Raw genomic sequence first — 144,179 nt, 5'->3', positions numbered from 1 at the left:
AAGCTCCTCCATGGTTAGCGTCTTGAGATTCTTTGATTCTTGTATGGCGATTACCTTTGGATCCCAATATGGAGGAAGAGACCTCAGCAACTTACTCACAAGCTCATCAGTAGGATAAGATTTACCAAGATTAGCTAGTTCATTAGAAATTTTAGAAAAACGGGTATACATTTCGGAAATGCTTTCGTTTTGATCCATTCTAAACATTTCATATTTGCTCTTTAACAAGTTTATTTTGGAATCCTTAACTTGAGATGTTCCCTCATGGGTAACGGCAAGTGTATCCCAAATAACCTTGGCGGAATCAAAAAGAGCAACTCGATTAAACTCCTCCGTAGATAGGGCGCAAAACAAAGAATTTAGAGCTTTGTAATTTAAATTTGCATGCCTTTTTTCTACGACATTCCATTCTTCAAATGGTTTGGAAGGCAACATGTATCCATTTTCAACAATGTGCCAAAGTTCCACATCTATCGAAAGAAGATAGATGCGCATCCTTGTCTTCCAATGTCCATAATTGGACCCATCAAAGAAAGGAGGTCTAGTTGTGGAATGGCCCTCCGGAAGTCCGGTTCCATTTCTATCCGCCATTTCACAATTAGAAAGCTGCCAAAGATCTTATGATCTTTCTCTTGTTTGAAATTTTTAAAGAAAAAATTTACCAAAGATTTATAGAAAAGAAAATCTTTTAAGAGCCTTTGCTCTGATACCAAGTGAAATTCCAAGGGTGGTCCCAAGTACGGCAACTATGAGGAGTGAAAATTAATTAGGTTTCTAACAAGTTTTAATCCTTTGAAAACTCAAACCTTAATTGAAGATTAAGGGATCAAAAAGAGATTCAAGCACACAAGTTAAATCTAAAGGTGCAATGCAAATAAAGAGCAAGAGTTCAAGAGAGAGTGCACCCGAGATTTAAAGTGGTTCGGTCCTCAAAACGCGAGGCCTACTCCACTCCACCAACCAAACCCGTTGATGGCTTCACTATGTGATCTTCTTAACTTCGGCGAAGATCTGTGCCGATTACAAATTTCGATTACCTTTAACCTTGGTGGCAATCTTCACCACGGAGAGTGGGCTACGCTTCTCCGAACACTCGCCCGATACAAAGTTCTTGATAAGAAAGAAAGAGCAAAAAATCCCTCACCAGGGTTTACAAGAATTGCAGAAGATGTACAAATTGAGCCTATGATCCAAATCCTAAGCTTTAGAGGACGAGAGGCATAATCAAGTTTGATTCACTCTTTGGATGTTCAAATGGAGTTTTAGAGTGTTACGATTAATTTTCTTGAAGTTTAGAATGCCCATATATATAGAAAAACCAAAATATGACCGTTCAATGGCATTGTGGTAATTCCAGCAAAATTTCCAACGGCTATAAATCTGGCCGTTATAGTGTTCTCGAAGTTCCGAGAATATTTCTCAGAGTTCCGAGAAAAAATCTCGGAGTTCCGGGAATACAAACAGAACTTGAAAAATGTATACTAGACCAAATCTCGGAATTCCGAGAAGCCTATGTTGAGCAGATTTTCAATTCTGTTTTTGGGCTTCCAATTTCTCACCAACTTGGGATTGCTATGAGGGTTCCAAGGTGTTGGAACACCACAAGGACAATCTCTTATACATTTAGGGTGTGTGAGATTGCCTTAATTATGCCTTTCAAAATCCTAAACTATGATTGGATCTTAATACAATCTAATACAACTTTGATCTTCAATGGATTCTTCAAGTCTTCATTTGTCTTGGACTTCGATGTCTTTGGCCTTCATGATGTGGTCCAATGAGATCTTCTTGGCCTCAATCCAAGTAAAGTTGTCTTAGTACCAATGTGATCTACAACTTAGACAATCAAACACATTAGTGATCATAAATCACTTGTGTATTGGAATCATCAAAATAAGATGGGAATGCCAAGGTGGAAACCATTGGGCTTACAACGACAAAGAAAAGTAAATGATTACAAAAATAAATGAGGTAAATAATGGAAATACAGATTTTCTAAAGTATTTGTAAAGAAGTGCAACCCTGGATAAACCAGGCATTTAAATACTATGACAGAGATTAACATGTAAAAGACAACTCATTCCTCAATTCTTTCCTCATTAGCAAGAAAATTATCCTCTTCGTAATTAGCAAGAAAAGTTATTGAACTCCATGTATAACGACCATCAACTTCCCACCAACTCAATTAAGACAATTAATTGATTAATTTGGCAAAATATAAAGGATATATTTCTGACTCAATTTAAAAAGGATAGAACTTGCGGTACAAACATTTATAATCGTTGTGTAGTATAGAGACACAAATGATATACTGAGATGCATATCTACATAAGTATATGTGGCAAGAAAAACAACTACCATGGTCTAAAAAATCTTGGATGGCTCTTTCACTCACCTTTGGTCCAGAACAATGCGAAGTTTTACGGTTAATACATTAACAATGAACCATGCCTCACAAACGGGGTGAACGCTATGCAACAACAGGTTGAAAGCTAATTTAGAGTGAAGAAATAGAGGAGGGTAATATAAAGAGTGTAATCAACAAAATAAGGCAATGTTGTTATCATATCCTTAAATTGAAGAAAGAATTGAAATAAAAACACAGAACTTGTAAAGAAATTTAAACTCTATTTATAGGAAAAAGGGAAAATTCAAGAAGAGTACGCAAAACAGGGCAAATGCAAATCATGGCTATGCAATGAAGTTAATGAAACAATTGCATTTCTCAACAACCTTGCATGGCCTACCCTTTATGACAATGTATCTATTTTTCTGAATCATTCCTGCCTGTTGGGGATATGTCTTTGATGCGCCTGTGTCGACCTTCAACTCAAAGTGATTCTCTTCATCAGACATTCTGTCACTCTCTCTGCGTAAACAATAGGTTGTAGAAGATGAAATCAAAAGACAGTAGAGATTCACATTTTATCAAAACAATGAGGAAATAAATACATAACTGTCAAAATTTAAAAAAATAGAAAAAAGAGATTTCATTCAGAAATATGAATGATTTTGTTTGGGGAAGTTGCCTTCTTTCAATATAATAAAGCATTCATTCACATTTTATCACCGCAATAAGGAAATAAAAACATAAACACCAACCTCTAAAGCATACAATATTGGGTCAATGCTACTTTTATTTATTTTCATCGTTATTTAAAATTTGCTTTGATTTTGAACTATGATATCAATTTTTTGACATATTTAGAAAGTTACCGATCTGAACTGAACCCACCAGGAACTAACAGGCTACACATAGGAGAAAAAAAGAAAGAAAGAAAAGGATCTCAAAGCTAAGCAGGATGAAGTAAGAAAAAAGAAATGATGCCTCTTACCTCCAATGAAACTCTTAACTGAAAAAAACACAAACAGGATGAATTTTATCTTGGTTACTAAAGAATTGAACGACATGAAATCATTTAAGGCCCCATTTGGTTTGCAGGAATTTTACAGAAAAGTTCAAAGAGGTATAACTTTTCTGGAAGGAACACACACAATTTTATGTAGCACTTCCTCTTGATGCAACTGATTTGCCAAAATGACCAGGACTTTCTTTGAGCTGAAACAACATTCCTTTTTCTAGGTTATGAAAGAGAAACATGGTTCACATTAGGAGCATCTACAACCAAAGAAATTAGACAAACATACCCAGTAATAATACCTACTCAAGCCCGGTAAATAAACAAAAGTCAATTTCACTTATCATACTTTACTAAAGCATCCTGGAAGAAACACATAGGTATAGAAACACTAATATTGAAATCAGCTTACTGGTGCTGTTAGGAGAGGGTTTAATAGCATTGATATTGTTTTTTTTTTCCAGGATGGGTGAATCGCAATAATTCTTAATGTCGTGCAAGGACTGGAGTTACTTAATTATGTTGTTGCATATAGCTCTGCAAAGATGAAATGATGCAAATGCAAAGACAACACATTGGTTCAAGAGAATGGTATCCAACAAATCAAAATCAATACTTCATGCAAATATCTTTGATAAATGCCCTTTGCAAAAGAATACCCAACTTAGCAATTTTTTTAATCTTTTCTACTACAAACAGTCATGTTTAAGGGCACAGGAGGTATTCTCACTTTCATGTTCTTGGTTCAAGCCTACATATAGCTCTGCAATTTTTTTAATCTTTTGATAAATGCCCTTTAATCCTTTTATCCTGTTCTTAGTTCCTAATATGAGCATAATTTTAAAGATAACCCATAAAGGTTTCTCACTTTCATGTTCTAGGTTCAAGTAGCCTACTCCAAACCTGAAAACCTCTCAAATCCTTTTATCCTGTTATTAGCCTACTCCTAACCTCGAGGCCGGAGTATCCATCCTCTGGAAGCTCTCCGGTCCAGACCTCGTTTAGCTCAGGAAAGAAAAGTCCATCAATTACAAACCAAATGAGAAAATGAATAATTAGAAACTTAAATAAATAGAAACGGCATAAATTCATGAAAATCTAGCATCTGAATTGGATAACAAGAATGGAAAAAATTAGAAAAGAACAAAATCCAGCTTCCATTTTTTCCTCATATAATATATATCCTATGCTAATTTATAGAAAAATCTAAATTTGCAAGTATAAAAGAATAAAATATCTATTTACCTCGAGATCTTGTAGAATGGGGATGGATGATGGAATATTGGAATTTGAATGGCCCCGCAATTCAAAGGGCAATATTTGCAACAAAAAAATAAAAGAAAAGTAGCCAATCTCAAATTTACCTGCAATTTAGAGGTTTATAGAAAACCTATTACAATCTCAGTAGAAGGGGAAACCCTAACAATAGAAAAATATTTTCGAAAGTAAATAGAATGATGTAACATGAAGGGTAAGGCCTGTAAAAATCCATTCTAGAATAAAACCAAATCAAATGAAAATACCATTCCCAAAATAAGAGTAAGGGCAAGATGCATATGGACCAAAGTGCAGAGGTTCTGGCCCACATATAGGCCCCCAGGGAGCAGCAGATCTGTGCACATAATCAGGCCATTGATCCAACCAGCAGATGTCAGTGATAGTCATTACTGTTTGCCTAAGCCAAAGATGTGATTGATCCTATCCCATTGAAGTACATTAGCTTTTGCAGAGAGGAACCTGTAAGAAACAGAAGATCACACTTCTTTTACAAATAAGCATAGAAGTACTACATAGCCGAGGGAAAACCTTTATATGAAATGACAATTCAGATTAGCCGCAATCGAGTCATACAAAGATGATAAAAGCATAAGACTGGGAAATGAATTAACCAAATGCATACAACGGCCACTAAATTCGACGGACTTTAATATGGTTCAGGATGCTGATTTGTAATGAAAACCTAAATTTAGAAGCATGGTAATCAGCAGATTCAGATTAACTGATAAAGGTATAAATTTAAGCATGTAGAACACATGAAATGTACACAATCAATTTAACTACTTACTAAAGAATTGCATTATTTAGGTAATTCAGAGGAAAATACATCAAAACATAAAACTTTGAATCTATAGATGAAAAATGAGAAGAAGCGTAAATGCAGACATCAGGATTCATGAAAGTAAGCTCTATTACTCACAGAACCACAGACATTAAGAATCTATAGATGAAAATGCAAAGTGTGAGAAACTGTTTTTTGAAATCCGAGAATAACAAAATAAGACATGAATTTTTATTTATTTTTTAAATACCAAGTTTTGTGGGCATTGGCTTGAGGCTATGACCTCTGTTGATCTAGAATTTCTTAGCTGAACACTAAATAGGACTTGGTGAATCATGGAGCCAGGATCCAAGTTGAAGGCAATGAGTTAGACTTGTGCTCCTTGATAAGTTCAAGGGGTCCAATCACATACACATGGCACCTGCAGGACGCAAAAAAAAAAGTAGCTATTTACCGTGAATTCTACATAAACACGAAAGGGTAAACGCAGAGTGAAGCAAAAACCTTGCTTTTATGAGCACCGGATAAAACTTATCCCCAACAATCAGCATTACAGTTTACAGTGATCGGTCCAATCGAAGTAAAAGATTAAACCCTAATCATTGACTGATCAGAGGTATTCATCTGAAGCCAAAAAATAATAAGGTCCAACCAATTTATTTCCTATGTGAAAAGGAGATGATGAATTACCTTGTGAATTTGTTCCACAACTCTCGAATAACAGTGACTATTGGGCTGAAAGGATGAACCTGCTTATTTTGTCAACAACGAATAAAGCCAGAGTCATACCAATCGAATTAACAGATAAAACCCTAATAAGAGAAAAGTAAAGAAAAGAAAGTTTGCAGTGAAGAAAACATAACCAATAGAGAAGAAAACCTCAAGTTTGCTGATGGTGGGCTTTCTTGGTTTCTCCTTCGTCTTCTCAAGAATTAGGGTTTTGCTTGGTTGTAGATAGAGAAGGTAGGTTCGACGATTGTCAACAAAAAGGGTTTTGAGGAGAGAGACACGTGGAGTAAGATTTCTCGCTATGAAAGACGTGATGAGAGAGACCCGGTAGATAAGGAAATTGAGAAGATGAAACGAAGAAGAAGACGTGAGCTCGTGAGAATTTAAGGGCACAAGAGGTATTCTCACTTAGATGCGTTGGAATTTTAGGGCATAAGAGGTATTTATCTGTTTGGGGTTATGTGTAATTCTCATATAATTTTCAAAAAAATGGAAAAAATTCACCTTTTTTCCTCCCAGCTTATAGCAGTAGATAGTAGATAAGAAGTTTGTAGTAACCATGGTCTGAATCGACCGTCCTTACTAAATCAACCCATTAAAGCCCTAAAAGTGGACGGCTCAGATAAACTTATAGGTAGGGTCCACTATGCCGAATTGAATGGGCCAAGTCGGAGGTTTTCAGGAGTCACCCTAAACGAGGACCTATAAATACATAGATTTTTCTCTCAAGCACAACCGAATCCCATGAGCCTCTCATTCCATCAGTCTTCTCTTTGTTTGCAAGTTTTGAATAAAAAAGAGGAATTTTTCGAAAAAAATCTCACAATAGGTTTTGGCTTTTTTACTCTGGCAGAACAAAATCTCTAATGGGTAGCAGAAAGCTGGTTCGCGATTTCTTTCTCTCCAAGCAATCTGTTTTTCTTCGGCTTCACTCACTACAGGTTTATGCCACAAACCCTAATCTCAGAATCATTTATTTTATTTTCGATATTCGATATTTCTTGGGTTTTCTATTTGTTTGAGTAATATTGGATAAATTAAGAGATATGGGTTGTGTGGTTTTAGGCGGTGGACACATATGCGCGTTTGATTTCAGCAAATGGTTCTTTGGGTTTTCGTCGATTTGGTGTTTTCAATGAGTTTTCGAAGAATGTGAAAGGAGAAGTGAAAAGGTACGTGGATTTCTACCATTTTTAGACATAATTTTTGGTCTGTTTCAATGGTTATGTTGATGAATTTGTTATTTACTATTTGTATTGCAGTTTATTGATTTTTATGCTTGTTGGGTATGATGTTTTTGCTTAAGGTCCTGTTTGGATTGCTGGAATTTTGTGGAAAAGTCCAAAGGAAATTTTTTTGTAAGATTGCCTACATTTTTTTAAGCATGAAAATAAAAATTAACTTGAACCAACCTTGTTCAATTTTTATTTAGTGGGACCTTCAATTTATGATAATATTAAATTATCCATAAGGCCCTGCTTGGATTGAGGAATTTTTTGGAAAACTTTGGAAAGGAAAAATATTTTTACAATTTCCTATATTTTTTACACATGAAGAAAGATAACTTGAACCTACCCTGTAGAATTTTTATTTAGATGGACTCATGGACCTTCAATTTATGATGATATCCCTCTAAATTAACCATATTTTTTGTGAAACAACTAGTTACTCCAAAAGCTTAAGCTGTTGGAGAAGGCGCTATTTAATCTTTTATTTTAGGGTTTGCTTACACGTGGCAAATGTGGCCCCTCTTTGGGTTGGCCATTCCATGTGGATTTTTAACATCGAGGATGTTTGAACTCAGGACCTTTGGCTCTATGATGCAATTGGAAACTGCCCAGAACATGTGATATTGAAGAAGTTTCATTTTTTTTTTTACTTTTTAGGCATCAAATCACATCCGTTTGGCATGATTTTGGTATCTTTAGAAAGGTTTTTCAATTACCTATCTAACGAGCCCAAGATCACACGATTTGGATGTGATTTGAGCAAGTTATGGGCATTTTATGGATATGGTATATGCTTATTACGGGATTACTATTTGAGGTAAGTTTTAGGCTTTATTTATGTTATTTTAGATGGACGGCTAAGATTTATTGCTTAAGCCTTAAGTTAGCTTTAGGGTTTTCTTTTCTTATAAATAGAACTCATGAAAGCATTGTAATGGACTTTCTCTGATTAATGAATGGAAATTTGCCTTTAGGCTTTTGGGTTCTTTCAGAACTTTTCTGTGAATTTTATTTGGCTTGATCTCTTAATGTTCTACTAAGGATCTAAGCCGCATGTATTGATCGTGGTTTGCTTCATCGTTTCATTGTTTGTTTGGATTTTGGAATACTTTTAGGGAAATCTAACGACTTACCAGATTTGTGAATTTTATTTGGCTTGATCTCTTAATGTTCTACTAAGGATCTAAGCCGCATGTATTGATCGTGGTTTGCTTCATCGTTTCATTGTTTGTTTGGATTTTGGAATACTTTTAGGGAAATCTAACGACTTACCAAATTTGTCGAAGTATTTCCAACCTCATCTGAGTTTGATTCCCTTCTCATCCTGTGGTTTTGCCGTAGTGAGGCATTCACTACTGGGATTACATCACTCTGATAACATGAAATAAAATAAAAGAACACAGGAAGGCAATATTTACGTGGTTTGGTAAGATGCGTAATCCACAGAGAGAGATCTCATTTATTCTTTCATTCATAAGAAAACCGATATAAGTTTAGCAAGATATATAGAGAAGGAGATACAATGGTCATGCCCAATTTAATTAATCACATCCCATGAGATCATGCCAATCTTCCATCCAAGAGATATGGCAAATCCTCTAAGAATAGCAATAATAGTGCAACGGTAAAAATGAGGAAAGGCAACATGACAGCTTTCTTATTTCCAATACTTTTATTATTTCCCTCTAAATTATAGAAAGAGAAAATTTTCCTAAGAGATTTTTCCTTCAAAAATGTTTTTCTTGCAATCCAAACAGGGCCTAATCATATTATTTCCCTCTAAATTGTGGAAAAAACAATTTTTACAATGAAAAAAATATTCCATTAGAAAAGTTTTTCTTGCAATCCAAACAGGGCCTAAAATTCCAGTGAGAGATCATCTTTCGTTGTTTTATGGTGTTGTCTATAAGTTTGTTTTCCAATTGGTAGTAGGGTATGTGATAATGAATATCTTGCTAAATTTGTTATTTACTATTTGTATTGTGGTTCATTGATTTTTATGCTTGTTGGGTATGGTGTTTTTAGTTCAATTCCAGTGAGAAATTTGTTATTTACTATCTATATTGTAGTTTATTGATTTTTATGCTTGTTGGGCATGGTGTTTTTACTTAAGTTCTAGTGAGAGTTAATCATTCCTTGCTTTATGGCGTTGTCTATAATTTTGTTTCCAATTGGTAGCATGGTCTCTCTCAATGATTATCTTTCTAAATTTGTTATTTACCATCTATATTGTAGATTATAGATTTTTTATGCTTGTTTGGTATGATGTTTTTACTTAAGTTCCAAAGATGTAATCTTTTGCTGCTTTATGGTGTTGTCTATAAGTTTTTTTTTTCAATTGGTAGCAGACTAGCAGCTACCTGAAGGTATGTGTCCCTAAATCTCGAGTTCCCAAATATAGATTGTGAATATGAGTCCTAAGCTTTCATACAGGAGTAGGTTTCAAAAAAAAATTCGCTCCCTTTCCTTTGGCTTAGGCGGGCGAACTGATCCCCTCATCTTTGAATTTTGCTCTGTGTTAATTCATTTTTTAGCAATTTCTTAATACTGATTAAGTCCCTCTTAAGAAAAAATTGTTTGATTTGGGTTGACTGTAGTAACCAGGAATTCCAACAGTCCATTAAGGAGCTGAAAGAGAAAACTGGTGGAGCGAAAGAGGATTTGAAAGTTAGGTAATTCGATGATGTTCTCTCTTTACACTTCTCTGTTATTTACTTTTCTAGGATAAGTTGAGACATACTGTGTATGTCAAGGCTGGCAGACCCTTCCAAGGAGGCCCTGATTTAGGAGAGATGGTGAACTGGCGAATGCAGAACGAAGCAGACGACTGAGCAGCTGTACAAGCATGTGGATGGTGTCTGGACTGAAGCAGAAGCTACGGTGACGAAGGTCAGATTAAGACCTCCAAATTTATTCCATTTTATATGTTTGGTCTTGAAATTTACTGATAAGAATTAATTCCCCAGGAAAATGTTGTAGCTCTCTCTCTCTATATATATATATATAATATATATATATAGATCTCTCTCTCTCTCTCTCTCTCGCACCCTTGGAAAAACCTATAACAAGGGTTGTCGTATTGGTCATTATCAGGAAAGGGTTGTCGTATTGGTCATTATCAAGAAAGTGCATTTATTACTCCATTAATTTTACATTATTCAACGCCATTTCCGTATTTCTCTGCGCCCTTTTAAATGCATGTTGTTGAGATGGACCAATGGGGGTGGCCCTTGTAACTGGTTTTTGGAAGGGCGCCCTTCAGTCTATCATTCCTCATATATATATGTATGCATATCTTTTTTAATTTGAAAGGTGTTTAATTTTTCCCTCTTGATTGAACAATATTTTAAATTATTATTACCAAATTTCAAGTAAATTCAATGTATTTTTTACTAAGTATCTGTCCGGCAATTGCTTTATCCATATGCATGTTCTCAATATATAGTGTATGTTTTCTGAGCCCTAATTTTTTTTGACAAATATATTAGTTGATCTATAAATTGAAAACTCCCCTGTCCATACTGGTCATACATTCATATGCCTAGGGCACATGTGCATGTGTGCATCCTCTGACATTTATCTAACTCAAAAAAGAGTTTCATGTGTCCGTGGTTTTTACATGTTTTTGAGGGATTGCAATTGTCTTATGGAGTCTTCAGCGATGGACCCCATATTGCTCCATGTCACTAGCATTTATATGTCATATGCACATGATATGCGACTGTGAAGGACGCATGGAATACTGGGTCCTCAAAGAATCTTAACATGGTCCCCTGTATCCATAATGGTATGTCCGCTCATACATAAGGATATACATTTTAATAAGGAATCAAGGATTCTAATATGAGATTCCAAAGTTAAAGACCCACACATGGGTCACTTAAAAATTATTATATAATACAGTATCATCATAAGTTAAATACTTAAATGCACTTTTTGCATTACATGCATATGTGGTACGCCGAAAACATTACCTGCTTGCAGAACATTTCTGCACATGTGAGCATGCACACGGATACACACACATAGCTATGTTGTTTTTCATATCGGGTTTTGGATATACCTATCCATATTGACATTAAACATTGCTCTGGTTTTTCCATGCCGTGCTTTCATAGGATTTGTATGCTTTGTTTCTCACAGACCATTCTTTGTTTCTACAAAAGCCCATTTCCACTTGGTTGATCTTGTTATATTGTTGTCTTTTGGCGTTTACAGGTTTCTTCTAATGTGAAAGAGAAGATATCAGCTGCTACAGAGGAGGTGAATTCAGTATTAATTTACATTCATTTTTTAATCAAAAGGTGCCCTACGACATTGTTGATGTGTTCTTTTAATCCATATTACTATTTAGGTGAAAGAGGTACTTGGACTTGGAAAACAAGAACCATCAGATTCTAACAGGACAACTAATTCTGGTGCTGATGTAAACAATGGAAGCCATTCCACAACACATGCAGAAAATGCTAATGCTGAAGCCAATACTAAAGAAACACCTGGAGCTTCTGACACATTATTTGGTCGGTTTAAGTCAAGTGTTTCCTCGGCTTCTCCTATGGTTTCCTCGGCCTTTCAGAAATTGAAGGATGCAAAAGTTGTTGACTTAGCAAAGAAGGGTTATGATATAGTAAAAGATGAATTGAGTAATAATCCTAGTAGGAAAAGGCAGATGAAGTATGCAGAGGCCTCATCATCGAATGAAAGTAGAAGTACAAAGACTGATATTGTAATAGTACCTACAAAGCTGTCACGCTGGGGTAAGAAATGGGAGGCATTCAAAGAGAAGGTGTGGCATATTGATTTCATCTCATTTGAAGGATCATTTTTTTATTGATTTCATCTCATTTCTGTAAAGTTTATAGAAAACTCGTACACTGTTTAACTGAATGGCTCATTTTGTATCCTTCTTTTTCACCCCAGGTTCAAGGTCATCCTGCGTTTAAGCGTGTAACTGGTTACAGTGAACCTGTTGTTACAAAGAGTCAGGAGGTGGGTTTTCTTGTTTTCGTTTTGTTATATAATGGACATATTCCATTTGTGTAGACAATTATTCATTATTGCTGTCACCATGTTTTCGTGCGTAGATAGCTGAGGACATACGGGAGCGGTGGGAGACGAGTGATCATCCCATTGTTCACAAAATTCAAGAGTATGTTTCTTCTTCTTATCATCACTATTATAATTTCTTTTTCGAAATGTGTCATTATTATTCTCATCATGCTCATCAATCTTCTGAATTTTTTTCATTGAATTTCAGCCATATTGTTTATGAATGTAATTCAAATATGTCAATGTCAGACCTTGCTCTCAGGGATAATATGGCATAGTGCTCTACAGACGAAATTTCCACTGAAACCGAAATATTTTGGTTTCAGTAGTGGCTGAAACTGACACCAAAACCGACTTTTAAAACCTTGGCCCGTTCCATTTTTTTGCTGAAGTCATGTTGTGAACTTGCGATTCTCATTTGAATTGGAGGAATATCACAGATCATCAGACTGTGATAGCTGGAGATAGCACAAAGCAAAGCTATGGCCAGGAACCTATCCACTTCAATTAAATATCATACTACTCCATTCAATCACCTATTTTGATCAATGATTTAATGTCCCAATGCTACGCTAGAAGGTAAGTACTTGCTGGTGAGTTACTTGTGGACTTTAATCCTTATCTGTCTAATCCTTTCTACGACTGTTGACACCACTTTCACCTGAACCATCCCACATGTATTTATTGGGTAAACCAAGACAGGGCTTCCAGCAATTTGTTATATAGGGCAGTATTTAAAAACCGTAACTGGAATTGACTTGGTGATGCAGGCCTGGAGAAGGGAAAAGGAAGAAAGAGGGGAAGAAGAGAAGAAGAAAGAGTGAAGAAGAAGAAAAGTATGAGGGGAAAGAGCGAAAAGAAAAGAGGAGAAATAAGGAGGAAGAGATCCGTAGCAATATTATTCCAGCAAAACTACTAAAGTTCAGGACTTTAAGCCTATATACAGGCAACAAATAAAATAAATAAAAATAGTCTCACTAAAATAAATGAAAATAAACTAAAATCTAAAGCGAAAACCATGCCACTTATTGGCCCCACAGGTGCGACCCCGCCTAAAGTAGCGTCTTGATTCTCGACATTCTCCTCTTCTTGAAAAGAACTCGCCCTCGAGTTCTCCACTAGCGTCGTCATCGTGGTAGTCCGCAAGGATGAAATATGCTAATGATCCACTCTAGTACTAGGAGTAGCAACCCGTCGAAGTCATGTAGTATAAAACGTGGGCGGAGCGATAAGGAAGAAATCACATGTGTAGAACCATAAGAATGCAAGCCTCGCCTGACAAGTAAAGTGGTTGGGAAGATAGCAATTTACTCCTCCTGTACCGGCGTGTTAGCTGTGGGCAGTACTAATCCATGACTAGTCTTCAAAAGGTCATCGCCAATAAAGTCATTTGCTGGTATCTCATCTCTCTTACACCAATTTGTAAAAAACCGAGAAATACCTTATCAAATAAGGATCAAACACAATTTGTAACAAGCAATAACAAGAAGATGCGAGAACCACAATCACACAAAACAAGAAGACAAGATTTACGTGGTTCAGCAGTATGCCTATGCTCGCAGGAGAAAAGTTTAATTATTTCGGTTTAGGGTTACAAAACTCCCTTCTCGGCCAAGAAATCACAAAGAAAACCTTGCGAATCGTAACCCTAATATGTGGCTTATATATCAGCTCGACCCGCGTTTGCGTCACGCACATTAGTTCATTAAGACATCTGCACAACAATGTACATTCTCTTTTAAAGAGAGACCCAATTTGTTATGTAACTACTAGAAACTCCCATCTCTTACAAGAGTAATGAAAATTAAAGTTTTTGGTGGATGGAGTAATTCTCCTACTAGATCATAAGTGAGATGCCTTGATCATCTCCTTGGATGTGATGTCCTTGGATCGGTAGAGGTGTGATGCCTCCTCTTCCCTAAGCTGTGATGCCTTAGAACCGTGAGGTATGACGCCCAGAAAAGTTTTTTTTTTTTTTTTTTGAATGCTTGGAATGATTCCGGGTCTTATCTTTCTTTACTCTTTCTGTATTTCTCTTTTTCTTTTGAATGGTTCTCTATTTCTCTTTTCTTAACTTTTAATTCTGATCCTTGCAAGTCAATCTGAAATTTCCTCCACCCTAATCTAAGATTTCCTGCAACAATTACCTGGAAACTTCGCTGAAACAACCAGTCCCTTCCCCTTCCATTGATGAACTTCCCTACTCATGCTCGTTTCCTAAATCCAAACCCTGAACTGTCGATTCTCCCCTTTCCCATATTAGATCTGCGATAACCCCAAACCCTACCCTTCTTATAGTCCAAGAAACTAAGATTGCTACCTACAGTCCTTCGTTGCCCCTTTTTCTTGCAGCCTGTAACCCAGATCTGTGCTTACCCATAGCATATCGATTCCGTAGGAACCTTGAACTACCCAGAAATTAAACCAGTTCACAGATCAAGCCAAGAACCCCACGCGTTAGCCATTACCCACCTGAAAAATCTGCTTTCCACATGTTACATACCCGGGTATCCCCACATAAAGATGCCCCCCCCCTCTTCTTTCCCGCACAATTCGGAATGCTTGAACGGTCGATATTCATTGTTCTTTTTTTTGCTCCAAATGTCAGGTCACCGAGTGGAATGATGGACTCTTGGGTGAGAGGTGGGAACATAATGGCCTTCAGAGTGTCACGTGTGTGTCATATTCGTTTCAAGAAATGGCTGTGTGCGTGAGTGAGCTGGTTGTCACTTCATCTAGTGGTGGAGTAGAAAATTAGGTTACGTATCCAAATGACAGACATCAAAAGGCCTAAGCCCATATAGCCTCTATCCATCCAAATGATGTTCAATGGTCTAAACCCACAGTCTCTCTCTCTCTCTGGGCCCAACTATTATCCACTGATTGACCTAAATCTTGGTTGTCCGGTCCCGTGCTTGCTGTCTGGTCGTAGCGAAGGTCCAAATTTCCATCCGTGAAGCCTTAGGGGGGGGTTCAAGTCTAGGAAAAGCAAGAGATGGCTCTTCTCTCTCTTTCATTGATCGAATCCGATCCTTGCTTACCGTCTACCACCTTATGAATTATTTAACCCAGAAAATATGAATGTTAAAGAATTCCTTGAGTGGTTGACTTTCCGGGCTCCCTGATCTCGATATGTTGCAGCATAAATTGGTTATGTATATGAATCGCCTGGCACTGGCGACAACATTATTAAAACATCTCGAGGAGGAAGGAAATGACTGGTGCATTCATTCAAGTCCTTTGTAACTTGACTCCGCAGGGATCATGCAAAAAAAAAAAATGGCTGGGTTGGTTTGGCCTATACTTGTAGCCAAGAGTACATTGCTTTCCTTGCTTTTTGGTCGGTAATCCAAGTGTGTACTAAAATGGAGTTTCTTTCTATTTTTTATTGGTCTCATTGGGATTCGCAGCATTCCCTGTAGTGACTATTCCACTGTTCTTCCCAGAAGCCACACCAAACCGCAGGCTCAATAAATAACTCAATCTATAAAGAATCCACTTTCTCATGTGGGATCCTAAAAAGGAATGTGGTCCGTTCTAGTGACAGCATTCGTTTGGAGTCGACCCCCTAATGCGATCGAGGGCAGCTACCCAAAAGGAAAGGGGGCAGCAATTGTCAAGCTAAAAAGATTTTGAACTACTACAACGTCAACGGAAAACGATCTGTTGCTGCTGAAAGGTCAAAACTATCCAAAATCTTCTCCTTCACCATCGTTTTGAGCCGAAAAAAGAATTCCTTAGATGACAAGCCTATGAACTGAACCATTCTTAAAAAAAAAAAACCCAAACTTATGAACTGAGCGATGTTACCCCAACGAGCTAGTTCCTGCGAATGCAACTGCTCAACAGGTCGGGTATTGGGGTCATTTGCTCACTGGCCAAGTGCTATATAGAATAGCCATATACAATCCGGCCGACCAAGCTCCTTTTTCTAACGATTGAAAAAAGAAATCGGCCGGTTAAGTGGAAATGCCTACACCCCATCCCGTTTGGAGAATGAGATGATTGTCTGAGAGCTACAATCATAGTTATCAAACTCTTACGAGTCGTACGAGTCAACTCTCGAGTCGATGGGCTTTCGAGTCGAGTCGCATGTGTGACTCACATCCATTGAAGACTCTTACGAGTCGCCGCGAGTCGAGTGAAAAGAATAAGACTTACGAGTCAAAGGTGAGTCGGTGGGCCTGGGCTTTCTTGTTTTGATGCTTGAATACTTGGAAGTTGGAACTTAGAACTTAATTTTTTTTTGAATGGTGGGCAATTGCATTAAATGCGAAAAAAGATCGAGGAGGTCTATACAAATAAAGAGGCCGGAAAAGGAAAAGAAAGACAAGAACAAGCCCCACTGCAAGGGTCAAGGAGGAATGAAGTCAAATAGCTCAACTCTCTCCCTAGAGACACCTTCTCTAGCTAAACTGTCCACCACACCATTACCTGACCGCCTAACATGATCGAAATAAATCTATGCGTCACCAACCTTGTCTTGGTTCTCACCAAAGAAGGAGGCAAATCTCCAAGGGAAGGAATGCAACCCACTAAGCCACCTTATCACATTGAACGAGTCTCCTTCTACTACTACCTTATTCAATTCTTCATTCCCAGGATACCATAATCCTTGGTAGATAACATGCACTTCAGCTTCATTACTTCTGCGACTCCAATGGAACCCGCAAAAGCCCATTTCATACCTCCAAATTCATCCCTCAAGACTTCCCCAATTTCGGACAGGGCCAGGGTTTCCTAGGGCTGGCAACGGGGCGGGTCGGGGCCCCTCCCCTCTGCGGGGATGGTGGGGGATCCCCCTCCCCTCCCCGCGGGGAATATCCCCTCCCCTTCCCCTCCCCGCATCCTTCGGGGACAAAATCCCCGCCCCGCTCCAACATCACCCCCTCTTTAGTCATTGATACACTGATGATGGGTGTCCCTAATCAACTTGATGCAATTTCAATATATAAAAATGTTATAAACTAACATACTTGTAGACGAAGGAGATATATTTCTTACTCTTCAGAAGATAGCAAAATCTCTTGAAGTACTGACTTGACTCTTGAGTGCCCTCGCAGCAGTTGCACCAACAGGCGTCATAAACCCAAATAGATGCCTGAGCAATGTTCAGAGGCTTGGGAATCACCAAAATGCAAAAAAGTGAACTGTGTCCCTAACCTGAGCAATGTTTCTTTCGTGGGAAGGAATTAAGGAAACCCTAAGTCCCTAACCAAAATAAAAATGCAATTTATTATTTTATTTTCGCCACCGATGTTGGCACTACGATTTTTTTATAATGGCATACACTCAGCTTGTCTTTATTATTTCAACATCTGTCAAAAGGTTATTATAGTTCCCAAAATGCTCTCAGAAGCTAATTAAAAGGAAAAGACAAGCTAAGTTTATGTTTGGGGGAATCTTGTAGCCGATCCACAGAGTTTCTAGTAGTTTTCCTTAAAAAAAACACTTAAAAATATACAAAAAAATGGCATTGATTAACGGGGCGGGGAGGGGACAACTACATCCCCTTCCCCTCCCTGCACCGGGGAATTTTTAAATTCCCCTTCCCCTTCCCCTTCCCCTATCAAATCGGGGAATCCCCACCCCAAACGGGGCGGGGCGGGGCGGATCCCCTCTTTTTCGGGTGAAATTGCCAGCCCTAGGGTTTCCCATGCTAGACCTGCCAAAGTTTAGCTTCAAAAAACACCACAATCCTTCCAACCATACCATAAATCATGAGCGGAAACAAATCTAAAGCAAGAAGGGTTTTCACCCATGATTATGTTCCAACAAAAACTTAATTATTTCTGTGCATGCAAGTTACAAGCATTTAGTCATTTATGTTTTTGGTTTAGTGCTTTATCTATGTGCTATTGGGTTATATTTTTTACATGCTTCATCTTTTGATATATAATTATATTTTTTAACTAAATTTCTATTATTTTCAAAAACTCGTACGAGTCACAAGTCAAGTCGAGTCACGAGTCATAAATTAAGAAATAGAGTCACGAGTCGAGTCACGGGTTGACAACTATGGCTACAATCTCCAAATTTAACTGTTCATGTTGTCTGTTATTTTCTCTCGAGTGTGGGTATTAAGGATTCGGATCTCTCTCCTGGCTCTAGTTTAAGGTTTGAGTTTACCTTTAGTACTTCTCGGTTCAGGACTTGCAAGTGATCCCAATCAGGTGGTCCCTATCTTGTGGCAGCAGCTCAAAACCCAATTTGAAGACATGAAAAAGGAGCCAAGCATCAATCTGCTAAGCCGAATAATTCCCCATAGGATATACAGGTCTAAGGGATAGCCGTCATTCGATCATCAATTGCTAGCTGGGAAGTGGCAAGTAAAGTAAGTTCATAGGGTGAAGTTCTAGTTCTGTCTCTTGGCTGATCAGAGTAAGTTTGTCTTCTCTTTTATGGATTCCATGAGGGACATTTATGGCGCTAGCCCCTCTCACGTAAGTTGACGCGCAAGGGAGCATTATCAAAAGTGTTTCTGGAGGAATGTTTTTGAGAAACTACTAAGCGCATCTTCCTTGCCGCGCATTCACAAGAGCCTATAAGACTTGCTTTTCATTTTTCTTTCACCCCACCCGACTACAGGTGTAGAAACCTTCATACACTGTACTTCTGAGCAAAGCAAATAGAGAGCTCGCGCCCGTTTGCCTCATCGCGAGCCGGAAAGCATACGGGCCTTGGGGGCGACCGACGGGGAAGAAGACTAGGGGAGAGGCTGGAGATTTCTTGGTCTAGATCTGGTGGATTGCAGAATTCGGGACCTAACGATGTTCGGCCCTTTCTCTGAGTTGGTTTCTCGAAGTGCTCTCCAAACATGTCTGCACAGGCTTTCTGGTATTTCTCCCACTACTTGTCGTACTTATCGGTGTAAAATATTGAGTGTGATCAACACCCACGGAATGGGTTTCACCCGAAGCTTCAGACCAATGAGCACCCATTCCTTGTGTGACCACCTTGATTGGTAATCCAAGACACTCCCCAGCGATGAAGGCCATCCACTATAAGACTTTCTGGTATTTCTCCCACTACTTGTCGTACTTATCGGTGTAAAATATTGAGTGTGATCAACACCCACAGAATGGGTTTCGCCTGAAGCTTCAGACCAATGATCACCCATTCCTTGTGTGACCACCTTGATTGGTAATCCAAGACACTCCCCCAACGGTGAAGGCCATCCACTATAAGACTTTAGGTGTCAAGGAGCGCTCGGAAAGAGCAACTCTATTTTCGATACGGTGCCTTATTCAAGTGTTATGATTTGTTTTGGACTAGGCAGGCACCTCTGGCTTTGAGGGTGCAGCGACCTCGGCAGTTCTTGAGCGATGAATCTCTAGAACTTGACCGATGGATGCTATAGAATCGACCTATTCCGCCTATCACTTGCTGAATTTTCTTCTCTTTACCGAGCCATCTGTTTTTTTGCTTGATCTTGTAAATCCACTTGCAACCAATGGCTTGTTTCCCTGAATTCGTTAGGACTGGGGAATTGCTGCGATTCTTCCCGAATAGCCTCGATTCTCTCTTCCAGTCACTTTGAAAGTCTTACCTAAACTCTTTTAACTGAATATGAGAAAGCTTGGTATTTTCATGCGCTTCCAGTGCCTCTTTGATGCATGGTTTTAAATTTCGGCCGTCGTTTCGGCTGAAATATTTCGGTTTCGGCACAAACCGAAACAAAATTCACATGAAGTCGTTTCTTTATAAGATTTCGCCGAAATTTTGCCGAAATTGACCGAAATTTCATTTTTTGGACATTTTTACAAATTTCCCACCAAAATTTAAAAAATATACACTGAAATGTTATAATTTCCACCGAAATTTATGAAATTTTCATCGAAATAGCCGAAATTGACATCGAAATTTTAGACATTTCTGTCAAAATAAAAAAAATAAAAAATAAACGAAATCATAATCATATTTTTACATGATTTCGGCCGAAATTTCGGCTTGGTGGTGGCCGAAATCGACACCGAAACCAAAATTGAAAACCTTGCTTTGATGCATGTAAATGTTGACATTGTGGCAAATCTATACAAGTAAACAGCGAGCATCCGACATGTCCGGCCAAACGGTTAGGCAACACCGCTTGATGGGGAGAACTAGAAATAAAGGAAGTAGTTTTGGCTATGGTTATTCTAGGTCGGAAGCCTCTCGTGCTCCATGGACCTATGGTGCCTGATCTGAACCTTCCCCGTGCTAAAGAAGTGTTTCACACCTATTGGCGAGTGGGATAGCACAAGAAAGTGCTTTCTCGAGGCATTGGTATTGTTTTGTCAAGCAGTCTACATCAAAGGGTGTTACCACGGCCGCAGATGGGTGGAGAGCCGAGTCAAACATATTTTAGACAGTGGATGTATTGTTACATTACAGCTGGTGTCGACCAGCTTTGCGATACGGACGGGCACGAAGAAGAATGTAGGCAGCGGAGAAGCATTATCGAGTGCAGTCCAGCGCTTCGGCTTATGGCTCCTCCTTTCATAAATAATGCAACTTAGCCGGTTCTGATTTGGGTGCTGACCCACTTAGCTGGACCTATTTCATAATATTCATTTAAGCTTGACCCACTTGGGTTTGGCCTGAAGTAGGCCCATACTGGAGGCTTCAGCCCGTTCAGCCTCCGTTCCCGAAATGAGAGTCAGGCTAAGAACAAGGAAAGTCTTCTCGTTTGATTTGAAGAGTGCTACCAATAGGTGGCCTCTTCCATCTAATTTGAAGTCATTTCACTCTTCTTTGAGAACTATGCCTTTGGAGGTCATGGCGAAACCAATGTGCAGAAAAGACTTCAACTTCCTCAAGTCCATGATGTCATACTCAGCTCTCCTACGTGGTGTAGTGTCGGTCGCACATTTAACGTGGCTTGTGGCTTTTGGACTCACGTGACTTTTGCCGCTGACTGGCATCACTCGCCAGCTACATTAGAATGGAGCAACATGGATGGATCCTTTTAGATCTACGGGTTGGCCGTTCACTAGCCCGAAGTATGATTTTTCACTAACACATTTTGACATTCTCACCGACAATGCCGCTCATTAGGGAGTGCAAAAACCTATTCAAAGAAGGGAGATTTGATTCATTCTGAATTAAAGGGCTCGCTTTGACCGTTATGAGTGATGCTCTCCTCTCTCGTCCGGAAATATTTGAAACATCTGCAGCAGGCATCTTTAAAAAAACTGGCTGGAGTTGCTCATTCACATTTGGAGTTTGAGCAGTTGGTCGGAAAGCCCATATCAAAGATGGTAGCCAACTTGCACACACAAGAAGGCACTGATTGGATTAGTCACCATCATATTATGTCCCTCAAAATTGATGAAAGAAATTCGTATAAAAAATGTTTTTCTTGCAATCCAAACAGGGCCTTAGTATACTTAACCCAGATTTAAATTTAAGCCTGGAAAGGGATCAGAGCTACACATACACCCTTCCATAATCAAACCTACATCACAAACGTCCCATTAGGTTTGTATGAACCATTGCAACACTGGAACTTTGAAGGTGTGTATCCAGATGGAAGGTGATCCAACACAACTAAGCAGAAAGAATTGAATCCTATGGATCCTTTCTTGGATGTTTGTGATTTTTTTAATGGCCTTTCTTGAGTGTTAATGATTCGGTAATTTGCTCTTGCAACCCCTGAATTTGCTTCCAAATTAGGGGATTTCCTGATGAGGGTGCTTTGCTAAATTGCAGCATTGGAGCTGAGTTTTTCCTCAGTCTTTTATTTCAAAAGCAGAATTTTGATTAACTATCAATTCCTTGATGCTAATTAATGTTTAGTTCGAGTTACCACTATGTCAGCCATGTAGAGGATCAGAAAGGTCATACCTCAAGTGAGTCTCTTGATAAACAACTAGAGGCATGAAGAAAATTGAAAAAATTGTACCATTCAAAAAAAAAAAAAAAAAAACCGCGCTCTAAACTGTCTACTGAACTTGGCGAACCATCTCGTAAATCATTAGACTATTTATGGCTTTTTGTGAGGTGACATGGAAAGTAGCTGTATATGTCTTACATACACCGTACTATGTATATGTGATTTTTGGAATTTAAGTGGGTAAGTATATTTGTACATGACTTATTTACTCCTGTGCAGGATTGTATATAAGCCAAATATGTACATTAATATTATTCTATATTTGTACATGCATGATTGTATATAAGCCGAATATGTACATTAATATTATTCTATATTTGTACATGCGTGCAGGATTGTATATAAGCCAAATATGTACATTAATATTATTCTATATTTGTACATGCGTGCAGGATTGTATATAAGCCAAATATGTACATTAATATTATTCTATAATTGTACATGCATGATTGTATATAAGCCGAATATGTACATTAATATTATTCTATATATGTACATGCATGATTATATGTAAGTTAAATATGTACATTATTATGCTATATTTGTACATGACTTATATCCTTATGTGCATGATTGTACATAAGTCAATTAGGTACATTAATATTATGCTCATGCATTCTTGTTTGTAGCTAATGAGCAATTATGTAAATTAATTTAAGTTACATAAAGGGATTTTTTATGTAGTGAACTTGCGTACATGCATGTGTTAAAATAACTAATGGGGCCCACATTAGTGGGTGGTCTAAGCCATTCAAAAGTTAGGCCTTGACATAGATAGGTCATGCCCCAAAAATCTTCTCAGTAGGACGATCCTAACCCTCTGATTTGTGGAGGTTTAAAATGGACAGAACAATTTAAATTTCTCCACAGCTGAGAAGATTAGGGTCATCCTATGGAGAAGATTTTTAAGTCAAAGAACCATTTGAATAAAAAAGGATTTTTGAGGCATGACCTATCTATATCGAGGCCCAACTTTCAAATGGCTTAGATCACCCAATAATTTGGACCCCACTAGATTTTTTTGCTTCACTCAATTATATGTGGGTTCCCCATATAAAAACTCATATAAAGGAGAGTGACAAGTGTGAGCTCAAATTTGAACTCATTCCTCAAATAATTTGTGTGATTTGCCTTAATGGCTCTTTCACAATGTCTCTCTCCTCCTCTTTTCTCTAAACTTCACTTTAGAGGACTTGACAGTACTGTGTTGAGTAAAGAGACATTTAAACTTTGTCTTGTAAGTCACCATGAAGAAACACATTCTTCACATCTAATTGAATGAGTTACCCATCCAATATAGCGATCATGGTTAAGATGCATGTACATGTTGTCAGTTTGGCAGCAACGTCAAAGTTCACCTCATTGACTCCATACTTCTTTGTGTATCCCTTCGCAGCAACGTCAAACTTACCCTTACCTTTCTTACACCTTATTAAATCATTTGCAACCGACCGGCCACTTGCTTTCTAGTAGGAAGCCCAACCGAAACCCAAGATTATACCATGAAGCAATTGATTCCTCTTGCACGGTCAATTTTCGAGACTTCTGGAATGCTGCATTTGCATAGGTATTAGGTTTCTGACACACAGGGGAGAAGAACACTATGCCCTTTTGAAGAACAATAAGAAACTAACTTTAGAACTGTCAACTACCATGAAATTCGAATGCCTGTGTAGCACGATTCATCTTTCTGGTTAAGGCCTTGTTAATTTAAGATTATGACAACCGATTGTGAGTGCCAAACCGATTATTGGACTCAAAATTACGTTTAAATTTGAGTCCAATAATTGGTTTGGCTCTCACAATCGGTTGTTATAATCTTAAACGAACAGGGCCTAAATAGTATTCAAGTTTAATCTGGTATGAATTTACCGATCCCTGACTGCCATGTCAGTGGTTAGGTACACGAGCATTGTCTCTCTGCAACCTCTATTCAAATCTGGTATGAATTTGTGTGATTGACTCGTTATGCGACTTGGGTTGTAAATTGTGGGATGCGATATTTCTACAGCTGCCTATCCTGTGTAGTTGTTTTCAATTTACCACATATTTATGTGCGTGTGTATGCAGCTATATATACTAGATATGAATATATTACCAATACTGATATGATATGACTTGCTTTTGCAGCCTGAATGAAACGGTTTTTGGAGAAACAGCTGGGGCACTCTCTTTCAAGGAAATACGCCGTCGGGACCCGTAATACTCTTTACGTCTGTATTTCAGCTACAGGACCTCTATAATTTAGCATCACAACCATTAACTTGTTTGCTCTGTGGAATTTTGCATGAAAGGACCTTTTCTTTACCGGAATTTGTAGCTGAAGTTCAGGAAATGATCAGGCCTATCCTAAATGCTTACATCAAAGTAAGTGTTAGATTTAATTTAGTAATATAGAAAAGTTCTTCCACTTTTTATTTTGTTCCTATTTCCTTATTAGCAGGGACATGCCATTTGTTGGTTATATAACCTTAAATATTGTATTGTTGATCTTGTCACTATCTGGACCTTTTTAGTAATTTTACCTAAAGAAAGTGTGTTACATTTCGCAGGGTGATGCGGAAGCATTGAAAAAAAATTGTAGCCCTGAAGTGATTGAGCGATGTAGAGCAGAGCACAGAGCTTATGAGAGCCAGGGTATCTTCTTTGATAACAAGGTAGAGTGGACCGAGTTGTTACTTTGGTTATTTTTTCGCTGCATCTTAGGGTAACCAAACTTGTGACTCAATTCTATTTTGATTCTAAACTCTACTTTGACTCCTTTGTTGGTGAGTAGACGAGTTGACTCGGTTACATAGTCAAAGTGATTATCAAGCTAAAGGAAAATTAAGAAAATAGGAAGAAATATGAAAGAATTCATGTATTAATCTTAATATTGTTGTTAATTTTTACAGTACGTTGAATAATAGAACATTGTATAACTCATTTGACGTGTCTCTAGTAGTAAATGGCAATTATTTGCTTCATTTTGTTACACATGCGCATACAAAATATTTTTAATTTTGTTTGACACACTGATATATATATATATATATATATATATATATATATAACTCATTTGACTGACTGTAGTAGTAAATGGCAATTATTTGCTTCATTTTGTTACACATGCATGCACAAAATATTTTGAATTTTGTTTGCACACTGTATGTGCCTGGTGGACCATTGTTCGCTTTGTTTGGAAGATGGAGAATCGATTGATCACCTTTTTATCCATTGCAAGGTAACAAGGGAGGTGTGGGGTTTCATTCTAGAAAAGTTTGTTATTTTATGGGTCTTTCCAAAGTCTCTAGCAGATCTATTCTCGAGTTGGGACTTCGCGCCCCGGAAAAATAAAAGAAAGGTGCTGTGGAGATTATGTTTAATTGCCTTGTGGTGGGTCATATGGAAGGAAAGAAATCAAAGAGTTTTCGAAGGAGTAGCTAAGTCATCGTACTGGCTATTTAACAAAATTATCGCCTCGGTTATTTTTTCGGTGAAGAGCATCCCTCTGTTCAAATTTGTATCAGCATTCGGTCTGTGGGAGGGGTGGAGCATTGTGTGCGCTGAAGGTTTGAAGCGAGAGAAGAGAAGTAAAAAATGGGAAGCTCCTCCTGAAGGTTTCAATAAATTAAATTTTGATGGGTCCTGCTTGGGTAATCTGGGACCAGCTGGGGTTGGAGGACTATGTTGGGATTCTCGAGGGGAGGTTTCGTGGGCTTTTGCAGGTCCCATTGGAAGGAGTGACTCATCTGAAGCTGAAGTTCGGGTGGCATATCAGGGAATAAAGCACCTGAGTGCTGAAGCTTATGACAGGGTGATTGTGGAAGGGGACTCTTCAATTGTTATTAGTTGGTTATCGGGGAAAGTGGTTCCCCCGTGGAGATTCCTTAGTTACTTTGAGGAAATTTCTTATCTCATTTCAGGGGCGTCTATGGTTTTTAAGCATGTTCGTCGGGAAGCAAATGGTGAGGCGGATTCTCTCGCTCGATCTGGAGTACACAAAGAGGGGTTGGAGTGGTTTGATTTCCTTCCCCCGTGAGAAGTTTTGGCTCTGTTTTCCATTGAATTTTTTGTTGTCCGTTGCTGTTTTTTTTTCCCTTTTGTAATTCTGGTGACCTTCTTGGTTCCCTTCTTCAATATATATTACCATTTCAAAATATATATATATACATGAGAAAAGTGTTCCTGCGCCTACTCAGATAGCTTATCTGAGCAGCTGCTTCAAAAACTCATGTGGCCCCACATTTTTGGGGTGATCCAAAGCATTCATTTGGAAGGCCCTTCCATGGATAGGGTGTGTACAAAAAATGAGCCATTTAGGATCATCCTAACCCTGCCATTTGTGGAGGGAAAAAATGGTCAGAAACAGTGTCTGTCCATTTTCCCCTCCACCTTTGATTGGGTTAGGATGATCCTATAGGGCTGATTTTCGGTGCACACCCTATCCATGGAAGGGCCTTTCAAATGAATGCTTTGGATCACCTCAAAAATGTGGGCCACATGAGTTTTTGAAGCAGCTGCTCTGATAAGCTATCTAAGCAGCTGCGCAGGAACACTATTCTCATATTATATATATATGTATATTTGTATATATTATGTATAGGAATCCAACTCTGATCTATAGGAATCTACCTAGAAGATTGCACAGTGAGTACGCACGAAAAAATTAGGGGTGCAAAGCTTTGGAGATTGTATTTCAATTGTATATCTGTTGACAATCCCATGTTTCTTTATATAACTTTGAAAGCAAAGATTCCTAAATGATATTAACATGTAACTTATCCTTTTCTATTCGTATGTAATTAAAACTAAAAACTTAAACCCAAGGATGGAGATCGACAAAGGCTCAATCAACTTGGAAGAAGAGGGTAAATTGGATTTACCAAATCGAAAGAATCGGAATTGGACTTTGGAGGTCGGGGCAGTAAAAATGGGATTCACCAAATCGAAAGAATCGGAGTCGGACTTTGGAGGTTGCTTTGCCCAAATGCATGAACCATAATTTCAAGCAGAGATTAGAATTTTGTCGATGTGCTTTCAGTGAAAGATCTAGGAGCTTTTCTGGGCAAGACAACGCTGCAAATACCCCACTCAGAGCCACTAAGGAGGCATACCTGCTCAACAACTGGTCGGAAGAAGGTGTGGTTGGAGTCACCACAGCTGAAGATTATTTATCAGTTCTAATCTCTGGCGCAGAGCTCCAGGAGAGAATAGAGATGTTAAAAACTTATTTATACGTGAAAAATGAAGGATCCGAAGTGATGGTGGAAGGAAAGTGGAGAATGTCTCTGCCCTTTACAACTAAAAGGATAGTTCTTATGAAGTTCTGTTGCGATAAGAATCTGAAAGTAATGCTTGCAAGATTATATTCTTGGGCCGAGTCAATGGTCGAATCCCTTTGTAAACTGTTTGGGTGTGTTTTAAGGCTTGAAATGCAGGGAGACAATAGAAACAACATCGAGTACGCTCGTGCACGAATCCTATCCTCCGAATGGGCTTTCCTTAGAGCCTCAACCAGATTGGAAGTTTTGGAACGATGCTATCTGATTGGAGTTTGTGGGGAATTTGGCGCTGATCTAAGGCTTTCGGCTGAAAGTGTTAAGCACAAGGCTCTGTTCCACCCCTTAGAACCGAATACCAGAGAACAATCAGAAACTACAGTGGCCAAGGAGAAGGTGATGACTGAGATCGTGATGATTGAGACCCACCAATTCGTCCGAAGAAAGGACAAGGAAGTGGTGGGCCAGGAATTTTCCTAGAATAGAAACCTTGGGGGGCCTTATTGCAGGTCATCCAATCGGTCGCTTGCATATGGACACATGGGGACTAGCTATTTGGCTCTCTTGTCTTCATCAGACCACCAACATGGATCGATCTTAGCCATTAATTCCAGTATGCCCCTTTTTCCGCCTTCTTGCCCAAAACCTGGTAGAAAGATTTGGCAACACATGCCCAATACATTAATGTTACTTCCCATGCGTCAAGTATGTTTGACTAGGGTATGTGTAGTGGTGACCACGGTGTGTTCTATGTGGATTACAACTTATCCAGATTCAGCATGTGTTCAATGCGGATTACAACTTATCCAGATTCGTTAAATGCGATTAGCTCTTTTAGGAATAGGTTTGCACTAATGGAAGCTAATAAATTTGTGCAAATCTATCTTAATGTTGTTGTGTTTGAATAGTTGCGGTTTCATTCAAAGAAAGGGCACAATCGAGAAAGTCAACCCACAAAGATACAAAGAAAGAAGAAAACAAAAGAAAAAAGAGATAAAACAAAAATAAAATCACGGGGGAAGTCAAACATCTCCAACCCCGGCCTTCCCACACCACCTAGAGCTAAACCATCTGCCACAAAGTTTGCCGAACACCTTATGTGATTGAATATGATCGAGGAGTCGCCAATCTGATCCTGAATGTCATCAAAAAAATCGGCAAATCTCCATGGGGGAACTGTCAACCCTCTAAGCCGTTGAATGACATTCATAGAATTGGCTTCCACGATCGTCGAGTCCATAGCTTCTTTTTTAGGCATTTTAAACCATGGTGGCTCTAACTTCCGCCTCATTTGAATCTGCCATCCCAATAGGGCCGGAAAAAGCCCAACTAACCTCACCCAAAGAGTCCCTCAAGACTCCACCGATACTCGACAGGCCCTGATTTCTCAAACTAGAGCCATCAAAGTTTAGTTTTAGAATGCCATCCGGGGGGTCCCAATTTTGAACAATGGTTGCCCTCCTCTCACTGCCATACACTTTCCACCCTTCCCATAAATCATATGCCAAGATAAAACGAAACATAGGGATAGGTCTCATCCAACCAATGACCAAAGTTGTGACTTAGATGAATAGGAAGTAAGGGGACTTAGCGCCTCCTTCAAAGACACTAGTTGAGGCAGAAATTATTTCTGATTATTGTGGGTAAAGGCGGTTAACAAGGCAAAATCAAAAGCCCCTGATAAGGGATTCTTGACGGTTAATACAGTTAAATCAAAGGCCTCTTAATAGGGGGTTTTGGTTAAAAAATTTCACCATCAGAATCATTCGAGAAGTGGATGACACTTGAAACACTCGGAAGAAGAATTGGATCATTTGGTTCTTCACCTCCTCGATATGGTTCAACGGAATTGCACAACTTGTCCGCTAGTGATTGTGGTTGGAACTGGGTCTTCCCTTCTGTTGTTTGTTTGTTGCGGATCAATAGGTGATGGAGACTGTCACACTATGGTAGAAGATCAACTTGATTCGTCGATGAGTGCCCCATTAAGATATCTTTCGAGGGTCCACAACTCCTCTCTCTATCGCCTTTTTACAGCACTAATCTTAGCCCAGGCATATCTGGCAGTGATGGCCTATCCATGTCATTATTCCCTTTCCAAGCGGGGAATATATTTTTATGAAAGATGACATATTTCATTAATACTCAAAAAGCAATCGGGACCAGAGGTCCCAGCCTGCATTACAAGAGATTAAAGTTTATATTGGCACGGGCATACCCGTGCCCTATATAGAATATACCTTTTCAATAGGGCGGAAAGCCAAAATTATCCCATTCCTCCCTCCACTATCATGCCTTCTTAACATTATCTATCGCATTTCCAAAAACGTTCATTCCTTGCTCTTTTCCAAATCTCGAATTTCTTAACTAATAGCAATAATAGAGACTCCCAGGCCAGAGTGCCTCCATTAGCGAAAGACCATGGTCTGTCAAGCTAATGTGGAGCTATATCTTATTTCAACGCAACTGGAATCTTGAAGTAACCCCTACAAGCAATCCTTCTAACAATTGGCCTACCTCCAGTCTATGGGTTTGTAGCCACCGTCACCATTTCCACCATCTCAATACTGCAATCGCTTCCTTCCCAACCTGCCTCTAAATAATAAAGTCCACTAGGAGCATCTTGTCTAAGTAGTCTGCCACCAGAAGTCGTGTATACCACTCCACAACTTGCGAATTCTTCTTAAATAAAAACTTTGGAAATCAATACACACTCCCTAAACAGAGCATCTCACCACCCTGTGAATGTAGGCCCTCTACTCACATATTCCAGCCTCTGTTTCAGCCTCCTTAACTCTCTCTATTTTATCATCTACAACTCTAGCTTGCATTGCAAGAAACATTTCTCTAGTCTTTTCTAGATTCTCCTGGTAGGGGATCCCAAACACATCACCAATTGCTAAGAAATAAAAAAACCTGCCAATTCCGGGTGCCCAGATTCTTGAATAGTAGACGATACCAAGACACCCTTACCTTTTTCACGTCTACCAAGTTCACTAGTTTGCCCTAGATTCTGACCATCTTCCACCTTGGGGATACCTAGCCCCAGCCCCTGGTCAGACTCCAGGGTCACACGCTTAGTTTCCAGACTTATAATCGCCAGTTGTTTCTCCTCTTCCCATAAACACCTTCGGGTTCTTTCTTTTTCTAAAATCTTGTTAAAAATGGGCAAATTTCGAAGGGGCGTATGAAGCCCTACCTCACTATTCAAAGTAACCTGGGAAGGAGACAATCCCGAGCTTTGACTTACTGTTACCCTCACCCATTGCTTCTTAAGAGGAGAAATTAACACCTCACCAGGGGTAGGCGATTCCTTCCTCGCAAACTTTTCATTATATTTAAGGGTTTTTAGGAGTTCAAGGTCTCCATCCTCCAAGGTAAAGTCACATTTACTTATGCTACTTGTATTCTCAGACCGACCTTTTCCATTCATACTTGGACTGGGCGAGGTTTGCAAGATCCGAAGGTAATGGTGGTTGCCGGGCTGAAGATTTTTTTTTCTAACTTCCTTCTTTCAATAAAAGCACTTAATCTTCCTATTAAGTGCTAATAAGCCGCCACAGGTAGCCAGGAGACGATTTCTGGCGGAGACCTCTTCTGAGTTTGCATTTACCCGCACGTGTACACGCTTTACATCTGAGCTCTCACCCGACCTACGGAACCTATTTTTTAATTTTAGGGCTTTCAGCTCCTTAGCCGATTTTAAATTAAAAGTATTCACAATATCCTTTCTGCTCACCTTTCCTTTAATGTCACGTGGAGCGGCCAAAACTGACTTTGGTGCTATCCTTACATTTGGCAGAGACACAGGTCCCCTCAGCTTAGCCTCCCTGCTTTCTGACGAGACAGTGAAACTCCCAGAGAGGTCAGGGCGTAGGTGGGCAATTCAAAATTTGAAATGGGGTCCATTGGCTCCGATCCGCGCCCAGTAGTCACTGCCACCTTTTCCAGTGAGCAAACCGCCGCCAGTGAGCCTTTATCGATGGGAATCTGATCAGAACTAACAAAAATGGGTAAATTGTCTTTACTATTGGATTCTCCCACCCCCGACATTGCCAGAGAATTTATACTATCATCAGACCCCCACCTTAACTACCACCGAGTAAATGGAGGAATCTACCCTTAAATTAATGGATTGAGGAATGGATTTCCATAATGGGGATATAACCAGGACAGAGGCAAAGGCCAAACAATAACTGTGATTTCCAAAAAGCTGGGTCTCAAGGACCTAACCCAGATGTGAGCCAAATATCTCCACCGTGGCAGAAGACCATGCATGAAGTGGAATATCATAGAACTGCACCCGCCGGTGAGCCATCTCCGTTAAGAGAGGATGAATTTCTATAGAAAGAATTGCGAGAAAAATTATCTCTTCTCTCGGCAGTGAGAAAGATGGAGAATTAATGGAAGATGACAATGAATCAACTTTAGACAAGTTGGTTGGATCTCAGGACTTAAATGTTTCTGATGCCTCGTTGAATTTGTAGAAGAGGATAGGAGGAGTTTGCAAACCCAAAAGTGAGGGAGGGGGGGGGGGGGGGGGAGGATTTCGAATTGAGAAACAAGTCATTGTTAGAAAAATGGATTTGAAGATTTTGATAATAAAAAGATGCCCTATTGCACAAAATCATAGGGGAAAAATATTTGGTACGTTTGAGGGAATGGGAGTTTAGGGACCCACCTATAAGCAAAGGTTTGGGAGCATGACGGTCCTACGTAAGTGTCAGCCTTTTTTTATAGCGAAATTAGATTTTATGAGTTTGTGTTGGGGGGAGGGGATTATATTTTAGGAGTATTAGGTTTAGGAGAGAGCTAAGACAAAGTGAAATTAATAACCTAATCTTGTTGCTTGGGCTTCTTGAAAAGGTATATATTCCTTTCAAGAGGTCGATAGAAGAATTTGGATTCCAGTCCCTAAAGGCATTTTTTCGGTCAAATCCCTATTCTCCTATTTGTTGGATACCCGTTATACCTCCATAGGTTGGCACAAAATTTGGTTGTCTCGGGGCCCACCAAGGGTGGCAGCCTTCATTTCAACAGTGGCGAGAAGAAAACTGAATACTTATGAACTTCTACATTGTTAGTCAGGTGCATTGTTTGTTTGAAGGCAGAAGAGACTATTGAGCATCTTTTCATCCACTGCCCGTTTTCATTTCAAATATGGATGGCAATTCTTTGTTTAGTAGCTTGGACATGCCAATACTCCATTAAGGCAATCGCTTTTGGATGAGATGTCGAGCCTTTTGGACATAATGGGAAAAGTTTTTGCGATTAGTACCGTTCGTGGTACTGTGGCATATTTTGTTAGAATAGAATAATGGCATCTTCCACAACAAAAACAAACCCCTTTATAAGTTTATCACAAATACGAAGCGGGATTTACTTGCATTGACAAAAGACAAGATGGCAATTGGTGCATTTCTTTCTAGCATTTCTTATCATAATTAGAAATCGATCATTTGAGAGAGAAAAGTAAAACTTAAAATTTCTTTCCAAAGAAGTACAGCATACAAATCTCTCTTAAATGGTGCCCGCCTCCATACAATGATAAAGGAGTAAAACTTTGATGTTACTTCTAATGGGAATCCCATTTCAGTTGGTATTGGGGGAATTGTTAGGGATCACGATGGATGAACTCTAAGTGCTTCTTTGGCACATGTGGAGTAACGGACTCAAACAAGGTAGAGGCTAGCGCGCTACTCGCTGGTCTTCTCATTTTTAGGGACTGTTTTGCTGGCAGATGCATCTTTGAATGGGACTCATAAGTAGTTATGGCTTGGGCCAAATGGGCGACGGTAGGCATGTGGAAGCTGGCATCCATTGTTTTGGAAATTTCAGACGTGTCAACTAATCAATCCTCAGCTACACCACCAATGGATGTCAGCCAAGTCAGAAGCGGATACTTTGGTTAAACAAGGTGTAGATTGGAATGACTATTATCACCAACATTTTTCCTATTTTGTTCTTCGTTTTCTTTTATTTCTAGTGATTCATGTGTGTTCTGTTTTTTGGAGGGCATCTCGTCCTTCCGTATTCCATTCTTTCTGCTGCAATGCAATTATCTCTCAAGAAAAAAAAAAGCTTAAACCCAAATTGAAAAGTATACCCTCCCTGATAACAACTAATTGAAAACAATAAAAACCCTTTACGTAAATTAGTTCCCAAACTCCCTCTCTCCCTTCTCTCTTGATTCATCATTCTTTCTATTTTGGTTTCTTTAATTTATGTTTGTATAGGATGCATATGTTCCTTGGAGGTTTGTCAATTTGTTTGAGGAAATCCTGTACTTGTTGGAGTGGCCAAGGGAAATCCATGTTGTTTCCTCAATGGAATCTGTACAGGGTATTCTGACAAACTGGGTTTCCGCCCTTCATATTGGGGACTCCTCTATGCCTAAGGGATTGTGTTTGCATGCCTTTTAATTGATTCTTTAGAATGAATTTTCTGAATTATCAAAAATAGTTTACATTTGTAATTTATGCTCTTCTTAATGAATCCCTTTGAACCAACAAAATTCTCTTGACACTCGACGCCGACGTTACATCAAATGAGTGGAGTGGTGTGATTGTACTACTTTCTGTATCTAAGGGGCTAGTGCATTACTAGTGCTGTGGTCAATGAATCTCTATGAACCAAGTTCATAGGAGAGATTATGATGCGTCCTTATTGAGAAGTCCTATAAATCCACTTGACAGTATTTGTGTGATTTTACTAGCCTTTATAGATAAGCCTTTTGATAGTGCAACCCAGGTGTTGTTTGTAATTAATCTCTTCGAATTAAAAATTAGGAAAGATTATGATGCCTCATGGAGAAGTCCTATAAATACTACTGACGCTATACCAGTGAGTAGATTGGTGTTATTTTATTGTTTTTTATAGATACCCTATGGCTAGTGCAACCCAATTCTTGGTATATATAGGCATCTGATATCTAACCTAACATATTGTGATTATGGCACTACTCACTTTGTTTAGAACTACTAATTAAATGTTACTAGCATCATGAGTGTGGATATCAGATGCCTATATGTGTGTGTGTGTGTGTGTGTGTGTGTGTGTGTGTGTGTGTGTGAACAGTCAAACCACCCTGGTTTGCTGTAACAGTTCGCCCTTGCCATTATTGGATTATAGCGGATGATTTGTGACATATTGATGTTTCTAATATACCATTTCAAAAAATAAATGATGTTTCTAAAGTGTGTGATATTTGATGCTGCAGATTCTTCACATATCAGATGTGGATGTCAGAGAAACCAAACTGATGGGAAGCAGCCCTATAATCATTCTAGCTGTAAGTATTTTTCTTATGCCATCGCAAATGTCTCAAATATAACATGAAAGCAAAAAACTGATAAAAACCTTGGTTTTTCTATGCAAATCATTGCAGTTCCAAACACAACAGGTTTACTGTGTTCGTGATAGACATGGTTCGATAACTGAAGGGGGAAAGGTAAACACTATACATTGAGCGATAGTGTGTATACACATGGGATGTATATCACAAATTGATGCATGCACATAAACACATGCAGGCATACATAAATACATATGCATGCAGACAGTCGACGGATACAGAAACAGACATTCCATTGGATGCATTCATACCCGATTCATATACAATTACATAGATGCGATCATTCTTTAATAAGAGCTGCATTTCTACAGGCTCTTAGGCAATCCTTTCTATACATATGGGATTGTCTAGACAATTTTGCAAAAAGCAGCTTTGTGGCCGACTTTTTCAGGAGATAACAGACACCTCGTATCAGATTTTGTCTTATTTATTTAATTCATCTGGGGCAGTGGTTCTCACTCGCAAAGGTGGGCTGTAAAATGGCTTTTTACAAAATTGTATATAGCGAGTGTATAGGCAATTTTGCAGCCCCACTTTTTTCTGGAAAGAAGTGCCACCTCAAATAAATTAAATAAGACAAATTCAGCTATGATGTGGCTATCATCTCTTGCAAAAGATGATCCGCAAAATCGTATCGTGCAAAATTTCTTAGACATTCCCATACACACACACCCACCAAAACATACTTATTTTCTTGATATTTCTTCTATGTACTGGTTAACAATTTGTGGGTATTTTCTTCAGGATACGATCCACACCGTATATTATGCATGGGCTATGCAGCAAGTTGATGTAGAAGAGCTCGGCGAAGGCGCCCTCTTCCCGATATGGAGGCTAAGGGAAATGCAACAACTTGGTGTCAAGTCCCTTATTTAGTAAAACTATAATCTTTCTGTGAAACATTTGATGGCTCATCTTATCTGGGTTTTCCTTTTTATGCTGGGGAAGATCTAGAGAATAAAGAAATAGATATTTTATATCATACAGAAATATTTGAGGTAATCTATAAGAATACAGTGAATGCGGCAATTATTATTTACACCCTTTTTTTTTCTAATCTCTCCCACTGATAATTATCTGTCACATACACGCCCTTGTTTTGCTTTAACTTATAATTTGCAGGTTTGCTGATTCAGGGTCGTCTAATTGGTTCAATCTACGTTAAATGGATGGTCAGGAACTCTCTGGGATCATTTCAGGTGTGCCACATCTATATGGGTGGGACAAAAACTGGGTGTCCTAGAGCCCAGGGGTATTATATGGTGTGGCCCTATTTTTCCTCAGAAAAGGGCCGGTACAAGCGTCGAAGATGCTAAATTTTTATTTTTTTTTAACACTCCTTCCTAATAGATTTACCGCCCCCACTTTTGCTTACAACTTATTTTTTTTAATAAGTCATTATTCGTAAAATGTATTTATTTTTTAAAAAGAAAGTCATTATCTACTTTATATATGTATTTTCTAAATAAGGGAACAAAAAACTTGGAAGGATGGTTGTGTGGGCGCGCAATTTTAAATATAAAGTACTTTTCATTAGTATCGATTTTTTATTAGATTTACGAGTGATGTATGGGAAATTGATGAATTATTCGTAAAAAAAAATTTAATGGGATTTTTTAAATTTTAAAATGGTACATTAAAGTTTGTGATTTTTTCAAGATTTATTCGTTTGTGTAGAGGATTTTTCAACAATGCAGGTATTCATATTGAATTTTTCATTAGATGTACAAGTAATATATCTGACATTGATGAATTATTCATAAAATTTGATTTTGATTCAGGAAATTGGGTTGTTCGGATTTTTTTCCCTTTAATTCAAAAAATTCTGCTTTCAAATATCTTACCCCGCCTAGGGAGAATGAAGAAGTTTGAGATTTGTGCCATGGAGAAGGGGTTTCAATCCTTGATTGTTAGAATTTAGAAGTAAGGAAGAAAGTGGTTTTAGGAATTTTGGGCAGGTTCGACCGGAAAAAAAATGATACAAAATTTAATCGCAGAGAGACGAAAGGAGAGAATTCAACGTAGGAAAATTTGATAAAAATTCAAAAAAAAATCTCTGGCTTTTCATTCTGCTGTATAGTGATAGGCATGCAGTATAAGGCTAATGATATTCGCAGGACCATACTTTGATAATGTGGCCAACTCACTTTGTTTCACACTTTTGATTGGTGGCTGAGAGCTTTTTGGAGGAAACCAAAGAAGGCTAGTTTATTGTCCGAACTTCCATAGGCGGCGAGCTTTCAACTTTACCCCCTGACACGCTCATAGTACATGCGTTAGATCAAATTAAGACCATTTTGTCCTTCCTTGTTCTGCAAGTGATACACATCACAATCAATCTTTTTCCTGCTGATTGCGTTTCTTTTTCTACCTGTATTAAATATACCTCGACATCTGCATAATAGAAATCATTTCATGTGAAATATACTTGAAATGTCGATTTTAACTTCGAAGCTAACGTCGACGTTTTTAATTTGGAAAACCCTATTTAAAATCAGGAATAATCTTTGTCGTGGAGGCAGAAGTCGACCGCTATAAGGTAAGGTGCGACTGGAATGCAGATGGGTGTGATCGGAAAATACATGGGTGCGAGTGCATTAAAAAATCCGATTAATATTTTGTGATCTCAAGGCCCACGCCTTCGAAGTTGGAAAATGAAAGTTTTAATCTACGTTGTTGAACGATAGGGTTCGTTTCGAATTAACTGTGGTTCGATATAGTTTCAAAAGGTTCATTTCTTAACGCCGCCGTAGCCATTAGCTTCTCCTTCCATCTTCCTGAGAAACCTCCTTTTTCTCTGCCTCTCCCTTGCTGTTCTTTCGTCTTCTGCATCTTCACCCTTGCTTTTCCTTCATCTTCCGCATCTTCAACCACCGCCCGGTTTACAATCCTCGTACAATTGTTAACTTCAACGGGCGAGATCAGTTAATGCTAACCATTACAGTTACAAGGTTTAATTACCTTCGCACAAATTTACTTACCTTTTGCACGAAGTAATTATCTTTTTCAATATTCTGGAATAATAAATTGTTTACAATAAAAAGGGGTGAAAATTGCCTATTTTCATTATTCTCACAATTACCAACTCCTGATTATGACGTACGCTAATTCATTTAAGGGGAGTTTAAACCCGCAATGAGTGGAGGGCAACCTCGCATAGAAGCATTTCCAGTCCCCATCTCGAAGATGAATCTCACTGTTTCGAATGAGAAGAAAGCCCCGAAAGCTAAGGTTGACGGCCTCTATTATTTGATGGTTGTTTCACGAACATAACAGATAGTGAGGTATCGGCTTCAGCCCCCCATCGAGTAGTCTTTTCCTAGGAAGAACAATACTTTTACACTAACTTCTTTAACGGGGACGTTAATACCATAAATTCTTCATCTGCTACAATTGTGTAAAACGTACAGTGTGTGGGTTTGAGAGTGTCTCGATCATAGAACTGCATTTATGGTCGACACGATAACTATTAAATGCAAGCCGAAAGAAACCTTCTAAAATCATAAAATATTAGAAATTGGTAGTTGAAAGAAAGCATGATTGACTTGTGCCCAGAACCTGCAGGGTAGGGCAAAATGGTCTTAATTTGGTCGGACACATGTACTTTGACCATGTCACGGCGTAAAGTTGAAAACTCACCGCCTATGGAAGTTCAGACAATAAACTGACCTGCTTTGGTGTTTTTCTCAGCTTTTTGCCAATTGTAATAGCCTTTGACAACTGGCTAAACAATTTAGAAAAGGGATTTGCTAGGCAACTGCACCAAAAGCTATTTGGCTGCGAGGTGCCTGTTCTCTTCGGCAAAAGTGAGCCACAAAATGGCTTTACGAGAAATTGGCTAGCAAGCCCCTTTAAAATAAGTTGAGTTTCCCACATTATCAAAATATCGAGTAGCTGCACAGAATTAAGGTATCACCCTCGTTATTTGATCCAACAACAACCAACTCTAGATGGTAGATCTGTAGAGGTTGATCAAAGGGGTTAGATCATCTTAGGGAGATGATTTTATGGGCAAGGCCTATTTACGTTGGGCGGTTTCGATCTTCAAACTAGGTGGGGCTGAGTGATTTTTTTTTAAATACACTTTTATGGTGTCCACCTTCTTCAAAGATCTAAACAATTCATTGTTGACTTCACCAAACGTTTGTTCTCAAAGAGAGAAGAGAGAGTGTACTGGTGATGAGAAAAAGTACAGGTGGGGGCTAAGTCGTTCAAAGATCTAAATAATTTGGTTGTTAGGCCCGACCAAAGGTAGGTTGAGAGGGAGAGAGAGAGAGTTTTAGATGCATTGTATTATCATAGAGAGCATTTTAGATGCATTGTATTATAATACTTGTTTGTATTGGACATAGGAGGCTGACTTTGGGTTCAGCTTAGTTGGTTAAATGCTAAAAAAAACATTATGGTTTGTGATCCTATGTATATGATCAATATCCATAAAAATATAAATTATTATTATAAAATGGTCTAACATTTAATAAAAACAAACGACACCAATATTAAAATAGTTAAAAGTAGAGACAATTGGAAGTGAAACAAACAGTGTGTTCAATCTAGTATTTCGTTCGCGGCCCACTCATTCATCTTAACGCCCTCTTTGGATTGCAAGAAAAAACATTTCTCACGGGAAAAAAAATTGTAGAATTTTTTATTTATTTTGTGAATTAGATGGAAATAATATGATTGTGATTATTTTGAAGGTCCCTCTAAATAACCATTGAATATGGTTGGTTCAAGTAGTGCTTTTTACGTGTAAAAAAAGTAGAAAATTTTGAGAATATTTATCCTTTCCAAACTTTTCCATGAAATTCCCGCAATCCAAAAAAGGAAGTCCTTTTTGTCATGCCTGATCAACGGCTCGGAATCATCCCATGTTATTGGGTCCATCCACATAGAAACAACAATGACCCCACCAATTTCCACCACCACCACCACAACACTGTACACAACTTTTCCATGTCCCCCGACAGGCGCACGTTAGCCCTTCCCAACACTGATTATTACACTTATTACGTAAAACAAAAGACATGGAAAAGTAACTACGCCGAAGCTTAACCTACGCCTCCCCTCTCTTCTCATTCAATTCAAACAGCCTATAGTAGAGACTAGAGAGTAGAGAGTGATCAGAGAATTAAATGTTTCAGCTTAATTGCAGAAACAGAGTAAACAACTCTTAACTCCTTATCTCTTTCTACTGTCATCATACAGAGATAAAAGATCTTTCAAATCGATCCATTTATGTCATTTCAGGAAAGATTTGGATGTCTCGCACTCTCGATCTCAATTCGAGTCCCGCTCAAATCATTTTCTAGGGTTTCTCTTTTTAGAAACCCTAGCAGAGAAAAATGCTCCACAGATCCGTATTCTATCTCTTCATCTTCTGAATCAGCTGTTCCATTTCGAACCCGAATCTCATGAGAGTTCATCGTTAGGGTTAGGGTTTACATTTTCACTTTTTCTTTGGTTTCTATTTTGCGTATTTTATTTGAATCTCTGATGAATCCTCTATGCTGCATTGCTCCTGTTTCTCTCGATCGGGATCAGAGGCCGGTCGGTCCTGTGAAGGCGAAATCTCGGTCGCAGTCTCCGATTAGGTTTGATTCTTCTGTTAAAAATGTCTCGAAGAAACATTCACAGATTTTGTCGGGTGATGATTCGGAGTTTGGTTTATCTGCGGGGGCGAATATTGAGGTGGAAGAAGCAGTAGGGGTGGTGATAGAGGGGAGAGATTCAAAAGCTTGTTGTAGTAATGGCATTGTGAATTTGGGCGTTGCGGGGATTCTTTATAAGTGGGTGAATTATGGTAAGGGTTGGAGGGATAGGTGGTTTGTGTTGCAGGATGGAGTGCTTTCATATTACAAGATTCATGGGCCGGACAAGATTTCGGTGAGAGATGAGATGGCTGTTCGCGTGATTGGGGAGAATTCGTTGAGGCATGTGAGGAAGAGTCAGTGTAGCAATGGAAGGTCTGCAAAGCGGTGGAAACCCTTCGGCGAGATACATTTGAAGGTAGTATTTTTTTTGTTTTGTTTTTGTTTTGGTAGTATGATTTTGTTGCTGTTAGGATAGGAGTAGATGGGAATGTGATATTGCCAGTAAGGAGTCCACATCCATAGATTATGATAATTTTAAACCATGAAGCAAAGCAAGGATCTTAGCTTCACTTGAATCTTTTACTCCATTTGGGTCCGAGAACACTGACCTTGCCAAAGTGTCGTGGTGCCTAATGATACCGCTAACAACCTCTGGGTCCAGATACCACAGGACAAGCCATTGAAATTAAGCTGGAGTTGACCAATCATTGGGGGGGAGGGGGGGCGGAGGTGTCTACTACCTAGCCACTAACTTGGGATTCTCTGCTTTGGAGTATTCTTATTTTATTTGGATAGATTTTGGAAAGCACAAGCCACATAGCGGTGTGGAGTAGAAACTGTTAAGATTTATAGTTTAAAACTTTAAATCCTCTTTATGCAAATAAGTGTTTACAAATCTTTTATGGTCTTGGTATTTTCCAAATCTCCAATGCATTTTCCTCCTTTATTAGAAAGAATCTCGAACTTGTTTTCTTTCATTTTAGATCTCAAATGTCATAGCCCAATGGAAAAGTTTTGTTTTCAACCTGCTGCTGAACGGCCGGTTCGTACAAAATTGTAGACATATCGCCCATATGTGATATATCTCTTTGGGATGCCCGAGACAGCTACAAAATTCTAAATCATCTGGAAAAAATCATTGAAGGTGAATATTAGAATAACTGATATTTACCTATTTAATAAGGCTTATTATTTGTCTTTCATTCTTTTGATAGTTAATAGTTTTAACTGCTTAATTATTTTCTGAGTACCTCGGTATGCTATATGTCCACACATGTTTAGTTTTCCACCATGTCTCTATACCTTCAAATATTTATGAGTTCATGAGGATTAAGAGTTAAGACACTTATATGATTCCCTGATCTAAGAAAAGGATTGATTGGGATTTAGCTATCTGTCAATCGCTTGAGGGATGTATTATCATATTGGCACATACTATACTCATCCAAGCATAAATCTAGAGAAAGAACCCAAAAGTTAGAATAGACCTGGTTCATTTTTTGAAGCGGATGAAAGAGTATGGGATCGGATCCAGATGGTAGTTTCTCTGTTAAGTCTTTATTTGCTGCTGAACAATGGTGAGAGAAAAGCATCACGCAGGGCCCTTGCTTGGAAGGCTAACGCACTTCCAAGGGTAAAGGCTTTTGCATCAACCGTCGTTCATAATAGCATTAACACGTGTGACCGTCTAAAAAGAAGAAACACTAGATTATCTACTTCTACACTGCTCGGATTCATACCACATATGGAATCACTTTCTTCTTGCCTTCGGAATGGCATGGGTACTATAATAAGCATAAGAAAGGTAATTCTGAATTGGACTGGGAGACCTTTTGGCAATGTTGGGCAGGGTATGTGGAAGATTATCCCTAATGTTATAATCTGGAAAATTTGGAAGGAAAGAAATGGTCGTATATTTGAAGAGAAGGAGAAGAGTTTAGCTCGAATCATACTGGAAACTAAAATCGAACTTATCAATTGGACAAGGGCTAAGCTGGGAATATCTTATAGTATGAGGGAGATTTTAAGGAACTGGAAAGTGGTGATTTGGGAAATGAAGATAAAAAATGAGACAACACCTAAGTGGAGGGCTCCACCAAATGGATGGCTAAAATTAAACTTTGATGGTAGTTTGATTGGCAACCCTGGGAAGGCTGGGATCGGAGGAGCGATTCGGAATGCGAATGAAAAAAATCTTAATGACCTACTAAGGACCTATTGGTACCTGTGATGCAAATGAGGTGGAGGTAAGAGCCCTCCTTTATGGTCTTAAATGGTTTTCGATGAACCCACGCAATAATCTGATTGTCAAGGGGGACTCGTCCAACACGATTGCGTAGGCTACAAATGCTTCTATCGGCCTGTGGCTGCTTCAACAATACATCAACGAGATACGGGACTTGGTTCGTGGCTTGAAACCTACCATCGAGCATAGAAGAAGATCGGCCAATGAATTGGCGGATAGGTTGGCGAAGAAGGCGGCGCTTTGGAATCCATGACAATATTCGTCGCCCCTGATGAGGATTGGAAGGTCACGATTGTGGCCGAATAGATTCCCCGTATTTTTGTGCTTCGTTTTTTCATTTTTCTTCTATGTAGCTTGGGTGGGGCTTTCACTGGAATGGCCTGGGCCATCTTGTCCCCTGTATGTACTTTCGGATTTTGGTAATAAATGTCATCTTTCAAAAAGAAAAAATATTTACAAAAATCTATCACATACATCCATAGATTTAGCTCTAAATGCAGGTAATCATGCCAATCTAAATCATTTTTTTTTCATTTAGGGAATTCTTTTGAACAAAAATAAGAAATGAAAATAGCTCTAGAATGAAAAAAATAAAAATAAAACAATAGGGTTAGTACATTTGTGCATAGATCAATCACATGGATGCATAGATTTAGCTCTAAATGCAGGTAATCATGCCAATCTAAATCGTTTTTGTCATTTAGGGAATTCTTTTGATAAAAAATGCAAATAGATTTAGAATGAAAAAAATGATAGGTGATGTGGATCGGATCAGTGACAGCTTCTCTTTGTCAAGAAGAGCCTTGGATGGATGGTGAAAAGAGCAGATCTGAAACCATTTGATGTGAACCTGGAGCTGGTCGTTCCTCCAGTAACTATTCTTCAAGAAATCTTGTGTACGGAGTATAAAAATTGAAGAAAGTCTCCAGAAATGGAGTTCAAAAGAAACAATTCGTGTAACCTTAGGATCTGAACCACAATCGTAAAACTGAAGGCTGATTGGATGTTATTATTCCTTTGAGCAGAAAATTAAGAAAACAGCAAAACAGTGGCAAGAGGAACGCGAACAGTCCTCAGGCATGCTTCAGATTCTAGGAGTTAGAGTCCAGGAAATCACTGAACTGATTCTGAATTCTTAGTATATTTTCCTAGAAATCCAGAATCAGTCCCATTTCTTTAGATAAACAATTGCTGGATTCAAATTTATAGGAGAGAGAAACAGTGGGCGGTATTTGGTTTGAAAACGGAGTCAAATGTTTCTTAGAGATATCGGTTTTCAGCTGGATGATCCTAATCGACATAGATATCTGAATTCGTAACCTTCCATGCAGTTCTTAGAATCTAATGGAGATTGAAACTGCTGAAACAAACTAAAGAAATATAAAGAAAGAATTTGAAGAGAACACAACAGAACAGTATATTAGGATGCAAACAGTTACTGAAGTGTTTAGCAAGGAGGAGAAATTCGCTTCAGGAAAGTGTATAAGCTCAAAGAAAGAAAGAAGATAATGCTCTTACTTGTCCAAGAAACTTCTGATCTTTACTTGAAATCTCCACTCCTAAATCTCCTCTCATACTCCCCTAGAACTAGAGAATTTCTCTCCCTCCTTTTTTTTTGTCCAAACTCCAAGAGCTGCGTCAAACAAGATCCCCTCTCCTCTATTTATAGAGGGAGGTAGAGGCCTTGAGAAGATCTCTTCCTGCCAGCTGTCCAATGTCAACTCATGGCCAGCTAGCAAGCTGAGTTGTCATGCCAAGTGTCAATCTAGGATGCTGCCAGCAAGTGACCCCCTATGTCACGTGGTCCCCTTTGACAAGTGTCAAATGAGAAGGACTGGTTGTTATGCCACATGTGGTCCCCTTTGACTAGTGTCAAATGAAGAGGGTTGATAGTTGTGGTACCCCTCCTTAACACTTTAGCCTCACCACATACCCCCAACCCCTCCTCCTCCCTCCCTCAACAATGGTGCCCTCACTACAATGTCCACTTATTACACTCATATTACAATGATATCCCTTTTATACTACAACACACACACACACATGAATGAATAGAACTAACAACCATCTTAGGGTAGAAAAAGCCCAAACTCCTAGGCCGATTTTAGTCCACATCAATAGGGCTAGTACATTTGTGCATAGATCATAGCTTCAAAACTCCCACGCGTCATCGTTGAGTCACACGAGTCAACTCCCTTTTACCTTAGCCGCATTCTTGTCCGAGTCCGCTTTTGCCCTACAAAGTCAATCAAAACTTTCTCCCAAGTTATGACAGTGTCAACCGAGTACTCAGCAGCATCAACCGAGTACTTGGAGGAGCCGTGCCATGCCGAGTCAACTAGCATTTACTTTGGCTTCATTTTGGCCAGCATCCGCCTTTTAAAGCGCGGGCATAGATCACCGCAAATATTGGTCAAAGCTTATTTAAGCGTTGGAAAGAATAATTTCGATAAAAATGAAAGATGTAAAATTGTACACTTTGGATTGCTCTGTTTGGAATTTCGGATTAATCATTTGTGGAAATCTTGAAAATATTATGTATGCAATGGATAGTCACTGGAAATCTAACGCCATAGCCCTTTGATAGGATGCTCCCTTTAGCTTTGTTTACCCACACGAAATAGTGTTTACAAGGCTGACTGTGTTGCTTGTGTTACATTTTCTTATCTAAACTATTTTCTTTCCATACAGTTGTTATTTCAGAATTCATTTATATTTCTTGTATGTAAACATGGGTTTACATTTATGTGCTTTAGAACTCTCAAGTCTCACTTTTTGTTAGCTTTTCAGGTTTCTTCAATTCGTGCTAGTAAGTCAGATGACAAAAGGCTTTCCATATTTACTGGTACTAAAACTCTTCACTTGAGTTGTGAATCTAGAGAGGACCGGGGTGTGTGGATTGAGGCATTGTTGGCTGCTAAAGAACTTTTTCCTCGAGTTCTGACAAGCAGTGACTTGGCAACTTCTGAAGACATCACCATTTCAACTGAGAAGCTACGGTGCAGATTATTGCAGGAAGGATTGTGTGAAGCAGCTGTTAAAGACTGCGAATCTATAATGCTACTTGAGCTATCTGAGCTGCAAAACCAGTTCAAGTCTCTTCAAGGAAAGCATATTGTCTTACTTGACAGACTAAGACAGTTAGAGGTATTAGTATTACCATTTGTTGCCCTCTTTGTGACATTTTAATGCCCTTGGGTGGTAGAACAATGGAAATGGATTCATATAAGAATTGCTTTTCATTTTTTTCCCGAAGAAGGGCATTAGCCATGCTGTGTTCATGCATTTGAATCTGGTATTGTCATATAGCCATTTTTTTGAAATTGTAGAGTATTGTCATATAGCCATTATCATACATATTTGTTTTTACCCTTTCCATGTATGTTATTCTTTCCGAATTTATTTGTGAAATGTATCATCGACATACTTTGTTTTAGAGATATTTGTTTCCTTTTTTTTTTTGAATGATAAGAGATATTTGTTTCCAAGTTGTAATATCATCCATAAACATGGAGTCACATTGCATAAGTTTTAGTGATGAGCCAGTCAGTACTTGTGGCGATTGGTTTCCATGTCCTCTAAATATTCTGATAGTATCATAGTTCTGGTATTCTTTTTCAGGGCTTCAGCATTGGTTTTTAAAATAGAAAGGGACCCGGATTTTTTTTTTTCCGCATTGTGCATTTGACTTAAAGATGTTATTGTATAAATTATACAAGTAACAAGTTACCTGGAATGTGTCTATGTTGTCTTGGTTCTGCTTGCAAGAATCTGTTTTTCCATTCATCATTTCCACCTTGCACCAGCATACATCAAGCGCTTAGTATGTCTATCTGTCTGTGGCTTTCCCCTGATTGTATCCTGCAAAGCAGGGAATGATATTTTTTTTGCTTTGCAGACGGAGAAAGTAGAACTGGAAGCTACTGTAGTGGATGAAACGAAGGAGCGGGAATCATATATAGGACCCGGGAATGGAAGATTCAGTGGTGAGTATGGATTGATAAATATTCACTGTTTTCATGACTCGGTAGTTACACTGTTTTAAAAGTTGGGTCTGCCATGCATTCTTTTTGCGGTTCTATCATTTATCATATTCAACTTGATCAAATTGCATCATTAAAAAAAAGGATCCAATTGCACGCTATGCTTACCAAGTCTTCAACAATTATTTTAATTAATTAGAGTTTATGTTTGTTATCAAATTTAAATGTTGATCAATTATATCAATTTTAAGTATTGGAACAATTACATTGTTTCAAAAAAATGTTAATTACCAATTGTGGCACTGATTTCCATGTTAAATGCTTATTTTTTGGGAGCTGATATATGCACCCCTTTCATTACTAGGGACACCCGCTTTACCTCATTCCTGATATTTCACACCGGCCACAGAGGATAGCGTGTAAAAAGTAAGAAAATGCTTTCAAAATTACGAAAACATCCCTGAGAGCCACTCTGCTGTGTCTCTTTACATGCGTGTAACCCTTCTGTGCTTCTACCCTCTGCGTCTCTTCTATAAAAGAATCCTTTTCGCTGACGTATCTCAACAAATCCAGTCCAGCAGTCATCTCTCTCTCTCTCTCTCTCTCTCTCTCTCTCTCTCTCTCTCTCTCTCTCTCAGAATAATGGTGTGCTTCTCCACTTTGTCTATACTTTAGGTTTCCAATCGTTTCTTTAATTCAGGATCGTTTCTTTAATTCAGGAGCCATCTTGATAATGCAAGATAATGAACCTGCAGCTAAATGGCTATCCCTCATAAACCAAACACCCAACATATCCAACGACCAGAGCGACGATCCCCTCTGCTTACCTTCTGAATCTAACGACTCAAAACAACCCAGCCTATAAGAATCCAAATCACCAAGTTGTCTCCGCTTCTTCCAAAAGCCTTCTCTCAAAGTCCTCAACAGGAATTACTGCGTGGATAGTACCCTACTCAAGACATGCAACTGAGCTTCAGAATCATTGTTGGTATCTTCCTCTCGTGCCGCAAATCGGCATTCTCAGATCCTGCCTCGTCGGAAGATAGATAAACCATAATCTAACCGTTTTTCAAATAAAAAGACCGTCCTCAAAAAACCATTGCCAAAAATCAACCTTACTTTCCACCTTTCTCCCTAATGAAATCTACCCCCATCGCCTACATCTCCTCCAAAACCCAGGAGAGGAAAAAAAATGAAACAGAGAATTTCAGGGTTACCCTGATCGCCCCACATCTTCTCCTCCAAAACCCAGGAAAGGATAGGGAAAAAAAAAAATGAAACAGAGGATTTCAGAGTTTTCTTTCTCCTTGGAAAACCTCGATTTTCTCCACCTCAAATCCCCGTTTATTTCTCTCAGCTTCCCAATTTTTTTATCTAAACCTTTATCGGGGGGGGGGGGGGGGGGGGGGGGGGAGGAGAGAGAGAGACCAGGCAGTGGATATTTTTGTAATTTCGAAAGCTGTTACTTGCTTTTTACTGGCTACCCATTTTAGCCTGTATTAAATTTATGAAACAGGTTAAGTCGGGTGTCCCTAGTAATGAAAAGGGGGGAATATATTAGCTCCCTATTTTTTTGTGTGACTAACTTTTCTGTGCACATAATTCTAGTGCCAATCAACTTTCAAACAGTTGTTATTGTTAATTTTGTGTGTCCTAATTATGGATGTAGTGAATTTTAAACAGCCTTTTTTTTTCTTATGTTTGCAAGCTCTACTTTTAAGATAAATGGATTCACAGTTTTATTAGAGTAAGGATATTAACATATGCATGCATTTATTTTTTTCTGCAAGATAACTGCATATAATTATTTTGAACTTTAAAAGCTTGAAAGTCTACTCATGATGAGATTTGATGATCTCCATCATTTGAACCTGATCGGACTTCTTGTCAGCTCAAATGGTTGAGACTTGTACTTGAGAGCTGAGACTGAAATCTGATAGGAACATTTTTTGATTGTTAATCAAATATTGACAAAGGGTGAATATATGAGCCACCTGGTCTTCACTACTAGATCTATCTCACCCTTTCCCCTCTTCTCATGAGTGGTAATCTAACTCAACATGCTTCGTCCTTGCATGAGAATACTGGATAATGTGGCCTCTTAATTACACTTTGCTTGTCTTAGTAATGAGTATATGCATTTGTCCTAAGATGGAGTTCTTGAAGTAGATGACTAATCCATGTACACTCTGCAGTCATGGAAACCATGGCCCTATGCACTAGTTCTCCACTGGGCGTAGTGATTGTTCTTTGTTTCTTACTACTACAAGAAACTAATCATCTATTCACCATTACACAGAAACCCATAAAATACCTTGAGCTTCTGGATCTCCTGCCCAATAGGTGTCTCGATATCCCGCTACTTTGATACTTGTGGCTTGACATCTTCCATAGTATAAACCATACCCCATGGTCCCTCTTATGTATCTCGTAATTCTCTTAGCTGCTTGTAGATTCTCCTCTTGAGGGACATGCATGTGCCAAAAACCTGGTTTATTGCTTATATTATATGGGGTCTGGGGAATGTAAAATGCTACAGGGTACCACACCTACCACACTTCAATGCATATGGTTATGTTTAGTTTTTCACCTTTCTCAAACATCTTTTCATATATTGCTAGTGTGCCCGCCTATGATTTAGCCGACACTTAGAATTTATTGCCTCCACATGTGTCATGTCGTATCCGACACGACATCCGTGTCCACACGCGTCGACACTGCTTTAGACACTTCTAAAAATGTACTGCTAAAAGTGTCAGTTACTTTATATGTAAGTACGTATATGAGTGTGACACACGAATCCATGTCCACAAATCATGATTATATGTACTTTCTATTTTAGTCATGTCATCGTTTCTAAATTTTGGGAGTTTGCCGTGTCCGACACTATGTGTCCATGTTGACACGTGATACTCGTGTCCATGTCCACAAATCATAGGTGCTCACTGGTTTGCAATTTTCCATTCTGAACCTTTTAAGATCTCTGATCTCTTGTATAATTGCTTGCGGCCATTATCATCCCTTTCTTGGCATACTCAATTTCAACACCTACAAAAGTAACGCAATTCCTCGGGTCTTTCATGTCAAAATCCAGTGTTCTAAAAAGCGCTAGGCGGCTGATTGACCTCCCAGCGCCCAGGTGTTTTGAGGCATTTTTCATTTTTTTTAGATATTAATATATTTTCATAATATCTTGCATTTTTTTATATAAAATATAAATACTTGAATACATAACAATCCAAACCATTTTATGCATAAGCATTAAACATTAAATAATAATAAAAAGTCAAAAACATAATAAGAAATTAAGTATAAAGTACTTAATAATTTAATTATTTAACAATACAACTCAAATCCATGACAAAAAAAGGATTAAAATCCAAGCAATTCTTCAGTCTTTACCAATCATTGTCCTCTCCCTCCAAGACCAAGACTCTATCTTCATCCGAATCTTCAAACCCGCCCTGCCCAGGCCCACGCTCAGCGCCCAGGCGCCGCCTCATCGCCTGGGCGGCCGCCTAATAACGCCCAGGCGGTGAGACCGCTTTTTTAAACGCTCGGGGCCTGGGCGGTGCGTTTTTTCAGCGCCTAGGCGGCTGCCTTTTAGAACAGAGTCAAAATCTTCTTTCATATTCCTTTGAATCTTATCATTTTCTTCCACATTTTCTTCCACATCACTCTTGGTGAGTAATGCCATTAACATAAACTAAAATGAGCGGCGTATTTGAGTGGGTGAGCTTCATGAAAAAGGTCTTATCAGATTTATATGTCGATAATGATGTTTCTTGAGTGCCTTAAGTAGTCTATCTAACCACCCTCGATGTCCTTGTTTTAGTGTTTTAGTCCTTATATGGCCTTTTTGAGCTTGCATACCAATCTCCGCCTTCCCGCTGTTGCACAACCCTCTTGTTGTTTCATATGTACTTCAAACAATCAGTTCCTCTCCACTTCCATAGCACATAACCATTGATCCCCTTAGCCCAACCGGATCATGGTGATACTCCGAAAGTGCCTTTACTGCCAGTAATACTCGATTCCCACCTTCCGCCTCTCCATTTGCCGCTGACGCTCGATGTCCTTGTTTTAGTGTTTTAGTCCATATATGGCCTTTTTGAGCTTGCATACAAATCTCTGCCTTCCAGCTGTTGCACAACCCTCTTGTTGTTTCATATGTACTTCATAGTCTAGTCTTGGTTGATTTGCCCATGTGCTACTAAATGTGCTTTGTATCTGTTAAAGTATAAAAGATAAATAACGCCTTTCTCCATTAGCTTAAGCTTTTGGAGAAGTTGGTAAGTTAACATGGTGTCAGAGCCAAAGGTCTCGAGTTCAAACCTCCCGGATAGCAAAAATCCACATGCGATGGCCGACTCAAAGTGGGACCACATGTGCCACGTGTTTGCCAAGTGGGCCAAACGTGCGGGGGAGTGTTAAAGTATAAAAGATAAATTCTCCAATAGCTTAAGCTTTTGGACAAGTTGGTAAGTTAACAGTATCTGTCGTGGAGCTAGCCTTTTCTTTTAGTTTGTAAACCCATTTACATCTTGTAACATTCTTACTTGGGGTTCTAGGAACAATATCCCATGTATCATTTTTGTACAACGCATTGATCTCCTCTATCATGATCCTGTTTGGTTGCTCAAAGCAAGGAGATCATTGGCGTTTGAAACGTCGATGATCTTCCACTAATCTGCCCAACGCATGTTTGGTTGCCATTTTGCATTGAAACACCCTTTGACCCAGACATCTTCCAGACATCATAATTGCCTTTTTCATACGTGGCGCCTACGTGGCGGCAATGTTCCACCCTTTAATCTTCTCTCCATCTTTCACCATTTTGGTGGAATTTGGGTGGAAGAAGAGGAGAAAATCCTTGTCTTATTTTCTTTTATCTCTCTTTCCTTTCTCTCTCTTCCACCCTCTATTTTGGTAATGACACTCCTACATCTTCCACTAATCTTCTCGAGGATTGCCGCGCAATCAAACCCTACTTACCACTCTTCCGCTATTCTTCTCCCCATCTTCCATGATTGTCTACTTCCCTTTGACTTCTTCTCCTAATCTCACAGCCACCTTTGAGCAACCAAACAGAGCATTAAATTTCGGCTGAAACCTGAAGTTTCAGCTGAAATGTTTCGGTTCGGTTTGTACATTGAATCGGAAAAATACAGGATTTTGCCGAAATTTCCCCAGAATTTTGGTGAAATTCCAACCAAAATTTTGTTTTTCACCCTTATTTACAAAATTTCCACTGAAATGTTAAAGATTTCCACCGAAATTTAAAGATTTCCTCCGAAATTACCAAAATTACCGAAATTCCTACCGAAATTTTTTACATCTTGGTGAAAATTAAAAAAAAAAACTTGAAATTTTTATCAAGTTTTAAAATGATTTCGTCCAAAATTTCGGCCGATTTTTCGGTTTCGGTGGTGGCTGAAGCTGACACCGAAACCACCATTTAAATCCTTGATCACGGTCTCTACCCTCTCAATGACAATAAGCGTCTAAACATGAAGTGGGTCATGTGATTGTGTGATGCCCTTCTTGTGAACTCAAGAGGAAAGATCTACTAGGGAAGCGAAAATCATGGTCTCTCATCATGCCCATGTCTGATTGCGTGATTGCAGGCGGATCATATAAATGGCGTTCATCAAGTGCAACTGGACATGAGATTAATATTTTCCCCTCCTGGAGAAAAGAGCATGTCATTTATACCCATGGTGCTCATTATTCTACCCCACTCCTCCCCCACCCACCCACACCATGAGCTAAGTAGAGAGTAGTCTGGATTCTGAGTGACACATAGGAGTCTGATGTCCCATATTAGATGATGGGAATTGGTTATCAACATGCATGATTGTATGGAAAGTCTCCATCCCTAGTTGCTTCGGAGCACTATAGTGTAACATCAACAACAATCGCATTTCTGTGATGTGACGATGCTTGCGATCGATTACACCATTCTAAAATGGTATCTGTGGGCTAGAGTGTTGTTGAAAAATGCTTTTTTATGTCAGAATTCTCTGAATGCTTGGCAGTTGTACCCACCCCACCATCACTTCTAGATGTTTGATTCAAGTGTAGTGATGTTAGTAAAATGTATAGAAATGGGAGACGATAGGAAGGCATCTCATTTGTGTTGGCAAAGATCGTAGACAAGAAAGTGGGCTGGGTTTATGACTCACTAAGAGGGGGGGGAGAAGAGAGAAATAAGGGATTTTGGATTCACCATGAAAAGAGGCTGGGTTTTGAAATTTGGGAATGGTTTTAAAGACAAGGAATATGGATTAAGCGTAAGGGTGTCAATTTTGGCTCGGGCTCGGAAGCTCGCTCGAGCTCGGCTCGAATCCTTAAAGAGCCGAGCCCGAGCTAGGCCAGGCTCGGCTCGTTAAGGATTTAATATATTTAAATATATATATTATATATTAATATATACACTAAAAGGGTTGTCTATGGAGTGAAAAGGGGAGGCAAAATATGTCACTTCTTTTTTGGAACCCCATTTGTTACTTGGACCACCCCCCGTGGTGTAAAAAGAGTAGTCAAATTACACTAGATAGGGCTGTCCAGGGAAGATGAGGGGTGTGAATATATCATTGCCCTTAATATAAGCCAAGCTCGATAAGGCTCGCGAGCCTGCCCGAGCCGAGCCGAGCTCGAGCCCGAGCCAAGCTTTTGAGCTTAACGAGCCGAACCGAGCTGGGCCAAGCTCGGCTCGGCTCGGCTTGTTTACACCTCTAATTAAGGGTTTAGAATAGATTTGTAATAGGAGATGGGGCTTTGAAGGAAAGTGGAAAGAAAGATGATTAGATTTTGAATAAATTAATGCTTAGTTACCTTTAAGATGAGTTGGTGATTGAACCAATATCTGGTACATGTAGAATCCATAGTTTTAAATTTCTGCCGTAATATTTCAGTTTTGATCCAAACCAACACCGAAAGTACATTGAATAAGTTTTTTACGGGATTTCGGCGAAATTTTGCCGTAATTTTTGCCGTAATTTTTGCCGAAATTTACAAGATTTCCACTTTAATTTTAAAATTTTCCACCAATATTGCCTAAATAACCCACATTTCGGCCGAAATTTGAAAAAATGCCAATTTTTTTTACCGAATCTTACATGATTTCGGCCGATATTTCCACCGAAACCGACACTGAAACCAAAATTTAAATCCTTGGTAGAATCCAAGTAGGAGAGGTGATAAGGAACCCGAATAGCCAAATAATGAGCAGCTTCTTTTCATTCATTACTTCATAGGGAGCTTTTCATGATGTTGTAGATGCTAAAATAAATACCAAAAATTACAACCGTGCCACTGACATCTAATTACAACTATGCCATCACACGAGTTCCTTAGCGGAGGCCATATATATATATATATATATATATTTGATTATCAATTTTCAAATCGAGTTCCATCCCTTCACACTTAAGATTACTCTGAAATAATCAGTAATATGTTGTAAGGATCTAATATCATGATTGTTGACATTTTTTTGCCAACCTAGTGAAGTGCAAAATTTATTAATAAGCAGAAATCAGACTAAGTGTGAACATGACAGCATACAACTTATGATATACATTGGGCATATATTTCCATTTCTCTGGGTGACATTTTATCCTGTTCAAATTATTTTCGGTACAACTAATAGATTCCTCAAAATAAGTAGAATATATTCTTCGTAACTTACCTTCTGTCTTATGCTGCTTTTCTGCTTTCTGTCGCAAGATTGCCCGTGAAATAGTTTCTATTGTGTTGCCTTGTTCAAAGTATTTCCTCATAACACAAGTTTCTTGCACAATGTTCTTATAATTCCAACTCTTTAGAATTTGTGCATTAATTCATTCCATTTATGCTGCAGATTTTTATTCAATCTTGTCAGAGCGCAGCGCAACTGATTCTGATGCAGATAATGAGAGTCAAGATGGAGCAGATGGAGACACAGATGATGATGATGGGATATTTTTTGATACTAGGGATTTTTTGTCTTCTGATTCCCTAAGAAGTGCTTCATACTGTTCTCGAGAAACTCTGGGAAGTGCTTGCGATGGCTTAATTTATGATACAGATTCATGCTTTTCGGATCGTATCCATGTGGGAATTAAAACAGTGGAATATCCCTATGTTAAAAGGAGGGACAAATTGCCTGAACCAAAGGAAAAAGAGAAGCCGGTTGGCCTATGGTCGATAATCAAAGAAAATATTGGAAAAGACTTATCTGGAGTTTGTCTTCCGGTTTATTTTAATGAGCCACTTTCTTCCTTACAGAAGTGCTTTGAAGATTTAGAATATTCCTACTTGGTTGATCGAGCCCTGGAATGGGGTAAGCAGGTTAGATCCTCATCTATACATTCACTTAAGTAGCATAGAGATTGCTTAAAAGCGATGTGCTTGTTTCATTTAAAACCTAGTACATATACTGACTTTAGGGTCTCAGTAGTCAGTACTTGTTATCTACAAAGAACATGTTCTGTTATGATTCTCTATTAATGTAGATAAATTGTTATCTGGATCTATGTTACTCTTAGGGTTTGATGTTTTAATTTTGTCTTCTTTAGTTTATACGTTTGATCCTTTGGTTTACATTGTTTAGGTGTTACTCTTTGGAGTTGTTTCCATAGTTACTGAAAGCTCCCTTGTAGCGTCAGAAGCTAAATTCTTCTCGCTTCCAAAATTTAGAGGAAGCACGGTCTGGCATGCTTTCTCTTAATTAAGAGTACACTTCCTATTTGGGTAATGGCCGAGGAGTGTATTTCAAACTTCAAACTGGGAACTCTTCTCTTAAATTTACTCTAAGGGAGTGTATTTAAAACTGAAAGGCACACTTTTAGTTTCAAGTAAAACTTGTGAATTTTCTCTAAAAACTTTTCCTAATTCCTCGGTAAGTTTGGATGCCTCAATCGTCAAGTTATTTGAAAAGGGGGCAAAATGATGTCACTTTCGCTTTCCATCTCTTGTTTGTGTGGTTTTCTCTTACAATTGGACTATCCATGTCAGGAAGAAATTTTTCGAATAAGGAAACTTCCATTTTCCTCCTGAATCGAGCGGAGAGTGGGGTCCATTTGGATGCACACAGCATAAAAGTAGAAGTAAAGTAGTATGAAAGTAAAAGTAAAGCTTACTTTCCATGTGGTGTTTGGTTGTCATGGAAAAGTAGTTGGAAAATTTGAAATAGTGTTTGTTAAGATGAAATTTGAAAGTAGAAGGAAAATGTAGACCAACCAAAAATTCATATATTTCAATTTGAAAAATGATTGTGAAATTTTGTGGAGTTTGTATCGTATAGTTGATTTGGACAAAAAGTTTTTTCCTTGGAGTGCATCAAGAAAGCAGAATATGAGCGAATTCAAACGGATTTTGGTGATAGGTCATGTTGATCCATGGTATTTCCTTGAATCACAATTTACTGTGGTTGGTAATTGATGTTGCTCAAATATGTCCGGGTGATCGAACGATCTTGGCTGCGCTTGGTCCCGCCTTTTGCTTGGCTCTGACAGGAGAGAGAGAGAGAGAGAGAGAGAGAGAGAGAGAGAGAGAGAGAGAGAGAGAGAGAGAGAGAGAGACTCAACCTTAGACCTGTTCTCATAGACAAAAGGTTAAGGACCACCTGGAGTTAGAGCTCCGGGGGAACACTTCGACACAAAAGTCAGACGGAGGCACCAGAATGAGGGTTGAATGCACATGGGTTTCCAATTAGGATTCGCACACCTGGGGGCTGTATAAGTCATCCTTAGAGGGGCTTGAGAAAGGAGCTCAGTGGCTTGATGGTCTCGAGACCAGGAGCCTCGGACAAAAGCCAGAGGCCTCAGAATCGGGAAAACGCCCAGGATGTGGAGTAGAGTGTTCCCTTTTATAGTCGGAGTTCCATGTTGCTGGGTGCGATGTGATAGTGGCATGGCACTGTGATAATCGCTGTAGACGCAGGTTACACTTGTACAGTGGAAGATGGTGGGTCAAGGATGGTACATTGATGATGTGACGAGATATGGAGCGTACACTGCCTCTGATACTGATAATCCTGGAGTAGGTGAATGATATGACATTGCATCGCCCAGGGATGGTGCGGGAGACGATGGTTGGTGAATATGTGGCTCCGTACACTTGTAAGATGGCTGGACTTACCCGGAGGCCTCAAAATGGGGAGCCGACTCCCGGCCGAGTGTTGGCAGTTGGCTACGCGTTATCCTCTTATTGGTACTGCTCGATTTCTTCCCCTACATATAACCCCACCCCCCCCCCACCCCCCCCCCCCCCCCCCCCCCCCTGCAAAAAAAACCAACCATAGACACACACGCCACTTCCTCGAGTCGGGGAAGTAGACTTCATGGCCGTGGGAAGGGTTTCGAGGTGGGACCTATCACTTGTGTGGAAGGGATGATAGTCCAGTGATCTATCGGGAACACTTTCTTTTTCCAAGCTGGAACTCAAAGCATGGTGGCACAGTCAGTGCGCTTGCGTGCTTCCTGTCTGATTAGGAGCAGTTATCGAGTTGATGTGGCTGTCGTGCCACTACCTGATGCAGTTATCGAGTTGGGAGAGGCATCATCTGGTACGGAGATCTGTTATTTGATACGTCTTTATTTTTCTTTTTGTTTGTGTTCTTTCGCAGTAATGTATTGACCAGGGATTATATAACAGGCGGGGAGAAGTAGGCTGCTCTCGTCGAAGAGATGATGCCCGAGTCTGAGGAGGAAGCGACGAGAGGGAGATCCTGCGAGGGCTATTCGGGGGGCGGACATCGAGCCATTGGAGGAAAGGCCAGTTACGGGGGGAACCGGAGACGTGGCGTCGGCCGAAAGGGAGGTCTAGAAGATTACGTTCGTGAAGACGGTCGGAGGCGCCGCGTAAGTGCAGGTAGCTAGCAAGACTTCCTTCGCAAATGAGGCCGAGAAAACACCAATCGTGGATGAGGCCGGTGCCGTGAAGGGCACCAAAGGTGATGCTGAAGGGGCTCAGACGGCCTCGTGGAAAAGACCGGCAGAGGCAGATGATCTGGGTGAGGCGGCGCCAAAGGTGTCAAAAAAGAAAAGACGACATGATCACACCGTGGGGTTTGCCATCCTGGGGTATTCTGCAAGAGAGACCAGACGGTCACACCAGGAGGAGCATTAGTCGGGAGAACCGTTCGTCCCGGGATGGGGCTTTATGCGAAGGGAATCCTTTGCTTGCAGAAGAGTTTGTGATTCTTGCAACCCTCCCTGAGGATGAGAGGAACATGGAGAAACTTTTGGACGTGGCGCTAGCTCGGGTTGTTTTTGCGAATACAACACAGGTAGGTCGTTCCTCCTCTTCAATTGAGCAATGTAAAAGATCTGCTTTCACAGATGGATGTTTTTCCTGCAGTCTCACACCGTTAACGGGGAGGATATGGAAAAGCCCTTAAGAGGCATGGGGATATGGAAAAGACCTGCAGAGAGCATGATTGGGCTCTGGTGGGAGTTCATGTGGTTGATGGTGAGATCCGGGAGGCTACCGTATGTATGGTTTCAAATTTCGATTTCGATACCAATTACGGCCTTGGTTGAAACTGAAATTTCGGGAAATTTCTGCCGAATTCTGGTACACAAAAAAAGTAATTCGACCGAAATTTCGGAAAAATAATATTTAAAAAAAAAATTGAATTTCTCGGAATTTCGGCCGAAATTCCTGCCGAATTCTGGTACACAAAAAAAGTAATTCGACCGAAATTTCGGAAAAATAATATTTAAAAAAAAAAATTGAATTTCTCGGCCAAAATTTGGTTAGTACAAAATTTTGGTATGAAATTTAAAACCATGACCATATAGGCCGACGTTGCTGTAAAGGAGGCCGTAGACACCCGGTTGAAGCTAGCTGATTTTGAGAGGAGGGCGGTAGATGCTGAGGAGCGGTTAGCGGGCCTAGCTGCTCTAGCGGAGGAAGTTGAGAGGAGAGGAAGGGCCACTAATGCCAATCTTTCACGCCGAAATGTAGAGGTGAGCCAATTGAAAATGAAGAATCTGAATTTGGTGGCGATGGTGGATGCAACAAAAATTGAGCGGAAGAAGGCAGTGACGGATACGGAAAATGCCAAGGAGCCGGAATATATCCTCGCTAAGATTGAAAGAGAGTTGGAGGAGAGTTGATTCAATGCCATACACATGTTTGCCGAGACCAGCATAACCCTCGTTGAGAAAGTCAGGAAGTTTAAGGAGTTTCAAGCCGCGGTGGATAGGGAGGCTATCTGGTGTTGGTGGGAGAGCTTTAATAGCGTTGTGGAGCATGAGAAGGACATCAATTTGAATTTTGATTTAAGTTTGCTCAAAATCTACTGCTCCAAGATAAAGAAGCCTTCCCCCAAATTATTTCCAGTGACGGATACGGAAAATGCCAAGAGCTGGAATATGTCTTCGCTAAGATTGAAAGAGAGTTGGAGGAGAGCTGGTTCAATGCCATACACATGTTTGCCGAGACCAGCATATCCCTCGTCGAGAAATTCAAGCAGTCTAATGAGTTTCAAGCCGCGGTGGATAGGGAGGCTATCAAGTGTTGGTGGGAGAGCTTTAATAGCGTTGTGGAGCATGAGAAGGATATCGATTTGAATTTTGATTTAAGTCAGCTCAAAATCTACTGCTCCAAGATAAAGAAGCCTCCCCCAAATAATTTCCTCTCTCTACGGTTCTTATTGTATATAATGGCCGGAGGCTGTTTTGTGGAATGAAATATCTCCCTTGTGTCATCTTCATCGTAGTTTGCTCTCATGCTCTTTTGCGTGCCAAAATATTAGTCTGTTAGTGTATAGTCCTTCTGAGGTGCGGATTTGCGGAATTGAGTGCGAGATTGTATAGAGGGTTGTACCTTGGGCCATGCGGTGTTCACCTAGGTCATAGGCTCGAGAGGAGGTTGAATCTCCGAATACCTGTAGTCTTCAAAATCACTCACCCGGTGTCAGAGGCTCGCGGGGAGGATATAATCATACATTCATACGAATCAACTTCCTGGTCCAGAGGCTTGCAGGGAGGATGATATCTTAGGAATCAACTCACCTGGGCGGAAGGCTCGCAGTGAGGATCTTAATTCCAATATCGACTCACCCGGACCAGAGGCTCACGGGGAGGATGTAAACTTTGAAATCAACCCACCCAGGCCGGAGGTTCGCAGGGAGGAGGTTAACTTTGAATAAACTCACCCAGGCCGGAGGCTCGCAGGGAATATGTAAACTTTGAAATCAACTCACTTTGGCCAGAGGCTCGCAGGGAGGATGTTAAATCTAAGATCGACTCACCTAAGCTAGAATGTGGCTAGGAGGATGTATACTCTGAAATCAACTCACCTGGGCTGGAGGATCGCAGGGAGGATGTTATTTCCAACATTGACCCATCCGGGCCGGAGGCTCACGGGTAGGATGTTAATTCTGGAATCAACTCACCCGGGCCGGAGGCTCGCAGGGAGGATGCAAACTTTGAAATCGACCCACCCTGGTCGGAGGCTCGCGGGGAGGATGTAAACTTTGAAATCAACTCACCCGGGCTAGAGGCTCGCAGGGAGGATGTAAACTTTGAAATCAACTCACCCGGGCTAGAGGCTCGCAGGGAGGATGTTAATTCTAAGATCGTCTGAGTGCACAATCAGGTGTAGAGGTTGCACAGGTGGAGGCGGGGACGCTAGCTCTCAGGTCGTCCACGAGGAGATGTCGTCACGTATTTCTGGAGGTATCCGAGATGGATGAATTCCTCGATCTGGTCCTTAAGTGCTGGCATTTCTTCTTGTCGTGTCTGTATCCGCAGTGAAGCTGACAGTACTTGCTTTTATCCACCCGCTTCCCTGCTGGGCGTATCCTAACAGGCCATTGGACGAGGCTTTTTCGATCCATCTGCTGGAGAATGATCTCGCGAGGGGCGTTCAGCGGAGTGTGAGTTCCTGACCAGTTGGTCGCTTTGTGTTCCAACCGGAGGCGGGCATTCTAACTGCATTGGGCAGCGCTCCTGTCTTCTTGTTGATCCGACGGGGGCTTTTCCCTTGCTGCCTCTTCTGCACGATGGCGCTCCTCCTGGTCGATGTTGTTATTGACTCGCTTTCGGAGGTCGCACATGTCCCTAGTGGGTCTTTTCTGAAGCGATTGCCGGAGGAGTGACATTGGTTCCGGCCCTTCCTCAAAGGCGAGCAAGGCGTTCTCCAATGTCAGATCCTTTGTTTCCATAGCTCCGACACTGTACTGAGTAAGATAGCTTTTCAGCGGCTCGTTGCTCTGCTGCCTGAGGGTTGCTAGATGGGAGGAAGTCCCTTGAAGCTTCGAGTTGGTGATGAAGTGGTCGACGAATAGCATGTCCGGCTGTCTGAATGAGTTAATGAAGCCGGGCGTAAGGGAGGTGTACCGGGTGTACGCTGTTTCCTCAAGGGTGATTGGGAAGGTTCTGTCTGAATGAATTAATGAAGCCGGGCCTAAGGGAGGTGTACCGGGTGTACGCTGTTTCCTCAAGGGTGATTGGGAAGGTTCGACACATGATGACGTCTTCCACTCTGTCTATGGCCATCGTAGTCTTAAAGGCGTCCGGGTGCCCCCTTGGGTCCCTAAAATCATCATAGGGTCCTAGGAGGGCAGCTTAAGGTTTCCTGGATTGCCGCTTCCAGGATATTGGCGGTGAAGGGGCTGTCATCGGGGCTAATCCTTCCGTGACTGGTTGCTGAGTGTTCTGCCTAGAGTGAGCTGTTTCCGATATTTTCGCCATTCGATGGACAAGGCGAGTAAGGTTTTCGATGCACAGATCTGTTCGATTTGCCCGCCGAGATAGCGCTTCTATGTCCGATTGCGGGCTTGAGACTGATGGAAAGTGATCTCCAGGTGTGGCTCCTTCGTTGCCATGTCAAGGTTTGGAGCAGCTTGGTTGCCTTTATCACAAGTTCGCGTGGTAGAGGCCATGATGATTTCAGATCGTCGGAGGAGGTACATACAGAGGGAGGAGCAGACTGTTGAAGGGCTCCCCTAGCCCCCAGGTATGCTGAGCTTCAAGATTGGTATGTAGCCCTCTTTTATCGCAGATGCTCTGTTGAGGCCCATGGTGGGCAGTGGGCACCAATTTGATGCTGTTCGAATCTGTCTGGGTGACCGAACGTTCTTGGTTGCGCTGGGTCCCACCTTTCACTTGGCTCTAATGGCAGGGAGAGAGAGATTACCTCGACCTTCGACCTGCGCTCACAGACAAAAGGTTAGGACCACTCGGAGTTGGAACTCCGGGGGCAACCCTTCGACACTCAAGTCAGACGGAGGTACCAGAATGAAGGCTGAATACACAGTCGTTCCAACTAGGATACACGCACCTGGGGCTATATGAGTTACCCTTAGAGGGGGCTGAGAAAGGATCCATCTAGCTTTAGGGTCTCGAGGCCAGTAGCTTGGGCCAAAAGCCAGAGGCCTTTGGATCAGAAAAAAGCTCTGGACATGGAGTGTTCCCTTTTATAGTCGGAGTTCCGTGTTCCGGGGCGTGATGTGACGGTGACTTGGCACCTTGATAATCGCTGGAGACGCAGAGCACGCGTGTACGGTGGAAGATGGTGGGTAAGGGATGGTACGCTGATGATGCGACGAGATATAGAGCGTGCACGACCTCTAATTGTGCTAATCCTGGCGTAGGTGAATGATTAGACATTGTGCTGCCCCGGGATGGGGCGGGAGAGGATGGTTGGTGAAGACGTGGCTCCGTACACTTGTAAGATGATTGGACTTAGATGGGGGCCTCAAATGGGGGAGCCGACCCGGACCTGCTGAGTGGTGGCAGTTGGCTACGTGTCATTCTCTCATTCATTCAGCTCTATTTCCTCCCCAATAGTAATCATTGCATTTCACTGTTTGCCACAATTGGTAATTGTTGAGGTTTTGAGGTGGTTAAATAGGCCATAAGGAAGCTATCATTCTGGATATTCGAATGGAAGGGGATTCTGGACATTCGAATGGAAGGGGTAAGGGATGCATAGAGGTTTTTAGTGGAAATTTTTCGAGGTACAAGTGATTCAAGTGAGAGGATTGGGGTTTTTTGATGGTCGAATTGATGGGCTGAGTTTTTGGGAGGCTCAAATTCATGGTTTTGGATTTTGGGAGATTCGAATGGGAGGTTGGGGTTTGGGAAGTTTGAATGGGTATGTTAGTGTTTTGGGAGATATGAATGGGGGAGTTTGGGTTTTGGATTGTTCAAATGGAGGGTTTAGGGTTTTGTGAGTTTAAAATGGAAGGTTTGGGATGCTTGAATGGATTTGTTAGGTTGGGAGGTTCAAATGAGTGGGTTAGAGTTTTGGGAGTTTCGAATAGGAGAGAGTTTTGCTTTTGGATGGTTCAAATGGTGGGTTAGGGTTGGGGGTTTGAGATGATAAAATATGGCAGTTTTTTTTTTATTGATGGTTTAGATTTTCTTGAAGGTTTCAAATTATAGGATTTGAGTTTTGAAGTGGTTGATTGGATGATTGAGAGAGGTAAAAAAGATCTGGGGTTTGAAAAATGAGGAGAAAGAGGTTAAGGGTTTTTGCAAAAAGTAGGGACAAATATTGATTTATGAAGAACTAGAAAAATGATCTAGGGGTTTGAATGAAGAAAAGAAAGTTTTGATGTTTGAATCCGGTGTGTATGGGCGGGTCTCTCCTTCGCCTGGTCCAAGCAGCGCATAGTGGAGAGAAAAGGGGGGAATCCTGGAGCACGACCTGCATCTAACAGACACAGGTTAAGTACATCTGGAGTTTTGAAACTTTGGGGGAACCCTTCGGACTCAAGTCAAACCCAAGGCAATAGATGGAGCAAAACACAAATAAGGAGGAGTTTTGATTGGGGTATAACGAGCGTGTTCGCTTGAGACTAGAGTGGAGGCTTACCCTTTATATGGAGGGGTGACGATAGAGTGCCTGCAGGTCAACCGTTATTATTGGGGAGAATGTCAGTGAGGCAGGGGAGTTCAGGTGTCTCGTGACAATGTGTGACCAGCCACGGGACGTCATAGGATGATGCTATAATTGGCAATGATGTGCTATATGGTCAGTGGGCGCCTATTGGATGCTGTTACGGCGCATGACTTGCGCCATGTGGGTTTGGCGTATCGTGAGGATCAAGCTCCCTGTGAGGTTGGCTGATCAGATTGAGCCGCATGGTGGGATGAGCCATGCCACGTGTCGCCATGCCACGTGTCCTGGTGTGGTTGGGGCCTGGTTTAATCCCCAATAGAAAGGAGATCTCAGATTTAAAAAAAGAAGCCAGGGATAGACTTGTGAATTAGAAGTACCTTTGTTGGATCCGTCATTGTACCTCACTCAGCCTGGTTTTGCTACTATGTAAAATTCGATCAAACCATATAATTCATATGATGAAGATAAAGAGAGGGGAAATTGTTTGGAAAAAGTGTAAATATCTGTTTTCTTTAGCTCCCAATTTCATTAACTACCCTTAATGAAGGGCACTAAAACATGACGTATGAAGAGCACATGTATATATTTTAACAAATTGCGAGCATCTACCTTCCTTTGTCAATTGTAGATTATGGCTTCATTTCTTCAATTGAAACACCTTTCTTGAAGCAAGCACAAACATGATTTATTCTTATAGTATCTTCTCTGGTTGCAAAAACTTAATGCCATTTGAAAATAGTCATAATCAAGAGGTATCACGGGCAATTTTCAGTCAAACTGTTTTGAGAGGTTTGAAATTGCTTTTATCTAATTGGTCATAGCAGGAATTTTTCATCCAATCATGACAAAACAATAATTTTTTACATCAGTAATAGCAAAAATAGTATGAAACATGCATTAGAGGAAAGGATGCATGTTTCATTGATCATAGCAGGCCATGAAAGAAATTGCGAAAATTCTATATAGATCATTTTTGCAATCTTAGAGGTCTATATAAAAAAGAAAGCCAAGGTGAGTTCGCCCCATTATCAAAACATGGTAGTGTGTATACCAGTATCCTATATATATGAGGAAAAGGATTGTACGCTCGACCGTACCTAAAGTTAGGTACGGTAGAGTGCCAAATCACATGGGTCCCCCATTTTTGGTGGGCATATAAACCATTCATTTGCAAGGCCCCATCATAGATAGGGTGCATACCAAAAATCAGCACCATTGAATCATCCTAACCCCTCCAAAACTGGAGGCCAAAATGGGCAGATTTGTGGACAAACATTGTCTGTCCATTTTGGCCTCCACAAATGGATGGGTTAGGATGATCCTATGGAGCTGATTTTTGGTATGCATCCTATCTATGATGGGGCCTTGCAAATGAATGGTTTAGATGCTCACCAAAAATGTGGGACCCATGTGATTTGGCACTCTACCGTACCTAACTTTAGGTACGGTCGAGCGTACAATCTTATTCCTATATATATATATATATATATATATATATATATATATATATATATATATGTGAGAAAAGGGTTTCTGCGCTCGAGCGCAGATACTCGAGCACAGAAACAGGTGGAGGGGCCCATTGGGGGGGGGGAGGTGATCCTAAGCATTCATTTGGAAGGTCCCATCATGGATGGGGTTCCTACCAAAAATCAGCTCCATTGGATCACCATAGGGTGTCCATTTGTGGGGCAAAAAATGGACAGATACTGTTTGTCCACTATCTGCCCATTTTTTGGCCCCAACCCTAAGGTGATCCAAAGGAGCTGATTTTTGGTGGACACCCTATCCATGAAAGGGCCCATCAAATGAATGCTTTGGATCTCACCAAAAAATGTGGCCCCCTTGTTTCTGTACTCAAGCGCAGATAAGCTTGAGCACAGAAACCCTTCTCTCTCTCTCTCTCTCTCTCTCTCTCTCTCTATATATATATATATATATATATATATATAATGAGAAAACGGTTCCTACACATATGTGTAGAGAGTTCTCTACACACTACCTTAAAAAACAGTGGGGGCCCACATTGTTTGGGTGATCCAAGCCATCCATTTTAAAGGCCCTCACATAGATAGGGTGTCTACAAAAAATCAGATCCATAGGATCATTCCAACCCTACGATTTGTGGAGGTAAAATGAATGTCTTTAAACCTTCACAAATTAGTCCATTTTTTGCCTCCACAGTTCGAATGGTTAGGATGATCCTATGGATCTGATTTTTTATGGACACCCTATCTATGTGAGGGCCTTAAAAATGAATGGTTTGGATCACCCAAATAATGTGGCCCCCACTGTATTTTAAGCTAGTGTGTAGATAACTTATCTACACATATGTGTAGGAACCGTTTTCTCATATATAATATACATACATACTAGTAAAAAAACCTGTGCGATGCACGGGCCGACAAAGAACTGTACGGACCACATCATAGGTTGATCCAAACCGACCATGTGATGGAACACAACATATATCGGTTGTGCCCGTCAAATCATTTCCATAGGCTGATTGTAGCCCTTCAATCTATAGAGGTTTCCATAAGATGTTTTTCCTCTTAAGGTGCCCAGAATTCCTCAATATTTTTCAAGGTGTCTTGAATCCGTAGTATTATGTAATATGTTCACAAATATCTGTGGTATTATGTAACATATGCCCCCAATCTGTAATTTTGCATAGAATATGTTGACTTTGTTCACTTGTTTTATTCTAAAAGCATAAAGGAGGGTGGAAGGATTGAAATTATGTGGCTTTAATTAATGGGTGCCTTTGTTAAAAAGCATAAAGGAGGGGTTAGGATTGAAAATATCGGGGTTGAATGGGTGCCTTTGTTAAAAAAAGTCTAAAAAAGTGATGTGTAATTCTATTAGAATTTTGGGAGAAATTCAAATAATTCTCTCCTTTTCTCTTCTGCTATATAGTATATATATGAAATGTCCCTAAAGCACATATATATGATGGTTGGTGTAGTATGATAATGATTCAATGCTAGAGCATGGATGCTTTATTAAATTTTTTCTTTTTTGATGGAGTGAAAACCTTCAATAATGACAAAACGATCTGCAAAACACTTGGAATAGGATAATCTGATGATAGAAAAGTCATATTATGCCAAGTAGCTTTAATGGAGTACATTCATTGCATAAAATAAGCATTTTTTTAGCCAGCTTGTTTTCTTCCTTGCATGTGTGGAAAAGGTGTTTTTTTTTCAGACAAGATTGAGAAAACTTGTCCACCTATTGGAATTGGGGGAGGAACAGCCATATTACAGGAGATTGTCGTAGTCATTTGATTCATTCTTAGAATCTCGTCAAACAACGCATTGTTCTCCAAATTTTCTGGAGAAGCTTAGATCCGTACCTAAGGAAAAATAACTCTGCTTCAATGTGTTTGTATGACCATCTAATCTTTTAGTGGAGAGAGCACCATGACTTTCTTAATTAAAGAAATGTCACTACATCCTCCCTTTACACAGCAAGCCTTGGTTCCATGCATTGGACTTCAGTCAATCCTTTGGTGTGGGTTCAACCAAGTATTGCCCAGTCTGGTCACATATGCATTGGCCTCTTGTGTCAACATACTCAAATACCTTATCTCCTTATAACTGGGTCTAGTTGGCCTCTTGTACCAACACACTCAATTACCTTATCTCCTACTTATAATTGTGTGTTTCTATTTATATCCACTATCTTGTACGTTTCCTAGGGTTTACCTATGATATTACCATTCAAATAAAAAGCCTATGACTATGGTGTTTATATCATAATGTCTAAAATTATTTCGGTTTCCAAATTGTTTGTCTGACACCTTGTCTGTATCCGGCATTTGCACTTGCGTTTGGGTCAATTCTGGCATATTTCTTGTAAGAGGGCTATCCATATTGCTTCAGTTCATGTTTAAGCTTTCCTTTCCATGACTGCATGGATTAGTGGAAGGCCTAAACGATGCCAACATATACTGGCATTTTTTCTCCATTTCATTGCCATACTGTATATCTGATGGCTGACATGGTGTTTTGAGTTGCTTGGCATCAAGGGACTCTAGTTTGTTGGAGTTTTTCAGAGATTGAACAAAGAGGCATGTTGATAAATTATCCAATGCCATTACTTCAACTTTGGTGTGGAATTTGTCTTGTTCATTTTTAGACAATGATCTATGGATCTATTGTGGGCATGCTTGTCAAAAATTTCAATGACAACTGTAACAGCTCTAATTGATTTAATACTTTCAGATTTAGTCAATATATTACTTTTTGTGGGTAAACTTTCTTATTGCTGTTGAGCCACTAGTTATCAGTGAATTGTGGGCACACTTGTCAAAAGTTTCAATGACAACTGTAACAGCTCTAATTGATTGAATACTTTCAGATTTAGTCAATATATTCATTTTGTGGATAAATTTTTTTATTACCGTTGAGCCACTGCTATCAGTTACATTTCAATGGCAAGGGTAACAGCGCAAATTGATTAAATACTTTCAGATTTAGTCAATATATTGCTTTTTTGTGGATAAGTTTTCTTTTTACTGTTGAGCCACTAGTTATCAGTGACTTAGAAGAATTGTGGGCATGCTTTTCAAAAATTTCAATGACAACTGTATCAGCTCAAATTGATTAAAATACTATAAGAATTTTCAAAAAAAAGAAGAAAAGAAGTCAATATATTGCTTTTTGAGGATAAACATACTGTTGAGCCACTGGTATCAGTTACTTAAAAGAATCAATTCCAAAATGGTAAAATTATTGTTTTTAGGAACCTATATTCCATGAATTGAGCTAGTCCAACTGTTTATTACTTTCCAAGACTAAAACGCGGGGTTTGACGCTATGCAGGGGAACAGCTTGATGAGGATTCTAAACATTGTCGCTTTTGCTGTATCTGGCTATGCTTCAACAGAAGGTCGACAATGCAAGCCTTTTAACCCTCTCCTTGGCGAGACATACGAGGCTGATTACCCTGACAAGGGTCTTCGCTTCTTCTCTGAAAAGGTAATGAACTTTTGAAAAAAAAAACCTACTTATCTGTTATCAATAACTCCCAGGCATGGATTTAAATTTCGGTTTCTGGCTTTGGCCGAAATCCGGTAAAAAAAAAAGAATTAATTAATTATTTCGGTAATTTCTGCCGAAATTTCAGAAAATTACTAAATTTTTGAAAAAAAATTGATTTTCTCAAAATTTCGGCCGAAATTTAGGAAATCCGAACCAAATCTGAAATTTCGGTTTCGGTCCCAACCGAAATCCGAATTTTGGCCTAAATTTAAAACCAGGCACCAAGATATATCTTAGCTATGTCATGCAGGCACTTGAACTTGGTCTTTACATCCGTTTTTGCAATCAAATAACAAATATAATTATATGGGTGCAGGTGAGTCACCACCCAATGATTGTTGCTTGTCACTGTGATGCAAGAGGCTGGAAATTCTGGGCGGACTCCAATCTGAAAGGCAAGTTCTGGGGCCGATCTATCCAGCTTGATCCAGTAGGCATTCTTACCCTCCAATTTGAAGATGGAGAAATGTTTCAATGGAGCAAGGTCACCACTTCTATCTACAATATCATACTTGGTAAAATCTACTGCGACCACTATGGTACCATGCGCATCAAAGGCAATGGCAATTACTCCTGCAAACTCAAGTTCAAGGAACTGTCCATCATTGACCGGAATCCTCACCAGGTATGCTGATAATTAGTGAGTACGCAATAACAGATAAGATCCCATGCCCAGTTTCTCCTGGATTTTTATATTAAACCCCTTAAATTATAGATTAGAACTGCAATGTTTTGATATTAATATATTAGTTCTCTCTCTCTCTCTCTCTCTATATATATATATATATATATATATATATATATCTGTGCGCGTGCGTGTGTGTGTAAACCTAACATAGTATACAAGAGAAGATGAAGAAGTGAGGGAAAAGAAAAGAGTCTCCTTAAGGAGAGCTCCCATATGAAATGAACTATATATATATATATATATATATATATATATATATATATATATATATATATAGAGAGAGAGAGAGAGAGAGAGAGAGAGAGAGAGAGAGAGTGTTGGTGCGCTCGAGCGCACCTAAGCTTATATGCGCTCGAGTGCCCAATCACATGGGTCCCACATTTTTTGTGGTGGTCCAAACCATTCAATTGCAAGGCCCTATCATAGATAGGGTGTGTACCAAAAATCAGGTCCATTGAATCATCCTAACCCCTCCAAAAGTGGAGGGCAAAAATGGGCAGATTTGTGGACAAACAGTGTCTGTCCATTTTGACCTCCACAAATGGATGGGTTAGGATGATCCTATGGAGCTGATTTTTGGTACACACACCATCTATGTAAGGGCCTTTCAAATGAATGCTTTGGATCATCTTAATAAAGTGGGTCCACATGAGTTTTGGGCACTCGAGCACATATGAGCTTGGTGCGCTCGAGTGCACCAACACTTTTCTCATATATATATATATGTTAGAAATGAGATTAGGGTTAGAAGAGAGGAAGAAGAAGAGGAGTGAAGGATGGAGAGTCTCCACTTGGGAGCTCCTCATGAATATGATGTATATATAGGCCCAAACTAGGGCAACAACATACAATGACTACAATACCCCTAAGTAATACAAGATTAGGGTTAGAAGAGAGGAAGAAGAAGAGGAGTGGAGGATGGAGAGTCTCCAGTGGGGAGCTCTTCATGAATATGATGTATATATAGGCCCAAACTAGGGTAACAACATACAATGACTACAATACCCCTAACTAATACAAGTAATGTCTAAACTAACCTAATACATTATTCAACACTCCCCCTCAAGCTAGAGTGTATATACTATGAAGCTTCAGCTTGCTACAAAGAACTATGTCAACAACTAAAAAAGTACAAGAAGCTCATGCACATCCAGCTTGGTATAACACTCATCCTCAAGCTGGTGTGGTACATACATAATGAAAAACATAAACAAAAAAAACAAAGGCCACCATGAACAGCATCGAGATCAATGTCCATCAAAAGAGTAGCTCCCCTGAAGTAACACAACAACGAGAGCGATCAAATAGGGCCTCTCCCTGAATGAGAGCACGACGAACATATCCGCATATCGAGGGCAATGGAGGCGCCATGGCAAGAACAACTACAATTCAGCAAGCAAAAGAGGCACACCAAAGGTGCGTACAACGAACATTGGCGAAGCAGCACAACGCCAAGTGAAGAGGATAGCAACTAATGGGGAAACCATCGAAGACAAGGTCGACGGAGAAACTGTTGCCTGGAGAGAAGGGATAGAGAGAAAGAGGATAACCAACCAACGATGGGGAAACCATCATCTGGAGACTAGGTCGACGGCATGAACATCGTCACCTGAAAAGATAAGAAGATAGGAAGAGGATAACCAACCAGCGATGGGGAAACCATCGTCTGGTGACAACGTCGACGGCATGAACATCGTCGCCTGAAGATAAGAAGAGGAAGATAACCAACCAACGATGGGGACATCATCGCTTGGAGACAAGGTCGACAGCATGAACATCGTCGCCTGAAAGAGCATACCAATGATGGGGAAACCCTCGCCCGGAAAGGAGAGGTCGACAGGAAAAGACAGTTGCCTGTAAGAGAGCCGACCAACGATGGATATGGAAGCTATCGCCCGGAAAAGGAGGAAGAAGATAACATGAAGGGATAAGGCAAAAAACTGAACAACACGAAGAGATATGAAAAATAAGACATGAAAACAAGACAACACTCTCTCAAGAAGACAAAGACAACACTAACAACACTCCCCCTCAAGAAAAGACAACAAAGTGGACAACACTCCTAAGAAAAGACACAAAGAACTAAATGAAAACACTCCCCCTCAAGTTGAATGTCAACGAAAAGAAGACAAATAAGGCACTATACTGCTTTCAGACATTTGATCAAACACTTGGTGTGCGCTGTAGAGAAGAAGACAAAGGAAAGATGACAAACAAGGCACCACACCTCTCTTAGACATTTTATCAAATACTTGGTGCGTGCCTTGAAGAACTACATAAAAGAGACAGAAGGTAATAGAAAGAAAGAGATGATAAGAAGACGACGACAAGACAACCACAAGAGAACAACAAGAAACAATACAAGACAACACTTCCCCTCAAGTTGAGGCCAAAGGCCTTCAACTTGAAACAAAAAGAACACTTTCAAGGCACAAAATCCCTTTGAGACATTTCATCAAACACTTGGGGTGCACCTTGAAGATGAGATGAGAAAGACAAAGGCCATAGGCCAAAAAAAGTTATAGAGAAGAGAAAATAAAGAGCTTTGGAGTGGAGGAGAACCCAAAATGGGTTTACATAAGTAATACAAACATGATTTTTGTTTTGTTTTGAGATATACGATAGAGGGAAAATGGGTTAAAAACGAAATGGGTTTGACGAAATGAAAGAGAAAGAGTGAGATTTCTAGGGTATAGAAATGGTTTTTATTTATTTATTTGGGTATTGCAGGTTTCTGTAGCGATTTACTGTAGCGTTACTGCAACGTTACTGTAGCGGGTTACTGTAGTGGCTTACTGTAGCAGGGAATGGAGGGGTTAGGGGAAAGGGAAGAGGGGCAGTGGAAGGAGGAGGAGGAGGGAAGGACACGAGCGAGGAGAAGAATTGAGGGAGAAACTATAGAGAGATAAAGAGAGGAAAACGAGATACGAGAGAAAGGGATGATGGCATGGAGGGAGATACTCTTCTTCTTTCCTTCTTGAAGGATCAGCCCATTGGCTCTGATACCATGTTAGAAATGAGATTAGGGTTAGAAGAGAGGAAGAAGAAGAGGAGTGAAGGATGGAGAGTCTCCACTAGGGAGCTCCTCATGAATATGATGTATATATAGGCCCAAACTAGGGCAACAACATACAATGACTACAATACCCGTAACTAATACAAGTAATGTCTAAACTAACCTAATACATTATTCAACAATATATATATATATATATATATATATATATATATATATATATATATATAGAGAGAGAGAGAGAGAGAGAGAGAGAGAGAGAGATAATGAAGTATGTGCAGTTGCACAGATAAGCTAAATGTGCATGGCTGCACAAACCATAGTGGGGGCCACATTTTTGGGGGGATCCAAAGCATTCATTTGGAAGGCCCTTCCATGGATAGGGTGTGTACCAAAAATCAGCCCTATAGGATCATCCTAGCCCAATCAAAGTTGGAGGGGAAAATGGACAGACACAGTTTCTGCCCATTTTCCCCCTCCACAAATGGTAGGGTTAGGATGATCCTATAGGGCTGATTTTTGGTACACACCCTGTCCATGGAAGGGCCTTTCCAAATGAATGCTTCGGATCCCCCAAAAAATGTGGCCCCCACTATGGTTTGTGCAGCCATGCACAAATAGCTTATCTGTGCAGTTGCACATACTTCATTTCCTCATATATATATATATATTTATATATATATGGAAAACTGTTTGTGAGTAAAGTAGGGTTACATATACAATGTCCAAAGTACCCTTCTAACACTCTCCCTCAGGCTAGAGTGTATATGTTATACATTCTTAGCTTGATACAAATATCACTCAACTTTGCTTGCCCCAATGGTTTAGTAAACATATCCGCTAGCTAATCTCTTGATCGAGTTAACACAGTGTATATCTCGCCCTTCTGAATCCTTTGACGAATGAAGTGGCAGTCCACTTCTATGTGTTTAGTCCACTCATGAAAGACTGGGTTAATAGCGATGTGGATTGCAGCTTTATTGTCACAATATAATTGTGCCGGAGACGAAGATGAAATACCGATTTCCGATAAAAGAGATCGCAACCAAATCAGCTCTCCACAAGTATGAGCCATAGCTCGATACTCAGCCTCGGCACTCGACCTAGCCACCACATCTTGTTTCTTGCTTCGCCACGACACTAAGTTACCTTCAACAAATGTACAATATCCAATCGTTGATCTCCTGTCTGCTGGAGATCTTACCCAATCTGCATCAAAGAATCCTTCTAGTCTTATGTGACCATGTTTCTTGAACAACAGACCTTTCCCCTGAGTGCCTTTCATGTATCTAATAATCCGAGTCACAGCTGCCCAATGGGAAGTGCGTGGCAAGCTCATGAAATGGTTGGCTACTCCAACAACAAACGAAATGTTAGGACGAGTGACAGTCAGATAGATCGACTTCCCAACCTACCTGTCCGGGTTGTCTGATAGGTCTCCCTAATCTGGAAGAAGCTTTACATTTGGGTTCATAGGCATGGCAGCAGGTTTCACTGCCAAGAAACTTGTCTCCTCTAATGTATCCAACACATATTTCCTCTGTGACAGCGAGAGTCCACCACGAGAATAGGCTACCTCAATCCCAAGAAAGTATCTAAGACGGCCAAGGTCTTTAGTGCAAATTTTTTTCTGAATGAATGCCTTTAGATTTTGAATACCTTTCTTATCACTTCCAGTGATGACAATTTCATCGACATAGACAACCAAAAAGATACACCCACTATTTGACTAAGAGCTAAACACTAAATGTTCAACTGCAGGTTACCTCATGCCAAATCTCAGCACAGCCTCATTGAATCTCCCAAACCACGCTCTAGGAGACTGCTTTAGCCCATAGATAGTTGTACGCAGTTAACACACTAACAGTTGATCCTCGCATTGAGCACAATACCCTGGAGGTTGCTCTATATAAACTTCTTCATCTAGATCACCATACATGAAGGCATTTTTAACATCAAGCTGATAAAGGGGCCATTCATTATTCACAGCTATGGAGATGAGAACCCGTACAGAAGGAATCTTGGTAACAGGAGAAAACATGTCAATATTGTCAATGCCAAAGTTTTTGAGTGTAACCCTTGGCAACCAACCAGGCCTTCAATCTTTCAATAGTACCATATGGCAAGTATTTCACAGTATACACCTAATGACAACCAATCGTCTGAGCTAGGAGATAATGAAACCAAGTCCCCAAGAATGATTATTATGGATGCATCCATCTCCACATCTACGGCTGCATGCCAACTTGGATGGGCAATAGCCTCTGCAACGGGCCTTGGTAAACTAATAGAAGATAATGAAGATACATGACGACGAAATGCAAGGGTGAGACGATCATATGAAACAAAATGAGATATTGGGTGAGCAATACTACGAGAACGTGTACGAGAAACAATAGAAGAATCAATGGAAGCAGAGGGTAGTTTAGTTCCTGGGTGGATTCGCCAAACTGAGGAGGTGGATTAGTCGGAGGCGACACCGAAGCAGAAGCAGTTGGATCAACAGGCACAATCAAGCGAGGACGACGAGAGTAAACCTGCACCTCTTTGGATGGAGCAGGGACGTCAACACTAGTTAGGGAAAGAGGTATCCCAGACTCAAGGACAACATGGTTATGGAGGGGAAGAGGTATCCTTGACTCATAAACAAAATTAGGTGCAGGTGGTGAGAAATAGGCGGTATCGTCAAAGAATGTAACATCAGTCGAGACAAAGATTAGTCATAGGGAAGGACCATAGCACTTGTACCCTTTTTGAGTGCGAGAGTAGCCAATGAAGATGCACCACTCAGAACGGGGGTCTAGCTTATCCAGCCTAGGAGACAACCTATGAACAAAGTACACACAGGCAAAAACACGGGGAGTTAAAACGAAGGGATTACCCGAAGGGTGAAGGATAGGAAAGGGAGAACGACCACCCAACACGGAAGAGGGAATGCGATTCTGAAGGAAGCATGCCGTAAGAACTGCATCACTCAAATAAGGCTTGGGAACCTTCTTTTGAAAGAGATGGGTACGAGCTATGTCAAGTCTAGATTGCATCTTCCTCTCTACAACCCCATTTTGCTGAAGGGTATACGCACAAGAAGACTGGTGGATGATACAATGTGTGTCAAGGAAAGAGTGGAAACCAGAAGCAGAATAAAAGTACTCCTTGGCATTGATAGTCCGCAAGCACTTAACAGAACAATTATACTGATTACACACTTCATGGTAAAAAGTGCGAAAGGCAAAAAAGACCTCAGAACGATCTTTCAACATAAACAACCAAGCCATACTTGATCGTTCAGAAAAAAAAACCAAGCCCATGAATATGATAAAATATCTAAAACCAGATAAGGAGGAAATTTGACAAGGACCCCAAATATTTGAATGGACCCAAAGGGACTGGAAGCCCTACGAACGAGACGGGGTGGGAATGACCATGGTTTAAAATTTCGGTTTCGGTAACCATTTCGGACCACACCGAAAACAGAAATTTCGGCGAAATCCGAAATTTGGTAATTTAGTTTGAAATTCTGGACCGAATTTCCGAAATTTCGGACCGAAATTTTGGAACACTTTAAAAAAAATAAAATTATGGCATTTAATCGAAATTTCGGACCAAAATTACCGAAATTTGGTAAATGGCGAAAAATGAAATTTCTGTAAATTTCGGTTTCAGTCCCTACCGAAATCCGAAATTTCGGTACAAAATTTCGGATTTCGGTCGAAATTTAAAACCATGGAAATGACACACGATGGTGTTTACCCAATTCACAGGACTCACAACGTAGGATGCAACAAGACCCGAGAGAATGCCAGATTGGCGCAACTTATCGACAAAGTGATGTCCTAAACGAAAGTGCCACTGAAAAGCATCAACCGAGGCACGGAAAGCAGCAGTGGCCATCAGCTGGTCTAGATAATATAGGTCGTTCACCTCACGGCTAGAACCAATCGTCCTTCCAGTCGCTAGATCCTGAAAGACACATGACAAAGAAGGAAAAGTAATGGAAAAATGAAGATCCTTAGTCAACTGACGAACATAAAGTAAGTTAATAGGAAAATTAGGAACACATAAGAGGAAAGTCCAAAAGAGAGGCGACCCCAACTCTTGAGACAGGAGAGGTGGTCCCATAAGCTAAAGTAACAGAAGTAACGGGGGAAGAAGGTCCGAAAGCAGAAAGAATATCAGAGGTACCTGTCATATGATGGGAGGCACCTGAATCAATAAGCCATGACCTAGAGGCAGAAACAAAGCAAGAGCGATGGCTACCAGGTGGAGCGAAGGTGGCACGACCGGCATGCGCAGTATGGGCAGTGGAGGAAGGAATAGGGCCATCAGACACCGCAACACAAGCCCTCCTTGTTATCCGAGGGGGGCACAACTCAGGATGAAGATCATAACAAAGGGAACGGAGTGGCCGTCCAGGCCACAATGAGTATAATGGCGAGATCCACAACCACCAGAACAACGGTCTACCCCTGAATCAGGACTACCGTTGGAACATCCACCATAGGATCAGTTCTGATACGATGTTAAACTTTAACATAGTATATAAGAGAAGTTGAAGAAGAAGTGAGGGAGAAGAAGAGAGCTCCCATGTGTGTGTGTGTGTGTGTGTGTGTGTGTGTGCAATGTCCAAAATACCCTTCTAACAATATATATATATATATATATATATATATATATATAGGGAAAATTATTAAAAAAATGTAAAGTTTATGCTAAATTGTGAACAAAGGGTGGACATTTCAAATATATAAAAAAGGGCTGTCATGTACGAAAATAGACCATTTAGGACGAAAATACCCCCCCTTTGCTTTTTCCCACCAACTATGTAGGATCTAATCCCTAAGCAATTTCACCTACCACCTTTTCTTTTCTTTCTTCTTCCCCAAGCAAGTTCCAACGTGAGAAACAACCATTGCCAATACCTGGGTTGATGAAAAACAACCATTGCCAACGTAAAAAACAGCCATTGTTCTTTGGAAAAAAAATGGGAAATGTTATCCGCACTACCGTATTTTGATGAGGACACTCCTCACTTTATTAAAAGTACTTTATGGCCCGCACCATAGGATGATCCAAACCGTCCATTAGATGGGTCACAGCCTAAATAGGTTGTGCCCCAAAAAGCATTTCCATATGTTGATCGTAACCCTCCGATCAGAATGTTAGAGGGTTGATCCTAACCCTCTATAGATCGGAGGGTTAGGATCAACCCATGGAAATGATTTTTGGGACACAACCCATTTAGGCTGTGGCCCATCTAATGGACGGTTTGGATCATCCTATGTGGGGGCCATACCGTACTTTTAATTAAGTGAGGAGTGCCCTCATCAAAATACAGTAGTGTAGACAACATTTTCCAAAAAAATACCATTACTTACTAAACTACTTGGGTGCTAAACATAGCTTCAAGTATGTCTAAATTATGGTTCCAAGAGTGATACTTGTGATGGGGACATTCTAATAGTATGAAATTGGTTTTGAAACTGATCATGAGTGTTTTAGACCTTCGGAACCATTACATAGGCCCCGGAACCACTAGGGAACCATATTATAGTTGTTCCGAGGTGTTAAGTGGTTCGAAGAGTCTAAATTATGGTTCCAAGAGTGCTACTTTTGATTGGGACATTATAATAGTATGAAATTGGTTTTGAAACTGATCATGAGTGTTTTAAACATTTTGGAAAAATTACATAGTCTCCGAAACCACTTGGGAACCATATTATAGTTGTTCCAAGGTGTTAAGTGGTTCCAAGAGTCTAAATTATGGTTCCAAGAGTGGTACTTGTGATGGGGACATTCTAATAGATGAAATTGGTTTTGAAACTGATCATGAGTGTTTTAAACCTTTTGGAACCATTACATAGGTTCCGGAACCACTTGGGAACCATATTATAGTTGTTCTGAGGTGTTAAGTGGTTCCAAGAGTCTAAATGATGGTTCCAAGAGTACTACTTGTGATTGGGACATTCTAATAGTATTTTGAAACTGATCATGAGTGTTTTAAACCTTTTGGAACCATTACATAGGCCCCGGAACCACTTGGGAACCATATTATAGTTGTTCTGATGTGTTAAGTGGTTCCAAGAGTCTAAATGATGGTTCCAAGAGTACTACTTGTGATTGGGACATTCTAATAGTATTTTGAAACTGATCATGAGTGTTTTAAACCTTTTGGAACCATTACATAGGCCCCGGAACCACTTGGGAACCATATTATAATTATTCCGACGTGTTAAGTGGTTCCAAGAGTCTAAATGATGGTACCAAGAGTGCTACTTGTGATTGTGACATTCTAATAGTATTTTAAAACTGATCATGAGTGTTTTAAACCTTTTGGAACCATTACATTGGCTCCGAAACTACTTGTGAACCATATTATAGTTGTTCCGAGGTGTTAAGTGGTTCCAAGAGTGCTACTTGTGATTGGGACATTATAATAGTATTTTGAAACTGATCATGAGTGTTTTAAACCTTTTGGAACCATTACATAGGCTTCGGAACCACTTCAGAACCACATTATAGTTGTTCTGAGGTGTTAAGTGGTTCCAAGAGTCTAAATTATGGTTCCAAGAGTCTAAATTATGGTTCCAAGAGTGCTACTTGTGACGGGGACATTCTATTAGTATGAAATTGGTTTTGAAACTGATCATGGGTGTTTTAAACCTTTTGGAACCATTACATAGGTTCCGGAACCAGTTGGGAAGCATATTATAGTTGATCCGAGGTGTTAAGTGGTTCCAAGAGTCTAAATGATGGTTTCAAGAGTGCTACTTGTGATTGGAACATTCTAATAGTATTTTGAAACTGATCATGAGTGTTTTAAACCTTTTGGAACCATTACATAGGCTTCGAAACCACTTGGGAACCATATTATAGTTGTTCCGAGGTGTTAAGTGGTTCCAAGAATGGTTCCAAGGTATTAAATGTGGTTCCCTAGTGGTTCCGAGGTATAAAATGTGGTTCCCTAGTGGTTCCGGGATATAAAATGTGGTTCCCTAGTGGTTCCAAGGTATAAAATGTGGTTCCGTAGTAGTTCCGGGGTATAAAATGTGGTTCCCTAGTGGTTCTGAGGTATAAAATGTGGTTCCCTAGTGGTTCCGAGGTACACAGTGGGCTCACATTGTTTGGATCATCCAAGGCGTTCATTTGATGGGCCCTCACATATATAGGGTGTGCCGAAAAAATCAGCTCCATCGGATCATCCTAACCCTTCAATCTGAGGACGTACCATCGGCTGCTAGCCCTATCTCGGAAGTCCGAACAAAATTTCAGACTTTCGAATGGAGTCCAGTATAATGCCCATTCTACTGGACTCCATTCGGAAGTCCGAAACTTTTTTCGGACTTCCGACCAACTTTTTTCGATCTATAGAGGGTTAGGATCAACCTATGGAAATGCTTTTTGGGGCACAACCTATTTAGGCTGTGGCCCATCTAATGGATGGTTTGGATCATCCTATGGTGCGGGCCATACAGTACTTTTAATAAAGTGAGGAGTGTCCTCATCAAAATACGGTAGTGCGGATAACATTTCCCATTTTTTTTCCAAAGAACAATGGCTGTTTTTTACGTTGGCAATGGCTGTTTTTCATCAACCCAGGTATTGGCAATGGTTGTTTCTCACGTTGGAACTTGCTTGGGGAAGAAGAAAGAAAAGAAAAGGTGGTAGGTGAAATTGCTTAGGAATTAGATCCTACATAGTTGGTGGGAAAAAGCAAAGGGGGGGGGGTATTTTCGTCCTAAATGGTCTATTTTCGTACATGACAGCCCTTTTTTTATAGATTTGAAATGTCCACCCTTTGTTCACAATTTAGCATAAACTTTTCATTTTTTTAATAATTGTCCTATATATATATATATATATATATATATATATATATGGGAAAGGTGTGCGTACTCGGTCGAGTAGATAAGCTTATCTACTCGGTCGGGTTAAAAACAGTGGGGGCCCACAGTTTTGGGGTGATCCAAACCATTCATTTGAAAGGCCCTTACCTAGATAGGGTGTCCACCAAAAATCAGCCCCATAGGATCATCCTAACCCATGCAACAGTGGAGGGAAAAATGGGAAAAAATGGACAAACACAGCTTGTCCACAAATCTGCCCATTTTTCCCTCCACTGTTGGATGGGTTAGGATGATCCTATGGGGCTGATTGTTCGTGGACACCTTATCTAGGTATGGGCCTTTCAAATGAATGGTTTGGATCACCCAAAAAATGTGGGCCCCCACTGTTTTTAACCCGACCGAGTAGATAAGCTTATCTACCGAGTACGCACACCTTTCCCTATATATATATATATATATATATATATATATATATATATATATATATATTCTTTTGCATCATATCGGCCAAAAGCATTTCTGACAGGATTACGATAAGAACTGTTGACCTATGGCCTGATTGGATGCACAATGAAATACTTTTTCAACGCACACTACTATAAACCACTAGAGAGGGTTTTTCTTTAGATTTGTTTTGGTTGCGAACATTCACAAAAATCCATCTACGCGATAGTTTCTCATACAAAGCTGGTCTATATGTGGTACATGCACAAAAAAATCCATTTACATGATAATTTCTCATACGAAGCTGGTCTATATGTGGTTTCATTGAAGTAGAATTGTTCATATCAGGTTAAAGAGAGCTTTTTTGATTTCATTCTTCAGTTTGCTAATAAATTCGGATTTTATTTTATGTTGGAAATCTTTTTCTCATCACATCGTAATCCCTGTTCCAATATTAATGCTGAAAATTTGGGGCAAACTGAAAATCACACAAATATAGGATCGAAAAGCTCAGGACAATAATTTATTGTGTTGAAGAAATCACATTTGGTAAATTGGCTTCAAATCCTTAGAATAGCAGATTTTTGTATCTATCTGCAAGCGTAGATTAGATTGAGGGGGCTCCTAATATTTCTACTTTTAGATAAACAAATTCTCAATTTACCAGTGAAGGATTATGTACAGTTACTACTTAATATACGTTGGCCTTTGGTTGCCTTACTAGTGACCCAAACATATCTACAGGTGCATGGATTTGTACAAGACAACAGGACTGGAAACAAGGTAGCGATGTTGATGGGGAAGTGGGATGAAGCCATGTATTATGTGCTGGGTGATCCAAGCACAAAGCCAAAAGGGTATGATCCCATGTCAGAGGCTGTGCTGTTGTGGGAACGAGACAAATCTGTGACTCAGACGCGTTACAACCTTACACCCTTTGCCATCTCCTTGAATGAATTGACACCTGGCTTGCTGGGTAAGTTGCCTCCAACTGACTCTAGGCTCAGACCAGACCAGAGGCACTTAGAGAATGGTGAATATGAGATGGCAAATGCTGAGAAGCTAAGGCTTGAACACTTGCAAAGACAGGTAAACCTCGATGGTTTTATTCTTTTATGTTGACATTTTGAAAATTAATTGGTTTCTTGTAGATATATACTCATGCTATAGAGGTGAAGATACATGTTTCACTTGTGGGCATAGTCTTGATCATGGGTTTTTCTATTACCTTTGTAACGTAGATTACGCTATGCCTAAGAAACTATTCTGATGTTTTGAGAAGAAAAAAGAGAATAATAGAAAACTTAATTGCAACTGTGATGGTGCAGTGATCAGATGATAATCTTTATGATTTTTCCTCTTTTTTTTATGAGTTATTCATGATATACTCATGCATGGTGATCCGTCTCAATGCATAGTAAAGTAACCAACTTCTTGTTGATGAGAGTTATTCATCATGCTGCCTGGATGCTCAGAACCACTTTTTTCATTCATTAAGTCTGTGTTCTTGTCACATGCAATGTGATTCAATCACCATGCATCGTAACTTTATTGACAAGCTAGTCTTATCTGCTATTGAGATTAGTGATGCAGTTCTGTGTCCCTTTCTATTTGACTGGATGCCGATTTGGTGATGAGTAGGAGGCTTGCCTAGTACAATAAAATTTCACTTGTAACCTGAAGGTTTGAACAAATAGTGATGGCAAAGTGGGATTGGAGTAATTGGCCCAGTGTTGGAGGCTGGAGTTTATCCATGACAGATTGGCTGAGAGTTCATTGTAAAAGAGAAACATACATGGTAGATCCCAACTTGACCATAGAAGTTGGTTCAAACACCTCATTTTGGCTTTTTTGAGGGATGAGTCTCCATGATTGGAGGGGGATTTAGATATTCTGTTATGATGAAGGTGATGGTAATGGAGGCAGTACTGCACAGTTTGTGTGAACTGGATCATCCATTTCGAAAGTTATGGCTTAGCGGAATTATATAAACTTGAGCGCAAAGCAGTGTTTTTGGCAAGACAGCTAATGTATTGATAGGCTAAGGAAAAGAGATACCGAACTCATACAACTAATGTAGTGTAGGCCTGAAGCTCTTCATCCGTGGCCCATTTCCAATAGTGACAATTTAGTACTTGCTTATAGGGAGAAGGAATAGAGTGGTTATCAAGTTTAGAGACAAAGATTTGACCTATGTCACAAATTTCTTCGATATTTTCAAAATATAGCGTTTTTATCACGAGATTTTGATAAAACGACAAAATCCCGAACTAATCCCGAGATTTAAAAAATATAGCGATATTTTCGTTTTTATCATAAAATATCCCAATAATATCATGATACTATCCCGATATTTTTATTTTATATTTTTTTCTTATATTTAATATTTTTATATATTTTTAAATAAATTTTTTTACTGTTTATTTCCCGATATAAACCTGAAAATAATAATAAAAATTAATGTATCCCGAGATTTTCCCTTGCCGAGAAATTCCCGAGAACGACATTTGTGACATAGGATTTGACTAGGGAACCAAAACAATCAGAAAGGTTAGAAAGTTGGCTAGAACAATGTAAGCTCAGAAATCAGATAAAGCATAATCTAAAGTAGAGGAAGAGGAAGTAATACCTTGTTGTAGTGAAGGATATGGTGTAGGAGCAGTTGGCAGGACTTCTTGCTTTCCCTTTTGATAAGTCATTGCAAGCCGTGAGACATGAGTATTATGGAGCTTTGAGGGAACATGAATTACATTATCATGAAAAGATGGTATTAGACATTGGAAGTAGGAGGAAGGGATGGAAGATGTTGAGATTGTTGCATACGATGATTTCAAATGTCATTACTAACAACAAAAACTGCATTGGACATCTCCATAGCCTACAATGACACTTTGCAGGATAAGGGGAAAGCTTATCCTATTCACGAGGAAATACAAAGTAGACACAACCAAGCATGTGAAGTAAAGAATAAACAAAAGGTTTTCTGAAAGAGAAAGTGATAGTGGGACTTGTAACCTAAAATACTTGAGGGTGAAGGACATCCTTGTTCAATAGGGTGTGGCTAAGGCGTTGAAGGGAAGGGGTGGGAAGTGGAAGAAGATGACGGATAAGGAGTGGGAAGACATCGAGTTGAATGCGGTTAGCACGATTCGACTATGTCTTGCAGATAACGTTATGGATGCAGAATCAGCACCTAAAATGTGGGAGAAGTTGGAAAAGCTTTACATGTCAAAACGCTTGGCCAACCGATTGTATCTGAATGGGCAATTGTTCAGGTTGAAGATGCAGGAAGACGGAGATCTCGGGGAGCAACTCGGGTCGGGTTGGTTCGGGTTGAGGCCAACCCAAACCCGACCCGAAGAACCAATTCTCCAACCCTAACCCGAATTTTAACCTAAGGATGCTCAACCCGGATTTAATTTATCCTAACTCGAACGAACTCGACCTGATTTACAGCAAAAACCCTATTTTATTGTACGCACCATCACACACAGAGAGAGAGCGAGAGAAGGGAGAGGAGAGAGAGAGAGCGAGAGAAGGGAGAGGAGAGAGAAATACAGATAGGGAGAGGAGAGAGGAGAAATACTTTTGGTGGTTGTAATCCGTTGGCATTTCTTCCTCTTCCTATTCTTCTTGCGGTGAGAATCGGCCGAGAGAGGGCGGGAGTTGGGAGTTTGCGAAATGCTTTTCTTGGGAGAGTGGAAGAGAAAGAAAGACGGAAATGGGAGAGGGTGAGAGGCAGGGGTTTGCAAAATCAGGTTAGAGTTTTTTGGGTTTTCGATATTGGGAGAGGAAGGGAGAGGTGAGAATCGGGAGTTTGCAGACATAGGTTAGGGTTTTTTGGGTTTGGGAAAGTGGGTCTTTCCTCTAAAATACTGCTTGCTTTCTCACCCTTCACGAGGCAAGGCAGTATTGGTAAAAAAAGACGCGGGTGATTTTGGGATTCCCATTTTAACTCTTTTACCTTGTAAATATCGTAAATGAGAGTGGGGGATAACTGGACATGATATGAGTGGAAAAAATGAGCTGGTTTTAACTTTTTCCTATTTTGCATTATTAAATACTTTAAATAGAGCTTCATCGGTAAATGTGTGGGAAAGATTACTCGTGGTTTTGGTTTTTTGCGTTCGGGTTGCCGGGTTACCAACGACCAAGGTTTTATATTTCAATCAAAGTCTGAAATTTCGGGTTTCGGTGGAGAACGAAATCGAAATAGGGTAAATTCGAAACCAGATTGAAATTTCGTTTCTCCCGAAATTGAAGGAAAATCCCTAAAATCTGGAATTTTATCATTTTTTAATATTCTCCCAAAATTTCGTGCAAAATTAGCGGTATTTCGGGTGAAATTTCGTTAATTTCAGCCGAAATTTTAGGAGAAGATAAAATTTCAATTTAATGGTTTCGTCTGATTTCCCCATAAATTTCGAAATTTCGGTGAGGACCGGAACGCATTCCGAGACCGAAATTTAAAACCTTGCCCACGACTCAACCCTAACCCGAACCGAATTTAACTCGGATTTACTTTTCCTAACCCTAACCCAGCCCGATTTGTGAAAACTTGAACCCAACCCGAGCAGAAATTGGGTTGAACCGATGGGTTCAGGTTCAACCTGACCCAAGTTGCACCCCTTCGGAGATCTTCTGAAACACGTCACTGTGTTCAATAGGCTTGTGGATCAGCTCCACAAGGTTGAAGAAAAGAAGAAGGCAAGGCACTTTTGCTTCTTGCTTCGCTTCCTGTTTCGTACGACAATCTTGTGACTACATTATTATTCGGTAAGGATACCGTGAAGATGGAAGAAGTCATGACGGCACTCTTATCAAATGAGACTAGGAGGAGGCCTAATGAAGATGTTGGTTAAGAGGATGGGTTAATTGTTTGTGTGTGTGTGGGGGGGTTGGGGGGGGAGGGGATCAAAGAGGAAGGTCGTATGTCAAGGGATCAGAAAATGGCAAGTCAAGATCTAGGGTCAATAGAAGGGTCAACAGAAAGGGCGTGCAATGTTACCGTTGCAAGGAATACGTCCACATCAAGAGGGATTGTCGGAAGCGAGTGACCAGTCGGACAATAGTGCTATGAATCTGGTGGTGGTTGCAACAGATGAACAAAGCGAAAAGGTTGGAGACATTCTCACAATCTCCACATGTAATCACACTTCTCGTCATGATCTCTGTTCATGTATGCTCCAGAATGGAATATTTTGATACATTTCAGGAGACAAGGGCAGGTTTAGTGTCCTTAGGTGACGGGTCTACTTGTGACGTCACGGAAATTGGGACGGTGAAGATCAAGATGTTCGATGAAGTGATTCGTAGTTTGGGCGGTATGGCATATGTTCCAAAGATGTGAAAGAATCTAGTGTCACTTGGCAAATTGGACTCTAGTGGTTGCAGGTATTCAGCTGCACGTAGTGCCATGTAAATCACACGCGGTTGTAGGTTTCTAATGGAAGGAGAGAAGTGTGGCGGATTATATCGTCTAGTCGGGGACACTGTGACTAGTGTTCCTAAGATCTCGATAGCTAGTTGGAAATAGAGTGATGGCACATGCACGCATAAGGTCTCTTTCACAGTTAGTGCAGAAATGGGTTTCCAGGTTGCAGACAATGGTGTGGAGGTGACGGTACCAACGATGGGGAGGATGGATCAAGACCCCTCTCCATGGTTGACTACGTAAGTCCACAGGTTGCACCTACACATGTGTCGAATCAAGGGGATTCAGAAACAGGATGATTCAAGAGTGTGTAGCTGGTACTTCAGAAGGCCAATGGTGGTTTGCGGCAATAGCGAACCGTTGCGTAGGGTTTCAACTTGGGTCAGGTTTTACCGAACTCGCATTGGCCCGACTCGAAAAAATCATGGGCCGAGTTTAGGAATCTCGGGTATTTTATTGAAAAAACCGACCTGGCCCGACCCGAGTTGCAAATCTAGTTTTTTGTGTCTTTCACAAATGATAAAATGGTGGAAGGAAAAAAAAGAGAAAAATGGTGATTGTTCGTATGATATGATTTAATTAGCTAGAACTGCATTTTTATCCCGGGAAGGTGTGCTAGAACTTCGATGATGGTGGATCTGTTAGACCAAAAATCGGTAACAGGTACAGCAGTGGCGTAAGAGCTGAGAGCGAGCGACAAGGGAGGTTGAGTATGAGTCCTGCGGTGAGTGCTTAGTCCTGCACAAGGCAAGCGAGGTCAGAAGACCAGACCGGGTTTTACTCCGGACAGGCCCTTCGACACTCAAGTCAGTATGAGCAGGAGTGAAGGGGAGATGTCTTAAGAGTTTAGGGAGAGAAGGGATTTTCGCATTACCCATTAGTCTGAGCTTTAGTCCCCTATTTATAGGGAAAATCTGTTGAGGTGTCCTGGACAGGTGTCCAGGACAGGTGGCGGCCTGTGAGAGGCTGGATCTCACCTACTCTGAACAGGTGGCAGCCTGTGAGAGGCTGAGTCTCACCTACTCTGGGACAGGTGGCAGCCTGTGAGAGGCTGGGTCTCACCTACTTTGGGACAGGTGGCAGCCTGTGAGAGGCTGGTGTTTTCACACCCCATCAGTTGCCCCCCAGTTTTCCAAGTCATTGAAGGACTTGGGAAAGTGTGATCACTCGTTTTTCTGGATGGGGAGACGTTGTTCGGGGGTGAATCGAAGAATTTAGCACGGAGTCCGGAGTTCGCAGTCCGGATTTCGGAGTTCGGAGTTCGCAGTGCGGCGTCCGGAGTACGGCTTCAACCGGACTGGCTTCTGGCGCATCACAGAGTCAAATATCCAGTCCGGAGTTCGCAGTCCGGAGTACGGCTTCAACCGGACTGGCTCCTGGCGCAACACAGAGTCAAATATCCAGTCCGGAGTTCGCAGTGCGGAGTACGGCTTCAACCGGACTGGCTCCTGGCGCAACACAGAGTCAAATATCCAGTCCGGAGTCCGGAGTCCGGAGTCCGGAGTTGGGAGTTCGCAGTCCGGAGTACGGCTTCAACCGGACTGGCTCCTGGCGCAACACAGAGTCAAATATCCAGTCCGGAGTTCGCAGTCCGGAGTCCGGAGTTGGGAGTTCGCAGTCCGGAGTACAGCTTCAACCGGACTGGTTTTTGGCGCAACACAGAGTCAAATATCCAGTCCGGAGTTCGCAGTCCGGAGTCCGGAGTTGGGAGTTCGCAGTCCGGAGTACGGCTTCAACCGGACTGGTTTTTGTCGTCTTGTGAGAACGCGTTATATCCAGTACGGTTTTTCCGGACTGAATTTTGTCTTCTAGCGGCCAGTTCGGTGCGGACCGGACTGATTTTTGTCGTCTTGTGAGAACGCGTTATATCCAGTACGGTTTTTTCCGGACTGAATTTTGTCTTCTAGCGGCCAGTTCGGTGCGGACCGGACTGATTTTTGTCGTCTTGTGAGAACGCGTTATATCCAGTACGGTTTTTTCCGGACTGAATTTTGTCTTCTAGCGGCCAGTTCGGTGCGTACCGGACTGATTTTTGTCGTCTTGTGAGAACGCGTTATATCCAGTACGGTTTTTTCCGGACTGAATTTTGTCTTCTAGCGGCCAGTTCGGTGCGGACCGGACTGATTTTTGTCGTCTTGTGAGAACGCGTTATATCCAGTACGGTTTTTTCCGGACTGAATGCGGAGTGCGGAGTGCGGAGTGCGGAGTGCGGAGTGCGGAGATCCATCTTTGGGACGTGAATGTTTACGCGCGTGCTTGATCGTATTGATGGTGGGAGAATGTGTCCGTCATAAATAGGGGACACGTGGCGCAATCCGGATGGCCTCGAGATGCGTGCATCGCATTTATTACCCCACCGCCTCTGAAAAACTATATAAGGAGGTTTACCCCCCTTCACTTTTTACTTTTTACCTTTCATCTTTTTCCTCTTCTTGCTCTGGGAGTTTCCACTTCTCAGTTCGCAGCTCGCAGTCCACAGATTGCAGATCGCAGTTCGCAGTTCGTAGCTCGCAGTCGCGTTCCAAGATCTGTTAAGGGCTCCACTCACCGGTATTCCTCTCAGCCCTTCCTTTTACTATGTCTGGTAGTACTTCCAATTCCGAGTCCGGTACGGGGTCCTCCACTAGCAGTATTTCGGAGTTTAGGATGCCTCAGGAGCCTTTTTTGGCTAGTCCGTCTGATAGGATAGACCTTGTAGATAGTGACGACGGAGGGGATAGGGATGAAGTGTTCTTAGATCTGAATGCCACTCCTCCCTTGACTGGCAGTCTCCCGCAAGCAGGAGGGAGTGTTGAGAGCGACGTTAATGAAGCGTCCACAACATTCCATCCTGGCCGGGCGGTGGAGGTGATCGCTAGAGCGCGGATGGATGCCGATCCAAAATACAACTTGCGAGCTCTAGTCGAGGAGAACTACCTCACCAGGTCTATGCTGGGAGATATCAGGGATAAATACTGCGTGCCCCCGAGATTTGAACTGAGGGCAGCTATAGAGGGAGACAGAGCCTGCAACGAGAGCCAGGATCTCTGTATTTATGAGGAGTCACTGAGGGCAGGACTCCGATTTCCGTTGCACCCCTTTTTCTCAGCGGTGCTACGTTACTACGGACTAGCCCCGGCCCAGGTAGCTCCGAACTCATGGAGATTATTAGTTGGGTTTTTATACCTCGTCCACGGTCGGTTAGAGAGGAGTGTGACTTTGTCACTGTTCCGTGCTTGTGCACACCTGAAGAAGCATAAAGAAGGGGGCTGGATCTACATTAGCCAGCGCCCTGAGCGGAAGATAATCACTGGCATTCCTTCGTCGATTCACTCGTGGAAGAATAGATTCTTCTATGTTGTGGATCAGGAGGCCAGTGAGCCCTGGTCCGTCCCTCTAGTGTGGGACACTCCAGATACCTCAAAACTGAGTCGAAAGCCGCTCCTCGAAGGTGAGGACAGGATAACATTCGCCTTGATGCGGAAGGAGATCGAGCAATCGGGCCTCATCCGTTGTAAGGAGTTTTCTGAAGAGGCGATTCGGGTCGGGCTGGGCGTGAGTGCCGCGACCCCAGGACGTATGTAGCTAGACTTGTCTATGCAATCTGTTTATTTTTTATATACTTGCTTCTGACCGTTGGCTGCTCATTTGTCTTGCAGAGATGAAGAAACAATCAACCGTCGAGAAAATCAGGCAGGGAGCTCAACCGCGGGCACAAGAAGGTGCTCAACAGGCGCAGCAGGAGCGCCAGAAGAGAAAAGCGACTGTGCTGGGGAGTCCGGCCCCGTCACAGGGCATTCCTCCCCCATCCCAGAGGCCCAAGACTAAGGTGAAGCTAATAGGCCCCTTTGCTCAGGGCGGTGGCTCTTCTAAGTCCGGTGGTGCTTCTACCGGAGCCGGTTCTGGGGCTCGCCCTCCTGCGGGGATTAGTGAGCAAGTCTTTCGACCCAATTGGGCCGTTCTGAAGGATGACACTGCCTTAGGCGAGAGCCGGGTAGCAGCAGAGCTTATGAGCAAGTGTTTGCTGCAGAAGGACAAGCAACAGGTCCTTTACGAGCCGCCAGCTACAGGAGAGGAGGCTGTGTTGTCCTCCGCTTACCAGGTAAGGAAGTAGTGCTTCTTTTTTCTTAACTTTCTGCCCATTTCTTCCTTTCACCATACTGATGCCTGTTTCTTTCTGTTCTTTCTTCAGATCTTGCTATACTATAATGACCTCAAGGAGAAGAGTAAGAGCTTCTCCCAAGCCATTACTTCATCTGAAGAGGTGAACGGAAAGTTGGCCGCTGAGGTGCAGGAGCTTCAAACGAGCATCGGGCGAATAGAGGAGGAGAGGAAGTTGTTAAAAGAAGATCTGGCCGCAGAGAAGAGGAAACTGGCCAAGGCTGCTGAAGCCATGGAGGCTCAAAGAGGAAGGGCTACTGACAGGCAGGAGAAGGCAGTGAAAGAGGCCACAGAGGCAAAGGAGGCTGAACTTTTCAGCCTGTCGAGCGAGGCTTACAGTCTTGGATACTACGACTGCCTCCAGGAGCTCCAGGCCTGCAATCCAAATCTATTGATGCAGAACATGACTCTCCCTGCCAGGCCGAAGATTACTGATGAGGAGCCAGATACTCCTGCTGATACTCCTGCTGACATCACCTCTCTTCCAGATGCTTAGAGATTTTTTTTTTTTTTTTTTTTTTGTCTTTGTTTTGACCTCTTTTTGTAATGGTCCTTGAGACCCTACAGCTTTTACCAGCATGTTTAAAGTGAATTTTGTAATGGCCCTCGAGGCCCCACATATTCTGATCAATGAAATTTGTCTGTCTCTGATACTTCTCAGCTGAGTGATTTGCTTGACTTTGTCTTTTTATTTTGATAACCTGTGAGTGAGGCCGTTGATGGTCGAATTACGACGAACTGGTCTTTTAACAAGTACCCAAGTTTTGTGAACTGGGTTTCCATTGAGTACCCAAGTTTTGTGAACTGGGTTTCCAGTGAGTACCCAAGTTTTGTGAACTGGGTTTCCAGTGCGTACCCAAGTTTAAGAACTGGGTTTCCAGTGCGTACCCAAGTTTAAGAACTGGGTTTCCAGAGTACCCAAGTTTTGTGAACTGGGTTTCCAGTGCGTACCCAAGTTTAAGAACTGGGTTTCCAATGAGTACCCAAGTTTTGTGAACTGGGTTTCCAGTGAGTACCCAAGTTTAAGAACTGGGTTTCCAGTGAGTACCCAAGTTTTGTGAACTGGGTTTCCAGTGAGTACCCAAGTTTAAGAACTGGGTTTCCAGTGAGTACCCAAGTTTAAGAACTGGGTTTCCAATGAGTACCCAAGTTTTGTGAACTGGGTTTCCAGATATAAAAATGACACTGAATTTGCAAGAAGATTATTTATTCATAACAACAAATATACAAATTTACAAGATCACCTTTTCACGCCGGATAATTCGACTACTGATAATATTTCCTGAGGTTTTTGGAGTTCCATGCATGAGGTAATAGGTGCTCCTCCAGTGTCTCTAGCCTGTAGCTTCCTGGCCGGATAACTTCCTTCACTCGATAGGGTCCCTCCCAAGTTGGGGAAAGTTTCCCTACTTTCGTCAGCTGGGAGACGGCTGCCTTTCTTAGGACCAGATCCCCTGTCCTGAATTCTCTGGGGCGGATTTTGGAGTCGTGATAATTCGACACCTTCTGCTTATAAGCGGCGACCCGGATTCGAGATTCCTCCCGGATTTCTTCTAGTAAGTCGAGGTTGGCGCGGAGTCCGTCGCTGTTCAGTTGCTCATGGAAACTGATGACTCTGGGAGATGGGGTGCCTATATCAACAGGTATCACGGCTTCAATTCCAAAAGAGAGGTTGAATGGTGATTCACCAGTCGTCGTGCGAGGAGTGGTGCGGTAAGCCCACAGAACATGGTAGAGCTCATCTGCCCATCGGCCAGCCTTTTCATCCAGCCTTTTCTTTATCCCTTGAAGCAAGATCCTATTGGTTACTTCCGTTTGCCCATTGGTCTGGGGGTGAGCAACCGAAGTGAATCTCTGTTCAATCTCTAGGTCAGAGCAGAACTTCCGAAAGTTCCGGCAGTCGAACTGTTTGCCGTTATCTGTGATTAAGGCACGGGGAATCCCAAATCTGCAGACCACTGCCTTCCAGAAGAAATTCTGTATATTCTGCTCAGTGATCTGGGCTAGAGGTTCTGCCTCCACCCACTTGGTGAAGTAGTCGATTGCCACCACTACGAATATGCGCTTTCCGGAAGCCGGTGGAAAAGGACCCAGAATGTCCATCCCCCATACTGCAAAAGGGAGTGGACTGATAATTGGGGCCATCGCCACAGCAGGCTGGTGGATGGTGGGGGAGAATTTCTGGCACCTCTCGCACTTTTTAACCAGATTCAGCGCGTCTTGTCGTATGGTGGGCCAATACAATCCTCTGAGGAGTACCTTGATCGCCAGGGCTTTGCCCCCCAGATGTTCTCCACAGATTCCTTCATGAGTCTCTTGCAATGCGTACGCGGCGTTACTTGGTCCCAGACACTTCAGGTACGGGAGAGTGTAGGACCTTTTATACAAAATGTCACCGCTGAGGGAGAATCGGGCGGCTCTCTGTATCACCTTACGGGCTTCCTTCTTATCTTCGGGAAGTTTAGCGTCCCGTAAGTAATGAATGATCTCATCCATCCAGCACGGCTCGTTCTCCACCTGCATTATATCTGCGGCTTCTCTTTCGATGCTAGATCTTTGTAGAAATTCCATACGTATGCTTCCAAGAGTGGTGTATCCAGAAGCAGCCAGCTTCGACAGTACATCTGCTTTGGCATTTTCTGTCCGTGGTATTCTGATGACCTCGAAACTGGCAAACCGGCTGGAGAGTTGATGAACCTTAGCAAGATACTTAACCATACGCTCATCTCGGGCTTCGTAGACCCCTTGGATCTGATTTGCTACCAGCTGTGAGTCGCAGTATGCTTTTAATTTCCGGGCGCCGGTATGAATTGCTAGGTTCATTCCGGCAAGGAGGGCTTCATATTCTGCCTCATTGTTGGACGCACGGAATCCGAATCTCAGAGCATAATCCGCAGTGAACTCCTCAGGCCCAGTGAGGATGAGGCCTGCTCCACAGCTGTTTTTATTTGAAGAACCATCGACATATACTTCCCAAGTTGGTGTGCTGGTCATGGAGTCCTGCTCTGCCAGGGGTTGCAAGATTTCTGTCTGAGTTTCTGCTATGCATTCGTCAGGAACCGCTTTCTCTGCAACTGGGAGTTGTACCGTTTCAGGGTCGGCGACTTGCTGGGGGATGGTGCACTCTGCTACGAAATCTGCCAGTACTTGGGCCTTGATGGCTGGCCTTGGAGCGTACTGGATGTCGAACTCGCTCAGCTCTACGGCCCATTTCACAAGTCGTCCGGAGATATCTGGTCGATGGAGTACTTGCCGGAGCGGCTGGTCAGTCAAGACCTTTACAGTATGAGCTTGAAAGTACGGTCTTAATTTTCTTGCGGCCATTACCAGCGCGTAAGCCAATTTCTCGACCCGCTGGTACCTTGTTTCTGCGTCGTGAAGAACCTTGCTGACATAATAGATTGGTTTTTGCTGGCGGTGCTCCTCGCGGACGAGGACAGCTGCCAGTGCCGTGGAGCTAACGGAGAGATATAGAAATAACTCCTCACCTGGCTCCGGCTTTGTTAATAATGGCGGGGAGGACAGATACCTTTTCAGCTCGTCGAAGGCAATCTGGCATTCTTCCGTCCAGGGCGCAGTTTTGAGGCCCTTAACCGCACTGAAAAAAGGCAGGCATCTCTCCGCCGATTTGGAGATGAAGCGACCCAGCGCCGCTATCATTCCCGTGAGCCGCTGAACTTCTCTGATGGTTCTTGGGGCGGTAAGCTCTATCACAGCTCTGATCTTCTCGGGATTTGCTTCTATCCCTCGCTGACTCACCATGAATCCCAAGAACTTCCCCGAACTGACACCAAAGGTGCACTTGGTGGGGTTGAGTTTCATGTTGTGCTTCTTGAGGACCTGAAATGTTTCTCTGAGATCAGACACGTGGTCCTGTGCGCTTCGACTTTTTACCAGCATATCATCCACATACACTTCCATATTTCGGCCGATCTGGTTCTGAAAAAGTCTGTTCACCAGCCTTTGGTAAGTAGCTCCGGCGTTTTTGAGGCCGAAGGGCATGACTCGGTAGCAATAAGTCCCTTGATCTGTGACGAATGAGGTCTTTGGTATATCCGATTCGTACATCCTGATCTGGTTATATCCGGAGAAGGCGTCCATGAAGCTCAACAGTTCATGACCCGCTGTGGCGTCGATGAGCTGATCAATCTTCGGGAGCGGATAACTGTCCTTGGGACAAGCCTTATTCAGATCAGTAAAATCGACGCAGGTTCTCCACTTTCCATTAGTCTTCTTGACTAGGACTACATTTGCTAGCCAGTCCGGATATCGAATCTCACGAATGAAGTCAGCCTTCAGAAGCCTCTCCACTTCTTCTTTTATTGCCTGTCGCCTTTCAAAAGCAAAGTGTCTCCTTTTCTGTTTCACCGGTCTGCAGGTTGAATCGACACCAAGCCTATGAGTGCTGATCTCTGGATCGATGCCGGGCATATCGGCAGGAACCCATGCAAAGACATCTGCATTGCCCTGGAGAAACTCGGTGAGTTGATGTTGAATGCTACTACTAAGGGAGGAACCGATCAGAGCGACTTTCTCACCGTCCTCCGGGCACAGTGGGATGGAGAGTAGGTCCTCAGCGGGTTGAGTACCCCTGAGTTCGTCCCTTACATCAAGCAGTTCGATTGGCAGTGATTCCACTGCGTTTTTTCCTTTCAGTGCCATTGCATAGCACTCCCTTGATTGAGGCTGATCTCCGCGAACTTCCCCCACACCATTAGGGGTTATGAATTTCATTTTTTGGTGGTAGGCTGAGGCGACTGCTCGGATCAGATTCTGGCCAGGCCGTCCCAAGATAGCATTATAGACCGAGGTGGCCTTCACTACCAGGAAGTTAACCATGGCGAACGCTTGACATGGTGAATCTCCGACAAGAACAGGGAGCTCGATCTGTCCTACCACTTTTACGACCTCTCCGGAGAAGCCGAACAAATCTGAGTTCGCCGGCCTTAGACGGTCGTCGCCTATCATCATTTTCTCGAAGGCATGGTAGTATAGAATATCCGCTGAGCTCCCGTTGTCTACAAGAATTTTCTTTACCTCCCAGTTGGCAACGAGCATGGTTAACACCAATGCATCGTCGTGGGGCAAAATAAGGCTGTCCAGATCTGCGTCTGAGAAGGAGATCTCATTCTCCGTTCTTGACTTTTTGCTGGTTGTGTGAACGGCGTTAACTTGCCGTGCATATGCTTTTCGAGCAGCAGAGGAGGTGCCCCCGGCGGCTGGTCCGCCCATGATTGTATTGATAACCCCCCTTGGTTGAGATCGGGGTGCCTCAGGCTGCGCGTCGGTGACCTGAGAAGTCTTATCCTGAGGAGGGGGCTGCGGTGATCTTCGAGGGCTACGGCCCTGGGGACTCTTTCCTTTGCGCCCTTGGGTGCGGCCGTCATTCTGGATGTATTTTTTCAAATAACCCCGGCTGATCAGCTGCTCGATTTCTCCCTTGAGCTGCCAGCAATCCTCTGTGTCATGGCCGTGGTCCTTGTGGAACCGACAGTACTTTGAAGGATCTCTTCTGTTTCCTTTGGAGATCATTCTAGGCGGCCACTTCACAAACTCCTCCTCACTGATCGCTGCCAGTATGTGCTTTCTAGAGGTATTGAGAGGTGTGAAGTTCTCTTCTCTTCTCTGAGGGGGTGGAGACTTCTCTTTCCTGGGAGGTTTATCCTCCCTACGCTGTTTAGGCAGATTCTTCTCTTCAGAGGTTATCCTCCGGTTTGAATTAAGAGCTGCCAGTGTTTCTTCCACTGTTATGTACTCTTCTGCCCCGGCCATGAGATCCGCCAGTGAGTGCGGATTTTGCCGAGCCACCGCTCGACGGAAATCATCAGATCTTGCACCGGTGAGGAGTGCGTTCATAGTCGCTGAGGGATCTAAATTGGGCACCTGTAGTGCCTCCCTGTTGAAGCGGCGGACGAACACCTTCAGGGGCTCATTGTCTTCCTGTCGCAAGGCCATCAGGGAAGCTGTTGTTTTCTTTGGCCTGCGGCTGCTCATGAAGTGGCGGACGAGGTCCTCTCCAAAATCGTCGAAATTGTTGATGGAGTTTGGTTTGATCCTGGAGTACCAGTCTCTTGCCGCGCCAGTGAGCGTCGTTGGGAAGGCTCTGCAGATGAAGCCGTCGGAGGCGCCGTGGAGGAGCATCATTGTTCTAAATGTCTCCAGATGATCCACGGGATCGGTAGTGCCGTCGTACTGAGGGACGGCAGGCATCTTAAATCCTCTGGGTGCTGGAGCACTCAGGACATCCTTAGTGAATGGCGTTCTGCTTGAGAACGCTCTAGAGGCGGGCCGGCTCTGATCCTTCGCCAATTCCTCTATCCGGTGGTTCATCTCCTCCATTCTCTGTAGCAGCGGATCCGTTCTGCGGTCTGGGGACCTGATTCTTCCCACAAATGGGCTTGCCGCAGAACCGGAATGACTTTCCGGACTCCTACGACGAGGTCGAGATTTTGCCGGTGGCAAACGATCTTCGTGAGGCCGGCGCCTCTGCGTGGAGCGAGACCGCGATCTTTCGCGGTGATGAGGTTCTGTCTGGGCGTGCCTCACTATGGGGCGATAAACTTGTCTAGCGGAGTGATGAGTTCTGCCCTCCCCGTGACGTGATGACTCTCCCCTGTGGACTCCTTGGGCAGATCGCGGGGCCTCTGGAGGAGGTGGAGGGGGTGCTTGAAGTAGTTGTTGGTACTGACCAACAAGGGCCGTCATCTGCTGGAAGAGGGCTTGGACTTGCTCCGAGGTGGGCACGGGATTGTGGTGCTCCGAGCGAGAAAGGCTTTGGTCGGCAGAAGCTGCCACTACCATCGAGGCGATTCGACCACTCCGGGTCCTGCGAGGTAGCGCGGCTTGGTCGTTCTGCGCAGAAGCTAATCGCGCACTCTTGCGCCCTGCCATTTTGTAAGTGAGATGTAAGAACAGCTTTTAGTTCTTGGTCCCACGGATGGCGCCAATCTGTTAGACCAAAAATCGGTAACAGGTACAGCAGTGGCGTAAGAGCTGAGAGCGAGCGACAAGGGAGGTTGAGTATGAGTCCTGCGGTGAGTGCTTAGTCCTGCACAAGGCAAGCGAGGTCAGAAGACCAGACCGGGTTTTACTCCGGACAGGCCCTTCGACACTCAAGTCAGTATGAGCAGGAGTGAAGGGGAGATGTCTTAAGAGTTTAGGGAGAGAAGGGATTTTCGCATTACCCATTAGTCTGAGCTTTAGTCCCCTATTTATAGGGAAAATCTGTTGAGGTGTCCTGGACAGGTGGCGGCCTGTGAGAGGCTGGATCTCACCTACTCTGAACAGGTGGCAGCCTGTGAGAGGCTGAGTCTCACCTACTCTGGGACAGGTGGCAGCCTGTGAGAGGCTGGGTCTCACCTACTTTGGGACAGGTGGCAGCCTGTGAGAGGCTGGTGTTTTCACACCCCATCAGTGGATATGGGTATTTATTTTACAAAAAAGAGCTGATTTGCTCTAGTCAGAAAGATCTTAAAGATTGAGAGGGGTTTCATTGATTCTATAAGCGTTCTTGTATTCCAATCTATCAAACCCACGGTACTTCATTTCCAGATAAAATTCTATTACCATGTACTAATGCACCATATACTGTTTTTCTCCAAAACTGAATTCATAGTTACAATTTACAAGCGAGTGGAAGTGTAGGCAAAATAAAAGGAGATTGAGAATTATTAGTCAATATTACAATTTACAAGGGTAGGCACTTGACAGGCCAATACAACATAAAAGAGATTCAAGAAAACAATTGTCAAGCAATATGTACTTATTGTGCATATATCGAGAATGAAGAAAACCTGAACCCGACCCGAGAAACTATCTCGAGTAGGGTCGGGTTTAGAAATATCAGGTATTAAAAAAAATAAAATAACCCGGCCCGACCCGAGTTGCAATCCTACCGGTGGGTGCACTAACGTAAAATCTTCAGGTGGCTAGGAAACAAGCCAAGGTGGAGATTGTTTGGAAAGTTGCCTTGTTTCCCATGTTTACTTTCTTGTGGGAGACCAAAAAAGGAATGGTTTTTTAGATTTTCTAAAAACCTAGTATAGAGCCCATTTTACTCACATGACCAAAGTGTGGTTGCTAGGGCTTTTTGGGAGTGAGAAAAAAAGAAAGAGAGAAGGAAAGAGGAGAGATTGAGAGAAGAAGATTGGGCCTCAGGGGTTGATGGTGTCCCATCTACAATTCGTTGATGATTCCATGGCTTCATATGTGACTGATGCAGACAAGGTGCTTCAGCTAATGGTTCTCCGGTGCTATGAAGTCGTGAAGGGCAAACGTTCAATTTTCATAAATCTAGGCTTTTGTCGTCATTGTACCAGAGGAGAGTGGCTGGTGGCTGGCTTACTTGGGTGGTCTATGGACCAGCTTACAATGACTTATCTTGGTCTTACGTTGTGTGAGGAAAAGCCCCGGAAGGTGTGGATCTGATCGTTGAATGTGTGGAAAGAAGGCTTGATACGGAGAAGCAGAATCTAGTCTCACTGGGAGATAGAATAGCTTTAATAAAGTTGGTGTTTGTAAATATCCCCATTTATTATCCTTAGTTTTCAAATGCCGGATTAACGCGATTAAATACATTGAGCATATTCAGATGAGGTTTCTTTGGGCGGATCTCAACTCAACAAAGCCTTTGTCCCAAACTAGGTATCAGACGATAAGAAATTCCATCTTGTGAGTTGGGAAGAGGTGTGCAAACCCATCAAAACCGAGCCTAGGTATCAGAACTGAGAGCGGTGAACAAGGCTCTTCTTGGGAAATGATTATGGCAGTGTGGAGAATAGAGAAGTCAGCTTTGGACCAAAGTTATTTGCAGTAAATATGGTCCAACCCCCAGCAGCTGGATCTTACAATTGGCTCTCTGATGACAACTATAGATTTAGTTGTTCGACTTTGTGGATGGAAATCCTAAGGCAAAACCACAACTTCAATAAGAGGATCAGATTCAGAGTCTACTAGGGGACAAGGTTAAATTCTGACATGATGAACGGTGCGATGCGACACCGTTTGTTGACTTGTTCCCATATTTGTTTATGGTGGCCTTAGATTAGGGGTGCAACTCAAGTTGGGCTGGGTTGGGTTGAGGCCAACCCAAGGAACCCATTTTCCAACCCAACCCGACCTGACTCGGCCGGGTTCAACCCAACCCAATCCTAGGAACAATTTCCTCAACCCGACCCAATTTCCATATTGAATCGTGTTTAGACCATCTAAATATGTTGGCTCCACTTGTACTTCCTCTGCTGCCAGTACTTTTGCAAACCCCTTTACTTACCGTAGGAGGAGACGAAGCCGTGGAGACGTGGTGGAGTTAGGGTTTCGTGGATGAAGAAGGAAAGAAGAAAAAGATTTAGGGTTTCTACTTTTTAGGGTTTCATTTTCTGAATTTTTTTGGGAAAGACAGAAAGAGCCGAGCGGTATTTGTGACTTTCCCTAAAATTCTTAACTATTAAAGTCTAAAAGTAAAAGACTGAAAGTCTAAAACCGTAAATATCAGTAAAATTTGAAAAAAAAAAAAAACTTAGTAGAAAATGGTCGGGTTACAATTAGGGTCGGGTTGCCCGATACGCCAACCCGACGCAACCCAATTTTCAGTCGGGTTATAAATTCCGAACCTGCAATCCAACCCACTCCGAATCCAAAGCAACCCGCCCAAAAATCGGGTTGAACCCGTCGGGTCCGGGTTGAACCCAACCCAAGTTGCATCCCTACCTTAGATAAGGATGTTTTCTTCCAAGATTGTTTTGATCATGGTTTTAAATTTTGGCCGAAACGTTTCATTTCGGCCGAAGTATTTAGTTTCGGCCGAAATATTTCGGTTTCGGTGAAAAACGAAACGAAATTCACAGTGAGTCGGAAAAGTACCAAACTTCGCCGAAACGTTTCGGAAATTTCGGTGAAACGTTTCGGAAATTTCCCACCGAAATTTCGGTGAAATTTTTACAAGATTTCGTCCTAAATTTCGTACCGAAACCGAGATTTAAAACCTTGGTTTTGATTGGGTAGATGAGAGGGTGTCCTAAAAATTTAACTTCAGGCGAAACTTTTTTTTTATAGACAGATCAGCATGGGGGCCCAACTTTTGGAGATTATGGAGTCCTGCTACATCAATAAGACTGACAAAGACAAAAGGCTATGCATATGGAGCTTGTCTGGGGCCTTCAACGTCAAATCATTCTACCACCACATCGTGCCTAGTCCTCCTACACATGCAACCAGAGTGTGGAGTCTACCTGCTCCTCGTAGGGTCTGCCGTGCGATGTGGACAAGGTTTGTGACGCGATGTGTACTGGATTAAGTTCTAACAGACAGCTGAAATGGGATCGTAACCTATTGCCTAGCCGAATAGCGTAGTAACTGGAACGCCGTTAGAGGGAAGCACCAGAAGAAAAGCTACTTAGATATGGATAAGGTTCAGACCGATGAGGGACGTGTAACTGCCCTAAACACCCAGCCTGGATAAGCCTAAGTGCTAGCCTTGCGGGAGCCTCTCATGATAAATGGTGTGATGCTGCACTGTTGGTGGAGCTATTCCCATATTTGTCTACAATGGTCTTGGACAAGGATGTTTCCATCCAAGATTGTTTTGATCTGGTAGATGGGAGGATGTCTTGGAAAATTAATTTCAGGCGAAACTTTTTTGATAGAGAGCTCTGCATGGTGGCCCAGCTTTTGAATATTCTGAAGTCCAACTACATCAAGAAGACTGGCAAAGACAAAAGGGTTTGGATCTGGAGCTCGTCTTAGGCTTTCAATGTCAAATCATTCTACCACCACACCACGCTTAGTCCTCCTGCCTTGTATGTGGCCAGAATGTGATGTGGGTCCATGCATTCTGCTAGACCGCCTTCCTAGACAGAATCCTCACAGTGAATCACATGTGTAATCGTAAATTGCTTATAATTGAACAATATCCTCTTGTGTGGAAGTTGGGGAGTCCGTGGATCGTATTTTCTTCCTTCCGAATTTTTGCGAGGTTCGAGATGTCCCGAGTCTTTCCTCTTCCTTGGCCGGAAAAAGGATTATCTGGAGAGTGGTGCTTTTGGCTACAAAATGGGTGATATGGAAGGAAAGGAATTTTAGCGCCTTCAGAAGCTTGGCAAAAAGTCCTTTCTTCATTTATACAGAGTTGATCGCTCTAACCATCTCTTGGGTGAAGATCTGCCCCCTGCTTTAGGTTCATCTCTAATTATGGCCTTTGGCTTGGAAAGAGTGAGATTTGTGCTAGTGGGGAGCACATAGAGATCCATTTCCCCAGTTGGGGCCCTCCTGAACCAGGGATGGTGGAGTTTAAGGCTGAGAGAGTTAGTGGAATTCTTAGGGATGAGAGAGCAATGACCATGATTACAGATTTTAATGAAGCTGAAGTGAGGACAGCTTTGCGGGATAGCTTGATAATTTATGATTTCCTTCCTTCTCGAGGGGATAGATTTCTGATGTACCTTGTTTCTCCTCTTTGCTTTTTCTTTTTGTCTTTGTTTTTACTCTTTGTATTGACCATCTCAATTGTCGGTTTCTATGCATTGATGAAATGATATACTATTAAAAAAAAACATCAAATGCATAGTGTCACGCCTGTCTAATAATTCAGTAGATGCCACACATAGTGGTATAGTATACACTAATACTTTTACGGTTTTGATCTCAGTATGTGTTTCATTGGGGATGAAAACAGAAGCATTTATGTTGTTTCAGATCGGTTTCGATAAAATTTAAAACTACGGGTGCAAGTGACCCATCACAAACAGATGGCCTGGAGACTACAATTAGGACAGTTGAAGTTTTTTGTTTTCTAGAAAATTAGCTTATACGAATAGCCCAGAACTGGAAAATGACTATCATGAACATCTTCAGAAGTCGTCGGCCTCTTCCTCCGAAGTCGTCGGCCTCTTAACTCCGGCGTCCGTTGTTTCAGGATTCTCGGTGGACTCCCTTATCTGTTCACGTGGCTTTAATCTTGAAACACGATGAATCACTTCCAGAATTTTCTTGAAGCAGGATGCCATGCTCTGAAAGTTTTTGAATCCTTGGGAATCCTCAATATCTACTGTAGGAGGACTCTCAGTTTATTTGGGCAAGGTCATAACCTGAATAGGTCTCAATGGGCTCCTCTCAGATCCCACTCAGGGTCCTTGGGTAGCATCAAGGACAGGGATACCAGAGTGCGACGACTGGAATTTGGGGCCAGAAGAATCCCTGGTCGTAGAGCTTCTAAATTTAATCGGCGTCCGCCCCCTACTGGCAGTGATTGGATGTGTTCCAAATGTCAATACAGAAACTTTGGTTTGCGAAATGCCTGCAGAAAATGCTTAGACGTCAAAACTAACTTGGCCTCAGCCATGGTGTGGAGGCCTAAACCTTCTCAGGCTGATGTACATGCTGACCCATTAGCACTTGAGGTTCCGGCTTCTTTGATAGAAGAAAGAAAGAAATACGTAAAGAGTTGCCTCATTGGAAGCTTGAAAGCTGGAGCTTGGCTGCTGGAAGATGTATGTGAGTGGGGCTAAAAAATGTTGGGCCTGCCGGAATTGCAAAAGCCTTTCTCTATTAATTCAGTGGATATCCTTTTCTGTTTTGAATCATAGTCACAGGCGAAGACCATCCTCAGGCGTGGAGGTGCTGCTCTGGGAGGTCTCTTTTCTTCCCTCCAGCCGTGGTTTCCAGCCTATAATACGGGTGCTCGAACTATCAGAATTAGATTTTATGATATTCGTCTTCATGCCTGGTCAACGTCAACTGTGGAGGCTCTTGGGCAGCATCTGGGCCAGGTGATCCAGACCCAGCTTTCTGGAATTCACGACCACTGCATGTCTTTTGCCTTAGCCTTGGTCATAACTCCCCTTTGGAAATCTATCCCCTCATCCATTAATCTGAGAGTGGATTCCAGTATTTATTCTGTGGGAGTTAAGATGATTTCTTTGGATAGCATTAATAGTTTGGCGTTGTCGGTTGTTGGGGAATCAAGCAGTAAGGATAATTTGGAAGTTTGCAAGGGCTCCAATCAAATCTCCTGCGTCCGACTGCCGACGATGGTTGTTTCACCAGAAAAGGAGACGGGTGCTAATCCCGATACTTTCGATCTACCCGGGGAGCCGTTGTTGGGCCCCGATTTGAATTTTGAATCTCCCAAGCCTTCCGCCACCAACTCTCCCAGATTGTCAGAGAGTAGGATAGCTGCAGTGCTTGATAAGTGGGGTCAGAATGGAAATGGATCGATACGGAAAACATTAAATGCTGCAACTCGTGGCGAGAAAGGAAAAGCATGCCGAAAGGATGTTGCTGACAGTTGTACTTTGACCTCAGCTAAAGTGAAAAAGGTGCTAAAGATAAAAACTAGATTTAATAGTGAAAACAAAAAAACAAAGGAAAAGCGCACAGGAAGAGGCATCGTACCCTATGGAAGTATTAACTTGGAAATACAGGTACTAGCTACTCGAGGTGGTCTTTCAGTGTTTACAAAAAAACGCAAAGATATTTTTAGGAAAGAGGATCATAGGAGGAGGAGATTGATTGCTGACACTCAAAAGCTCCTTCAAAAGTTTGATACTTCTAGTTCGCCAGTTATGTCCGGAAAGGGATTAGCTCAAGGTAGAAATTCTCCGGTTGCCCAAGAATTTGTTTATGAAGCTGCAGACATTGAGCTCCTGAATGACCTTCGTTATAACGAAAAGCTTGCTAGAAAGGAGTCGCCAACCCTTTGTGAGACCTCTCTTAGCCCGTTCAAAAAGCTTTGGGCCCAGCTTAAGAAAACCTCTCCCAGCAACACTGGTCTCGTCAATAATTCTGAATCGACAAGTGACAAGGAATTGCATCTACCTCTACTTGACCTTCCCATGTTCAATAAAGTTCTAGAAGAGGAAAGACGCACCCGCCGGCACCTCTGGGAGGAGGAAAGAAAGTCTGTTATTAAGGACCTGGAGGATAATCGGTTCAACCTGAATCCTGAGGTATTTACAACCTCGGTTGATTCAGGCCGGATAGATGACCTACTTCCTGAGGGAGCGAAACGGACTACTAGGGATGCTAAAGGTAAGATAAACAGGTTGATGAAAGCTCTGACGATTCAAGTCAGGGATCTTTTTCGGAAGAATTCAAAGACCTGTTATCGATGGGGGATGTATTCGGGATTAACTATGATGAAGACTTGGGGGCAACCAAAGACATGTTTCTTGCAATGAAGGTAAGAGATAAGGAAGAGAAGACGATAAGAGAAAAAGAAATTGAGAAGAAGATTGGAGAAGGTGCTTAAGCATCTAGGTTAGAAGATGGACACTGATCTCTCCCTCAGTATAATGCCTGATGGAGGTAATGAAGTCTTGATTTAATCTTATGACCCTTGTTGAAGTTCAAAATTGGATCGTGGTAGCGTAGAGGTCAAAGTCCATCCAGAAATTCATGATACCTCCTGCTTAGTAGCCTTGTGATTTGTCTGCTGTTATCCAGAATTTTTCGAACTTCAGTAGCCATAGCTTGAGAGATTCGTTCTTCCACTTAGGTTCCCTTGCCTGGATACTCTAGTTTTGCTTTTCTTATTGGAGGTCTATATCAGTCCTGGAGTTTTAGAGTTCAATTTGTAAGGTTTTAGAAGCTTGAAGTTTTGATAGTTCTCAGGATTTATAGTTTACTTGTAGCTTCAAGAGGTATTGGCTTAGAGGACCCAGAAGGTACAGACGAAAGGTTTGAAAAATTGCTATGACAAGATGTAAAAAGAAGATATTATAGAATAGAGGAAAGGAAAGGTTGTGTTCTTTTGCAACTCATTTTGGGTAGTTTTCAATTGGTTTCGGGTATGCCCGAGTCAATCCATCTTAATATTTTGTAATGCAGGATGGGACCCCTGGTCCCGAATGCAATCTGAATATTAATGAAATATGTCATTTTTCAAAAAAGAAAAAGAAAATTAGCTTATACTGTGTCTAAATTATACTGAGCAATTTGAATTGAAATGTTAATGTGATGTGGCACAGGCAAGGAAGTTGCAGGAACAAGGTTGGCAGCCTAGGTGGTTCAAGAAAAACAAAGATGATGACTGCTATCAGTATGTGGGTGGGTATTGGGAGGCCAGGGAGCAAAATCAATGGGATGATATTCCAGATATATTCGGCCATACTGACACCCCACCATCTGTAGAGTAAGAGTTCCTTCTAAAGCTTTCTGTAAATTTTTTTCCCATGGCTGTATTTTGTGGACTCATTAAGGGAACTACAGGTGTAGATGTTAGCGCATATAAGAAACTATCATACCCTTTTTGCATAGCAACTTTTCAGCATAGGGGATCATAAAGGTCTTTCAACAGATCTTAGATCTTCATATGCTTAACATTAACAACGCATTAACAGTTATCAGAGGTTAGAATTCGTCTTGTAGTGGATTTCTCCAGAAGACTGATACAATAGATGGCCGCAAGCTTAAACTAGCATGTCAGTGTAAATTGTGATATCCTTCCACTGATACAGATATAGGTGTAGCTTATTTTGATCAGTTATTAATTGCTTGATACAGCATTTGTATGGCATTTTACCATTTTAATTATCTTGTACTCTTTTGTAAAATTAAGCATCTTGTCCTTCTTTATTGATATTACTGTTCCAGACATGTGTGACAATGCATGTTACAAGGTGTTCGATGTGATTAAACCATTATGGATGACTTTCTTGCTTATGTGATGATTTCCAAGTTGTCACACATGTTACAAGGTGTTCGATGTGATTAAACCATTATGGATGACTTTCTTGCTTATGTGATGATTTCCATGTATGTATTTGTACTTATTCTAGCATTTTCTGAAGTTTCATCTTAAAATTTCGTCATTTGTGTATGTATTTTTTTCTAAGATTTAAAATTTTCATCATTTACATATGCTTCAGTACAATTCCATGATTTTATAAGATTTCCACCGAAACTGAGATGGTTCTGTTTCCATGCCGACCAAAACTGAAATGTTTTTGTTTCTGTGCCGATCGAAACTGAAACCAAAATTTAAAACCTTGGCTCGATACACTTTTGCACACTGCACTTGAATCTGAAAACCAAGACTTCGCCCACAACTTTCACAACGTCCGATCTTCCATTAGTGCTCTTGGCATTTTGTGTAACTTTTCAATATCAAATATACGTTACTTAATCTTCGGTTCCCTACACCACTTAGGCACTTAGGCACTGTTTCTTTTGGATTTGAGAACCGATTTTGAGCCCAGAACTGGTTTGAGTCCCATAATCAGTTTTGGACTCAAAATCGGTTGTCAAAATCCACAACGAACGGGCCTTATCTTTAGTCCAACTTCTAAATAAGCCTCTCATGCCTCCATTGAAGTGAAGAAGCTTGATACCCAATGACAAGCGAAAAAGAAGGCTCCGCATCTTAGCCTCCCTTTCTCTTCACCCCATCCATCGCCTCTAAGCTCCATGATGGCACCTTTCTCCCTCAGATGGTATGAGATTACAAGGCATGACGAGGGATCTAGTAGCTTGTTGAGTTCCTGTCGAGACATTCTGTTTTCAATTTTTCTTTTGCTTTCCTATATCTTAGAAGCGTTGCGAAATTTTTCCGAAGAAATCATCCATTTCCTAAGTGAAGATCTACTAAAACTCTTGCAAAAATTATTAATGAAGTCCCTCCTTTTGTTAATTAATCACCTTAATGTTGTAGAATCTTAGTAGAGACCATATAGTACAGATAGAACAGTTGCAGCCTAACAGCTCCTTCCCATATTATAACTGAGGATAGATCAAGAATCTCCGGGACACTAGCGCCTGCTCCGGTATGCTTAACTTCGAAATTCTAATGGGATCCAGCATTTGTGCTGGTATGATCACACCCTTTGTTCTATTGAATTTGTCATTTACATTATTGTCATTTATATTTATTTTATTTAAATTCTTTTCATTTTTATTTCTGCACTTTTTTTTATTTTTTTAAATATAATATCTCCCGTGGATGTTGTACCGCTTCTCAATGCATACATAAGTGCATAATATCCTCTAAATCACCTTTTTTTTACTGGCAATATGCTCTAAATCACTCTTTTTTAATGGCAATGTACTCTAGTTCACTTAGTCACCTTTCCTAAGCTGAACCTTGCGCATCTGGCGTGTCCTTAATAGGTTGTCTCCAAAAGATGTGACCTATAGGGTTGCAACTTCGGTCGGATTTTACCTGACCCGCATCAACCTTACCCGAAAAAACTGTGGGTCGGGTTCAAATATCACGGGGTCTTGGGATGGGTAGGGTTTGTTCTTGATTGTTTTTTTATTTTCTATGCTCAACTCAACTAAGCCTTTGTCCCAAACTAGGTCAGGTCGGTTTTTTTTTTTTTCTATTCTATAATTAATAAAAATTAGAAACTCTCAAAGGAAAAATCCTTTCATCATTTCCACATCTCTCTCTCTCTCTCTCTCTCTCTCTCTCTCTCTCTCTCTCTCTCTCTCTCTCTCTCTCTCTCTCTCTGTGTGTGTGTGTGTGCTACGAAGTGTCTTTGTACTGTTACTTTTAAAAAAAATGTCTTTGTACTGGTGCTTCATTTAATATATGAATATGTTTTATAATACTTCTTTTTTTTTCTTTCTTTTCAAAATTTTCTTTCAGTAGGGTGTGAGCTCATTTTAATCTCAAAGAATCATCTGCAATTGTCGGAAATTTGGTCAATTTTGGCGATATTTGAAAAAAAATATTAATCTTTTTATTCCTCTCCCAAATTTCAGCCGAAATTACTAAAATTTCAGTAATTTCGGCCCAAAAAATCGACATTTTGTGTCTTTACTGAATTTCAGCCTAAATTCTAGGACTTTGGCTGAAATTTCGGTTTCGGCTAGGTCCGAAATAACTCGAAACCAAAATTTAAAACCTTGATTGTAGCACAGTGAGAAACACCCACTGTAGATTTGAACCATCCATTTGATGAGAGTTCTCTTTTTGATTTCTGATAAGCTGAAAAAAGATTATGTTAGTCATGAAATATTAATTTGCAGTAACATATGTATTTTTCTTTTTTCATTTCTTTTTTTGCTGTTAAACGTGAACTGTTGCTGGATGGAGATGTATATTTAACAAGAATTGTACATAGGAGATCCGAAACAAGAGTGCCAATTTAACCGTTCCGGTCATTTAGAGGTGAATATACTACCACTCTTTATATGATGATAGGCCTTATGGTCCATTATTTTTCAAACAGTACTGTGCGGCCCACACTACAGGATGATCCAAACTGCCCATTAGATGGGACACCCCAAAAATCATTCCCATAGGTTGATCCTAACCCTAAATAGGTTGTGCCCCATAAAATCATTTCGATAGGTTGATCCTAACCCTCCAATCTATACGGGTTGGATCATCCTGTGGTGTGGGCCGTACGGCACTTTTTGAAAAATAATGGACCATAATAAGTTCTTTCATCATGTAAAAACTCATTACGATGAGGATGCTTTTTTCATTGCCGATGACGAAAAATTGATAAAAATCTGAGAATGGAAATTCGCCAAACTTGCCCATTGCATCCGCTTTTCCTTCACAGATTGCCTTCATGGGGTGGGCATTTTAAGCTTAATGTGTCCTTGTGCACTGATCTGATGGTTATGATTGTTCCCACTGTGGTTTTTACCCACATCTGCCCAAGTAGCAAACCTCTTGATAATATTCCATTCAACAGACCAGTGCACAGGTGTTAAATCTGCGATAATGTTAAAAGCCCCGACCTGACCCAATAAACTATCTCGGGTAGGGCTGGGTTTATCAATAGGGTTTTTTCCAGTTTTTTCAATAAAAACCCGACCCGACCCGACCCGAGACACTTTCTCCGGTAGGGTTGGGTAGGGTAGCGTAGGGTTCTTGAAAACCCCACTTGCCCGACCCAAGTTGCAACCCTAATGTGGTTGTTGACTCCAGTGAAATTCCTTTATCAATTCGAGGAAGATCCTTATTGCTCGATTGGCTGCTCAACAGAGCATGTATGAAATATATCATTTGCTGCACCGAAAGAATATGTTTTGAAAAAAATTATATCTTCGATGCTCCAAACACGATGAGCCTGTTTGTTTTGGATTTTCCGAAACTTAGGTCCTGTTCGTTTGGTTTTGGACTCGCAATAGGTTGTCATAATCTTAAACGAACAAGGCCTTAAATTTGAGTCCAATAATCAGTTTTGGACTCACATTCCGTTCTCAAAAACCAAAACAAACAGAACCGAAGCGTTGGTATGCATTGATGATGCATTAAGAAAAATACTGACCAGACTATTGACTCTTCTTGCATAAAAGATATTCAATTTGGGCTGCATGTTACTCTATCCATAACCCTATGTGGCAACTAGACTCTTGGCACACACAATGGCTACCGATTCAAATCCCGATTGGCACCCAGTGTTTTAATAATGGCACGAGGTTTGTAGTATTTTATTCATGAATTCCCAAGGGTTTCATAAATTATTCGATCAAATCATGCGAGCCACTAGTTGTAGTCACATGAGACAATCCTAATCGAGATTATCCAAAGTTACAACATCTTCAAATCTTTTATTTTAATACTCTCTCATTTCTTGGATTTAGCAAGAACCAAATTGTAAGGGAGTGGGTGGTTTTAAAACCAGAGAGAAGAATCATGGCATTTGGTAGAGACTTGCTAGAAATGGGTGGTCAAAACAAAGTGGAGGTGTTGATAGTGATTATGATTTTTATATGCCTTCCCTTTCTTCATCAACCATACACAGTAGGTAAGCAGATTTTTGGATGTTAATTCACTCCTTAACAAAGAATTTCTTACCAACTATTCACTCCCTAACAAAGAATTACTCTACTCCAAATTCTATGTAGAAGGAGCAATGGGATTACAAGGCCAGAGGCAACCAACAGGAAGGAAAGCTGGTCAAGAAGCAAAATCATGGTGGTGGTCGGAAGATTATTCTCCGGTGAGGCGACGGCGACATGTGCATAATAATTTAGACCCTTGACTCTCTCTCTCTCTCTCCCTTTACATTTCTTTATGTAACCATCTCAGTTTATATGAGAACAATTAGAGATTCATATGATTATATGTCATTGAATATGGGTCTTTGCATAATATTTCCTTTAGGCTCGTTTTCTTTCTACGTAAAATGGGCCTAAAACAAAATTTAGGCCCATTTTACACTTAAAATGGGCATAAAATTCAACCCATTTTAAGTCGGAAGAAACGGGGCCTTCAATGAGTTTTTTTCTAGTAATGTTTCTATACTTAGCATACAGCATGGATTTTCATGGGACGCCATCGGGACCAACTCCATTGGACCTGTAGCAAGCATGTCTGATGATCTGTGTAGTCTATGTAGTGAGCCATAACCCAAAAATTGCGGCCATTAGACATATAATCTCAATTTTCATATATTTTTGTAGAACTTAGAAATATAAATATTAAGAGGGCTGCTACCAAAACAGGCCGTTTGCCAACAAAAATAAAAACAATGTGGGACACTTGTGCAAACAAAAATTGAGCTTGCATCCCATGCCATCCAACAAATCAGGTGAAGATGACCAAATCTTTGGTCATTTTTCACCATTGTCTTTATTTTCTGAATGGGATTCCATCTTAGAAGTGTTGAATGAAAATATTAAATTAAGTTGTTAACTAATATCTTGAGTTTGGAAGGAAGCCCACATGGTATGCATGTTTGCAACACATAACCTTCAAATTTTAAGGCTCCTTTGGTTATTTAGAGTGAAGGTCCCTCTAAGTAAAAATTGAATAGGATTGATTCGAGTAATTAATCTTTTTTTAGCGTGTAAAAAAGGAGGAAATTTTAGAAATATTTTTCCTCTCCTGCAATGGGCCTTAGGAATGAAGAGTCAAATTCCATTTTCATTTCTCCAGGCACTCGACCCATTCCATTCTATTGTCCGTACGGACGTGGTAGAGAAGAAGGGCTGAAACATGATTATGTGTTGGGATTCGTTGGAGCCTTTTACAACTTCCAACAGATACAACTTTTTTTAAAGAAGGGGACAAACCAATCCCATTTGTAAGAAAGAAAAGTTGTTTTACAAGACACCACTACTTATCCTTTGGCCCATTTTCATACAAACATCTCTGCAGTCTGCACCCTTTGAGATATGAACGGCAGGAAGGTTTATTTTGTGTAAAAAGACACATGCTCTTATTTATGTAAAAAAGGCTAAACTATTACTTGACTTTAGGCATTAAAACTTTATTCTTTGAAAGAAAATGAATTATTATTCAATAAACATCACTTTCTTAAATCAAATATTATTAATGTTGGAAGGTTGCATTGTTTCCTATTCGGTAGAACCGAAATTGGAAAGTGGGTTTTTCTAGGTTTAAGAAAACCTAGCTTATAAAAGTTAGCTAGAGCTACAATGAGAGTGCGGCAAAAAGTGGGAAACTTGGAGTGTGCCTATTTCAACATCAACAAGTTTGACATAAAGGGAAGTTTCACTCTATGGCAGATGAGTGTGAAGGATATCATAGTTCAACATGGATTGGCAGAGGCGTTGAAGGGAAATGATGGGGAGTCGGAGAAGAAGACGAATGCTAAGTGAGAAGATATTGAGTCGAAGGTGGCCAGCACGATTCAATTATGTCTTGCAGATAACGTTATGTTTAAAATTATGAGAGAAGATAAAACGCCTAAATTATGAGAGTTGGGAAAGCTTTAGCCAACCGATTGTATTTGAAGCGGTAGTTGTACAGGCTAGAAGATGCATAAAGGCAGTAATCCTCTAGAAAACATTACGGTGTTCGACAGGTTTGTGGATCAACTCAACAAGGTTGATGAAAAGTTGAAGGAAGAAGACAATGCTCTTTTGCTTCTTACTTCGCTTCTTGATTCGTTTCACAACTTGGTAATGACTTTATTGTATGCTAAGGATACGGTAACTTTAGAGGAAGTCACGGCGTCGCTCTTGTCAAATGATATGCGAAAGAAACATGTTCTTAATATGAGTAAAGAGCATGGGTTGGTTGTTTATAGTGGGAATCAAAGAGGAACGTCATCTGACAGGGGACTAGGAAAAGGCAGGTCAAGATCTAAGGTTAGCGGAAAGGGCGTGCAATATTATCGTTGCAAGGAACATGGCCACATCAAGTGAGATTGTCTGAAGCGAGTTGACCAGTTAGACAATGGTGCTACGAATACGGTGGTGGCCATAACGGATGAGCAAAGAGAAGAGGTTGAAGACATTCTCATAGTCACACCTCTCCTCATGATGAGTAGATTCTAGATTCAGAGTGCTCTATTCATGTATGCTCCGGGAGGGAATATTTTGATACATTCTAGGAAGCAAGGGCGGGTGTAGTGTCCTTAGGTGACGGATCTACTTATGACGTCACTGGAGTTGGAACGGTGAAGATCAAGATGTTCGATGGAATAATTCTTAGGGTGCAACTCGGGTCGGGTTGAGGCCAACCCGACTCGACCCGATTTCCAACCCGACGAGGTTCAACCCAACCCGCCCCGAGGAGCCCATTTTTCCAACCCAAACCCGACCCGATCCATGTTTCTAAGCTTATAAAATAAAATTTCATAAAAAATGCCAGGTTTCACTCGGGTCAGGTTGCCTAAACCCTCAACCTGAATCCGGCACGAACTCAACCCGGGTTGGAAAAACTCGACCCAAACTTGAACCCGACCCGACTTTTTTTCGGGTTGAACCCGACCCGAGTTGCACCCCTTAGTATTCGTACTTTGGGTGGTGTGGTGTATGTCCTAACGATACGAAAGAATCTAGTGTCGCTTAGCCAGTTGGACTCCAGTGGTTGCAGGTATTTAATAGCAAGTGAAGCCATGAGAATCACACGCAGCTGTATGGTTCTGATGAAAGGAGAGAAGTGTCAAGGATTATATCGTCTAGTCAGGGACAAAGTGACTACTGTTTCTAAGATCTTGATGGCTAATTGGAAACATGGTAATGGTGTGTGCATGCGTAGAGTCTCTTTCGCAGTTGGAGCAAAGGCAGTTTTCCAAGTTGCAGACTATGATAGGAAGGTGATAGTACCTGCGTTGGGAAGGACAGATCGAGATCCCCCCTGCAAGGTTGTATTTGTGTTCAAAATTAGATATCTACTGTTGTAAAGGATTACTTAGATGTTACACCGGTACATATGATTAAAAAGAACAAGAGAGGGGAAAAAGAAAAAACTATAGACCGGTAAGAATATTAGAGGAAGAGAGAACTATAAAAAAAATGATTTTTTTGTATAAAATACATGCTAGATGAAGAAGACGAAGGGAAAGAAGAAGAAGAACCTGAACAAGAAGAAAAATGCAACGAAAAAAATTGAATAAATACAGAAAAAAAAACCTAAAATACAGGCAAGAAGAAATGGAAGAAAAAAATACGAGAAAAGCAGGGAAAATATGAAAACAAACAATAAGCTTGGGCGGGCCTGAGGTGCTCATGCTCAGCCCATGTCTATACAACGGGCTACGAGCCGAGTTCGGGCCTGACTAAATTAGAAAATTTGTTTGCCCAAAGTCCAAAACTGGCTTCGGGCCGAGTTCGGGCTTGCCCATCAACCCAATGCCTAAGTAGTTGCAGCTAAAAGAGTACAAACATTGAGCTGTATTTGCAACTAAAAGAGTACAAACATTGAGTTGTTTTCGCATGTAAAAGAGTAATTGAACAAACATTGAATAAGACATACCTAACTATTCACTTGCGGCTAATTATTCACACTATAAGAAGACAGCACTACAATGGTTCATTTACAGCTAAGTATTGGCTTTTTTCAAACAAATTTTACCATGTAGTCTTATTCAATCAAATCTACCATCTAGTCTTTTAGAAGACGTTCTGAGTGATTTATTTGAACTATACAATGTTTTCCCCGAGTTATTTACATACTAGAACAAATCAAAAGTTTAAGATGTGAGTTCGATAGTTGTATCCTCTATTGAATTTCTTATTATTTGGATATGCTATTTTGGGGAAAATCTATTGGAAATTAATAGGGATCATCCCATGTAGGGGTGTAAATGAGCCGAGCCGAGCTTGGTCCGGCTCGGCTCTGCTCGTTAAGGCAAAACTTGGGCTCGGCTTGGGCTCCGGCTCGAGCTCGGCTCGGCTTGGCCAGGCTCAGCCAGGCTCGCGAGCCTTAACGAGCTTGTTAGTGGACCTGGAATCAGTCTGATCTGTTTAATTTTTTCCCATAAATTGGAGCTCAATAATCAGTTTTGGACTCACAAATGGTTTTCAAAATTCAACAAACAATGACTCAATGAGATATTTCATATTTGGGATGTCTTTTGATTAGAATCATACAATTATACAGAAAGACAAAACCCTGAATAAAGACAAAATCTCAAATTGATTTTGATACTTTTAGTGGAAAATCAGAAACTTTTTTTAATGTTTAGTCCCACTTGGAAAGCCAATGGAAAGTTGGAAACCTCTTAATTAAATTAGAAATTTCTCAAATTACTAAACTAATAGTCTAATATAGTAATATCTAATTATCTATGGTTTTAGACTTTTAGCCCTAAACGAGCTTTTACGAGCTGAGCCGAGCCGAGCCAGGCCTAACTCGGGCTCGGCTCGTTAAGGCAAAACTTGGGCTCCGGCTCGAACCAGGCTCGAGCTCGGCTCGGCTTGGCCAGGCTCAGCCAGGCTTGCGAGCCTTAGCGAGCTTGTTAGTGGACCTGGAATCAGTCTGATCTGTTTAACTTTTTCCCATAAATTGGAGCTCAATAATCAGTTTTGGACTCACAAATGGTTTTCAAAATTCAACAAACAATGACTCAATGAGATATTTCATATTTAGGATGTCTTTTGATTAGAATCATACAATTATACAGAAAAACAAAATCCTGAATAAAGACAAAATCCCAAATTGATTTTGATACTTTTAGTGGAAAATCAGAAACTTTTTTTAATGTTTGGTCCCACTTGGAAAGCCAATGGAAAGTTGGAAACCTCTTAATTAAATTAGAAATTTCTCAAATTACTAAACTAATAGTCTAATATAGTAATATCTAATTATCTATGGTTTTAGACTTTTAGCCCTAAACGAGCTTTTACGAGCTGAGCCGAGCCGAGCCAGGCCTAACTCGGGCTCGGCTCGTTAAGCTTAACGAGCCGGCTCGGCTCGGCTCGTTAATGATTCGAGCCGAGCTTGAGCCGAGCCCTTAACGAGCCGAGCCCGAGCGAGCCGTTTAGCCCGAGCCAAAATTGACACCCTTAATCCCATGTCAATCTGTTCGAATTCAATTGTCGCTAATATAACAGATTAAAAAATAAATTAACAAAAGACGGGGTGGAAAAAATTCGAGTTTAATACGGTATTGGATAAAAAATCGTAATATAAAAGGTCAAATAAATGAAAACATGAAAAAAAAATGCCATTTAATAAATGTAGCAAGGGTAAAAATTTGCATTTAACACATTTAAACATGTTTAAAATGTGTTTTAAAACATTTTCCTTTAAGAACTAAGTTTTTTTCATGGTAAATAGTTTTAAACAAGGTATTAAACGAGGAACCAACAAAACACATTTTTTATAGAAAAAAACACCATTTAAAACGAAGTTTTGCTAACTATGGTCATGCTTCTCAAGTCTGGATGTACAATACAATTTGATATCTTTCGAGGGGTTTTTTTTTATTAAAAAAAGAAGAAGAAGGTAAGTGCGCTTATTCATAACAATTGCCATTTTGCAAGCAAATAGGGAAGAAGGTGGGCCCCCAAAATGTATGGTCCATATTGAAAAATAGTTACACCCAATGCCCAGTTCCAACCCTGTTAAGAAACCACGGCAAATGCTAAAATAAAACTCACTTCTACGCTTCTTCCTAAAAGACACTTATTGGGTCACAATTCTACACCCGATTGCAAGATCTGATCCGTTGATCTGAAAGGCACCCATAAGGCTGGCTAAATTCCATTGGGAACATGTTGATCCGATGATTCTGGGCTCTTGATCCATCATGCCTCATGTAGGTCCTGTTTGGATTCAAAGAATTTTCCAGAACAGTTTGGAAAGGAAAAACATTTCTAAATTTTTGTACTATTTTACACACACACAAAAAAAAAGATACTTTAAACCAACCCAATTCCTTGATTACTCAGAGGGAGCTTCAATTTATAATAGGGAAAACGGTTCGTGAGCTAGAGCTCATATAAGCTTATATGAGTTAGAGTAATCATAATCATAACATTTCCCTCTAAATTATTGAAAGAAAAAAAATATTCCTAAGAAAAACAATTCTGTTAGAAATGTTTTTCCTGCAATCCAAACATGGCCTAGGGCTTGGCTAAGAAAAGCAAAACCGTTGATCTTAAGCATGGAAGTCTGTAAGACCGTGTAAGATCTCCTCATGATGTTCTACAAGATCAACGGTCATGATCTCTCGCATAACCTTCCAAGACCCGAATATTGCCTTTTACAATCGATTATAAAAGTGACTTTATGCTTTGTCTTCCTGACAGAAAACATCTTGTGTTCTTTTCACAAGCCGCCCAAATGGAACGGTCAAGATTGTTTGGCCTAAAGATTGATCGGGTCATTTTATCACCACGTGTAGGGTAGGTAAAAAGGGACAAGGAAGGAAATATGACACTTTCTGGCCTTCTGACACGTGTGATTAGGGCTTCCACGAATACACGTCATTGCTGACGGTGACTTATTTTGTGCTATTCAGGTTAATAAATAATAATAAAAAAATCGTAAAAGAAAAATCCCAGAAGGAACCCAAACATAAAACTTTATTAAGAAAAAAAATTAAACAAATGGAGATGATAAATTCGCACACACTGTAGGATAATTCGCACCCCTTATAACGTCTTATCCACGTGGGGCGAAAATTTTTCTTGACTCTCTGCCTCTCTGGCTGTCTCTGTCTTACAGACTAGCAAAGTTTGTCTATAGATAGGGAGAGGCGGCTTCGTGGGAGAGACATATCAACATTTTCATGGAACAGAATCAAGCCCTCTTTCCGATCAGAATTCGGGCCGGGAACTATGGATTTTCCGGCGAGATCTCTAATGCCGACGTACGGATCATCACTTCCGGCGGACTGAAAATCCCCGCTCATTCAATCGTCCTGGTACTCACTTGTTCTATCTATACTTTTACCTTCTTAATCGAGATTTTGATCTGGTTTTTTTTTTTTTTTTTTTTTTCTGAACTTCCGATCTGATTATTATATTTTCTGATCTCGATATTCAGATGTATATGACTCAGTTATATACTTAATTAAACAAAAAAGATGTTTAGATTGTGAAGCTCTGATGATTTTTCTTCTTCTTTTTTGTTCTGTTGGAAATGAAGGCAGTGGGATCACCGGTGCTGGAGAAGATATTGGATCAGCCGAGGAAGCGTAGGGATTCAGAGGACATAATCCCAATTCTAGGTGTCCCTTGCAATGCGGTCCTCGCGTTTGTTAGATACCTCTATTCCTCCAGGTCAGTATCAGAGAGATAGAGAGAGATTTTGATTTTGCCTACTATCTTTCATTAAACAGCACCAGATCATCTAAACCGTCAGATGATTGGTGGTTAAGTGGAACCCACTAATTTTACGACACAATACAGTAATTATAAATACAAATTACCCTGAGACGTAACTGAGTGAAACTCTTTGTCAATTTTCCTTGAAAAAACAAAGGATTGAAATTGACCAAAATGACCCCTTTTGTTGCAGATGCTCAGATGAAGACATGGAGAAATATGGGATCCACCTTCTGGTTCTATCTCACGTCTTTTCAGTGGCTTCCCTTAAGCAAATATGCACCAAAGGCTTAGCCGATTTGGTGACAGTAGAGAATGTGGTGGATGTGCTCCAACTGGCAAGGCTCTGTGATGCACCATACCTTTACGTGAAATGTATGAAGGTTATATCCAACGATTTCAAGGCTGTTCAGAATACAGAAGCGTGGAGATTCTTGCAAAATCATGACCCTTGGCTTGAGCTCGAGCTCCTCCAATATCTCGACGAGGCTGAATCGGTAATAATATAATACTAATATCCCTTCTCTTATTTTCTGGCTTGTATTCCAACGTGTGATGTAGATTAGGGGTTTTTGCAAAAGGAGTCTTATACTTTGCTTTATTTGCAAAAAGACTCTTTTAGAGTCATCACATTTGAGTGAAATTTTGCAAATTAGGTCATTCCATCAATTTGTGACCAAAATACCCATAGTGGATTGTTTTTTACTTATAAAAGACCAAAATGTTGGGGATCCAGCCTCTGGCTTAATGGTAAAGGCTTTTGGCCATCCACCTTGAGGTGGGGTCGATCCCAGCTTACCAACCCAAAAAACAGACCAAAATGTTACCAACCCAAAAAAACAGACCAAAATGTATATGTAAGAAGATGATAATCACCTAGTTAAAAGACCAAAATACCCTAATGCTCAGTAATATGTTTTGCTAGGGTGGATTCCACCAAATCAACTCAAACTCATGCATCAGCTGGGCCGACCATTTTGCCTCATGTTTTGATTAGGGGTGCAACTTGGGTCGGGCTCAACCCGAACCCAACGGGTTCAGCCCAATTTTGGCTCGGGTTGGGTTGGCATTTTCTCGGGTTGGGTTGGGTTAGGGTTGAGGCCTCGGCAACCCGACCTGCCCCGAACCCTACCTCCGTCCTCTAATTTTATCATTATTTTCTTTGGAGTATGTGTTTTTCTTGTATTTTTATGTTTGTAGCTAGATTAACCCGAACCGGTTGACTATCCTCAACCCGAGGCTCAAGTTGGGTTGGCTTAGGGTTGAGGAAATGCTATCTCAAGTTGGGTTAGGGTTGGCCTCAACCCAACCCGAGTTGCACCCCTAGTTTTGATGAGGTAGGTCCCGCGATCTCCCCCCAAAACCATGTAAAGGATGGGGCCCATCATTTTACGTCTCATATTTTGTTGGACTTTATTTTTTTTACACCCATACATAACATGATAGGTACCCAAAAGTAGATAAGAGGAAGGTGAAATAATGGTTCGATTGGAAACCAGTCCCTCGTACAATAGCACGAAATTAAGTTAAAAATCTTCTCTCCATTTCATTAAGAGATAAGAAAATATAAACGTCTACAATGATCTCAATAATCAACACAACTAGGACTCTACAACCAATCAGAATTAAGAATAATAAAAAGATAAATACGATACTAACAATCCTATTATTTAGGTTTCCTAATCGTAACCACTCCTAAAATTTATTTGGATTTCCTAATCGTAACTAAAAATCCCATAAAATCTGGAACTTAACATAACATGGGCCAAGAATGCTAGCATAGAAATGATATTCTCACACCCTTGAATCAAAACACCATTGACCGTGCAAGGTATTTTGGTCATTTTATAATGTATCTTTTGTCTTTTCAAATACAATGACATTTCGGTCTTTTTACAAGTCGATTTTGGTCACAAATTGATTGCATCACCTAATCTTCAAAATTCTATGAAATGTCTATTTGCAAATTGTCAAGCAAAAAGACTTTTTTTTTTTTTTTTGCAAATAAAGCAAAGTTTAAGGCTTCTTTTGCAAAAAAAAAATCCCTATACATTATACTGAAACTCAGTGTATTAACCAATTCTCTTTCCATTAAATCAGAGGCAAAAGCGAATAATTCAAAACAGAAGGTGTCAGAATGTATATCTACTTCTAAGTGAAGCAATGGAATGCCTCCAGCACATATTCACAGAAGGGTGTGCCAGTGTTGCTCCATACGACAAAGAGCCCAACGAAAGCAAAGGCCCCTGCAAAAACTTCTCTACTTGTAAGAAGCTTCAACTCCTCATTCGTCACTTTGCCACTTGTACGAAGAAAATCCCAGGTGGGTGCTCTCACTGCAAAAGGATGTGGCAACTACTTCGTCTTCATTCCTCAATCTGTGACCAACCTGAAGGAGATCCGTGCAAAGTTCCTCTCTGCAGGTAGGATTTTAATTTCCTCTTATTTGGGTATATTTGATGAAGTATAAATTATTAAATAACATTAATTTTAACAGCTTAAGCTTTTGGAGTAATTGGTTGTTCCACGTGATATAGGTCCCTAGCCTCCTAGGTTTAAAACCCAACAGCTCATTGATATTAAAATTCCATTCCAACCTAAGAGGGGCCACATAAGCCACGTATGATGACAAAAAGAAGAAGAAAAGATGAGCCACATGTGAGGGAGAGTGATGAAGTATAAATTATTCAAGGGTTTTGCTAACGTAACGTTTGCCCTAAGGGCACCTGTTAAGGTGCATTGGGAAAGAGATTTTTCAATCATTTTACACATACGTTCATACTTTTACGCCTGTTTTGAGATTTCTTTATAAAAATATGTGTAAAATCTCTTTCCCAGTGCACCTTAATGGGTGTCCTTAGGGCACTCGTTAGCAAAATCCTTTATTAAATAATACCAACTCTAAAAACTTAAGCTTTTGGAGTAATTGCTTTTTTCACATGCTATGAGAACTATTGCATGTTTGAAACCTAACAACTTCTTGGTATTAAAAATCCATGTTTAGGGTCATCCCAAAAGAAGAACCACATGTGTCACATGTATGGCCAACCCATAAAAGAAAGGCCACACGTGAGTGGGAGTGTTGAAGTATAAATGATTAAAGTGTTTTGCTAAGGGCACTCTTTAAGGTGTATTGGGAACGTGTTTTTACACATGTTTTGAGAATGTTATGGGATTTTTATTAACCATTTAAGACTTTTTCGTATGAAAACACATTCCCAAGGTGCACCTTAACCAGTGCCCTGTTATCAAAACCCATGATTAAATAACACCATCTCCAGCTCGAGCCTTTGGAGCAATTAGTTGTCTTAACATACACCGGAATTCTCGGTGTAATTTTGCTTTTGCGGTGGGTGTTTGTTGACGAAGATGGTGTGAAGTATAGAAAACGTGTCAACAACCTTTTTTTTAATATGGTGGGCCTTTAGGAATCTTGTCTTTCTGGGAGTCCAGTGACCAAACACAAAAAGATTGAAATTATTATAGGGGACTGATGTTTACCTGCACCCAGCACGTTTATTTTGTATTTCAGTCGTTGTCAATTACAAATTCCCAACGACCACCTCAGCTAGACCTGGCAAAAAGTGACCTGGACCCGCCCGTAAATTCCGGGTCCGGGTCACCAATATGTGACCCGTTTGAAATTGACTCGCGGGTCCACCCGGCCCGTCAAAACTGGGCCGGGCGGGGTGGACCCGCGGGTGCCCGTAGAGAATTACAAAAGTTTTATTTTGGCTATTTTTCCGTAATTGTCATAATTTTTTAATTTTCTTTGTAGTTTTTTTTGGTAATTGTCATATTTTAATACCTTCTTTTGGTTTTTTTTTGTAATTTTTAACTTTGCTTCCATTTTTCCAGTAATTTTTCATTTAAAACTTAGAACCCGCATGATTATTATATATTGCTAGCCACCTTTGCGCAACTCGTACTTCTGCCGAGCTTTGCATCAAAGGATGGGTGACAAACCGAAAAGTAGCCTCGGCGAAGGTAGCTAGCGAATCCCTATACAAAAAAAAAATCTTAAAAAAAATACGTCAAAAATCAGGGTGACCCGCGGGTTTGGGTCCAAGCTCAATGACCTGTAAAAGGTTCCGGGTCATTTTGACCCCGGCCCGTTTGACCTGGGCCCGTACGGTACGGGTCAAACCCGGCCCGCCCGTTTGCCAGGTCTAACCTCAGCCAGCCAAAGAAGTTCTAGAATAAGAAGAGAGATGTATCTATCAAAAGAAAAAAAAAAAAAGACCATGCAGAAAGTCACTTCTACAGTCAATGGTAAAAGTCAATTTTTGTATCATGAATCTACCCACGTGGTCCCATGCTTAATATAAAGGACTACAAAAAAAAAGGGTTTATCTTTTCTTGGGAGAATCCTAAATGAGGCTTCATGGATCAAGGGCTTAGGATCATATAATGAAGGTGTTCTCAACGGCATTTGGTTTATCAACTAGGCTAATTACATCAACAAAACAACGTAGAAATTCTTTTAGCAATGAGTATTAAACTGTCTTCTTTTTATCATTTTCCGTGGATATAATCAGGAGATTTTATATTGTGTGAGCCTTTATAGTCCAGTATTTTTCAAAAAGTACCATACGGCCCACACCATAGGAGGATGATCCAAATTGTCCATTTAATGGGCCACAACGTAAATAGGTTGTGGCCCAAAAAAAAATCCATCAGATGAACCCAACCCTCCGATCTATAGAGGTTTCCATAGTAGGCAATTCTTGTATGGATATTTAGATCGAAGGGCTAGGACCATCCTATGGAAATTTGTTTTTGGGCACAACCTATTTACGTTGTGGCCCATTAAATGGACAGTTTAGATCATCTGATGGTGTGGTCCATACAGTAATTTTTGAAAAATACTGGCAGGCTTACACCATATAAAACCTCCATAATCAGAAAGGATGTCCTACACACGTGTGGGTTCCAACAGTGGATCATTTTCAGGTGATGGAGTCCCCATGTCTCAACCATCCAAAAGATTTGCACAGGAATAATCAATGTATGCGATTACAATGAAACTATTAAGGATAAATCCCCTGTCTATTTACAACTGCTCATCATTCTTTAGTCCTTTTAAAGACTGTATTTGTATTCTGACGTAGTGTTTCATTGTTGGGGTTGGTTGTGTATATACATACAGGCATTTCAAGTTGAGAATGCTGGAAGAGAGGAAAGGAGAAGATGGGAAGTGGAGACTATTAGTGAGGAAGGTGATGTCTGCCAAAGCTATTTCTTCATTATCCAAGAGAAAAAGAGTAGAAGTGAAGGTACAAAGGACTTTGAACGTGGACGATAGGCATCATAACCAAATTTGCATTGATTGCTTCTAAGCACCCAAAAAAAAAAAAAAAAGGGTTGGAGGCGTGCATCGTAAAAATGAGTTGGTTTAAACTATTTCTTCATTATTCGACAGCAGCACAATTTTTAAAATGTTGCTGTTGGATTAAATATCAATAAACCTTGGTGCAATAGTGCCAATGAGAGGAGAATTGAATAGCATGTTGCAGGTATATTTCTGTGTGTAATAAAAAGTAGGAAGCTTATAGAAATTTTGGCCTTTCCGGAACTTTCTCAGAAAATTCCTGCAACGGGCCATAGGAATGAAGAGTCAAATTCTATGTTCATGTCTCGAGGCACGCAATCCATTCTATTCTATTCTATTGTCCGTACGGACGTGGTAGACAAGAAGGGCTGAAACATGATTGTATGTTGGGATTCGTTGGAAACTTTTACAACTTCCAACAGATATATGCAACTTTTGTTAAAGAAAAAGGTTTGTTTTACAAGGCATCACTTACCCTTAATTTTGGCCAGTTTTTAAATGCCCACCTCTACATCCTTTAAGATATGAACGGCTGGAAGGTCTTTTGTGTAAAAGGATATAAATGCTCTTATTTGCTTTAAGAAGGCCAAGTATTACTTCTTTTTAGTCATTGAAAATTTATTCTTTTATTAAAGAAAGTAAATTATTAGGGAATTGCTAGCGTCCATTGCAAAGGGGTTTTCGCGGCTGGTCTGTCGCACGTCATACCAGCCACCTTGTGAATGAAGACAAAAGCTGTTGTCTCCATTCACGAGGTGGCTAGTCTGACATTCGACCCGCGAAAAGCCTTTTGCGATGGACCTTATCAAATCCCTTTGTTAAATCAAATATTATTTAGATTAATTACTTGTTCGGCAACCATTCTATTCACTCTTATTTTAGAATCAAGTATGAGAATGCATTTTTTTGTGTCCTTCTGGCAACAAAATTGCTTTGGCGGGATTTTTTTTCTTCTGAACGGTATCCAGTTTTAGAAATGTTTTCTAAGTACCTAACTATTCACATCGGCTAATTACTCACACTATATGAAAACAGTACTACAACAGTTCATATACAACTGAAGAGAAATTATATGGTGGCCGACTGTCAAAATCACAAGGGCAGAGTGTCAAAACTCTGCCCCTTGATTTTTTATCTGGTCAAACCCACATTTTTTACTTCCCACTTAGATAAAAAATCAAGGGGCAGAACCTTGTGATTTTGACAGTCGGCACCATATAAATTCTCATAACTGAATATTGGCTTATTCAAACAAATCGTACCATGTCGTCTTATTCAATCAAATCGTACCATGTACTCTTTTAGAAGACGTTCTGAATGAATTATTTGTGATATACAGTTTTTTCCCGGAGTTATTACATGCTAGAACAAATCAAAGGTTTAAGATGTGATCGAGTTCGATAATTGTATCCTCTATCGAATTTCTTATAATTTGAATATGCTAATTTTGGGGCCAATCTATTGGAAATTAATAGGGATCATCCCGTGTCAATCCGATCAAATTCAATTGTCGCTAATACAACACATTAGAAAATAAATTAACAAAAAAATGGGATGGAAAAATTCGGATTTAATACGGTATTGGATAAAAAAACATGATAAAAAACGGTCAAATAAATGAAAACATGAAAAAAGGAAAAGAAAAAAGGAAGTGGTATATGCGCCCCTTTTGATTGCTTAGGACACCTAGCCGCAGTGTACGTGGCAATCCCATTGAATCCTTCTGACGTGAAGTACATCTGCCGCTCTGCGGTTATTGATACATTGTTGCTGGGTGTCCCTAGTAATCAAAAGGGGCGGATATATCATTTCCCAAAAAAATGTCATTTACAAAGTATTGCAGGGGTAAAAAAAATAGTATTTAATACATTTCAAACGTTTTAAAAATGCGGTTTAAACTTTCTTCTTTAAGAACTGAGTTTTTTCATGGTAAAAAGTTTTAAACAGGGTATCAAACGGCAAACCAATAAAACATTTTTTTTTTTTAAATACACCCATTAAAACGAAATTTTGCTAAGAATGGTCATGCTAGGTCCTTGGATCATATCTTCTTACGTCTATTCTAGATGTACAATACAATTTGGATATCTTTTTAGGGGTTTTTAATTAAAAAAAAGGTGAGTGCGCTTATTCATAAGTCAATTGCCATTATGGAAGTAAATAGGGAGGAAGGTGGGCCCACCTGACTCCCTCCACTCGCACATGTCCAACATATGGTATCAAAATTTTCATCATTGGCCCAAAAATGTATGTCCCACTTTACAAAAAGTTACACCCAATGTCCAATCCCAACTAGACCTGGCAAACGAGTGGGTCGACCCGCGGGTGCGGGTCACGCATTCCTACGGGTTAGCAACCAGTGACCCGTACTCAGTGCGGGTGGGTCGGGTCTTGGTTGACCCGCAATGTTTTCTAAAACAGTGTTTTATAGAAAACGGTTCCTACACATATGTGTAGAGAGTTCTCTACACACTAGCTTAAAATACAGTGGGGGCCCACATTGTTTGGGTGATCCAAGCCATCCATTTTAAAGGCCCTCACATAGATAGGGTGTCTACAAAAAATCAGATCCATAGGATCATCCCATCCCTACGATTTGTGGAGGTAAAATGGATGTCTTTAAACCTTCACAAATTAGTCTATTTTTTGCCTCCACAGTTCGAATGGTTAGGATGATCCTATGGATCTGATTTTTTGTGGACACCCTATCTATGTGAGGGCCTTAAAAATGAATGGTTTGGATCACCCAAATAATGTGGCCCCCACTGTATTTTAAGCTAGTGTGTAGATAACTTATTTACACATATGTGTAGGAACCGTTTTCTCTTTTCCAAAACAGTATTTTCTATGTATAAATTCACCCCCTAATTTTCATAATGGACGATACATACTACACCATAGGATGATCCAAACCGTCCATTTGATGTCCCTGGAGGATTGCTTAGGTCGGTTTTTATAGGGAAGGAAAAAAAAGACGTTAGGGTGTGTCAATCAAAGGGGATTTTGGATTTTCTTTTATGGAAAATCAGGTTGTAAATATGATATTTCTTGAGGGGTGATAAGGGATTTGGGGTCTTTGGCGAGATTCGGCCATTTGAAAAAGGAATTTGAGGGGTAAATGGGTTCTTGGAGATTTTGGGGGAATAATACAAATGGAAAGAAGAAGAGCTCATTTTAGGGCTCAATGGCATGCATTTGTAAATATGGAGGTATTCAAGGGTATTCTCATACTTAAATGAGGCAGATGTTGTAACTTGTAAATACCAAGGAAATAAGGGCATTCTTTATTTTTATTTGACTAGTCAGATGAGTTCAAACGTCAAAAAAATGCATGCTCAAACTCATTTTCTCTTTTAAAATAAAAAACGTTAAAAAAATCTAAAAACCCAGGGGTTCCCGCAGTTGACCCGATGTCGAACCTTGTTTGTTTTTGTGGGTTGGGTCACCCGCGGATCGGTTTTGACGGTCACTAAAAAACCCCACCCGTACCCACAAATTTGCGGGTGGGTTGGGTCGACCCGGGGGCACGGGTCGCATTTGCCAGGTGTAATCCCAACCCTGTTAAGAAACAATGACAAAAGCTAAAATGAAAGTCACTTTTACTCTTCTTCCTAAAAGATACTTATTGCCATTGAGTCACACTTCTGCATCCGATTGCCTGATCTGATCCGTTGATATGAAAGGCAACTATAATGCCATTTGGATCCTAGGCCCTTGATCCATCAAACCTCATTTAGGGTTGGGCTAAACAAAGCTACACAGTTGATGTCTGTAGATCTTTATCTTATGCATGAGAATGGAAGCAAGACCGTGTAGATCTCCACATGATGTTCTACAAGATCAACGGCCTTGATCTCCCAAAACCTTCCATGATCCGAATATTGCCTTTCATAATCGATTATAAAAGTGACTTTCTACGTAGTCTCTCAACAGAGCCAAACACACTTCCCGCGAAACTACTTTAATATTTTCCTATTTGTTTCTGCCTTTGTTCAGAAGCCACCGAAATGGAAAGGTCAAGATTGTTTGGCCAAAAGATTGAACGGGTGACGTATCACCACGTGTAGGGTAGAACGAGGCATGGAAGGAAATATCACGCGACAATTTCCTCCCTTCTGACACGTGTGATTTGGACGCTTATGCTCTCTCTGGCTTCCACGAATACACGTCATTGCTGGCGGTGAATTATTTTCTTCTATTTAGATTAATAAGAAAACGGTTCCTACACACATGTGTAGATAAGTTATCACACACTAGCTTAAAATACAGTGGGGGCCACATTATTCGGGTGATCCAAACCATTCATTTTTAAGGCCCTCTCATAGATAGGGTGTCCACAAAAAATCAGATCTATATGATCATCCTAACCATTCGAACTTTGGAGGCAAAAACTGAACTAATTTGTGAAGGTTTAAAGACATCCATTTTACCTCCACAAATCGTAGGGTTGGGATGATCCTATGGATCTGATTTTTTGTAGCACCCTATCTATGTGAGGGCCTTTAAAATGGATGGCTTGGATCACCCAAACAATGTGGGCCCCCACTGTATTTTAAGCTAGTGTGTAGAGAACTCTCTACACATATGTGTAGGAACCGTTTTCTCTAATAAATAATAATAATCCTTATACTATATATAAAGCGTGAATCAGGGGTTAAAGTAATAGAGTCATCCTCACTTTTGCGTTATTTCCATTCATGTCGCACATCCCATCACAATACCTTTTGCATTGACATTTTTGTTATTCTCGGCATTAATTTTGGGCAATAAATTCCCTAGCAATTCCCTATTTTGCCCCTCAAAGATAACTTCAAACGTTAATTATACTATTCCACCTATCCCATCGCATCCTTCTGATAGAAATTGTTGATTCTTTTTAAGGATATGCTCGGCAGTTCACACCGATTTTTACCCCTCGATAATGCGTCCAAAATCTGCCAATTTTGTTGATTCCTAACTTTTTCCATCTTTTGCTAAAATTCTTCTTATGTCCAGAACAGAAAGCCAGCTGTATCCTGCTTTAATGCCTCTTTGTTCGTATCTTGCCACCTATTTTCCTTCCTGTATCGAATCTATCACCAGTGATAAATTCATCCCCTTCTATTACAATATTCACCCCCTGTTTTTCAAAATTGACTTGCAGCCCACACCATAGGATGATCCAAGCCGTCCATTTGATGGGTCACAATGTAAATAGGTTGTGCCCCAAAAAATCATTTCCATAGGATGATCTTGGCCGTCCAATCTATAAAGGTTTGATAAAATGGAGTTTTTCTATAGACCGGAGGGCTAGGATCATCCTATGAAACTGATTTTGGATCATCCTATGTTGTGGGTTGTACAATCCATTTTGAAAAGTAGGGGGTGAATTTATCACCGCCCTTATTTATTGCTTCATTCACCTAAATCCTAATCTTTCAATTTGTGGATGTTTATATACATGCAAGCAAATTTCTTCTATGTGGAAATGATTTTTTGGGCATAAGTTGCCGTGGCCCATCTAATAGACGGTTTGGATCTTCCTATGGTGCGGGCCATACCGTACTTTTCATAAAGTGAGGAGTGCCCTCGTCAAAATACAGTAGTGCGGATAACATTTCCCTATTTATATACACCAACTTCTTTAACTTGTTACCAGCCCATGTTAGAGAAATTATATGACCTTGATGGATGGTCACTATATAAAAAGTTAAAAAAAACGCATGTTTGTGGGCTTCAGCTCATTTAAGCTTATATGAGCTTGAGTGCCCAAACACATGGCTCCCACATTTTTTGTGGTGATCCAAACCATTCATTTGCAAGGCCCATCATAGATAGGGTGTGTACCAAAAATCAAGTCCCTACAATCTATATATGAAGGGCATATTTTGGAAACCTCTATAGATCGAAGGGTTGGGATCATCTTGTGGAAATCATAGTCCCTTATTTTTCAAAAAAGTAGGTGTCATTATCAATACAAGGGTGTAGTTAAATCGTCTATATATTATCTAAGCGGGCTAATATATTGGTCATTTGGTGAGGAAAATCTGGTCCGTCAAATATTTAATTGGTGATATTAGGCTGAAGAAATGATATCCGCACTCCTTTGCTTTAATAATGGGTGTCATTATCAATAGAAGGATTTACATGCTTGCTGTCTTATGTTGATTCTGCTTCCGATTCCCCGTAGACATTTCACATTTCCCATTGAAAGCACGACACGGCGTCATTATCAAAATAAGCCCTTATAGTCCCTTATTACGATACTTTTAAAATATATTTGACTATACGGACTTTCACAATAGGTTGTGTGCCAAAAATCATTTCCATGGGATGATCCCAACTCAGTGATCTATAGAGGTTTCCAAAATATGTCATTCCTCTATACATTGTAGGGATGGGATCATCATATGGGAATGATCAAATGGACGGTTTGGATCATCCTCTGGTGTAGGCTGTAAAAATACTTTTTGAAAAAAACTTAGCTACATTTTTTATAGGTAATCAGGATTTGGTGGAGACCCCACCGGCTTATTGAAAAATACTTCACTACATGGGCTTACACCACGTGGATCCGTGTGAAGAGATATCACATTGCTATGATTCTAGATATAGACTTCTACTCACCAAAATGAGATCTATATAATAATGAATATTTGCTACAGGCACACGTTAAAGAGTCTTAAAACAACACAGGGATTTAATTACATGAACTTATTAACGCTTTTACATGTTATGGGTTTCATATTTTTTGCTATGTTGGTTCTAAATTGCCTTCTAAAATTTTATATTATTGGGTAAATGTTTTGAGGCATATTAGTAGTATTTATGTACTAAAACTTCACTAGAAAATCACTAGAAGGAGATGATAAATTCGCACACGCTGTATGATAATTCGCACCCCTGATAACGTCTTATCCACGTGGGGCGAAAATAGAAGCTGAGTCGACAAGATTAGCTCGAGTCGGCGTCAGCAACAGAGGAGGCGTTTCTCAGCCCCAAAAGCCGCTTAAATAGAACACCTGCCTTACTCGTCGCTGACGGGGCAGTTTATCTTCCACGTCATCCTAAGAAAATAACAAAAGATTTAAAACAAAAAAAGAAAAAGAAAAAGGAAAAACAGAATAATAATAATAATAAATAAAGAAAAAAGGCAAAAGAAAATGTTTCTGTGTTTGACTCTCTGCCTCTCTGGGCTGTCTCTGTTTTACAGACTAGCAAAGTTTGTCTATAAATAGGGAGAGGCGGCTTCGTGGGAGAGACATATCAACATTTTCATGGAACAAAATCAAGCCCTCTTTCCGATCAGAATTCCGGCCGGGAACGATGGATTTTCCGGCGAGATCTCTAATGCCGACGTACGGATCATCACTTCCGGCGGACTGAAAATCCCCGCTCATTCAATCGTCCTGGTACTCGCTTGTTCTATACTTTTACCTTCTTAATCGAGATTTTGATCTGTTTTTTTTTTTTTTTTTTTCTGAACTTCCGATCTGATTATTATATTTTCTGATCTCGATATTCAGATGTATATGACTCAGTTATATACTTAATTAAACAAAAAAGATGTTTAGATTGTGAAGCTCTGATGATTTTTTTTTTCTTTTTTGTGTTATTTGAAATAAAGGCTATAGCCTCGCCTGTGCTGGAAAAGATGTTGAATGAGCCAAAGAAGCGTAGGGGTTTAGAGGACATAATCCCTATTCTAGGTGTCCCTTGCAATGCTGTGGTTGCGTTTGTTAGATACCTCTATTTCTCAAGGTGAGTTAGAGAAAAGCTAAAGCTTTTGATTTTGCCTACTATCTGTCATTAAACTGCACCAGATGATCTAAACCGTCAGATGATTGATCAATGGCTTAGATCATCTGGCTCTCGGAAACCCATTAAAAAAAAGGAAAGACAAGCAAAGTTTGTGCAATTATTAAAACATGTAGTGCCAATATTAGTGATCTTTTTTTTATAGTAAAATTACCATCTTCTCAAATTACCAGCTTTCTTCCCCTACGTAATAAAGATTCAAATTCACCCCTATCTGTTCAGAGAGAAGACAAAAAAAGGGCAGTGACAAATGAGCCAAACCACCTTTGGAATTCGGTGGTTGAGTGGAACCCACTAATTTTACGACACACTACAGTAATTATTAATGTAAATTATCCAGAGACGTAAACTCTTTGTCAATTTTTCTTTCAAAAGCTTAGGATTGAAATTGACCAAAATGCCCCCCTTTTTTGTTGCAGATGCTCAGATGAAGACATGGAGAAATATGGGATCCACCTTCTTGTTCTATCTCACGTCTTTTCAGTAGCTTCCCTTAAGCAAATATGCACCAAAGGCTTAGCCGAGTTGGTGACTGTAGAGAATGTGGTGGATGTGCTCCAACTGGCCAGGCTCTGCGATGCACCTTACCTTTACGTGAAATGTATGAAGGTTATTTCCAAGGATTTCAAGGCTGTTGAGAATACAGAAGGGTGGAGATTCTTGCAAAATCATGACCCTTGGCTCGAGCTCGAGCTCCTCCAATATCTCGACGAGGCTGAATCGGTAATAATACTAATATTTTCTGGCTTATATTCAACTCTATATACATTATACATTAGGGGTTTATCCAGAAGAAGTCTTCTACTTTGCTTCATTTGCAAAAACAGTCGGACAGAGTAATCACATTTGAGTAAATATTCCAAATCATGATCATGCCATCAATTTGTGACCAAAATACCCATGGGATTGTTTTTGACTCATAAAAGACCACAATGTACTTACATGTAAAAATACCAAAATACCCGTAACACTTGGTGATATGTTTTGCTAAGGTGGATCCCACCAACTCAACCCAAACCCGTGCATTGGGTGAGGCCCACCTTTTTGCCTCATGATTTGATGGGGTAGGGTCGCGCACACTCCACCCGTGCAACAGACCAACTGCGAAAAGCCTTTTGTGATGGACGCTTCAGGCTGGTCTGACGTGCAAGAAACCAGCTGCGAAAAGCCTTTTGCGATGGATGCTAGCAATTCCCTAGAAATGATACTATGACATCCTTGATTCAAAACATATCATTGACTGCGATGGGTATATTGGTCTTTTTACATGATTAGTCATTTACGAGTAAAAAAACAATCCATAGGTGTATTTTGGTCACAAATTGTTGTCATTACCAGATATGCAAAATTCACTCAAATGTGATGACTCTACTTGCAAATTGTCTAACTGCAAGACTAAAACTTATTTTGCAAAACACTTTACTGAAGCTTCAGTGTATTAACCAATTCTCTTTCCATTAAAACAGAGGCAGAAGCGAAGAATTAGAAACAGAACATATCAGAATGTGTATCTACTTCTAAGTGAAGCAATGGAATGCCTTCAGCACATATTCACAGAAGGGTGTGCCAGCGTTGCCCCCTATGACAAAGAGCCCAACAAGAGCAAAGGCCCCTGCAAAAACTTCTCTACTTGTAAGAAGCTTCAACTCCTCATTCGTCACTTTGCCACTTGTACGAAGAAAATCCCAGGTGGATGCTCTCACTGCAAAAGGATGTGGCAACTACTTCGTCTTCATTCCTCAATCTGTGACCAACCTGAAGGGGATCCGTGCAAAGTTCCTCTCTGCAGGTATGATTTTAATTTCCTCTTATTTGGGTATAATTGATGAAATATAAAGGGAAGTGATATATCCGCCCCTTTTGATTACTAGTGACAGCCAACAGCAGTGTATCAATGACTAAAGAGGTGAGAAGAATTCAATGGACCTGATTGCTACGTACACTGGTGCTAGGTGTCCCAAGTAAAGAACGGGGTGAATTTATCATTTCCCAATATAAATTATTAAATAACATTAATTCTAACAGCTTAAGGTTTGGAGTTTTGGCTATTTCACGTGATATAGGTCCTAGGTTTAAAACCCAACAACTCCTTGATATTAAAATTTCACGCCAATCTAAAACAGGGGCCACATATGCCACGTGTACCAAAAAAAAAAAAAAAGAAGAGAACCCACATACGAGGGAGTGTGATGAAATATAATTTATTAAATAATACCAACTCTAACAGCTTAAGCTTTTAGAGTAATTGCTTGTTTCACATGGTATCAGAGCTATTATTAGCTTGCGCCACAGTTCTTGGTTCAAAACCCAACAACTTCTTGATATTAAAAATCCATGTTTAGGATCAAGCTAAAAGAAGAGGTCACACGTGAGTGGGAGTGTTGAAGTATAAATGATCAAATAACACCATCTAGCTCAAGCCTTTGGATCAATTAGTTGTTTCAACCATGGTTTCAAAATTCGGTTTTGGAGTACGTTTCGGTCCTCATCAAAACCGACAATTTTGGTGAAATCTGACGTTATATTTTATTTAATACACAATTTCGGCCGACATTACCAAAATTTCAAAAAAATATTATTTAATTAAAAAGACCGAGATTTTTGGATTGAATTTCCTTACATTTCGGACGAAATTTCAGCCCAAAAAGATCAAGATTTTGGGTTGAATTTCCTTACATTTTGGACGAAATTTCGAACCAAATGTAACGTTTCGGGTATGCGTGATTTCGATTTGGGTCAAAATTTAAAACCATGGTTTTAACATACACCGAAATTCTCGGTGTAATTTTGCTTGAGTGGTGGGCCGTGGGTGTTTGGTAACGAAGATGATGGGAAATAAGGGAGTTTGGTGAGGAAGATGATGGGAATTGGGAAGGATAGAAAACGTGCCTACCTTTTATTAATATGGTGGGCCCGTTGGAATCTTGTGTTCCTGGGCGTCCAGTGACCAACCGAAAACAAAAAATATTGAAATTATTAGAAGGGGACTGATGTTTATTTTGGATTTCAGTCATTGTCAAGTACAACTATGACCACCTCAGCCAACCAGAGAAGTTCTAGAATAAGAAGAGAGGTGTATCTATCAAAAGATAAAAGAAAGACCATGCAGAAAGTCACTTCTACAATCAATGGTAAAAGTCAATTTTTGGGTTTGATTATGTAGAGTATCATGAATCGACCCAAGCGGTCCATGCTTCAGATAAAGGACTTAAAAAATCAAGGGTTTATCTTTTCTTGGCAAAATCCTAAATGAGGATTCATGGATCAAGGGCCTAGGATCATCCAATGAAGGTGTTCGTCAATGGCATTTGGTTGATCAACGAGCCTAATTACATGAACAAGACAACGTAGAAATTCTTTTAGCAATGAGCGTAAAAGTGGCTTAGTTTTATCATTTTCCGCAGATATAATCAGGAGACTTTATATGGTGTGAGCCTTTATAGTCTAGTATTTTTTAACAATTACCATACGGCCGACACCATAGGATGATCCAAACCGTCCATTTAATGGGCCACAATGTAAATAGGTTGATACCTAAAAATAATTTCCATAAGATGAACCCAACCCTCCGATCTATAGAGGTTTCCATAATATGCAGTTCCTCTATAGATAATTTTTATATAGATTAGAGGGCTAGGTCCATCCTATGGAAATCTGTTTTTGGGCTCACCTATTTACGTTGTGGCCCATCAAATAGACAGATTGGATCATCCTATGGTGGGGCCTGTACAGTACTTTTTAAAATATACCGGCGGGCTTTCACCATACGTGTGGGTTCGAACAGTGGATCATTTTCAGGTGATGGGTCCCCATGTCTCAACCATCCAAAAGATTTACACAGGAATAATCAACGTATGCGATTAAAATGAACTATTAAGGATAAGTCCTGTTTTTTTTTACAACCGTTCATCATTCTTTAGTCCTTTTTAAGACTGTATTTGTATTCTGACGTAGTGTTTCATTGTTGGGGTTTGTTTTGTATATAAATACAGGCATTTCAAGTTGAGAATGCAGGAAGAGAGGAAAGGAGAATATGGGAAGTGGAGACTATTAGTGAGGAAGGTGATGTCTGCCAAAGCTATTTCTTCATTATCCAAGGGAAAAAGAGTAGAAATGGAGGTACAAAAGACTTTGAGCGTGGATGATAGGCATCATAACCAAATTTGCATTGATTGCTTCTAAGCACGAAAAAAACATAAAAATGGTTGGAGGCGTGCATTGTAAAAATGGGTGGGTTTTAACTGTTTCTTCTCTTTTATATTCCCTTTTGGTACGGAGATTGTTAGTAATAGAGATTCATTGAGTGAGTTGAATGTTGAATGTTGAATGTTGAATGTTGAATGTTGAATGTAGGGTCCCTTTGTAGTGGGATTTATAATGGTACACGAAGGAACAGAGAATATGAATAGAATGAGGGGTGCGTATAGTGAATGAGGGGGATTCCATATTATTGAAAGAAAAGAGTGTGATGTGGGTCGGTGCTTAAAACAATAAAACTACGCTTTGAATATTCCGTCTTGGTTACAGAATTTAGTATGGCTCGGTGCTCGATAAAGGATTGAGGAATGTATGTGATTCCATGTTCAGATGATAATTATGTCTGTCTCCAACATTTGATTTCAACTCATAGTATTTGGACCCATTCTATGGATGGGTGTAAAATGATGGGATCCACCCATCAAATGATGAGGTCCAAAAATGTGTGTGTGTGTTGGGTGGGGGGGGGGGTTGTCATCCGATGGCTGGAGATAGTGGGACCCACCCCATAATAGGATGAGGTGTGAAATGGTGGGCCCTACCCTATGCATGATTTGGGTGGAGATAGTGGGCCCTATCATATTATGTGAAACTACCAATTACTCCAAAAGCTTAAGGTACTGGAGAAGGCGTTATTTAATCTTTTATACTTTAACACTCCCACTCATGTGTGGTCCCTTTTTTTAGGTTTGACCTATACGTGGCACATGTGGCCCCACTTATGGATTGGCCATTGCATGTTGATTTTTAATATCAAGGAGTTTTGAACCCAAAATCTTGCTCGGATACCATGTAAATTTTAGGTGAATAGCATTTCTACAATTCACATTGATGCAAGAAGAAATTGTATGCAATGAGGGATCCCATTGTTGGGCCAGGGTTACACACGCAAAAGCAAAACGATCCCACTCAGAAAGATTAGCGGATGTGGATGGGCATATAAGGACATGGGCACCCTATCCGGGTCCCAAAAAGTGGTATCAAAGCTACCGCGTGGTAACCCCGATGTACCCCTTGAGGACGAAAATGTCCCTCGGGGAAGATCTCGGTAACCCCGGTGTACCTCCGAGGATGGTGAAATTCAAGAGAAAATCTCGTAGTTCCTATTTTGCCTCCGTGTGAAGGGGCAAGATTATCCACGTTGCCTCCACGTGGAGGGGGAGATTGTTGGGGGGTTCCCCACGCAAAAGCAAAAAGATCCCACATCGGAAAGATTAGCGGATGTGGATGGGCTTATAAGGACATGTGCACCCTCGCCTTAACGGCTAGCTTTTATGGGTGAGTTCTACCCGGGTCCCAATATATACCGCAACTATTATTGTCAAACCCGAATTAGTAGGTAACTTGAATGTTCACAGAAAATCTGATTTATTAGGTAACTTGAATGCTAGCAGGAAAACCGATTTATTAGGGGAAAACAGCATGTTAACACCAAAACCAATTTACTTTAAATGAAGACCGATTTTTTAGGGGAAAAACTTTTCCAATAAAAAGACCGAACGACAATGGAAAGAAACATGGTTAGTATCCCTATTGGAAATCACCCAAGAAAGCTTCAATCCCCCTCCCCCTACTTGTTAGGGGGATAAATCAAAACAAATTCTGGGGGGTGGAGGGAATCGACCACGGACTATATACCCTTAAAGGTCTGTTCGACTGAGTGGAGTGTGTTTTCCTTGAACAATATGAAGAATGCTAAACTGAAAGGTGCTCTAACCAAAAGCCGCCACAAGGACACCCCCATTGGATCCACACCATCAAACTGCATTTATAAAAGCAATGAAAAATGTAAAACTAGAGGAATAAAAATTGAGTTGAATTGTTAAAAAATCAAGTTTGAGTTGAATGTGTGGAAATTTGGCTTAAATGAAAAATGGTAGAAAATCGAAAATTAGCTTAAATCGAAAAAAATGGTAAAAAGTTGAATTGGTAAAATTTGGGTTCGGTGAAGAATTAGCTTAAATCGAAAAAATCAACAAAAAATGGTAGAAAATTGGGTTGAATTGGTAAAACAAATCGGTTAAATCGATCATAATCAATTTTTTACCGATTCAACCCCCTTTTCTTCTTTTTTTAATTTTAATTTAAGCCTATTTTTCACCGATTCAAGCCATTTTTTTTTCGATTCAAGCTGATTGTTTGACGATTCAACTTAATTTTGTCATTTCAACCCTATTTTGCCCATTTTTTACCAATTTTTCCCTAATATATATTCTTCCTCTCCTTTCACAGACGAAGAGAAATGTCCATCGTCAAAGGGCGTGGCTGTTGAAGTATAAATGATTAAATAACACCAACTCTAACAGCTTAAGCTTTAGGAGTAATTGGTTATTTTCAACTGGCATCAGAGCTATTGCCTCACAGTAGGTCCTGGGTTCAAACCCAACAACTCCTTAATATTGAAAATCCATATGTACGGCCAACCCAAAAGAGGAGCCACATGTGCCACGTGTAGGGCCAACAAAAAAAAAAGAAAAAGAGGGGCCACACGTGAGGGGAGTGTTGAAGTATAAATGACTAAATAACATCTACTCTAACAACTCAAGCTTCTTGAGCAATTTGTTGTTTCAGTCGTTATCAGAGCCAAATATCCTAAGAGCTTAAAAGAGCCGAACATATTTCTACAACCATTTCACCTACTTACCGAGTTACCGTAACTATATGTGAAAAACATTTCTTTTGTCCAACTAAATTCGAAGACACTGCAAGTCACCCACATGTGTGTTGCTTTCTCTACGGCAATTCAATACGTCACAATCCTCTTCGTACTAACTTTGAGTAGAACCCAGCTAAAAACAAGTTGGGTCCATTCTTCGTGAGGACAACAAATTCAATGTCACACAATCAAGCCTAATGAGTGTTTATATAGAACACTCAAGAGGATAAACATAGAAACTAGTATCACAAGATTTATGGAAAGAGATTTGACAAGATATGGGAAGATAATCTCAATACCTAATCTAGCCTCCCTGCATAATCTTCCCCAATTAATCCAAATCAAATCTTGGAAGATGTGATTTTATTCTACCTAATCAAACCATAGTTGCCTAATCTAACCTATTGTGAGATTTCACATATTCTAACATGCCCCTCAAACGTATATGGATTGAAAATCGATAAACGTTTGATTACAATGAATATCCCCAAAAAAATATAAAATTTTGCCAATTTTGTTGGATGTTGTCACGATGTCTGCTTGATGTATGTTGCCAATATTGTTGAAAATGACGGATGATGGCCGCCTGTTGTTGAAGAATGTGTCGCATTAAAAAGGTGAGCCGCAAAAAGCTTCAATGAACTGGACTGGACTCAAGCCTGGATGGGCGTGTCATTAGGCCGATTAGAATATCCAACCTTTTGAAAATAGGTCACAATGCACCAATGCCAGAATGGGCAAGAAATGAGTCACAATGGACGAATGTCGGAATAGGCAAGAAATGGCCTCTATGGGCAAAAGAAAGCCTCAATTGGCAGACTTCACAGGTCAGCTTGAGATACCAATCCTTACAAAAGAGAGAAATTGCTCTTTCAGGCACGAACCTCAAAGAGAGAGGCCTTGAGTAGAGCTCCTATTTCAGGCACGCACCACAAAGAGAGGTACATCAACCGAAATAGTCGAAAGACTAAAATATAAAGAAAGAGATGAAAGAAATAGAGGAGAAAGCGACATATAGTGGCTAGGAATGGTGGCAACAATTATCGACGAAAAATTGGACATTGGGAAAAAGTGTGCAAATATCAAATATGTGTTTTGAAAATGCAAATCACTTTTTTCTTTTTTGTGAAGGTGTTGACAGCAAAATAAGGAGACCGTGTACTTGGTACAAGCTGATGAGAGGGGCGCATTCAAGAAGATGAGGGGTTATTGAAGGCAACCAAGAAAGTCTTGAAAATTAGATGGGAAAAGAATGCAAGGAGATTGAACAAGAATGTTAAGGAATTATGCTAAAGATGCAAGGAGATTGAAACTAATGAAGCTGGTAAGGGAGGCACTACTAGTGGTGTTAATTTGAGAAAGAGAATGTGTGAGCAATGGTGGCCGGGCGGACAGCTAGATCGGTCGTCCCCCGGATAAAGCAACTATTTGTCTTGTGGTCACTTCAAGATCGGTGGCTCTGATACCATGTAAAATATTGAAGATTTCCACTAATCTTTGCTTATCTTACAATCAAGCCTAATGAGTATTTATATAGAACACTCAAGAGGATAAACATAGAAACTAGTATCACAAGATTTATGGAAAGAGATTTTGACAAGATATGGGAAGATAATCTCAATACCTAATCTAGCCTCCCTGCATAATCTTCTCCAATTAATCCAAATCAAATCTTGGAAGATGTGATTTTATTCTACCTAATCAAACCATAGTTGCCTAATCTAACCTATTGTGAGATTTCACATATTCTAACATGCCCCTCAAACGTATATGGATTGAAAATCGATAAACGTTTGATTGCAATGAATATCCCCAAAAAAATATAAAAATTTGCCAATTTTGTTGGATGTTGTCACGATGTCTGCTTGATGTATGTTGCCAATATTGTTGAAAATGACGGATGATGGCCGCCTGTTGTTGAAGAATGTGTCGCATTAAAAAGGTGAGCCGCAAAAAGCTTCAATGAACTGGACTGGACTCAAGCTTGGATGGGCGTGTCATTAGGCCGATTAGAATATCCAACCTTTTGAAAATGGGTCACAATGCACCAATGCCAGAATGGGCAAGAAATGAGTCACAATGGACGAATGCCGGAATAAGCAAGAAATGGCCTCTATGGGCAAAAGAAAGCCTCAATTGGCAGATTTCACAGGTCAGCTTGAGATACCAATCCTTACAAAAGAGAGAAATTGCTCTTTCAGGCACGAACCTCAAAGAGAGAGGCCTTGAGTAGAGCTCCTATTTCAAGCACGCACCACAAACAGGTACCTCAACCGAAATAGTCGAAAGACTAAAATATAAAGAAAGAGATGAAAGAAATAGAGGAGAAAATGACAAATAGTGGCTAGAAATAGTGGCAACAATTATCGACGAAAAATTGGACATTGGGAAAAAGTGTGCAAATATCAAATATGTGTTTTGAAAATGCAAATCATTTTTTTCTTTTTTGTGAAGGTGTTGACAGCAAAATAAGGAGACCGTGTACTTGGCACAAGATGATCAGAGGGGCGCATTCAAGAAGATGAGGGGTTATTGAAGGCAACCAAGAAAGTCTTGAAAATTAGATGGGAAAAGAATGCAAGGAGATTGAACAAGAATGTTAAGGAATTATGCTAAAGATGCAAGGAGATTGAAACTAATGAAGCTAGTAAGGAAGGCATCACTAGTGGTGTTAATTTGAGAAAGAGAATGTGGGAGCAATGGTGGCCGGGCGGACGGCTAGATCGGCCGTCCACCGGATAAAGCAGCTATTTGTCTTGTGGTCACTTCAAGATCGGTGGCTCTGATACCATGTAAAATATTGAAGATTTCCACTAATCTTTGCTTATCTTACAATCAAGCCTAATGAGTGTTTATATAGAACACTCAAGAGGATAAACATAGAAACTAGTATCACAAGATTTATGCAAAGAGATTTGACAAGATATGGGAAGATAATCTCAATACCTAATCTAGCCTCCCTGCATAATCTTCCCCACTTAATCTTGGAAGATGTGATTTTATTCTACCTAATCAAACTATAGTTTCCTAATCTAACCTATTGGTGAGATCTCACATATTCTAACACACAACGCCTCTTCGTACTAACTTTGAGTAGAGTCCAGCTAAAATAGTGGGCCATTCTCCTAGAGGACAACCAATTCAATATGTCACAAAGCTTCTTCGTACTAACTTTGAGTAGAACCCAGCTACCCAGCTGTAAAAGGGGGCTATTCATCTTAAGGACAACCAATTCTTCGAGCAGTTCTATTGGTAAATTTCTAAAGGAACCTCAAGACCCATAATTAGAGATTCTTCTAATGTTATGGAGGAAAATACCAAAGGCGGCTAGTTTATTTTCTGAACTTCGAGAGCCGGCGAGTTTTCAACTTTACTCCCTGACACAACCAAAGGACTTGTGTCAGACCAAATTAAGACCATTTTGCCCTTCGTTGCAGGTTTCCGATGGGATACATCACATCCAACTTTTTCTGCTGATTGTGTGTCTTTTTCTCCTCGCACTAAGTGTAAAGATAGCAATAATCTTTGCCATTGAGACGGAAATTGACCGGTACAAAGTATGGTGCGTCTGGAATAATGATGGGTGCTAGTGGCATACATCACATCCAACTTTTTCTGCTGATTGCGTGTCTTTTTCTACTCGCACTAAGTGTAAAGATAGCAATAATCTTTGCCGTTGAGGCGAAAATTGACGGCTACAAGGCAAGGTGTGACTGAAATGCAGATGGGTGCGATTGGAAAATAGGAAACTGGAAACGACGACGTTAATGTGTGTGTGTACACACATACACACACACACACACACACACACACACACACACACACACACACACACATATATATATATATATATATATATATATATATATATATATAATATAAGAAAAAAACTAAAATATAACATATCTAAAAGATATAAAAAAAATTAAAACTTATAAATACATATTGTTCTCATTTACGTAATTGTCATATTTTTATACTTTTAATTTGTCATTTTTTCAGTAGTTGTCATATAAAGGTACCTTTTTGTAGTTTTTCTACTTTATAGCCTATTTTCCGTAATTTTTCTCCAAAACTTAGGACTTTTCATGGCTATGACAGGATTATTATTCACCATAATTATTATTATGCTAGCCACCTTTGCAAAAGTCTTTAATTCGGTGCAATTTTTACCACGTCAAGAATAAGACAAATCTCTTAAAAAGTCACATAAATAGCTAACATCAAAGGATGGGCGAGAAGTAGCCTTTGGCGAATGTGGCTAGCAAATACCTATAAAAACAATAAAAAAACAGAAAATCTATATACAACCCACACCATAGGATGGTCCAAACCGTTCATTTGATGTAATGGAAGTTTTTGCCATTGGGCGGTGATAAATTCAGCCTCTTCTATTCACCCCTATTTGTCAAAATGGACTATAGAGCCCACAACATAGGATGATCCTAACCGTCCATTTGATGGCCACCATTGGGCGGTGATAAATTCACCTCCTTCTATTCACCCCTATTTGTCAAAATGGACTATACAGCCCACACCATAGGATGATCCAAACCGTCCATTTGATGGCCACCATGGACGGTGATAAATTCACGCCCTTCTATTCACCCATATTTGTCAAAATGGACTATACATCCCACACCATAGGATGATCCAAACCGTCCATTTGATGGCCACCATTGGACGGCGATAAATTCACGCCCTTCTATTCACCCCTATTTGTCAAAATGAACTATACAGCCCACATCATAGGATGATCCAAACCGTCCATTTGACGGCCACAATGTATATGTGCAAGTTTATAATATAAGAAAAAAACTAAAATATAACATATCTAAAAAATATTAAAAAAAATTAAAACATATAAAACATATAAGAAGATAACGTCGAAGTTAATGTTGACGTTAACAATTTAAGGTGGCATGAAACGATATGAATGATACTGACTTCTATTTTTCTTATTGTTGTCAGACACTCCTCACTTTATTAAAAGTACGGTATGGCCTTCACCATAGGATGATCCAAACCGTTCATTAGATGGGCCACACCCTAAATAGATTGTGCCCCAAAAATTATTTCCACATGTTGATCCTAACCCTCTGATCTATAGAGGGCTAGTATCAACCCTCTAACATTCTGATCGGAGGGTTAGGATCAACCTGTGGAAATAATATTTGGGGCACAACCTATTTAGGCTGTGGCCCATCTAATGGACGGTTTGGATCATCCTATGGTGCAGTCCGTACCGTACTTTTAATAAAGTGAGGAGTGCTCTCATCAAAATATAATAATACTGCTGATAACATTTCCCTTTCTTTAATGCAATCGCACCGATATACATTCTGATCGCACCCATCATTCTTCCAAAGGCACCTTACTTTGTACCCGAGATTCCCACCTCAACGGCAAAGATTATTTATGTCTTTACAATTACATTCACAACGTGGACGTTGACATGAAATGATTTACATTCTTTGGGGGATTTCGAGGTATATTTAATGCAAGTTGAAACAAAGACGCAATGGATGTGATTTACGAAGGGCAAAATGGTCTACATTTAATCTGACACATGTCCTTTGGCTGTGCAGGTCGTAAAGTTGAAAACCCGCCACCACCTATGGAAGTTCAGGAAAAAAAACTAGCCTCCTTTGGTGTTTTCCTTAATGTTATGACCCTGATATTGTGTCGATAGTGTCTTTCTCAACTGACATAACTGAAACCTAGTGTCAAGTAATTTACTATTTCCACACATTTACTTATTATCAGTAGTTCTTAAACACATTTACTAATTACCAGCTTACGCATTCATAACATGAGACTCAACTCCTCAAGCTGCGGTATTGTCTCTGATGTCTTCTATGAATGTGTCGAAGGCGGACCATATAGGATATCGGATCATGAGATCCCCTTTCTCAATCCGTAATACCCAAACTCGTATGTCTCTTTATTAGTTTACAAAAACAAAAGGCAGCTATTTCAAGAATGAATCCTCGAAATAGAAGAGGGAGTGGACATCCATAGATCGATTCTCACCCCGAGCTCCGAGAGGAGCTTTCCCTGGGCTTTGGAAAACACGTGGAAGTAGAATCCCTTGCACTTAGGGGTGTAAACGGATCGAATTCGAAGCGGATATGGCTATATCCAAATTCAAATTCGATTACAGTATACACTATCCGAATTCGAATTCAAATTCGACGGATATTTAATATCTATTACTGAATTCGATTATGGCGGATATTGTTCGAATTCGGACATTATCCGTATATCTGGTAAATTCGAGCCGTCCATCTTGTCTTTGATGACTAGGAACTTACCATTTCAAACGAATTCGGATATACGAATACTGATGCGGATATTCAGGATAAATGAATGCACTTCTCGAATTCGGATGTTTAACGGATCGGATGTACCATTACCAGATTCGCATCCGCTAAGAGCTGGATATCTTATAAACGGATTCGGATAATATTATTCACTTTAAACAGATTCAGACGCAGAAGGTAATCAAATTTTCGAATATCC

The 144,179-nt window shown here is 40.6% G+C and overlaps 5 protein-coding genes across 9 annotated transcripts; all 5 read left to right on the top strand.

Moving 5' to 3' along the window:
- Positions 1 to 6,869: 6,869 nt before the first annotated feature.
- On the top strand, positions 6,870 to 35,953 carry TIM44-2 (translocase inner membrane subunit 44-2). Its single transcript, XM_077372782.1, has 14 exons — positions 6,870 to 7,088; positions 7,213 to 7,319; positions 9,974 to 10,048; positions 10,190 to 10,265; positions 11,595 to 11,639; positions 11,731 to 12,162; positions 12,297 to 12,365; positions 12,461 to 12,525; positions 24,430 to 24,498; positions 24,594 to 24,666; positions 24,852 to 24,956; positions 34,780 to 34,851; positions 34,948 to 35,010; positions 35,659 to 35,953. The coding sequence occupies exons 1-14, from the start codon at positions 7,014 to 7,016 to the stop codon at positions 35,788 to 35,790; spliced, it is 1,458 nt and encodes a 485-aa protein (XP_077228897.1). The 5' UTR covers positions 6,870 to 7,013; the 3' UTR covers positions 35,791 to 35,953.
- Positions 35,954 to 39,947: 3,994 nt separating this feature from the next.
- On the top strand, positions 39,948 to 107,013 carry ORP1D (OSBP(oxysterol binding protein)-related protein 1D). 4 transcript variants are annotated; one of them, XM_077371343.1, is made up of 9 exons: positions 39,948 to 40,923; positions 45,544 to 45,900; positions 46,652 to 46,739; positions 54,601 to 55,070; positions 68,408 to 68,563; positions 68,943 to 69,251; positions 81,363 to 81,707; positions 105,156 to 105,319; positions 106,916 to 107,013. In XM_077371343.1, the coding sequence occupies exons 1-9, from the start codon at positions 40,411 to 40,413 to the stop codon at positions 106,971 to 106,973; spliced, it is 2,460 nt and encodes an 819-aa protein (XP_077227458.1). In that variant the 5' UTR covers positions 39,948 to 40,410; the 3' UTR covers positions 106,974 to 107,013. The 4 variants fall into 4 exon arrangements, with proteins under 4 accessions (XP_077227458.1, XP_077227459.1, XP_077227461.1 ...); XM_077371344.1 differs by having other exon boundaries at positions 106,838 to 106,977; XM_077371346.1 differs by lacking the exon at positions 106,916 to 107,013 and adding an exon at positions 106,865 to 106,883.
- On the top strand, positions 88,244 to 90,929 carry LOC143862101 (uncharacterized). The gene is made up of 3 exons (XM_077373097.1): positions 88,244 to 89,608; positions 89,691 to 90,133; positions 90,224 to 90,929. Exons 1-3 carry the CDS (start codon positions 88,630 to 88,632, stop codon positions 90,686 to 90,688), a joined length of 1,887 nt encoding a protein of 628 aa, XP_077229212.1. The 5' UTR covers positions 88,244 to 88,629; the 3' UTR covers positions 90,689 to 90,929.
- A 10,007-nt stretch (positions 107,014 to 117,020) lies between the features above and the next one.
- LOC143862414 (BTB/POZ and TAZ domain-containing protein 1-like) lies at positions 117,021 to 123,553 on the top strand. Of its 2 annotated transcripts, none has more exons than XM_077373460.1 (5): positions 117,021 to 117,212; positions 117,437 to 117,570; positions 117,809 to 118,112; positions 119,716 to 120,038; positions 120,620 to 122,737. In XM_077373460.1, exons 1-5 carry the CDS (start codon positions 117,078 to 117,080, stop codon positions 120,699 to 120,701), a joined length of 978 nt encoding a protein of 325 aa, XP_077229575.1. In that variant the 5' UTR covers positions 117,021 to 117,077; the 3' UTR covers positions 120,702 to 122,737. The 2 variants fall into 2 exon arrangements, with proteins under 2 accessions (XP_077229575.1, XP_077229574.1); XM_077373459.1 differs by lacking the exon at positions 120,620 to 122,737 and adding an exon at positions 122,765 to 123,553 and having other exon boundaries at positions 117,025 to 117,212.
- A 6,568-nt stretch (positions 123,554 to 130,121) lies between these two features.
- LOC143862456 (BTB/POZ and TAZ domain-containing protein 1-like) lies at positions 130,122 to 135,064 on the top strand. The gene is made up of 5 exons (XM_077373509.1): positions 130,122 to 130,338; positions 130,554 to 130,687; positions 131,164 to 131,467; positions 132,211 to 132,533; positions 134,737 to 135,064. Exons 1-5 carry the CDS (start codon positions 130,204 to 130,206, stop codon positions 134,924 to 134,926), a joined length of 1,086 nt encoding a protein of 361 aa, XP_077229624.1. The 5' UTR covers positions 130,122 to 130,203; the 3' UTR covers positions 134,927 to 135,064.
- The last annotated feature ends 9,115 nt before the right edge of the window (positions 135,065 to 144,179 follow it).

This window comes from Tasmannia lanceolata, unplaced genomic scaffold (genome assembly GCF_043159265.1).
Source record: "Tasmannia lanceolata isolate RefF3 unplaced genomic scaffold, GAP_Taslan_0.1 ptg000037l, whole genome shotgun sequence".
Taxonomy (NCBI): Eukaryota; Viridiplantae; Streptophyta; class Magnoliopsida; order Canellales; family Winteraceae; genus Tasmannia; species Tasmannia lanceolata.
This window is presented reverse-complemented; position numbering and strand designations above follow the sequence as displayed.

What these genes read in the sequence shown, in the direction of transcription:
- TIM44-2 (XM_077372782.1), top strand. Translation starts at nt 7,014, where the DNA reads ATGGGTAGCAGAAAGCTGGTTCGCGATTTCTTTCTCTCCAAGCAATCT. An exon ending in CAGAAGCTACGGTGACGAAG is followed by an intron (nt 10,266 to 11,594) that starts GTCAGATTAAGA and finishes TGGCGTTTACAG; the next exon opens with GTTTCTTCTAATGTGAAAGA. An exon ending in GTATCTTCTTTGATAACAAG is followed by an intron (nt 24,957 to 34,779) that starts GTAGAGTGGACC and finishes TTGATGCTGCAG; the next exon opens with ATTCTTCACATATCAGATGT.
- ORP1D (XM_077371343.1), top strand. Translation starts at nt 40,411, where the DNA reads ATGAATCCTCTATGCTGCATTGCTCCTGTTTCTCTCGATCGGGATCAG. An exon ending in TCGGCGAGATACATTTGAAG is followed by an intron (nt 40,924 to 45,543) that starts GTAGTATTTTTT and finishes TTAGCTTTTCAG; the next exon opens with GTTTCTTCAATTCGTGCTAG. An exon ending in ACAGACTAAGACAGTTAGAG is followed by an intron (nt 45,901 to 46,651) that starts GTATTAGTATTA and finishes TTTGCTTTGCAG; the next exon opens with ACGGAGAAAGTAGAACTGGA.
- LOC143862101 (XM_077373097.1), top strand. Translation starts at nt 88,630, where the DNA reads ATGTCTGGTAGTACTTCCAATTCCGAGTCCGGTACGGGGTCCTCCACT. An exon ending in GAGTGCCGCGACCCCAGGAC is followed by an intron (nt 89,609 to 89,690) that starts GTATGTAGCTAG and finishes TTTGTCTTGCAG; the next exon opens with AGATGAAGAAACAATCAACC. An exon ending in TGTTGTCCTCCGCTTACCAG is followed by an intron (nt 90,134 to 90,223) that starts GTAAGGAAGTAG and finishes TTCTTTCTTCAG; the next exon opens with ATCTTGCTATACTATAATGA.
- LOC143862414 (XM_077373459.1), top strand. Translation starts at nt 117,078, where the DNA reads ATGGAACAGAATCAAGCCCTCTTTCCGATCAGAATTCGGGCCGGGAAC. An exon ending in AGATACCTCTATTCCTCCAG is followed by an intron (nt 117,571 to 117,808) that starts GTCAGTATCAGA and finishes CTTTTGTTGCAG; the next exon opens with ATGCTCAGATGAAGACATGG. An exon ending in TGCAAAGTTCCTCTCTGCAG is followed by an intron (nt 120,039 to 122,764) that starts GTAGGATTTTAA and finishes ATATACATACAG; the next exon opens with GCATTTCAAGTTGAGAATGC.
- LOC143862456 (XM_077373509.1), top strand. Translation starts at nt 130,204, where the DNA reads ATGGAACAAAATCAAGCCCTCTTTCCGATCAGAATTCCGGCCGGGAAC. An exon ending in CCGCTCATTCAATCGTCCTG is followed by an intron (nt 130,339 to 130,553) that starts GTACTCGCTTGT and finishes TTTGAAATAAAG; the next exon opens with GCTATAGCCTCGCCTGTGCT. An exon ending in TGCAAAGTTCCTCTCTGCAG is followed by an intron (nt 132,534 to 134,736) that starts GTATGATTTTAA and finishes ATATAAATACAG; the next exon opens with GCATTTCAAGTTGAGAATGC.